We start from the raw sequence: 144,179 nt of genomic DNA, 5'->3' as shown, positions 1-144,179 counted from the left end.
TGTCTGCTGGATCTGGCTCTGACAGGTTCAAGGCCTGTTGCAGGTGTCGGAGAGCGAAGTCTCACCAGTGTAACAGAGTCCACCCGGACTCCATGACCAGAGTTATTTTATGTGCAGGAGCATGTGCCAGGGACTTTAGGGACCCTGGCAAAACAGGCCCCCTCCCCAGTGGTAAAGAAATTCAGCTTAATTTGTTTCACTGGATCACTGTATTTTTTCCTATATATATATATATATATATATATATATATATTAATATTTAAGAGTTTTAAAAACATCTCTTAATGGTGAGTTGGCCAAATGTTCCTAATATTGATTTTTTTAGAAGATATTTTATTAAAACTTTAATTATTATTTTACCCCTAATTTTTCTGTTCTGCAATGCACAACCTCTGCTTTGTATCAAACTGGCCAATTGTATATCATTTTAGCTCACAAAAGTATATTATTTCATATTTTTATAGCCAGTTTATTTAGTATTCCATGATGCAATCCATTTACTACAGACTTTGCATGAAACATGTACAGGAATTTGTCATGTTTGTTCTCTGTGAGGTAGAAAGAGAAAACAAATAAAGGAGATTATAGTTCTGACAACTCTCTGATCACAAATAGTAAACAACGAGATTCACAACATATTTACATTTACTTTCACATTCCTCTGTTTCTATTGTCAGAAAACAACGAGGATTGAATTCAGTCATGACTCATACGTCTGATGTTGAGTAACAATCCAGCTGCAGCACTGCAGATAGAATAATTATGTTATGGCCATGACAACATCACACAAACAGAAAAATACAGGCTTAACGTTTTCAAATATGTTGTCCCACCACAGGGATACGTTGGCCTTGGCAGTGCAGCTCTAAGTGTGTTTTGGTCTGGACTCAGTCTTTTTTACGTTTCGACAGGTCTGAGTCTCCAGATTCCATCTGTGCAACACATTTTAGGATCCATATATCAACTGCAACAGATGTTGACACAAGGGGGGGGTCCAGATTTGTGGCTAAGACTCCAAAATGTTTTTAACTCAAAAGTTACGACCACAGGCCCGATATTCCCCTTTATTTATGCCAAAACATTTCTAATGTGTTAATGCCTCTGCCACTTTGATTCAGTGTCTCTCGTAGTCATTCTGAATCTTTGGTTGTAAAATTTAAAGAGTTACCTTTCAGAGGGGGACCAGGGTTATGGCTGCAATCAAACTTGATGAGGAACAGTTACTTTTATATTTGCAATCCATTATTCTGGGGATTGTACACAAAAATGAGGGTGTCCGGTGTCAGATGCCAGGTTAGTGACAGCTGTGCTGTGTGATAAGTTATATTTGCCATTTAAAAACAACAAGTGGTGGCAGTAAAAAAACATCTGTTGTGCATGGAAATGAGCTGTAAATGGTTTTCTTTTGTACGTCGTGATGGAGGCTTGACCGAGACAGAGGACGACCAGAAGAGAGATCCAGGGAAATTTAAATGTAGCAAGGTCTTATTTCCGCAAAGTAGGAAATATTGGAAGCAGGAGTATTTCAAGAGACTTTGGAGGTCCTCTGCAAAAGGGACCTGAGGGGCCCCACATCAAACCAAACCAACCGCCAGGTACAGAAAACAGTACATGTAAAGTCTGGATCCTCTCAAAACCGAAGAACAGTGGCGTCGCTCAGTGCTTTCTTCCATTCATACATATACACATACATTTTTCTCCAACCAAAGTAACTTCAATAGAGCACAGCATAATGCAGCTTCATGTAGCAAGAGCTGTACCATTCTCAAGACTGTACAGTTCTATCTGCAACAGATGCTAAAAGGCTTCACTTGAAGGCTTTTACTAAACAGCAAACGTTCAAGCCCATTCACAAAGTCCAAATCATCGTATTAAGGATTCTACGACTGAGTTCATCTTCATTTCTGCCTTCTGAAGCGGAATATGAGTTGTAAACATCTGCGGGCTGTTTATTAGTAGAGGCAAGTAAACATGAAGACTGTCCAGACTGCATTCAAAATCACAGGAGTAGGGCCAAAAGCATTTGCCTGCTGCTCCGCTTTTTGCTTAAAGTTCTGATTATCTCACATAGTTCTCTTACATTTTCTGCCTACCAGACTTAAAATTAGCGCATTTGCTATCTACAGATAAACAACAGTTCAATACCTGAAGCTAAAAGGTATCTTATCAATACGCTATTTGAACCTGGGAACGCGTTTCCAAAAAAACAACAACAAAGCAATAAACAAAAAGATGTACATTACCTCCCCTCTGTCATCGATGGCTCGTTGTTGCTTTTGCCACCTTTCTATTGCAATTTGCCTGGTCGGCTCGCCTGGGGGAAAATGAAGGGGAGAGACGTGAGAGGCATTGACTTTGATTTACTCTTGTTACTCACGTCTCTGAATAACAGAGGTTATCACAATAAGGCAGCAATTACACTCTGTCTCAACAGGTAACTAAATCTTTTGTGTGGCAGACACGATGCTGGACGAACCTCCCAGAGTGGACAGGTTTCAGTTGTACCCGGTTTATAATGTCCATCTTTGATCTTATTTGCTGGTTTCGGATTAAAAATGAACTATTAATGATAATAATATTACTACTGAATAAATAGTTGTGACAGACAGCAAAAATTTTGTTTGCTGTAATAGTTTTCATATCTCTAACAAGTTTCTACCCATCATTTTTCTCATTGACTGAATTTAGAGATGGACGACACATCTCGACTTTCTTCTACTATCCAGAAATGAAGCGACCATATTCCAGATATAAACGCTGCCATCTAGTCCCGAAAATTCTGTGCAGTGCAATCTATTGTCTAATTTCAGATGTAGCAGCTACATGGTTTTCTGTAAAGATCCACTAAAAATCCAAAAAATAGTATAGTTCATACTTTATGCTAGCAATCCCACGATGCGGCATCAAATTATGATAAGTGATGCTCTTTCAGTGATATCTCAAAATAATGATTAGTCAGTGACCAAAATGGGGATTTACTGCTCACTACCGAGAGAAGTGTCTAGTATACAGCGATAATCCAATGGGACTGGGGGATATGAAATCAGACTCAGGATACATAATCAGTTTCTCTGTACAAACTTTTACTGAGGAGATATTTGGGGATAATTTCAAGCAATCAATCCAGCAGCTAATAAGACATTTCACTAATACCTTGTGATGTTGACCTATAAGTGGTGCTAGAGAAGAGGTCAGCAGATCATCAATGTCACTATAGTATACATCCCATTGACATGTTTATAAAGGTGGACGTACAAGTAGCTTAAGTAGATGAAACCTGTCTTCTTTCGAATGGCCAGCAGGGGGGCGACACCACTGGTTGCAAATTCTGTCTTTATAGAATTCTTTAAAAAAATTATCCTATTTCTCACTTGCCCATCTTCATATGGTGTTGATCACATCAGTTGCCAGTTTCCAGTCTTCTTCTACACAGCATAAGGTTCATTTTATGAATCATACTGCCATTAGAGAATAAAGGGACAATGAAGTACAATAGGCATTAGGACATGGATAGGTTACTTCGGTCTCAAAGAACCAAGAAGGCGGCATGACGCCAAACTCGAGGCTTCGAAATGGCCGTTCACAAAGCAAGGTGTGAAGTCAAAGCGGGTTGCAACTTGATTCAACCGTTTCACAGTATTTCAAACAGGGCCAAAGTGGTGAATCCGATGACCGTCCATCATGCAGACCGGCTCCACCACATAGGATCTGCCATGGAGAAGTGTCAGCACGGAGAGAAATCCGATTTATTCTCAAGACAAGATAAGAATTGTAATACCATTTATTCTAGAGGATGAGTGGTGCTCACTGGCTGCCCGGGTGGTACCGCTCTTACTCTGTCTGAGAACAACAGCTCAGGCGGCACTCAGCATGAATCATGAATCACCAAATGTAAACACGGATCCTTGACATGAGGAACGAGAGCAGAATTTCCGGATTTCACCTTCGGAACCCAAAATCCCAACCGCTGAACAGCAGCTTCTGATGATTAATAAATGTCCTCAAACTCCCTGCTCTGCATTTAATAACCCATTGAGCGTTTATTATGTATGTAATGAATGTAAAACCCGGTGAGTGATTACAGACTCCACCGTATCACGGTTGAGAAAACAGGGCTCAGTACACTGATCATAGAACTGGGGCTTTACCCAAGGGTTTCGGTTGATACTGAACAAACAAATATTTTGGGGGACACAGCATAACAGCTAGATAATAATGCGAAAAGAAGGTCAAACTAATCCCCAAGCACAGTTGTTTATGTTGCCTCTGGTTTTCTTCCCTGGAAGAGCAACAACAGGAAAAGACAAAAGATCATGTCCATCATCGAGGTGCATCACGTCTTGAATATTACATTTCAAGACATGTTTCTTAACATCTCCCCTTCATTGTACAAAAGATCAGTTTGCACATAAACAGCCCTCAGGCCATCCCGCCCGCACAGTTCAGTGATAGAGACCCTCCATCCGCGGACATGGCACAGAGTGCATTAATCAGCTGTCAGCAGAGCATGACTAACGCTGTGAGTTTAGAATACTTAAGAGGAGAAAAAGGCTGAATTTTCCCAGCTCTCGCCAAATTTAATGTCTAATTGGATACGGGTGATCAGCTACGAAGAACAGAACGTTCACAGAGGATTCTTTAAATGAGATCTGCATAAAGATCAAAGCTCAAATCAGTGGGATAATTAACATATTGAGCTTGTATAAAGCTGCTCGGTGATGAAATAAAGTGAGAGCATTTTCAGCGTGGACTGTGACCAGACGGCTCTCAGGGGAAGATACATTTTGCAAATACAATTTCTGTTTATATGCATTGCTAAAAATGAAACTGCTGCGTCTGGTGATTGAACCTTTACAAAACTCAGTGGGACTCCACATCTAAACTTTTTATTATTAAATTTTGAATAAATGTTCAATTCATTCTCGATTTTCACAAAATTACATCAGAATCCTGTCAAAATAGCTTTTGCATGTTGTAAAGATGCTTATTGTCTAATTTTGTAAAACAACAATCTACAACCCAAAGTTATTAAATTTAATACAATGCAAGTTTTGTGTCACTCGACAACACATCAAACATTTTAATTTTTATTGCAACTTACATGTATTAGTTTTGTGCGACCCTTTGAAAGGGGCCCAGATCCACAGATTGGGAACCACTGATTTATAAGCAACCTCATGGAATTTGATCAAAACTAGATTCACTTCAATGAATAAAGTGAAAGCTTGATGTCTCTGCAGAAACAATCAGAACTCTCACAAGAAACCGTGGTCTCTTAACAGAGTATTTTAACATCACGGTGTTGGTGCTTTTACTTGAGTAAAGTACAGTAACACCATCACATGGAGCTAAGTGACTGATGACTGGTGCTGTGGCTCATCCCCACAGAAAGAGCATTATGAATGAGTATCTGAGAATATACGAGGGGTGCTGAATCCTGTGATCTGTGTGCACCTTCATGTTGATGGGCTGAAACTCTTCAGTCTTGTTAAAGGAGATTTATGCTGATGGATGATTCTGATGAGCCGCAAAGACCGAGGACCCCCTCATTAATACACGGAACGGCGGCTGAGCCGGTGATCGGCGAGCAGAACAAGTGAATGATCCTTCAAATGAGCGCTGCGCACAGGCGGGTCACAGGGACCAGTCAACACTACTGGCAGGAAGAGGGAGAAGAAGAACTACTGAGCTCGCTGCATGTTGGAGCAGGAGACACCGAATGGCTCATTACGATATGAAAGTGAGAGCAAATCAAAGAGTCTTCACACACTAGAAAATATAAGACATGTGCCCACACAGGTCACGTGACTTTTGTTCCTGGGACTTTTTGCTTCTGGCGTTAATGAGCCTGCCTGTCTCTTCCCCACATCTTTGGTCCTCTTCCTTTTTTTCCAGCCAAACAAAGACGGCTCTGATCATCGCGAAGTATTATCGAGAAGAGGCTGAGCATGAAAAATAAGAGGGGGGGGAGAAAAAGAAAAATCAATGGTTCCATTCTTGTGGAAGATAAAAGGCTTTTAGGCTTTAATTAACAACCTCTTGTAGCTTTATGAATTTGCTTACGACTCGATTCAGAGGTGAGGACTCTCTTCAACACACTTATAATAGCCTGGATCACTTCATCTCCTTTCACCACTTTAAAAGTGCCATGTTAATTTTGTCTGTTATGTATCAAAGACGAGCAATCTGTTTTGACACCAACTCACATTTCATGACAGACATAAACAAAACGAAAGTCCACAAGAATATATGTATTTGTTGTTCTTTTAAAATTTGATATAACGAAACATTAAACAAGCAAGAGAAAATCTGGATGCAAAAAAGTCAGGGATTATTCGTACATCCATTTTTTATCCTGTTCATCCTTTGAAGGTCTTCTCAGCTGACATTGTACGAGAGGCGGGGTCTCCAGCATATCACAGGACTGACAGAGACAAAACAAAATTGACCCTCTCCTCTAAAGAAAATGTAAAGTCTCCAATAAACCTATGATGCATCTTAAAGCCGGGATAACACAGAGAAAAGCCAATGCCACAGTGAAAACATGTAAACTCCAAAGAGGAGGGCCCTGGTTGCCATCGTGGCAGAATGGAGGTTCAGCATAGCAAGAAGCTTCCTGGGTAATCTGACGTCCTCGCACGCTGCAGTGACATGAGGCTTTGGTCAACTGGAGACTCTAAAATTGCCCGTAGGTGGAAATGCGGCAGTGAATTGTTGTTTCACACCATCTTATCGTCTTTTTTATGTCACCCCTTCGATACAGCTTGTTCAAGGTGCCCTGAATCAAACTGAGATCGGCTCCGGCCTCCAAGCGACCCTCAAAGAATAAACATTGTATGATAATGGGTGGATGGATGAATAAATTCCATTTAGCAGCTTCAGGGTTTTTGTATTTTTCTTGCTGGCTGACTGTCACATCACCTTCTGAGACACCTGAATAAAGCAGCGCTATATTGTTAAAGTTAGTCGCACCTGGGCTTCTCCTACTCCGACCATGAGTCAAATGTCTGATGTGGAAATCAAATTAAATATCAGGATCAAATATGACACCCATATTAGACCATTGATGTCTGTTTATTAGATGTGTCTCCTAAAATAAAGGTAATGGGTGTGAGCCGATATGTGGAGATGACACATCAGACTGACTCAGCCTAACTGCAACTGGCTGATAGTCCCATCCACGCGTACTTATGTGGATGTGAAACGTCATGTCTCTGAAATTGTGCAAAAACAATCTGTAAAGAAAGTAATATCTCAGAGAAACATGTTTACACACCAAAGGCACAAAATCTAACCCTGAGCCCCGCTGTGCTAATCATCAAATTAGTTTTATCTAAAATAAAAAAACATATATTTAGACTGTTTGTTTTTTTCATCTGAAGTAATTTCTTTTCTCTTCCTGTAAAACATAACCCTCATGAGTCATCTTGAACAACGGGGGTGTGTGCATACAGTTCTTCCATCAGACGTGGTTCGGGGGCGAAATATAAATTAGTTCTTGACCGTTGGCTCGTCGGCGGCTACAGCAGAGCAGGGTTAGGGTTGCAGAGGTGCATGTTCGGGTATGTCGGCAAAATCTTTGTGTTCTTTCCCAAAAGATATGGAGCCGAGGTCTAATTTAGTCATTCCTCTGTCATCCTCCTCCTCCTGATTTAACAATGCAGGTGAGGGAGGTGTGGGTGCAGGCCAGCAGTCCTCTTCAGCTCCAGCTGTAATTATACTCCACCCACATACTCTCCTTTCGTCTCACTCGAAAAAATACTGTTCGTCATATCAGTGGAGGTAAAGGCGCTCCAACAGTCATTTCACACCGACCTTAAATTGTTTGGGGATTGTTTTTGTTCAATTTAAATAACCGTGGAGGTGATTTCTCTTATTTTGCTTGATTAGACCTGTTCCACCTGTTAGTGACAAGGATTTATAATTCATATTGGTTCCTGAAATTGGATCACCACTTGTTATTCCTGCATTACCCTGCCAAACATCAACCTGAGCTGAAATATCAACTATTCAGAAAAAGTGAAACTTTCTGTCGGGGTTCAAAGTACCTCATATGTTTTATTCATCTTGTAACTTTATCATTGGACTGGTGTGTGTCCATAATGTTTGACCTCTACGACCACTAAGAAGTATTGATTTTATGAGCGGGTCCTTGGTTTGTTGTTTTCATGCACGGACATTAATATGAAAAAAACATGAAGAGACTCGCGCCTGTAGTTTAAATTAACCCACTGATCAGGGCGGTTGCAAGAGGGAAGGCAAAGCAGGCAATTACCCACGAGAAACCCTTATTACACTTACAGACGTATCGGCAAATATACAAATCAATGTACTGATCTGATACCGCCTCTTTAAAGTATGTTAGTTTCACCCTGAAAATCACTTCTTCTCCGCCTCACCATGACAGAAGCTATGCTGTACTGCCGGTGGCAAGTACCGTTCTTAGGAAGGCTAAGAGGAAATGATTCCCAGTAATGCGACATCAGCCAGAGCTCACACTGGAAAGTACCCCAGTAAAATGTCGAGGTGCACCATATGCAAGACTTCAGTTAAGAGCTATTTGAAGGAAGAATGTTGCCCCCAGATTTACTTGTTTGTGTTCTGGGTCCGTTCTGACTGTCAAACTAGATAATACGAGATTTTCAGTGGCATTCATTCGCTGAATACATTGATTATCCAAGGGTTTAAATTTTAGGCAGGCCACACAACAATGAGAGCAATCATGCCCTACATACATGGCTTGTAGCATACAGCTGTTACAATTCATAATGTGAATAGCTGTCGATCTTTTTGTAAATGCAATGTTATCATATCTGTACCCTGTATTGGCCGATATGCAAAGTTCAGGTATTGCTATTAGGAAAATGGAAAACTTTTATCGGAACATCTTTAATTATCTTAGTCCACGACAACTATAATATTATGATGCTACAATGCTACAAGAGACTGCATTGACAACATTATCTGAAACCACCCAACATGGCACCATGCAATTAGCTTTCTGATAAATAATTATAAATTGTTTAGGTGTGTTAGAGGACTAGGGTGTCTTAATGTGTGTATTATGTGCCTGAGACAGTGGTTGGGATTTGCTACTTTACTTTATGTAAAACGCACAGAATATACTTGGTTCGTAATTTTTACAATTTCAAATTTGTTTGAGGATTGTAATGGGTGGTTTCTCGTCATATTTTCACTGGTTAAGGGTTTTGGTTTGGTTCACTGTGCGCCCCCCCCCTCCCCAGATCCCTTTTAAAATTAAATGTTGACATTTACATGAATACAAACTTTCCGGACCTTTGAGATTTCTCTGAGCTTTGCATTATATATAAAAGATAGTATGAAAAATGCTTCGGAGATGTTGCTGTACAGGAACATTTCAGATTACACCCAGGGAGTAAATCATTGTGTGAATGAAATGATGTCCTGCTGCTGTGCTCTGTTTTAAATGTGTCACTGCAAGATCTTGAGCAACGATGTCCCCCCCTTTAAAAGATTTCTTCTGTCACACTTTGTTGGTGCTTTTGTCCCGGCTGGGAATTCACTACAGCTTTGTCCTCAGTGTGGTATCCTTTAATCTCACAACACTGCAATCACAGTTTTTCCTCTCTCATTCGTACTTTCTTTCTCTCCTGGAGGACGCGTTTCTGATTGCGGCGGCACTTGTTATTTCCTGAATGAGGCTCTGGTGCATACTACAGTCCTCTAATCTGTCCGGCAATCATAAAGTCTCTGGATGCTGTCACTGATTGCCCCGATAGTGACATCATTTCAGAAGACATGTGAAAAATGGAATTATTCACTCGTTGTCATTGTACGCCACTTAAAACCACTAGCGACTCACGTCCAACAACACCCCATGGATTTGGTAATAACCGTATACTTACAATAAACATAAATATAATTTGTTTTCACTGCTCTCCAGGGCAAGGCTTACATTTTCTGTTGCTCATGTTCACGTTTAAAAGCACAGGAAGTCAATCGTTATTTATATAAGTGATAATTGGGCGTTTTTTTCCTATTATTAACACTGAAATGCAGCTTTTGACACTAGACGTGGCTGTGGTGCAGAGGAAAATGCAATCAGGCGGAGGCTTCACGACTTTAAATAGCTCCAATTGCTAAATGACGCCTGTTGTACATTACGCACAGTTTTAGAATACTCTGAATACGTAACACTTTGGTGTATTATTGTACCTCTTCAGTGAAAAACAATACTTCATTATGCCAGTTGTATTGACTCTAATCACACAGAAATGTAAGGAAGTGCCATGATTTTCTCTCACTCTGCGGCTGACGAGGGTTACGAACATGAATGGAACATCTGCACTGAGTCAAACTGAAGGAGAATCACTACCTGTGTGCGATGTGAAGCAGCTGTTTTGTAATTAAATTCATATTAGCACATTGTCATTCCGGACCCATGCGTCAAATGGGGGTTACAGCATATCCCAGCATGCACTGGGCTGAGGGCCCAGAAACACCTCGGACAGGTTCCCGGTAAGTCACAGGACTAACAAATATAATCAAGTAAAATTACCGTTGCACGTATTAAGGGGTTTAAAACTTTAGGGGGGGACTGGGGTTCAAAGAAGCTGGATACATTTTATTTCCCATTTAAAGCCACCGTCAATTGCAATAATAAACTGCAAATTATTAATAGTAACACTGTTTATCCATTTTAATAAATTAATGCAAAATAAACAATTGTCTCCATTCAGCCTCCAGCCTTCTACACATTAGCAAGACACCTGAGCTGCAATAGATTCCAAACTACAACACTAATCCCTCTACGTCTCTTTGTGGTCACTTTGCAAAACTTTGTGGTCATTTTACATTCCCTTGTGTTCACGTCGGGTCTTTTTGTGGTCGTTCTGTGTCTCTTTAGTGTCTTTTTCAATCATTTGATAGTCATTTTATATCTTTTTAATGGTTGTGTGTCTGAGTTCCCTACAGACATTCTAAGAGCCACTTTGGACCATACACTGTATATAAAGATAGATAATGCCTCCTCTTCCTCCCACTATCAAGAAATATAGGCAAAATATCCTGGATATAGACGCCGCCATCTTACGCCCAAGACATTATTTGGAGCCAGAGTCTGCACAGTAGATGTTACATGTGATGGAAACCATTTGTGACTCAGTATCACTTAAACATACCTCAGTGTGATAAGAACTATACCTATAATGACAGAAACTATCATCAAAATTGAATTATGTTTGGTAAGTGTCCTGTGAACATGCAGGAGGTAGAGTTTATGACCTATACTGCAGCAAGCCACCAGGGGGTGATTGAGACATTTCGGCTTCACTTTTAGGTAGCTGTATTGGCGGCCATCTTGATGTAGACTATGCGTCAAAAAGATGTTCTGATTCTAACAAACCAAACATGACCTTCATAGTCTGTGAGGAGGGACAGCGCCACCACTGGTTATGCTTTGTATTATTTCCTTTAGGTACTTTCGTTGGGAAGTATTGAAATCGGATGTGAAAAAAAAATTCAGGATACAGGATTATTTTATATTCAATTTCTGCAAAAATATCCTTTTCACCTAAATCCTACACACTGAAATCACATTTTGCACATTTCAATGGTTGGACTAAAGAAGGTGCTCCGTCACAACAGCAGGAACTTGTTTTTGAAGGTTGAAGTGTGGAGAAAAAAAACTAGATAATTTGGACCTGAACCTTGTCTGCATTCTGCTCAACAACAACGCCCTTGCTGAATAGATAATGAGATGCATCAGACCAGGGGAAGGTGTGTTAGTATGCATTGGGACTGAAATTAAGCTTTGTTCTTCGCTTTGCATCCTTGGCATGCGGGGAAATCGGAATTCTACGGAAATAGCTCCTTGTAGGTGGCTGTTAAGAAATCATTCGCTTTTAGTAAAATAACGGGCGTGAAAAGAAATCCCAGTGTTTTGTTCGTGTTGTGCAGTGAAGAAAATTAGCTAAGGGTTCGTGTCCAACAGGATTACTATTTGGTGAATGTGTGAAATCAAAGAAGGAAAAGTGAATTCCTCACAAGAATGTCCAACATTTGTTGTGGAGTCTCACGGTGAGAATTGTTGTTTTTCCTGTTTTGGTGTGACGCTGGATGTTTTTCCGTCTCTGCGTGTGTTCCCTCTGCGTGCTCTGAGGTCCTCCCACAGTCCAAAGACATGCGGGTCAGGTGAGAGAACTCTAAATTGCCTGTAGGTGTGAACGCGAGTGTGAAATGTGCATGTCTGCCTGTATGTATTAGCCCTGCCATAAACAGGCAACCTCTCCTGCAGCGTACCCCACCCCTCACCCTGCAGTACATGCTGCGATCGGCTTCAGCCTCCCCTCCCTGACCCTGAGCAGCATGGGGGTGTACAAATGGACAGATGGTGCGAGACATCTAAAATATTTGGACACTCTGTGACGAAGAACTCATACATAGAAAATATAATTTTAAACCAATTTCTTCTATCATAATTGAGGTTCCATAAAATAACGTTTTCCAAGGTTGACTTAGAGTACTACTTCTATTTAAAAAAAAAAAAACAGAAACACAGGTGCTGCTAGGACAGAATGAGTCCAGTAACATGGCTCAAATAGTTTAGTGAATAAACATTAAAAAATATGTGCTCTAAATATGTCAGAAAACCATTCAAATTACTCACTATCCACTCTTTTGTAAGAGAAGGACCTCAGAGTTCCTAAGTCCTTCATGCATAAGCCCATTATTTTGAGGGTGCATTATAGAGACAGTAAAATTCATTTATAGATGGTGCACAATGTGCATACACTTTGCATGTTGTATAAACATGTGACATGTTGAAAAGTGTGAGGCGTTAAACAGTAATACACCATTTGTAAGCACATCTGGCTTCTAAAGGGAAAGGGAGATCAGCTAAAATCTTTGTGAACCATGCACCCGGCGCTGCAGCCTAGTTTTCTGCCAAAGGACGGAAGGTGGACTTGGACCATGGACTGTATATATAGACATGGACACGCCCTAAATGCTCTTTAGACCATGTGTCAGAGGAGTTGTTGTTTTCTTTTGTTTTTTTGCCCCAAAAAACATAGACAGGAAAGTACAGTTTGGGTAAATAAACCATGAGCACAGGGTAAACCTTGGTGGGAGTTCTTGCAGAGTTCCTTAAAGTAGTATATAATACTTTGGTTTCCTCCTACAGTCTAAAGACGTGACTGTTATTGTCACACCCCGCCTCGGGTGAAGGTAATGTAACCTTAAAAAGACTGGACTTTCAAACCCAAAGATGGCAAGGCACACAGTTGCAAATTGGTTTATAACAACATTTATTCTCCCAAAGTGTCAAAATAAGTGCACAACATACATAGGAGGCCAAAACCCAAACATCTCAGTAGATATTCCGTGGAGAGCTGAGCACCCTGCACAACACCGACAACCTCCTCCGGCAACAGCATGCAGCAGACTGTCAGAAGGACAGCAGCTCACCCCTTATATACCCCATGGCCCCTCCCACTAGACAGGCCCAATCAACAGGGGGATTATAATACTGAGCATTTTGCCAACCAACCATGAATACACTCATCAAAAAATACAGCATGCATGTTAATGTTACTTTCATTTAGCAGATTAGTGATTTTCACTGGTACATTTAAAATTGTCACTCATTAATGTCCAATGTCAATGTCCAGTGTCCCCCTTTGACACAAGGGAAAATGGTTTGGCCCAAACATGGCCAATCAGTCCAATCAGTTGCAGCAGGTATTTCCTGACACCATATTTAAAGCCCTCAGCCCCACCCTGACTCTTTTAGTCTGCAGTACAGAGCCGTGGTGAGCGGGTAAGATTGTTTGTGAGTGTTTGAACAAAGAGAATGTATGCTTGAGGGCCTTGCCGCTCACACCATCCATCAATGCGCGCCGCCGACAGGCAGCCAAACAGGGACAGTGGTCTAAACTGTCACATCACCTCCCTCCTCTCCAGGAACTGCAAGTTCAGGCAGGCGGGACAGGTAATCGGCAAGCAAGTTCGTTTTTCCAGCTCTGTGAGTAATATTGAAGCAATATGGCTGTAATGCCAAGTACCATCTGGTGACACGGGAGTTCTTATCCCTCATGGAGTTGATCCAGCTCAATGCCCGGTGGTCCGTTTCCAAATCAAAGGTCCTTCCAAGAAGATAATACCGAAGGCTGTCCAATGCCCACTTGATTGCAAGACATTCCTTTTCAATGGCAGAGTACCTAGTTTCTCTGGGATGCAGTTTACGGCTCAAATAGAGAATAGGGCATTCCTCACCCTCCTTTCCTTGTGCTAGGACGGCTCCAAGGCCCACACCAGAAGCATCGACTTGAACAAGGAATCTTTGGTTAAAGTCAGGACTTTGCAAGACCGGGGAAGAGCACATGATGGCTTTGACATTGGAGAAGGCAGTTTCACATCTTTCTGACCATTTCACTGGATTAGGGGCTGCTTTGGTAGTCAGATCTATAAGAGGAGCCGTGATGGTAGCGAAATGTGGCACAAATCTCCTGTACCACCCAGAAAGCCCCAAGAATGACCGGACTTGCTTCTTTGTCCGTGGTCTAGGACTGTCTCGGATTGCCTTCACCTTGTCCACCTGAGGACGTATTTGGCCATTGCCGAGATGGTAGCCCAGATAGCAAACCTCCGTTTTGGCCCACTCACATTTCTGGGTGTTAAGTGTGAGGCCAGCGGAATGGATCCGGAACAGGATCTGATGCAGGTGAATAAGATGGTCTTCCCAGGAAGTACTAAAGACCACCACGTCATCAAGATACGCCGCAGAAAACTGGGCACATCCCTGCAGAACTCGATCCATAAGCCGCTGAAAAGTGGCAGGGGCTCCATGGAGTCCGAACGGCATGACTGTGTAATGATAGAGACCCTCTGGGCCACGGAAGGCAGTGTACTCCTTCTCCAAAGGCACTTGCCAATATCCTTTACACAGGTCAAGGGTGGTAATGAACACAGCTTTGCCAAGTTTCTCAAGGAGTTCATCAATTCGTGGCATAGGATAAGCATCGAATTTAGAAACCGCATTCACTTTTCGTAGGTCATTACAGAGTCGTATAGTGTTGTCTTTCTTTGGAACAAGAACAATGGGATTACACCACTCACTGTCTGAGGGTTCGATCACTCCTAGATCCAGCATGGTTTGTATCTCATTGTTGAGGGGTTCCGTCATTCGCTCAGGCACCCTGTATGGGCGTTGACGGATAGGGGTAGGGTTCTTTAACCGAATGACATGCTCGATTAATGGAGTTTTCCCGGGCTTTCCACTGAAAAGGTCTGGGAACTCCTCACACACCTGCAAGAGTTCAAGGGCTGGTTGTGCAGGCAAGTGACTCACGTCAGGTTGCTGTGATGTAGTAAGCATGGCTAGATCTGTATCCTCTTCGGCATCCTCCATTCCCACTTCCCGTGCCAGCATCCCCTTTTCCACAAGTTCTGGACTGTCCTGGACGTCAGTTCCTTCCACAGATCCTTTCCTCTCCTTCCATTCCTTTAGAAGGTTGATGTGGTATACCTGGGATGCCTTTCCTTTGTCCGGATGAGAGATCTCATAAGTGACAGGTCCAACTTGTCTGGCAACGGAGTAAGGACCTTGCCATTGGGCTAGCAACTTATGGCTGGAGGTTGGAAGCAAGAGGATGACCTTTTGACCTGGCCGTAGCACCCTGTGTCGTGCTTTTTGGTCATACCAGGTCTTCTGCTTCAGCTGGGCCTTTCCAAGATTCAGTTTCGCCTCAGCTCGGTATTGTTCTAGTCTGTCTCGCATCTGCAGCACATAAGAAAGCACACCCTGTGGCGCGGGTGGTTTGGACTCCCAGGATTTCTTCAAGAGATCCAAAGGACCTTGAATAGGGAACCCATACATTAGTTCGAAGGGCGAAAATCCGGTAGAGGCTTGAGGTACCTCTCGATAAGCAAAGAGCACAAAGGGAAGCCATTTATCCCAGTCTCGACCGGTGTCGCCTACGAATTTGCGTAGCATGGACTTCAGTGTTTGGTTAAATCTTTCCACCAAACCATCAGTTTGTGGATGATAGGGGGTTGTGCGAATGCCAGTAATGCCAAGTTGTTTGTGAAGCTGCTTCATAAGCTTGGAAGTGAAGTTTGTGCCTTGGTCCGTAATTATCTCATCTGGAATTCCAACTCGTGAGAAGAACTGGACAAGTGAACTAATGATTTTAGGTGTCTTGATACTCCTCAGTGGGAAGGCCTCTGGAAACCTGGTTGCGTAGTCACAGAGGACAAGGATATATTCATGGCCTGCACTGCTCTTTTCCAGTGGTCCGACGATATCCATTGCAATCCTCCGGAAAGGAACATCAATGAGAGGAAGAGGTAGTAGTGGAGCTCTCTCAGGTCGTCTCGGAGAAGTCTTCTGGCACTGTGGACAAGTTTGACAGTACTCAATGACATCTTTGACCATTAAAGGCCAAAAGAAGCGAGCTTTGACTCGAGCCAGAGTCTTTTCTTGCCCAAGATGACCAGCCCAGGGTATGGAATGAGCCAGATGGAGTACAAGAGGCCGAATACAAGTTGGAACAACCAAGCGATTCTCTGGCTGACCTGCTGTATACAGGACTCCATCCTCCAGGAGGTACTTCTCACTCTGGTCTGGCTGCAAGGTGATGTTAGCATCTTTCATCTTCGCCAGTAGGGGTACCAGTGAGGCATCGGCTCTTTGTAGCTCTCTGATGTCTTCAGGTACCTGCCACTCTTCATCAGGTTTCAAGTTAGATAGATTGCCTAACAGTGGAGTACCTTGGATCTTCTCCAGGCGGCGCTGGCGTTTGCTTTTCCGGGGTCCCTTTTGTCCAGCCTGGCATAAAGAAGGGTCCAAGTCAGGAAGAGGCTCCAGCCCTGTCTTGGCTGTCTGGGAACGGGTAAGTACTGGATAAGCCTCTTGAATGGCTGGGGTTGAATTGGACTTCACCCGCTTCTGGAGTGCCTGATGCACAAGGTCAGGGAGAATGGGTAAGTCCCTGCCCAAAATCATGTCATGGGGCATGTTTTCAAGAACCCCCACACGAAGCAAGAAAGCCTGGTCTTCAATGACGACAGTCACATCAGTCACTGGATATCTTCTTTGATCACCATGGACACACTGTATGGCAGTGGCATGCCGATAGTCAAGATTGCCAAGCAAGACAAAGGAATGGTTAAGCAGTGTCATAGAGCTACCTGTGTCAAGTAGTGCTTGCACTTGACGACCGTTAACACGAGCTGGGATCATAATAGGCTCAGTGTCAGGTTCAAGCTCAGGTTCAGGATCTGGTGCTAGGAACGGTGCCACAACTGAAGCTGGGAGAGATGGATGTGGCACATAACAGAAGCTGGACAGTTTGGGCCCTTTCAGAGGACAGACTGAGGCCCAATGCCCTGGCTGTTGACAGTGGTAGCAGATGAGGTCCTTCACTGGACCCGGTCTCCAGAATCCTTTCTTCTCCCCAAAGGTGCCTGGAACACTCACGGGACCAATGGCTCTGTGCTCACCTCCTTTGTGAGACACGTCAGCTGCCCCTTGGGCTGCTACTCGGGTATTCTGTTGCCTTGGCATTCTGAGACCTTTGCGAGCATTCAAGTACTGGCCTGCAAGCTTAGCCGCAGTAAGTCCATCTTCTGGCTCATGTTCCTTGACCCAGGTCTTCATTTCGTCGGGAAGCATGCGAAGCATTTGCTCAAGAATGAGAAGCTCGGCGATGTCCTCTTTGGACCGCTGCTCTGGCTTGATCCATCTTCTGTAAAGTCCTTTGAGTCTGCTATAAGTCTCCTTGGGAGATTCACCAGGAGGTATGTAGGTCGACCGGAACTGAAGTCTGTATGTCTCAGGAGAGATGTCGAATTTTGCAAGGAGTGCTTCTTTAAGGCTAGCGTAGACGTTGGAGTCGTCTTCCTCCATCGCGGAGTAGGCATCCAGGGCTCTACCCGTCAAGAGGGGAATGAGCCGACAAGCCCATTCAGACGGAGGCCAGCCCCAGGTGCGAGCGATCCGCTCAAAGCGCACAAGAAAGTTCTCAATGTCCTCTCCCTCTTGGAAAGGAAGCATCTTTGGACCTGGACGCAGCGGTGTGTTGGAAGAATCTCTGGACGGAGACGGAGGGGGATTTGGTGTTGAAGCTTGAGATCTGGGAGTGGCTGTGTGTGTGTGTGTCTGTGTGTCTGTAGGCATCTGCACACGAAGACTACCATCAGAAGGTAGGTTAAGAGGAGGGTAAGCATTTTGGCTAACAGGTGAGGCGGTTATGTTGGGCACTGTAATGGCAGTTTTTAACTGCTGAATTTCACGGACCAATACACCCTCCCTACGTTGCTGGCCAATCAAAAAGTCTTTGAACATGTCAACCAGTGTAGGTTCACCTGGCATTGTTGTAGGCCTCGGTGGCTCAGCAGACCACCTAGCCTTACTAGACCCCTCTTTGTCCCGCTTAGGCCTAGCCCCCAAGTTCTCATATCCTTGAACATCTTCATCAGACTCCTCGGTGTTCCATCCAACTCCTTCACGATCCTCAGCCATGGCCGCCGCCCCTTCCAGCTCCATAGCCATGGCCCTCGGTTTGGCCACCTCTTCAGCCTCCTCTGTAGTTGCTAGCACTGACACTTGGGATCGTAACCCACTTCTCGCTCTGCCTCTGCCAGGCTTGTTAAAACCTCTGCGGCCTGCCATCCCACCACTGCCACCAATGGTCACACCCCGCCTCGGGTGAAGGTAATGTAACCTTAAAAAGACTGGACTTTCAAACCCAAAGATGGCAAGGCACACAGTTGCAAATTGGTTTATAACAACATTTATTCTCCCAAAGTGTCAAAATAAGTGCACAACATACATAGGAGGCCAAAACCCAAACATCTCAGTAGATATTCCGTGGAGAGCTGAGCACCCTGCACAACACCGACAACCTCCTCCGGCAACAGCATGCAGCAGACTGTCAGAAGGACAGCAGCTCACCCCTTATATACCCCATGGCCCCTCCCACTAGACAGGCCCAATCAACAGGGGGATTATAATACTGAGCATTTTGCCAACCAACCATGAATACACTCATCAAAAAATACAGCATGCATGTTAATGTTACTTTCATTTAGCAGATTAGTGATTTTCACTGGTACATTTAAAATTGTCACTCATTAATGTCCAATGTCAATGTCCAGTGTCCCCCTTTGACACAAGGGAAAATGGTTTGGCCCAAACATGGCCAATCAGTCCAATCAGTTGCAGCAGGTATTTCCTGACACCATATTTAAAGCCCTCAGCCCCACCCTGACTCTTTTAGTCTGCAGTACAGAGCCGTGGTGAGCGGGTAAGATTGTTTGTGAGTGTTTGAACAAAGAGAATGTATGCTTGAGGGCCTTGCCGCTCACACCATCCATCAATGCGCGCCGCCGACAGGCAGCCAAACAGGGACAGTGGTCTAAACTGTCACAGTTATGGATTAATTAGCGACAATAAATTTAAACAAGAGCCAGACTGGTTGCTTGTCTCTGTATGCCGGCTCTGTGAGAGACTGTCCAGCGACCTGTCCTGGTTTCGTGCCGCGCCTCTCGTATTGGATTGACTCCATGTTGTTGTGTCATTGCTTCACTGCTTTTTGTCATTAGAGAGTTCTCGAAACGGCCCAGCGGGAAAAGCATAGTCGTAAATAATCCAATTAATGAGGCCTAAATTCCATTTAGCCGATTTGGTTTCTTTAACACCGTGCACGCTGTCCCACTGTCACAGGCTATGTGTAATAAAATATAATAGATAATGTAAAGTTGGCTTCTTCGTGGGAAGTTAATTTAGATTTTCTTTCAGGGGGAGGGACTGTAATGAATCATTGTCATTTTCAGTCTTCACTTACAGGTCGTCACTAAAAATGAAATAAAAGAGCCATAAATGTATGTTTCCAGGGACATCTGTGCAGTTTTGAGTGACAGTGATTAACAGTCCTGCAACAAAAGTGAGTAAACTGTGTTTTAAAGATCCTCAATCTGTGCAAACATAAAAATTGCCAGACGTTTGAAAGTGTCGGAACAATAGAGTTGGATCAATTCCCCGTTACTGTTCATTATCGCTGACACTTTTCCGGGACAAATGAGACAGAACGCCTTTTAATATTTTGAGTCCTGATCTGATCTTGTCCATAGGCGAGCAGAGCCGGGCTGCGAGAAAAGTATAACACCTCGAGTTAACGACAACCACCGCTCCTTTCGGCAGTTATGTCACGTAAATGAGAACGTAAGAATAACAATCCAAACAGTTCAATGTCATGTGTGCCAGAACGGCGCTGGATATCATTTAGACGATTAGATCCACCTGTTCTCCAGCATCCCCTGTGTCCCCCAAACCCATCGACTCTGTGATCAGAGGCCCAACGCAAATCACTCTCTAACCGAGCGGCAGACGGGTTTGACAAAAGTGTGTCTTTTCCCTTCAAGTAGTCGAGGTTATGCAGCGAATGTTAGTGCAGTCTGACTGGTTGATCCCCTCTTCATTTTCCTTCCTGTTTTTCAGGCCAGACTAGATTGTGGAAAGGTTTGCTGAGTGGCCCAGGTATCAAGATGTAGTGGGATACAGGTTATTCACTCAGAGTGTGGCTGGTGTTACGTAGGGAGAAAAGTCAGAGGAGAGACGAGAAATTCATTCTGTTCATCTTGGAAAAAAAATTGAAAACAAAAAATATTAAAAAAATACGAGAAATTGAATTGAGTTTTGATTTTCCAATTTTCTTTGAACTACACAAACTATTTAAAAAAGTCACCTTGTACTTTTAAATGGGAAACAGATAAGAAAATGTATTTTCTAATTGTTTATGCTGTGTGTGTGTATGAACATATATTTGTATACATGCATCTGTATGTTATTTGTTTGTGCATTATTTTTAACCTGTCAGAGATTGCACATGAAAACTATCCAGCAACTAAATCTAAACCGGGCACATTTACAAATTGGACTTAAGTCATCACTTTAATTAATGTGCATTGACCCTTTTCAGTAAATAAACACAAACCTGAATTCCATGTTAACCTTTGACTCCTTCACTGCAGCGGCACTCAAGACAGATCGCCGGTCTCACATTTATACATTTTTCAATGCCCTGCTTTGACTAGAGGCACTTTCTCTCATATTTTCCTGTGGCTAATCTGTCTTGTTCAATCCAGCCGTTTCTTATTGCACTGGGCGAAGTGTAAAACATTCAGCAGGGCCGTACAATTAATCGAAGTAGGCTATTATCGAAATTGCAATATGGCCAAGTGCAATATGCGATTCGCAGAAGCTGCAGGGTTGTTGTATTTTGATAAAGGTATAAAGTGTCACAACATACTATTATAAATGAAGCACTGCGCTCCCACAGAGATACTCTCGCATACAAATCCTATAGGCAGACGCAGGGGAACATGTTTGCTTGGTACAGAGACATAAATCACATTATCTATTTTTTCTGAGAAAACGAAACGCATATGTTACCACTCAGAGTAAAATTGTGACTCTTATCGCAATGGTAATGACAAACTATTGCTGTTCATCCTAAAACCATTTACAAATACTGAACCAACTACCGAATGCGCAAAAACAGTATATTCAACACATGGCTAAGATTTTCTCCCATTAGTTTTATCCTATATTCATGTACTGCAACAGTCTGCTTGTGTCTGATATTCCGCAGGTTTATTTACCTCCAGCAGCTCACAGGGTCCCACTGTTTTCATATATTCGCTAAAATCCCAAATCCCTTCAGTAGAAGGGAAATTATGGAAAAAGTGATAAAAGTCCCCATTAAAAGGATCATTAGCTGAGAAGCATAACTCTAAGGAAGTGTAAACCTGCTGTGTGTTTGTTGCAGTAAGGTAAGTAAGTCCTGATTTGAATATAAATTGATTCTTCTGAAATATTTTGAAGGTAATATTCACCGATATGGTTCAGATAAACTTGCCCTCACTGTTTAGATTTTTTTCACCCGTCATAAAACTGATTAGCTGATTAAAAAAGCAAATGAAGAGCAGTGGATAAATTGACAGGAGGCATTAGACTCAAAGCCACTCAGTTTCACCCTGAGCGTATCTGCTAAAAGATGAAATATGATGAAAGACACTTGTTCTGCTGCTTGTATTATTCAAAATAAACACATGTGATACTCAATGAGGATGTTTTTAATGTCTGCGCTTAAGTCTATGAATGTTTTAAATTTGACCTCCATAAAAAAAATATTCATTGTGTGTATAGTTAGAGCAAGGACTTCAAGTCATACATAAATGGGTTTCTCCAGGAGTTGTAATTGGACTTTTATTTTTCCCCTCTCATCCAGGACATGAGCAGTTCCAGGCATGTAAATTCCAAACTTTGAGAGCAGTCGTGTTCAACATGCAGATCGTTCACGGATGGAGAGAAAAAGAATCTCAAAAGGTGAAACAATAACTCATGATATTCTTTCCAACCCTTTGACAGGAATCTATACCTGCTACCTGTGCAACGTGGACAAGGGGACGGAAACACTCGTCACACGTTGCCAGTCTGGGACAGATCTAACAAAGACAAATGCCTCAGATTCACATCTGTGAGCACGAAGATGGATTAGAAGCTTCAGCTCTGACTTACAGGCCAAATTCCCCCCACGTGTTCAACATACCTCCAAACACATCACATTTACATTTACACTTTTAACCCCAACTGGTTATGGCAATTACTGGGAGTAATTAGAATGGGGAATAATGTTGTCACGATGACAGCTTTGACTCTAACATCCAATAACATAAAAATACATTAAACAAAGTTCACAGATCAAACGCTGTGGTGCATTTAAACGAGATCAGCCACCGAGCGCTTCACGACTTCAATGACAACAACTGATGAGAAAAGGACGGACAATATAAACCTGTGTGCATTGTACCCGCTCAAGCAAAGCTAACTGATTTATTTCATTAAAATACCATTTCATAATGATGCCATATCGATGGCATTTATTTAACATGTTTACAAAAGATTGATTAATCTAAATGAGCTGTACATTGCTTATTTTACGATCCATATAAGCTACTTATCATACAGCAGCCTATGGGGAATCATTTCTGATCAATAGATGCTTTGGATTGTATCGACATTTACGGAGGCATCTCGTTAAATGGGGTTTTCTGGCCAATGATCAGCTCCAAAACTTTATCATCTAGAGATAAACAAAAAGACTGTTGGTGGACTGAGGTTCAACATGCATTGGCCCTGTGATGCTCCTGCAATGTTTCCAGTGGTCACATGCCTTTTCTTCTTTTGCAGGTGAAACGCAGCAATACAAATCCTATTCTTCTGAAGCAGCAGCAATAATAAGCATCGTTCAAACAGAGAACCAACTTCTGACAAAATCTAAATTTTCGAAATGTTTCAAATGCACCATGTGGGACGATACGATTTCTGTTTACAAAATGAATTAAATATATTGTAAGAAAATGTAATATTGTAATAACTTGTTATTGTTGGGATCCTTTTCTGTGTCATTAGATATATTTACAAGTTATAGAGCTTAAATGATAAATAGTTGAATTAGTAAATCCATAGTTGAAAAAATACTACACAATATTTTGATGATCAATCTAATGATTTTGGAAGTTATTCCAGGACATAATCTCTTAAACCATCTAATAAAAACGTGGATATTTGCTTTTAGTCTTCATTTTATATCACTGTGGGACAGATGTCAGATATATTTGTTAAACTCTCTGTATGTTCTGATGATTTTCATTATTTAAAATTGAATTAAACAATTATTTGCAGATTATTAAATTGTCAAAATAAAATGTATCCAGTTATCAGAGCTGAGGATTTATCACCATATTCAACTATTTGTCAGCTCACACATTTTGTGCACAGTTAACTTTATTTCGTTTACTCTGTTTGAAACAGGAGTATCAGCCTCTAAGTTGTCAGGAGCCAAGTCGATTGGTAACCAGACGACACGACTCGCTCTGATGAATTTTTAACCATATTTGAAGGTGGGGGTGAAGGTGCTAATTTCAAGCCCTGGTGGGCAGCAGTAAACACAGTTTGAAAACGAGCACAGAAACCAGGGGAATCATCGTCTCATGGTCACTGGCAGCGGCTGACAGAGTCTGCAAAGTAAAGAGGAATGCTGGGCTGCAAACTCTCCCAATATCTCCCCAGTTTGATAACATCTCCTTTAACAGAGCTGTTGGCCAAAGCATTTCTGGACTTTACTGCAAAATAATCAATTTTGTAGATTTGATCTGGATGTAATAATAACACAGTGCACATAACAAAAAAAGAAAACAAGAAACAAATTAGAGATCTTCATTTTGATTCAAGCCACTTCAGTTTTACTTATATAGTTTCAAATCATAAAGGAAGTTGACTCAGATAACATTTCGTGGAGAGCAGCACCCTACTCTTAATACACTCTTGATACACATCGACAGTTCCAACCATGACAAAGCACGTTGTGACACCGGCAAGACAAACGTGATGTTAAGAGGCAGAAACCTCAAAAGGAACCAGGCACAAAGAGAGGAAAAGAGAAGACAGGTAAGAAAAAAGGAGAGGGACACAGGTTCATGTACATTGAAGTTAAGTTTACAGTTATTGTGATCATTAAGATATTGGATGATAAAAAGTGCCTAAGATAAAAGAACAACGCAAACTGCATTTCACAGTGAAGTGAAGGTACATTACTTATCAAGCACATTCATTTGGCAATAAAGTTAACAGCTTCTGCATAGAAATGCATTGAATCAGCATAATGATGACTAAAAAAACAATAGCATATTATAAAAAAAAGAACTATCTTTGCAGAGCTTCAATATCATTATATTATATAATCAATATTTACCGGCTTCAATCTAAAATACTGAATATGAATGTTTCTGTTAGTCATTAAAATTATATGATATGTTGGAGTTTATTATTCAATATTTAAAGGTTGAGCAGCAGAGATTTCTTATAAAGGGCTTAGTGAGCAAAGTTTATGTGAGTTCCACTGAATAGAAAAGTCTCGTTATTGCAAATAAGTGTAATTAAGCGAAAATGCATTAGTTCATTTGGCTCTGATCTACATGGGGGTTTATATCCAGCGTGAAATCACACAGCACGTTTCCTGGACGGTCATAGCACTAATGACTTTATAATGCAAGTCCATTAATAAGAGAAAAACAATGTTTCTTCACAACAGTGTGTCCACCCAACACTCAACTTAAATTGTGTTTCGTGAGTGATTAAACCAGGACTGACAGTAAATCTTAAGATGTGTGTTGGGCTTCCTTTATAGATTTTACGTCTCGGACAAATCCTTGTTAACAAACAGAGCAAAATATAAAAAATGTTAAAGCAGAGGAATTGTATATTTTCCTCTCAACGTGACATCCACAACAGACAGTTTTTAGAGATTCAAAGTTGTTATCGGTCTGAGTTGAAGCTGAGGACAGCTCTCTTTTTTTTTTTTTTTTAGAAACAGCCTTTCATTCGTTCCTCACTTTTTCTTTGTGGTCACTTGCCACACCTCCCCTGTGCTCTTGTTCCGCAATCTAACACCCACTGCAATAAAACGCATGGATATTGAATCGTTGGAAATACAGGAGCAGTGTTAGGTGGGCTGCGAACAGGACTTGCTTTGAGACGGATACCCGAGCAGATCTGCAATAAGGACCAACAGTGTTTGCTCTTCTCTCCACACAACAGACTGCTTAATCGTGTGCGGCAAAAATTACGACCTTGTCTCACTGAATTAGTTTTAACCTTTCTGTTGTGAAGTCTTAGCAGCTTGACTTCAAGGAATAAGAACTGACTGGGGAGAGAAAAATTACAGGGTTGTCTGATTCTTATATTTGAGCCGATGACCTCGGGTCAACACTTTCCAGAGCCTAGACCCAAAGTATACAAGCACCACAGGCTCACGACTGAGCAGTATTCACTGAGAGAATCATACATCTCCTTTTATGATGAAAGCTACGTATTATTAGAATTGATACAGGGAAAGAGCTTGTCCTCAAAAGACATGGCTTCTTGTTTAAATATTCAAACACACAAAGGTTTTTCCTGGCAAGGGACCCAGTGTTTGTGTGTTTGGATGTCCTCTCCGGAAATACTACAGTATTGGTCATATTGTTGAGACAACTGGGAGGAAGGCAAAACATGACAGTGATTCACTGACACTACCAACTGTTAGAGAGAAGGTCGGGTTGGAAATACGTGATTTAGAAGCTGGAGAAACATCCCTCTTTGTCTCCGACAGACGACCATTTCTGGCTTTTCACAAGGAAATAAAAACATGGAACAATGGCTTTTGTTTCCTGAAAAACATATTTTTTGAAGTAGCCTTCCATCCCGATTCTCTAAACTTGAGTTATTAGAAAAGGTTTTGGTGTACGGTTTTAGTATCCCACCACAGCTGCACAAGCTCTTGTTAATTTCAGATTCAGGTCAATAAGTTAATAAAAGAAAGTGTAGACACTGATAAGCTAAATCATTATAGACCAATATATAAATTGTTCTTTCTTGCTGAAGTGTTGGAGGAGCTGCCCTATACAAAGTGCATATTGTTTCTGAATGATCACTTTGAAAACTCACCACAGCATCAAAAATGCACTTTAAAGAGCTATTAATAACATTTAAGTTTATATGATGATGAATTTACTGTTTCTGATTTATTAGACTTCACTCATGCCTGTAACACATTTGATCACTCCATATTAGCCCTGAATAACAAATGTGGACACGGACAGGGACTGATTTTCATTGGTTCAATCCTAATCTGAATAACAAAAAAAAAACAATCTGCCAATAAGTGTTATTTATTACCTGTGGAGTACCCCAGGTTTTCATTCTTGGCCCATTATTGATCCCAGTACATGCTGCTTGTGCAAAATTGAAACCATCCAAACTCTTGGCATCGAGTTTATTATGGGGAATATCTTCGCAAGAGAATCTGAGATGTTTAATATATTGCTGCCTTGCAGTGTTGAATTTCCACGCAAATATGTCTAAAGCCTGTATCACTTTGATGCCTTTAAACTCATCATCAACAAATGCATGCATTAAGTGCTGCTTCTCAGGGTCCAGGGTGTGTTTAGGTTGGGTCAGAGTGGCTAAAGAGGCCATACCATCAGAAGGATGTGGACATTTCTTTGACACAAATTTGCCGGTTCATCGCTAGCAGCAATCTGATGGTGTATAGGTCAGGGCAGTAAATCTGTACTCTTCATTTTGCTCCATGTTGAGCGTAGGCCAGTAAAGCTTTGTGGTAACCACCGTCCACAGAGAGAGAGAGAGAGCCAGGGCACAGTGCAATGTTGTTTTAGGCTCATCATGTCCTTGTTGTGTGAGGTGAAACTCGATTGATGAAGACCATTCGTCATGCTCGCCAAGGGCTTGTAAAACACTGAGTTCACTGCGCACTATTAAAAATCTGTTTGAACAGCTTTCGATGCATCAGCTGTGGCCAGTGCCTCACATCGGGCAACACAGTGCACTTGGAACACAAATGGATTTCTCCTTTCCCAAGATGGAGCCAACTCCACAGTGTAAACCTGACGTAACACTAGCGTCAGTCCAAGGGCATGACTTTGGGTTGAACACTGGGGGGTGGATTGAGGTCGAATGGCATTGTCAGTAGTCAAATGCTCTGGATAATTCTTAAATTACAATTTCTTACCAGTGAATAATTGCTTATAAACTAAAGAAATAAACATTTCCTGTGTCATAGTTGCCAGATAATACCAATTAGTTAGTAGCAAAAGCAGTAAATTACAATTGAGGTGAAAAAAGTTCTTTTTTCGCACTGAATGTTCAATTTAATGAAGAAAATCTACCACTTTATCATGTTTTGTAACAGTCAACATTTCCATGATTTCCGAGTGTTTGGGGGTGGGGGTTCAACCCCTCCATCCCCTTTTTGCCCTAGCTATAGACTGATCTAGGGCCTGTCACTTTGCTCATATCCACAGCTCTCTCCTCAAGACCCTGAGGAGAAAAACACTTGAACTCTTACCTGATTCCTGCAGGAAGAAATAAATATCTCCGTCATGATTATTCCCTCAAATATTTAATTGAACAGAGCTCTGTCACAACCTATTTTTCTTTTATTCTTCGAATTTTGAGCTCTGTTTATAAGGTTTTGAGTTTGGCCGTCCAACCGAAAAACTGTTGGACTAAGCTACAGAAGGCCAATGTAAAAGGTTAATTTGATTTTTTGACATCTTTCATCAAAGTCATCAGAACTTTATATGTCTGGTTTTGCCCCTTAGACATGCATTTCTGTGCAAACTTGTAAGAACACAAAATAAAATCCGGCATTTTGAATTGTTCTTACTAGAGTCCTTATTGTTTTAAATGTTGTGAAAATAGTTTTCTAATCACACTATAAAGTTTTTTCATTTCCAAACTTTAAATAAATAAGAATGTACAGGAAGCTACAGACTAGAGAAAGGTAGAAATTGATATCCTCATGCCGCCATATAAAAGAGAAACGCTCACCTCTTCTTCTGCGTCTGCTGTCAAAGTTTTCTTGAGCAAACTATTGGCATCACTAACTGCTCCAGTGGAGCTGCTAATTGGTCTAAAGTAGACACAAGCAAACAATGGTTCTCTGAGGCAGCTCCCAGATGTGGCTGTTTGTTGCAAATCCGAAGCTCGAAGCTGCTCAAAGAAAGGACACACTGGCTTCCTCTTTAAACACCAAACTCAGCTCAAGCTGAAATTGAAATACGACTAAAAAAAATGGACTGACACACATGCTCACACTTGCATGAGGGATTGTACAGCAAGATCCTCCTCTGCATTTGATGCATTTTGTTTAGACCCGTTTCACAAGTGCTATAACATCCAATATCTCCATTTTTTATTACGGTAATGAGGATATGTATTTAAATAAAATATTTGACAAATATGTTGATACTGAGAGTATTTGTTGCACTTGTTATTTTCCGGATACTCTCAACTTTTCGTGACAACATTTGATATGTTTGCATATGTTTTGGCACTCACAGCACAGGGTTAGGTTTAGGGAAAGATTGTGATTCAATGCAAGAAAAGTCCATAGTAACTTCGGAAATAACTTTATATATATTTAGCCAAAACCACAGTTGTTCCCTAACCTTACACAAAATATATGTTGTTGCCAAACCAGCATCATTTTCACGTACACAAAATCCTCCTCATCCACCTCCTTGCATCTTGTTAATAACTATTTCATCCATTCAAAAATAAACATCTCCTGAGTGAAATCCAGCTAGCGATTATTTTCCTACAAAACATTTGCTGTCAGAATTTAGTTGTTTATAAATGTCATGTCTGATGAACAGCACTGCCCTAGACTGAGCAGATCAAGCACAGACAGCAGCTCTGTGGCTTAACCTTCATCCTCCCACTGATTTAAAATATGTATGAAATAGATCAGATGATGCTTCGGGCTGATGCGTGATCAGATGTCTGACTGTCAAATCAATATACACGACACCTGAGATGATGTACAGCCGGGCATGTTGGTAACTACTCTCTTTTAGAAAGCTGTTCCGAAGAGTGAACAATTAAATATTCATTCTATATAATGAATAAATGAGAAGAAAATCAAAATAAAAAATGTTAAAAGACTTGTTCTACCCAAAATCTGAAAAAAACAAAAACTTCTCTCCTCCCCCAAACGCCCACTAATAATTTCTACACAGTCCCTAACAAATGAGCAAATTTAGTCAGATTTGGTTTTGTCTTTCAATAAATCCAACGTGTTTTCATGTTTCACATATCACGCTGTGCCTTTTAAAGATCCCACGCAGTGGGTTTTGGACAGATAGTGTAGATCTTTATCTCTGGTTTGATGTGTTCCTACATGAAACATGGTCTCTGGTGAGAGCTTTATCTTCAAAGACACTCAAGTGGAATATTAATAGAACATCAGATGTAGGAGGGACGAAGTAACACTTGGATATACTCCATCATTCTTATATGAAAACAATGATTTTCCAAACAGATACCATAAAGCTCCTAAAAAAAAAGGATGTTGCTGTTGCAGATGTTTTGTCACAACGTTTTTACTGCTTGAATGTCTTATCAGGATTAAAAAAATGTTTAGATATAAAAAGCCACATATATTTTTTTCGGCTTGGGATATATTCTTGGCATATCCTGACAGACAGCAGAACAACACACCCAGGGACAGAGAGAAACACCGCAGGAAAGACATTCTTCATTTCCTGGGACCTTTGAGGCATCCGAGTTACACAGGAGTCATTTCAAATGTGCCAATACGATTATGTTTACTATCTGAACAGTCACATTGCATTTAAGTGCAATGTCTCTCAGGAAATTACCACTCCAGGTTGTTTCAACATCACACTGCTGGCCCACTTTTTTTGTGCATTGACCTTTCCAGCCCTTATGAAAACCATTTATATTATACAGTATTCCCTCAAGCACGGTAGCATTAATTCATGCTGAAACTCTATTTTAAGCTCGGGATTTGAACCCGCTTACACTCATTGCAACCCTTCTCACCTCTGCTGGCTTTCTCTCTCAACAACAGCGCAGCCGAATGACTTAAGCCCAAAGCCCATTTAGTTTATCAGGCTTCCCGCTGCAGCCGGCTGGGCCCAGGCGGCCGTCGCAGCGGCTTTTTCCTGCAACACCTGCGCTCTCTCCAGATTGGATCGTGTCACGCCGACGAAATGCCAGGTGTCAGAGTTCATAAAATGCATTGGTTCCTGCGTAGTCAATATCATGGTTCTCATAAGCCCCTGTGCACTTTGGGTTTCTTCTCATTACTTGAACATCAAACCGTAAAGACCGGCAAGGCTGGCTTCATTACAACCCTCAAGAAGATTAATGGCTCCAGCCAGGATGGTGCACCTTACATCCATGAGGAAACTAAGCAAAAGGTGCATAAAAAAAACACAAAACTAAGAGAAAACTCTCAATACACCTTCATCGAACAGATAACGTCATCAAGAGATTGTGTGCAAAGTCATTTCTATCTGTAGTGTTGATTAACATGAGACAAAACATTTCCAATTAGTGTTTGAAATTAGAGGTGAGAGCATCTTCACTGCAAAAAGAAAAGGTTAGAAAAACAAAGAATTTCAGGGAATTTACAAAATAAGTGTTGTCCTTATTATGTGTGTCTGTACACAGATCAACAGGCAGCTAACAGGCTTCAAGAGTAAGTCAGGGACTGGAGTAAAGTTCTTTTCTGTTGTCATCATTCTCATGAAGAGATTTCTGTAAAACTTTAATCATACAGAAGAAAATAACGATTAGAAAATGTTATTTCAACTAACATAATATAGACCCAAACACAAAAGTATGTTAATAATTATAGCTACAACTCACGAAATCTACATTCAAGGTCTATGTTAATTGGTGTACATCATTTGTTAAGAATGTACATAAAGTTCACCAGTTTATACAAAATATACTGATATACTCTATATATACAGTATATATAGCTATCAAAATGACTATCAAATGAAAAGGTGGTGTGTATTTTTAAAGTCAGATGTAGCAATGTGTTACTTTGTCATATTTACTTCTTTTGTAAATAGAAATATATGAAAGATGTCAAAGTTAAATCCAAATGTTAAAAGTTTAATCTAAATGCTAAATCTAAAAGTTAAAAGTTCAATCTTAAGTGTTGTATCACAATTTAAAGGTTACATCTAAATGTTCATATTTAATGTTTAACATTTCACATAGCCATTTAATATTTAGATTTAACCTTTAGATTTAGATGCAATATATACATTTTGATTTTGATTTAACATTTAGATTTAAATTGTATATTTTGATTTGACACTGACACCATCAGCACATGACACTTGTGTGTTGCTTAATTCTAAATGTACTTACAAGACACACACAAACGATGGAAAGGAGCTGGAGCTCCACAATGACCACATGTACCTTTTTAACCCTCGAACTTCCTGTTTGTCATCTTTCAACTATGACCTGGCTGTGTCACGTGACTAAAATAACCAATGACAAGAAAACAGTGGGTAAAACTAACATTGCATTACTCACAAACAACCACACGGGGCAAAATATGGAAACTAGATTTGATGACTCAATCTCCTACGTTTTGAAGAGGATTTCCTACAGTTGTGCCAAATAGTTATCTTTCATCTGATCATTCATCTTGCATAATTGTAAAAACCTAATATTTTGAATCCAGTGGATTTAAGCAGTATATTAATTTTGTTCCTCACAATTACAAATGGAAATGGACTGTGTAACTGTTTTCTTGTTGTTGACCATTTAAAGGACAAGAGAGCCCTTTCTATCACTCGATCATTTACACTGCCACAGGCAATGGGTTTAGTTTCCACTGCCCCCGTCACATTTCCCATGATGAGAGATGAGTCCTCTTCATATAGTTTTTTTTTATTACCAGGACTGAATGTAGCTGTATTAGCTGCAAATTACTGTTGTCTCATTATAATGATGAATGCTTTTCTTCTTACCTAAGCAGGAAGCCTGCTGTGCATTTACATTTGTATGACTGTAGATTAATGTACATTGTCCCTTTTTCAAATAAAGAATAATTAAATAGGTGGTTTCGCAATTTTACAAACGAAACCCAATAAAGCCACTAAATATTGTTTTTTCACTTTATATAATAATCACATGAAATCGCGAGCAATTTCCACTTTTGACATCACACTTCACAAGTGAAAAAGACAGAAAGTGCCTTGCTGCACATGGCTGTCATGTAATCTTATCACAGTATAGTGTATTCAGGTCCGAAACACATCAAGGAGCTGACCGTGTATTTCAAATGGCGGTGCAGTCAGACCAGCGTGTCGGCAGTGTAACTGTGATTAAGCATCAGGTTGTAATAGCCGTGCTGCACAAATGTGTATCTCAGATTGCTATAAAGAACGTGATGATAAGACGCCGGGAGCTAATCATTTTTTCTTCAGCATTATGCTGAGCTGCATTATCAGCTGACAAGCACAGAATGAAGGTGCTGCTCTAAATATCATCCGTCCTCATTTACATCCACAAGTGCCTGTCCGTCAAGAGCTATGTCAGCTGCTTTCTGCAGCTTTGTTAAACACGCCGAGTGGCTCATTTATATTGTCACATTCAACCACGCTCAGCTGGATACTTCCAAAGTGAGGGCACTCTGCTTTTTTTTTTCAAAAACACTGTAGGCTAGTAGTTCTATTAGTGACACTGTCAGCGGCCATATTTCAGCATCCGCATGTGTTCCCACTCCTCTGCCGCCCATAACAAACACCATAAAGTGTCAATTGAATTATGAGCCATGGTTTCTGCCTACTCATTTTGATAATAGATTTGGAGATAAATCATGCAGCTCTGTTTGGTGAGTAATGCTGTGCTGACAGAATAACAGGGGACAAAGCCCCCGTAGACCATAACCTTTACATCATGTAAAGCACTAACAAGATGCTGCAGGATGCTTCTCGCAGCAACATTTCACACAGGAGACCCTGGATTGAATTTTTCCACCGCTTCCAAATCCATGGGCGTTAACTAGAGAGGAGGCAGAGAGAGAGAGAGCAGTGGCGGCGGCCAGCTAAGTACTACAAAACATAAATACAAAGCAGGATGGGAGCTCTGCTGCACCTGGTAAATGGAGCCTGTTTAAAGTGCTCAAAGTCCACAACTCTGCAGTGACAGTTTTGCATTGTTCCTTCTCCCCAATTAATAACTTTGCTGAGAAAGTTTTGCGGGCAGCACGCATTGATTCCGTGTTATTAAAACTCCCAGTGCTCCCCACTTAGTCTCTCAGGCCTCGCCTGCCGACTGCTAAACAGGAACACCCCCACCACCATCCCCTCCTCCCACTGTCTGCTCTGCTAATTTGGCGTGTTTGCTATCGATATTGATTGGCTCTTGATATTCCCTTCAGCTGGGCTGTCTGCGCAGCTCTTCACTGTAAGTCATTGCTCACCCACATGTCAATTACTATGGAAAAGGGAGAGCACCACTCTATCTTAATGAAAGCAGATGGGCTGCGGAGTTACACACTTCGCCTCTGCAGCAGATATAAAAAAAAAAGGGACTCTGGTGTTGGGGAAGTGATAAAGTAGTGTGTTGTGCAAACTGTACATAACTGCCGCCAGAGATAATCTGAAACTGTGATGTATAGTGCGATCTCACAGCCGCCTGAGAGTGTGCTCATCTGACTTAAAGTGAAAACACTAAGGCTGAAGCTGACTTACAGATGAAAAGTGAAGCATTTAAAGAGAATAACTGAATCATTATATTTGGGGATTCGTATTATTTCCGACACATACTCTTCTTCTCCTCCCAGTCAAAGGAGTATTTCAGGAATATCTTCTGTGTTCTTGATATGTGTGTCTTATAGGGAGAGAGAAAGAAAGTGGGAAAGAAAGGAGCATCCCTTAAAAAAATAGATGTGTCTCCTCTTGATTTTGAAAGGCTCAGAGGAATATTTAACTCATGTTTGATTTTCATATGGAGATTATATGATTACATAATAATAATAATGACATAATTCAAGTCCCCCTCATTGGGCTGCAACTAACAATTTCTGTCATCATCTTCATTATCTGCATGGTCCAAAAATACAAATAATAATTTTTACGTTTCAGCCCCTTGTTTAATTTAACAATAGAATTCTCACTGCACTGATCGCTGTAATGTTCAACGAAAAAACTCTAAATACCCTCTTACCGTCAAGCAGAAACCAGAATATCAGAGTTGCGGTCTCCCACTCTTCCCTCACTCAACTTTCCGTATTCTTGACATACACAGGATGATAAATAAAGACTTTCTCCAACCTGCACGCTTTACATCTCCTTAAAACTGAAATCCACCAGTGCCCAACCATCAATTTCTGTTGGAAATGGTCAGAAAAGCTGACTGATAAGATGTGGCGGTGCCTCAGCTTTGCTTCCTCTCTCACAGGTGTGTGTGTGTGTGTGAGCCATGTAACCACAAGAAGCCAGAAGCAGTGGCCAGGATGGCCAGCTTGAGGCCAAATTCAAATTTTGGTGCAACAGCCACTGAGATGAATGAAAATACAGTCGACAGCTCTGGGCGTGTGACATTACTCTACATCTGCTACAGTAGAAGCTAAAGAAGAAGCTAAAGAGTAGAAGATGTTACAATTCAGTGTAAATAGCATCGTTGTGACTTATCACTGTATCTGACTACATTTCAATTATCTGTCATACATCAGCATTTTATAGATGCTCGGCTCGGGGAATTAAACGCGGCTCTATTAGACATCAGGACCTAGAAGCATGTGCAATCAGGATTCCTGTAAGCAGTTATTAGTACAATTTAGTCTGATGAGCTATTAACACATGTCAATGGAGATGATTGCTGAGATGCACATTTCCTCGCCACCTGCTGCACTTGATTGTCATCGACAGAAAGGCAGGAAAGACCACCGCGAACTTCCAGTGGAAATCCTAATTTGAAAACTTTTCAAACAGGTACAGTATGTGAGACAACTCCATAAGCCACAGACAATCTTTGATTACTCGAATCACAAGTTCTGTGTTTCCTCCAGAGCAGGAACAAAGTTTTTCAAATTGGTTGTGGATGTTTTTCTTCCGAGGCGGAATTAAATGAGCCCATTTTTCTGCACACCCTATCTGAGCGGAGTGATGGGCAGGCATGCATGAGCAAAGCTGAGGAAACGGGAGGTGCTGCATTCAAAGCAAGTGAATGATAGCTGATGTGGGGAGACGTGAGTTATATGTTCAGGTTCAAATTAAAACCCAGCGCCCCCCTAATATCGAAGTGGATCATGAACAGGAAGACAATTTGGAAGACAGGAGCTGCGGGCCCTGGGGTCACTACAGGCACAGTCCAAGATATATATATATATATATATATATATATATATATATATATATATATATATATATTTACAAAAAAGAAAGCAGTAAATTATACCTTGAAAGCCCCCTTGTCTTCTGTGATGTACAGGAGGAGTGGACATCAGAGTGATGCTGAGGATTCAGAGGGGAGCGGGGTGGTGATAGAAATGGGTGTGAGAGCTCTCCATTCTCAGCCATTATAGATAAAGGCACTTTTACCAACCTCCCATCACTAATATGTATAGCCCTGCCTCTTCTCGAATCCACTACATCACACTCATAGCCTCCATTAAGAAAGCCCTTTTGGGCTTTTATGGCTTTTATGCAATAGTTACCGTCACATTTGTGCTGTCTGAAAAACCTCTCAACGAAACATTGAACACGTGAAACAAAAAAACAAGGAAGAGTCCCTGAGCCTTTCCCTGGTTAGGATGAGAAGTAAGAAATGAGCCTCTGCAAACTTCATGTCCATCACTATTAAAGGTGTGGGAAAAAATAATGAGAATAAGAATAATATGAATAATAAGAATAATATAAGCTTAACTTGTACAGCACAAACACAAGTTAAACACAAAAGGATAAATCAACAATCAAACTGAATAAACATTGAATGAAATAAATGTATATTAAGTCAGGGATTATAGATTTATGTAAAACAAGTAAAGAGTTGGGGGGGGGGGGGGGCTGTGCTGCAATTGTAAGATAGCCTTTAGTCCCCAATTGGGCTCTGACAACAAACACAAGATACATTTCTCTAATTTACTAATATGCTGTACAAGGAAGAGAAAACTATTTGTATCACATGGAGTTTATGGATTTTAATGATGCAGAAATACAAATGTAAATTGAAATGATAAGATGACCATTGTACTTACACTCATCCGATGGACACAAACACAAAGCAAAGTTCACTGCGTCAACTTAAGAGGTGATTAGTGGTTGATGTTGTGTTTCTGTCAAGGAGCCAAAAAACTGTTCCAACAGGTTTAAATTGAGCTATGGAAAGATTGAACAGACTAGTCGACGTGAATTAAAGCCACCACTCCTGGTTCAGAGCATGTGCTGCCTCTGTCACCTCGCCACTTGAACACGTTCTCCTATGAAGATACTCAGAAATCTGTACACACATATCAACTTCGACACAGCAACACAACCAAAGCTTCACGCTCGACACAATCTGCATTATTTTGTTAGACGTCGGCATGTTAAGGAACAGGTTGCAAGCAGCCGCGGGGGGGGTGAAGGCGATGGTGATGGCGGTGGACTTGTCTGAGAAGCCGACTGCTGGGCAATCGATCTGGCACAACACATCAGCCCAGCTCCGTTTACAGGACCAATCACAACCCCCACTGATTGAAGTGTGGATAATTGAGCTGTCACCAGGGTTTTCATGTTTCTCCTCCAGCTTGTTCCACACTTTAGGAATGGTATTGTATTTTACTTTAACACCATTTACAACAAAGGACATCCTGATGTATATTTATGTCAATATTCTGCCAGACTGCTGTCAGGGAGACAGAGAGAAGTGAACTCCAGCACCGGGCTTGATAGACCACTGGCTTGTCCGGGCTAATTAACCTCAGGGGCCAGGCCTCCTGCTACCCTGCAGGGTCAGCCAGTGTGGCAGCTGCTTCCTTCCTGACACTACACAGTCACACACTCTTCTCTGGCTCCGTCTCACCATCCCGGTTTTCTCACTAGTAAAGCAGGGAAACTTGAAGTTGTAAAATAGCTGTGTTAAAGCGTTTACTAACCTTAAAATAATTGTTTAACTTATTGGTGAATATTATACAATTACTGGAAGATTGAAACCACCCTCTAGTATGTACAGTAAATACAGTATATATCTACCAGCCACTTACCTTTGATTCGAATTAAGATTGGCAACAGGGTGATCAACTATCCTGATCCATTTAACCCTTCGACTCATCTCATTGTATCCCATTTGTTGATCATTAAAAGAAAAAACATACTAATGGAAATTGACGTCCATGCGCTGGATAGTAGTTGCCAGGCAATCAGGTCAAATTACAATTTGTTTTTGCGTTTGAAGTGCTTATTGGGAAACCTTGTTAGCTACACTACAATACAGTCAGGCTAGATTTCTCTGGGAGCTGTGCCCTATTTCACCGTACGCCTCCGTAGACCGAGTAGACAGCAAAGGATGAACCATAATGAGGTGGTCTGATCTACGGAGGATTTCATATTTGTGTCACAAGTTTATCCCGCCCCTGCCGCTGCACTTCCTTCATGTTAGACACTCACATCGCTAGCTTGATGGCTTCATCAGCAGCATGAATGAATCCTGGGACAGGTTGGCATTTGTGGGCCGTGTCTGAAGGAGCCCTATAAAATGGGACAGCCCCATTTGCACTGCTGGGACGCAGTGGTCTTCAAACGCAATCACAAAAGGATGCGACCCCTGAACTGGGACACAGCTCCTGTTTCCAGCCTTTCTGCAAAACTAAGCTCATTGGCTGCTTGCTTATTATGCTTATTCAAACATTCAGCAAGAGAGCGAATAAGCATACATTCTTTAAAATACTGAATAATTCCTTTAGGAGCTAATATGGATTATACAGTTTTCATCAGACATGTATCATGCTATATGGCTTGGGTTCTCTTACTTGTTAAAACTATGTGCTTTTCTTCCTTTAGCATCGCCTGCTGTTTTACCACAGGGTTGTTTTATAGCCATTGATCACCTTTTCCTCGGTTGTAGGATTTTGATTGGTTCTGCTGATGTTGTGCTTTATGTGCAGATCCAGTCATCTATAAAACCTGCTTCTGTTCTCTGCTTCCTTGTCCTCTCAGGGCAGCCGTTCATGTCAAGTCCACTCATTTTACTACATTCTTAGTGGTATTTGCTACGTGCACTCTGAACTCGTTTTGTCACACGTAAACTTCTGCACAAACAGCCTGGTTCTTTTTGCCTCATCTTACCTAACCAAACCGTTAGCCTTGATGTATTTCTTTTTACTTATTTTCTACCCAGTGTGTTTTTTTCAGTCAGTTAAATTAAGTGTTTTTTATTTGAGGCCAACCTGCTTCGTGTCGCTCCTTCAAAATAATTTGTGGGTTAAACAAAAGTCTTTGTACTGGTACAAAAAAAAACAAATACAAATGCAGGGGATCTCGCTAAAGCTGGGTTATGTAAATACCATGATTATTATGTAAATGTGTGGACTTGCTAAGATGATGCTTCAAAAGCTTCAAAACAAAATGCAACAAAGAGACCACAACAAAGGACACAGGAAATCAGAATGGGTTTCTTATTAATTCATTGTGCTAGTGACAACTAGGCCAGATGGCAGTTTACAAGTGTCTGGGGCCATCCTCCCCAGCTAGACTTACATGAGTCCTGCCATAATGATGATGAAGATGAGTTTTCCTCTGTGGTCTGAGCAGTGGCACTTTGCGGAGCGCATTAGTGCACGAGAACCTCCTGTGGTTTCTCTCCGCCTGTGAATGGTCGAGCAGCAGGTTAACGCTGCCCACATGGAAAAATATTAATAATTAAAAAGGCTCAGCGTCTCTCTCTGTGCATTGTTCCTCTCATGATGGCCGTAAACGAGATCATTATCCTTTTCATCATCGACTCGGCAAGATTATCATCTGCTGCCCGCTATTGCAGTGGCCATCACATAAAAGCTTGCTTTCCAGCAAACCGCTCCATTGCTCTCAGGCAATGGCAGCTTCATCATAGGACTCAGCCGTTCACTGAGATAGCAGGTGATAATGCTTCCGCACAGTAGGCCACATTTTTGGAAACGCTGCTTTGTCTCTTGCTCCACTGTGTAGCAGGGGTCCTGGCTTCTTAAAGCCTGTCCTCAATATCAATGTCATCGCTTTCATTTACATACACTGAATAATTCATAGATGCATGGAGTAAGTTAGAGAGAAAAATGATTTCCTCAATATGACTGCTGGCTGTGTTTTTCAATGTTTTTCTTCAAAGATCATTTGGACAGACAGGTCTAGACAGCTCAAGTGTTACTGAGAACAGTTCTGTTGCCAGGTCCAGTATTTCAGAACTGATCCCGATCATGACCTCTGGGCTTTATGGGGGGATAAAACAAAAAGAACATTTTTCCAAGGATTGATGACATAAATCTTTTGTAGCTTTACGCAATGATCCACCTGGCGCTCGCCAGCGACAGGAGTATCAAATGAAGTGATACCAAGCACCAGTGAAATTGAGACCAGGTCAAACAATAGGAGTCAGGTGGTAAAGATTCAGTTCAGCTGCAGGGATGAGGGGGCCTCAGAGGGTCAGTGAGTCGGAACAGAAGTTGCAGAAAGAAAGTTAGACAGTAAAACACAAGGAAACTCCGGGTGAGAGAGGACACAACAGCTTTTTAATTATGTGGATCTTATTCAACAAGCAGACTTGTGTATAATAGCATAATTGTGGTGTTTGGATGGTGAGCAGGTTAAAGGTCAAAAACAAGGGAGAAAGATGAGAGGATGTAGGTCAGGGTACTGTCGACCTACACTGTATTATACAGAGAGGTGTTTCTGTTATATAACCTACGCTCCTTAAAATAAATAAGTTGCAAAAATAATAGAAACACCTGTTCGCACAATGGAAAATGATCCCACAACGCCACAAACTGCAGCCGTTAAATTGATCATATAGACAAATCAACCTGTTTTATTAAATTATTTAGATAAAAACTTATAATAACTGTCATGATTCAGTTCAGGGCAGTTTTATATTTGTGTCAGACGGAATTCATCATCACTTTATTAATCAGTACACATCGAGTAATTTCAGAAATTATATAAACACTGGCCAGTTGGAAAATACATTCTACTGCAGGTTATTGACGAGTTGCACAAAAAGCTCTCTCTATTTCTGATGCTGAACAGCAAAACAATCTGCACACTGGAAAGAATGAATGTCCTCAAATGTCTGAGGCCGTGCTGGGAACGATGGCTCAGCCTAGTTCAAACCTAATGTCCTTAAAAAAAAGGCCATTAAAAAAACATGTGGCGCATCTGCTATTATAGAGATGGATGCTGGTGACGGTGCTGCTTTTGTTTTGTGCTTTCAGAGACACTGTGAAAAAAGGGGCAACATGAGGACATGATCTTCTAGATCAGGAAATCATATGTCGTGTTGTCGTTAAGCTGTGTTGTAAGTCTCGGGCGGAAGCTGAGAGGGTTCTCCAGGAAGAATGATATGTCTGCACATTCACGCCAGATGCCCCTGAAGGAGGGAGGCCAACCCCTTACATGTAGATGCTTGGCAAATACGCGTGATTCATGAAGCATGTGACGCTGTTTACAACGGGGCCCTTTACTCTTCATGCGGCCCTTTAATTTGAATGCCTGACCTCCCATCGCTACCAGAGATATGGACACGGAGAATGGTGGTGCTTGGAGGGAAGGAACGGATGAGAATGAATTTGACATTTGTTTCGGGTGTTGTCCCATTTTAGCATGGATCAGTGTCCACCAGACATCAATTTCACATGAGCTGGATCCCAAAGCAAAGCACAGCCGGAGGCGCTATGGCTGTCTGGTGCTCAAATCTTTTGGAATAAGGCCTGTGGACATCAAAGTCCAAAACACGTACTCACAACATATGCTCGGCAGCTTACGCCCCTCTCAAGTTAATACAGGCTCTGCTGCTTCAACAGGTTTATGGTCACACAACATGTAGGCTAAAATCGAGTGTGGAGTTCATTTAGGAGCCAAGACACATCTGAGCCCTGACTCCTATTTCTTCACATGTAATTTAAAGTTGAACAGATCGCCTCCAGACAATTATTTGAATAAATCAAAGTCTAACATCTTTTTATATATTTATAAGCGTTTAATAACACTATTCCTCTTGTTGACATTGCTTTTATTGGTTGCGTGTATCCTTACTAAAGAACGTCTGGAAAATCACATTAAAACAGAAGAAACAAGTGTGCTTTGCAATTTGGAGTTGCTCCCTGGTTGCACATTACTAGAGGAGAGACTTGGAGTTACAGCTCATAGATGTTTACTGCAATGGGCACAACAGGAGAGGCTCCGTGTAGTGGAAAGAGATAACACCGAGATGTGTTTGATAGTTTGCTGGAGATCTACAAATTAAAGGGAGTGAATGGCCCTCAAGTGAAATAACAAGTCTGATGTGGGCTGGACAAATACGCACTAGTCTGTGGAACAAAGTTACAGAGAGGCCAGGGCGGATAAACAGGGAACCAGCAGAGAGGTACATTCAGCTCCGTTACTGCACCACATTAAGCTCCCTGTGTGCTCTTGTAGCATTTATTTTTTATTCTTTCTTTCTTCTTAAAAGAAAATTATCCAACACTATTCAAACCTAGTGAATTCCCCAATTTTATACAAGGTAACCGTCAGTTTTCATATTTTTCGCCCTTTTAATTCCATCATATCTGCCTTTCAAGTTACTTCCCATTTCTCTGCTTTAACTTCCGGGGCAAACGACGTGGCAAATGAAAAACACACAGCTAGCCAGTTAGCCAGTTGGCTGTAGTTTACCTCCCCTGTTTGTCCTGGTCACTCGTAAAGGATCACGGTTAATCATTGCTGTTTGCTGTGTAATGTGAATACAACTTGAATACATTACCTCATCCATTAATATAATTTGCACAAGAGTCACGTTGGGTAGATTTTCATCGGCAGTGGAGGTACAGACAATAAACTCCCATGATCCCACGCTGCTTCACCACATCATCAAACTGGGTTATTGTTTTGATTGAGAGACCTCTAGGGGGTGAAGTGACATATTGGACCTGTAGATTCATTTTAGTAAGTTAGCTAGAAAATACTTTATGATAAACAGTATCATACATAATCTAACAGGGTTTGAATGATGAATTAATGGGAAACAATTCATCATTTTAAACATGGGTAGTGGATAATGTGACAGCACATCTGAACTCAAGTTTGAACAAATTCTGTGTAATTTGCTAGAACTACTTCTACTTCACGCATTAAAAAAAAAAAAAATCCCCAGATAGTCGACGAGTGATCCAGAGTGCTTGTTACACGCCGGCTCACTTAAGAAATGGAGGTGACATAATACCAGCTGATTTTGGTTATAACACGTTGTCTATCCTTTTATAAAACTCAGTTTCAGAATTAAATCACAACACAGGTATTGAACTGAGAGAAAAATGGGCCAATGGATGCTATTTCAAATCAGAGAAACGAATTTAACAAAAAGTGGATTCCCAACAAGAACTGCCAAACTACCTAATAGCAAACCAGAACAAAAATACATCCTCACTCTTCCAGACAACAGGTTCAACTTACAAACGAAAATAACACCCTGCTTCTATAGCCTTAACATACAATTCTGGGTATCAGTAATCAGTATGAAAAGAACCCTAGTCCGGCCCAACTCTAGGGCAACAGAAACAAGTGCCTCTTGAAACAACAGCAGGAGTGGTACAAATACAGAGCTTAAGTGGCGAGCTGTTCACACACAAATGCAGCCGCCTTGACTGAGCTGCTGGACCGAATTCACTTCGCCATTCTTAAGTTCTTACTCATGATCAGAGGCTTGGGATTGATGCCACTCCAGTCCGGACCCTTGTCTCCACCACCAGCCAGGAAGGAGGTGGAGCCCCTGCCAGGATTCCAGCGGATACACAACACACACCGACATAGACAGGGGAAGATGTACAGTTGTTCCTCCATATGTTTTTGCTGCCTCTAAACTGCCTGTAACAAGAGAGTCGTCAAATTTTCTAGTGTTTCAAATGGCGGCAAGAATTACAATTTTTTTCAATTGGCATTGTTTTGTTAGTACTTTGCAAAGAAATACTTCCATACATGTATTGACAGGTGCTACATGCTTAGGTAAATCTGATTATTCCACGCTGGTATTGTCCTCCCCTTTTATTCATTAGCTTAGTTTATTGATTGGTTTATAGGGCAGCAATAGTTGAAGTAATGAGTGAACTTGAGAGTATCCTCTGATGCCACAACGCGAGCTACTTCGAGCTTCAGTCTAATGCACCCATTCAAACATTAAAAAGGCCATTACAGTTTGAATATGTTTTTTGAATAAAGCATAAAAGCCCTGCAGTGTTCATGGCTGGTGGTCTCTCGGTAGTCTGGGTTTAAATATGCAACTGAGGTGTGAAGATGAAAATTACCCACTGGAACCATTAAAAATACATTGCTCAAATTCCAGCTGCCATTTCTCAGAAAATGTCTAATTTCTTTCCGAACTGCAATCAAGTTTAAATGCTCAACGGTAGCCGAGTGTCTCTTCACAGAGAGCTTACTTTGCCCATAGGCAACCATTGTACGTAACGGCTAATGTTAATCTTGACATGCCAGAGAAGAACACCGCCGTGACTGAGCATTGCTATAACGCAACTGACGGTTTAAAATAAGTGTCACAATCAATGCAGTAGAACAGAATTTCATTGTTCCTGTTTCTTGTCAAAACCTGGTGCCTACATTATCCACAATGCATCTCAAGTGCCTGCAGTTAAGTCATGTGCTCAGGAGTGTTATGATGGCCCCCTTCATGTGGTCATGCACAAATGAGGAGCAGACTACGGCACTTGTGGAATCCTCCTTCTTTCTGACTCCACTCCCCCAGATTGTGTCAGATAACTCATGTCTGAGATGTTTATTGCAGCAGCAGAAGATAGAGTTTGGCTTCAAGGCTCCGACTTTATCGCCTCCCCAGATGTGATAACATAGATATAATGGGCAGTGGTGAACAAATGTCTTGAACCCCCTCGTCAGAGCCTGCAGGGGGATGTCGGGGTGCTGGAAAGTCGACAAGCAGCAACACTGACGCAGGGCAGCAGAGGCCGTGACAAGCAAAGGCAGAGATGGGGAAATCTGTGCAGCTTGAATACACAGACAAATTACGATGGTGTGTATGATAGAGAAATGTGGAGAGGGAGGAATGTCACATGATCAGATCAATGCAGGTCGAGTTGATCGCCCGAACTGACTTGCTCCAATTTTTTCCATTTCAGATTCTCCAGACCGAACGGACTGGACTTCATGCAGCTCGCTTTTGAGTCACAGCAACCAGAACAAGTTTGCACGGAAAAGAAGGGTCAGACACTCGATGACAAGGAACAAAGGGCCCCAAATAATATGATTTAGAATTCAACAAGAATTTTGTTTGATTTTACACACTGCTATTAAATGTACTTTTGGCGGTCTGCCTGAGAGGATGACATCAGCTCCAACATCAGCTTCAGCCAACTGATCAACTAATCACACTGGAGTTAATGAAGTTTGAGTCAGTGAGAAGTTTATACGACTCAAAACTGTAGATATAGAGAGTACTTCACCATTACAGGTGAAACATTTTAAACATCCACCCATCATTCAATTTGATTTTCAAGCATAAAAAAAACCTTGAATTTGTTGGTTCCAGCCCCGTAACTGTGAGGATCTGCTGATTTTCTTTTCTGCTTTAAACCACAACAAACTGAATCAATGCATTTCGGAAATGAGTGAAGAAACAAAAAAGAAATACATTTCAAGGCAACATATTTCACAAATTCAAATTTCACAAGTCTTTTATTGACAAAATCAGAAACAACAACATGTCATCTACATTTTAATCCAAAATTCAAGTAGTTTCAGCTCAGTTTAGCATTAAAACTGTGTTGTGGCCAGTCCTCATGGTAAAGCAGCTGGAGCACCCTCACTATTAACGCCAGCTCCTCAGTCAGGAGTGAGGGCAGGAGAAGACCTGCAGGTAGCAAAGGATGGAGAAGAAAGTAAAGAAAGCAAACCAAAGGGGACACATGGGGAGAACATGCAACAACCTAAATGTCCTTCGAACAAAGTTCTCCATTTAATTCACGTCTTTTAACCGAAACCGAAAGAGTCAATGTTAAGCAGTGTCATTTAAACTGCGACGTCCCTGTGTGCTGTTCCAAAATGAACGAACGGACCGATAAGTCCAGCAGAGTCGCACGCGAAACAACTCCCGCTAGTTTAAACGGTTCTGGCCTAATGAACAGCGACACAGAATAATCTCTGTCGCCAGGTTGCAGGTGCACACTCCAGGCTACTGTTAACTCAGTCAATCAGACAAACATTGATCAAAGTCACACAGACTCTGAGACGTGTGGCTCAGATCCCACAATGCACTGCTTCTCTCTGGATGCAGCGGGATATCTGTGGCAAGTTCTACCAAGTGAGAAAGTTGCCCGGAAATTAGCATTGATGTAAAAAAAAAAAAAAAAAAAAAAGCCCATTTAAATGCTGTAGGATGTGGCCAGTTTATTATGAGTTGCATTATACTGATAAATTCATCGAATGCAAATCTGCTTGGGTGCCGCAAATGACCACATTTGTTAAATCGCAGCAGTCACATTTCAAAATATCCTTCAGGGAAGTCATTAGCAGGGAGCTGAATAAGTTAAGTTGCCTTAACTGTTGCTATTTTAATTTTTAATTACCTTAATATCTCATTTGACTTGTCAGAGGCAATTTTACTCATTTACAATCATTATCCCACCAATTGGCTTCGTATACGTCTTTTTCAAGGAGTGGTTTCAGCCTCTTTGTCTCCATCTAAACTGTCAATGGGTAAGATAAACCATTGATTAAAAACATTTCTGCTCAACCTTTGAGAACAATTAAAGGGAATCATTAAGTTTAATGAAATACTGGAGTGGTGGTCCACTTTTTCAAAGGGTTTCCTCATTACAGTGGCCCCACAAGGTCAAATACAATAAATGTGATTCTGCTCCCTTCACTTATACGAGTTATATGCCTTTCTCAGATCCACAGGGAAGGTCCTGTCAGATTTATCCCTCTGACTCGCTGAAGGTACCCGATAAAGAGTCTGTACTTGTGGCAGCAGCACTGCTTTTATCAAAGTAAAACCTGGTCCAACCCTTCAAGGAATGACGCTGAATACTTTTTATTGATATCTCAAATTGCTATTGATAGCTCATCCATGCGATTCATGGCTAAAAAATGTTGCCGCATCAAACGAGATCCAGGACGATGCTTTGTTTTTAGTTGGCACTGATTCTCATTTGGCGCTTCCGGCCAAAGTAGTGCAATCTTTTCCCTATAGAGCTACTTCTCTTGAGCCTGCCAAGGTGCGGGCCTGAGAGGATATTGAGGGCTGTACACTCAAGGAAATTGAAGCAGCCGCAGCTCTGTAATGAGGAAGAACAAAATTCTGGACAGTATGATGTTGAAAAATGGGAGGGGAGTGGACTACAGGTCAGAAACTGAATTATGTTCCAACACGGGGGCTGCCCTCCCTGCTGGCAGGATTTTCACAGAAAGGATCGATGCCGTTTCCAAATCCTTTTCTTTACAAACAACCTTTTTTGTCCACCGGCCTGGTTAGATTTTGATTTGTGATAAATGTAATTGCACGGACGCTCCTTGACGGAGGTTGCCTGGTCCAAAGCCCAAGCACGCTAATTAGGAATGCAGGAATAATCCAATACCAATATTAGGTTGCCCTGAGCAGCAGCCCCGGATGAGCAGTTGTGAAGGTCATCCCCCTCAATCAGCTCGGCATGGTTATCATGTCAGAGCAGAAATCGTGTTTCAGAGTTAGAGAACATCTTAACCTGTGACTTTCAATTTGTTTAATTCAGACAGAATAAAGAGATCAGAAGGTAATTAGAAGAAAATAAATGAGGGGAAAAGGTATCCCGTGGGAAATAGGATTCTCTGAGCTCTGGAACTGCTGAGAAAAAAAGAGAGTAAAACATAAAGAATCTATTTGTAATTGATTTTGAGCAGCATGTGTTGAATATACATTAACCACTGCATTTTTTTTTTTACAATATCATCCATCCCTCTTTTCAATTGTTGTATATTCAGCTTGAACATGGTTATATAAAATGATGGCATGTTATTGTTGTAAATTCAGCTGACGGAGCTTTCTAACATGTGTATATACAATGCTGACATGCTTCCCCCTAAGTTTTGAGTTTGAGGTATTCGTCCCCCTCTTGGGAATGATCTTTGACCTATCGTACAGTATCTGGCCTGCTAAGGGAGGAGCAAAGATTTGGGGGTTGACTTCAAACTTGAAGTTACTAAAAACATGTCCAAATTTGGACATAGACCCTATGTGCTACGTCATTTTATCTATAGTTCTGTGGTAAACAACTCCTCTATAAAAGGGCTTGCCTGGCGGAGGGGAGCCAGATTTTCACTATCTGGCCTTTGTGATTTCTCCGGGCATACCATGGAGCCCGTCTGACCTGTGAAACTTCTGTGTAATAAATTCTGTTATGCTGCAAGTTCTGGGTCCGCGTCTCCTCTCTTCAAACACCAACTTCGACAAGACACTGCTGCTTCAAAGATACGACACAATTTATTTCTAATCCTCAACTTTGACAGTTTTCACCCACTTACATTTTGGTTTTCAGAATTGCCTCCATTAATATTTCCATGTCGGAAACTAATCTAAATCTGTCCAAAGTTCACTCACTGACATAAAGCTGCAGAAAACGTGGAAATTACATCTACTTTATCTGTTAAATAAACATTAACAAGAAATTCTTCTGAATTCACAAATATGAATTGTGAAAAATATGGACAACTTCTTGAGAGCAAAGACAAAGTTCTCAAGAACTTCTAAATTCACAAATGTGATATACTTTGAATCTATCCTCTTATTCATTGTGTCAGTTTTTGATATAATGGCATTTCAGTTTCTTTAAATTTGAACACAATGCAGAGTCGCAGAACCCAAAAAATGTCACCTCAGTTGACTATTTATGTTTTCAGGCTCAACCATCCCCGAACAAATGTGTCACTGCCGTGGGGAAGACAGAGAAGAGCACGAGCTGGGACCTGACGATGTCGACTGAGAAAAATGTGTCACTGTTATATTACCCTGGTTCAGTGCCAACCAGCGAACAGCAGAGCCTGAATACTGAAGCAGGTGTGCGAGCCCCTTTCTCGTCGCTGACTTGCAAAAAAACTACTTTAGTCAAATAAACATTCTTCAACTAAGCTGAAAAACAAACTCAATATGTTTAAATATACAAAGTTAGAAGTGTCAATAGCTAATTTTCTTTCCTCTGATGCCTGTATTGATGTCAATTTGAAATGGGACTCTCCAGCCAATGCCGACACTAACCTTAACCCTAACCCTGTATGCACAGTATTTATGATTTACCTGCCGTTCCTGTTCCTCAAAGCTTTCTACATGGATGAAATGACTCTGAGTTATTATTAATGTTCCCAGTCAGCTCTTTTGGCAATGATCAGTTTTCAAGCAAATCACACTCTCCAGACTATATAAGAAATACAATCTAAATCAAAAACAAGGAAACTATAGCAGTGTGTACATAACAGAAAAAACGTATTGTTTTCTATTTATATATGTGAATCAATGTATGATCACAGATTAAATTAGAATGGCCCTCACATAGAGAGCATAGTTTCATGGAAATCAATAAAGTAGTATATTTGTAGTCTTGCTCACGAACAAACAAACCAAACAAAAAAACATTGTTCGTTAATATCTTAATGAAATCCGACAGGAAGCTTCGGTCAAAGTAACCGATTGCGGTGTAAATAGATGATTATTGAATACACAGTATAAGTCTTTGCAGGAGCCTTTAGTGTCTAATTTCCATCCCTCTTGAAGCGAAGAAGGACGGCGCTAGAGTTAATGCTTCTCCCCTGCTGCGGCCTCACACTACCAGTGGTGAGAACGAAATGAGACAGAGTGAACAGCAGTGTGGCAGGCTTTAACTTTCATAATTATGTATAAATATTTGATGAGGATAATTGGAAAAGAAACTATGCTGCAGTAAAACAAACATAAAAAACATCCAGTTTCTTCTGAAAAGTGAAGCTGTTGGGGAAACTTTTTAACCGTGGCCTGAAATGCAACACGTCGGAATCTCACTCTGGATATATAAGCTGACAATAAGATTTTGAGCTTTTAGATTGTTTTTGATGAATAATCATGCAGGTGATCGTACAAACTACCAATTTAGGAACTAAATGTGAACACAACTTTACAATCTCATAAAAATTACTGACTCTAATTGGAGCCAGGAAACAAACAGCTGCTGGTTAAATCTTTGTAGAACCCTGTCTCCTTAATCTGTTGTTGTTAGGAAAGCATCTACTGCGAATTCAGGACAAACAACAGTTTTGTCTCTGGTACCATGGGATGTCAGAACTACAGAGAGATAACAAGTGAGCGTGTACGGGTTGTAGATCACTTAGTACACATGGCGTCCTAAGATGAATGAGTGTCTGAGGGCTCCTGAGTGACAGCATCCTGTTGGAATGATGAAGGAGCTCAGTCAGTGGTTAAGTGAACAACAATGTGTTGGATCCCTCTCTAACGGCCAATATTGTTGTGAAGGTTTGATGTAAGTTTAAGATCAACAGGTCTAAAAATGTTGGTATCCTGTATAAGTATTCAGCACAGTACAGTAAAAAGCTGTTGACTAAATGGTGTTTTATTCTGGGAATTTGTGTTGTTTGGTCATTAGTTAAATTTGACTTTAAATGTATCATTAGTCTTAATCTGTCATACAATATTGTTGCTAAATTGGAGGTGAATTGACTGGCAGCTTGCTCATACTAAATCAATCTGTTTATCCACTGTCTCCCTATGGGAGACAGCGTTGGTCTGGAGGTCATCCAACCCTGGCAAAAAAATGAAAGATTATTTCAAAGAACAAACACCTGCAAGATTTATATCTTTCCCATCAACCTCAAATCTACAACAAATAATATTACAAATAAACAATTTTGTGACCCCTTTAAATTCTATGTTTGTCTATATACAGGTGTCTGTAGCAACATGGCCAGAAATTTTAGAGGTTTGGTTGAAAATGAAGAAGAGGATTTTTTTATTTTTTTATTTAGGGCCCTCCAATTCCCTTTTCACTGGGGGCCTACAAAGTCCCTTGAAATGCTCCTGTACAGCGGTGAAGCTGGTAAAGTATTTCCTGGTAGAACCGCAAAAAACTCCCGCCTTTAGCCTCCGGTGCTTCATGCCATGAACAATGAAAGACTGAAAAAAACAGGAAACAATAAAAAAACTAAACTGACAGGTACATGAAACCAATTCTCCTGAGACGAGACAGCCACAAACAAAAGTTATGTGGAAATTTACTGAAATCTAGTGTTTTAACTTTTTCTTGCATCAAACAGTGGTCCCATAATAATGTTCCAATAGAAACAGAAGGAAGAAGCTGGTTTAATACACTTAAAAAAAGTAACTGCGGTACAAGCAATTATCCTTGCCAGTTTACTTATTGAGCTTTATTGTTCATCCACCTTTATCCTAATTACGCTCAGAATAATGGCTTGTGAGGAGCACGGCCTTATGGGAGCATGAAACAGAACATTGTCATCTGGAGCTTTCATAATGATCTACCGGGGCCTATAATTTATAACTGAGATTTGTATTGCTGTTCAAGGAGATAGAAGTACACGGCCGTTCATTAACAGCAGGCACCACTGGCAGCGATTTGCTTTTGCAATATTTCTCATTTACTCTGTGATAGTATAGTGAAAGTGAACGGGATACTGACTCCTTTTTTAAATAAGTTAAAAGGTGGAGCCTTTGAGGAGCATTGGTCCAGGAGAGTTCCCCAAAGAATATCAACAACACTGCAAACTACATAGTTTAGTTATATTCAGATATATTCAGACTATAATACGCTATAACTAATCATGCCAAACATGACTGATTGCATATCAGTCAGCCAATTCACTTTTGTAAGGACACGAGGGGGGAGCATTTCCTATTTTAGGTCCCAATCGATTTCACAGTTTCAGTCTGATTCATTCACAAAGCCTCCAATCTATTATTAATAACGTTCACTCAAGCTGAGGAACTGATTTCAGGTGTTTTTACTGTGAACTTAGCCTCTCAGGAAATACATATACAAGCTGCCTACCTTCTTGGTGAAGGGCGTTTGCAGCCTGTGAAGAAGGCACACACGTGTTTTTAATTTTTTTTTTTTTTTTTTTTAAAGAATTATCCTATAAAATGCTAGAATCAGATCAATCAGATAAAAATGAATCCAGTAAAACATTTATTGGTTTAAATAAAATAAAGTTGTATTTTGTTTTAAGATTTATTGTTGAAATTGATGGTGGCATAGGATTTTTTAAGATTTCTTTTATACAACAATTGTATGAGATTTTATCAAGAATATTCTCCTGCGTTATTACTGTCACCAAGGAGAATGTTATAATTACTGTTCGTCTGATTCTCAGCAGGATTACGTTAAAACCTACAACCTTCTACTACCATTTTTCTTGACACTTGGTGAAAGGGTGAGATGTGGGCCAAGGCAGAACCCATTAACGTTTGGAGAAGATTCGATAAACGGTGCAGATGCAGGAGTTTGTTTATGTCCTTTAACATTGCGATATGAGACGCTAGGAGTGTTAGTGGCCTATAGTTGTTATATTAGGTTGAATAAAATAACTTCACTATGAAATCCTCCAATTGAGCCACTTCTAAAACCAAACCTACACCCTTGTTACAATGGTTACAGGTGTCAGCCTCGAACATTTGAGTGAATCCCCACAATAATATAATTTGACCCGGAGATATGCAGAGCCCACAGGATCTAGCGTCACATCATTTGTCCTTCCCGTTTTACAGTGCCTTGCATAAGTATTCACCCCCTTTGGACTTTTCTACATTTTGTCATGGTATAACCACAGATTAAAATTTATTTCATCGTGAGTTTATGTAATGGACCAACACAAAATAGTGCATCATTTGGAAGTGGGGGGAAATATTACATGGATTTCACAATTATTTACAAATAAAAATCTGAAAAGTGTTGAGTGCATATGTATTCACCCCCTTTACTGTGAAACCCCTAACAAAGATCTGGTGCGACCAATTGCATTCACAAGTCACATTTGCAAGTCACATAATTAGTAAATAGGGTCCACCTGTCTGCAATTTAATCTCAGTATAAATACACCTGTTCTGTGACGGACTCAGAGTTTGTTGGAGATCATTACTGAACAAACAGCATCATGAAGACCAAGGAGCTCACCAAACAGGTCAGGGATAAAGTTGTGGAGAAATATGAAGCAGGGTTAGGTTATAAAAAAATATCCAGAGCTTTGAACATCTCTCTGAGCACCATAAAATCCATCATAAGAAAATGGAAAGAATATGGCACAACCGCAAACCTACCAAGAGGAGGCCGTCCACCCAAACTGAAGAGTCGGACAAGGAGAAAATTAATCAGAGAAGCAACCAGGAGGCCCATGGTTACTCTGGAGGAGTTGCAGAGATCCACAGCTGAGGTGGGAGAATCTGTCCACAGGACAACTATTAGTCGTCTACTCCACAAATCTGGCCTTTATGGAAGAGTGGCAAGAAGAAAGCCATTGTTGAAAGGGATCCATAAAAAATCCCGTTTGGAGTTTGCCAGAAGCCATGTGGGAGACACAGCAAACATGTGGAAGAAGGTGCTCTGGTCAGATGAGACCAAAATTGAACTATTTGGCCTCAATGCAAAACGCTATGTGTGGCGAAAACCCAACACTGCCCATCACCCTGAGCACACCATCCCAACAGTGAAACATGGTGGTGGTAGCATCATGCTGTGGGGATGCTTCTCTTCAGCAGGTACAGGGAAACTGGTCAGAATAGAGGGAAAGATGGATGGAGCCAAATACAGGGAAATCCTTGAAGAAAATCTGATGCAGTCTGCAAAAGACTTGAGACTGGGGCGGAGGTTCATCTTCCAGCAGGACAATGACCCTAAACATACAGCCAGAGCTACAAAGGAATGGTTTGGATTAAAGAATGTTAATGTCTTAAAATGGCCCAGTCAAAGCCCAGACCTCAATCCAATAGAGAATCTATGGCAAGACTTGAAGATTGCGGTTCACAGACAGTCTCCATCCAATCTGACTGAGCTTCATCTTTTTTGCCAAGAAGAATGGACAAACCTTTCCATCTCTAGATGTGCAAAGCTGGTAGAGACATACCCCAAAAGACTTGCAGCTGTAATTGCAGCGAAAGGGGGTTCTACCAAGTATTGACACAGGGGGGTGAATACTTATGCACCCAACAGATGTCAACTTTTTTGTTCTCATTATTGTTTGTGTCACAATAAAATTTATTTTGCACCTCCAAAGTACTATGCATGTTTTGTTGATCAAACGGGAAAAAGTTTATTTAAGTCTATTTGAATTCCAGTTAGTAACAGTACATAATGGGAAAAAGTCCAAGGGGGGTGAATACTTATGCAAGGCACTTTACATTTGATCGGGATCCGTATCAGCCGTGCTGTGCTGAAAGCTGACTGTCTTAATCTACCTTAATGAAAAAAATTATGAGAACTATTTCTTTATCACTGTGTCTGTCAAACCCATCTTTGTTGGTTATTTCAAACTCGCTGGTTGTGTAAATACAGTTTCATTTAGAAAAGTGATTTGCATGAATTTTCCCCTCTGCTTATTAAGTAACTTAACAGGATTTTAAGAGACACACCTGCAGCTGACACAGATGATGTGGCCTCTTTGAAGCTTGGTTAGTCGGCTCATCCTCCTTTAAAGACTCATATCAAAGTGCTAATTGGCAGATTTTACAGATGATAAATGTTGTTAATTGCCTTTTGACATTGTAAAACCCAGCATGTTTAACTATTCGTAACTGGAAAAAATATATAAAAGTGCAAGTCGCTTTGTTATTTTGTCTCTTTATGCTTCAAGCCGATCTTTGTGAAGTAGATTAGGTTGAAAGCTTTAACTAAAATAAAAATGTTTAAAGTATAATGGAGCCATCATGTTGGAACATCCATCACTGTCTGTATTTGGCTTTATAAATTAACAATCTGCTCTCTGACCTCTAAGTTATGTCTAAATTAATGACACTGCTGCTCTTTGTTCTGCTACATGGAGGAGTGACTGTTTGCTGCAATTGTGCCGCTGCACCCGTGAATAAGCGAATGACACTAAACATCGGGGAGCACTTCCGAAATGTAATCAATTTAGTTTACAAGCTACTTCTAATTTGCCTGCAGTTACAGGGCGTCCACATTAACACTCCCCACAAATGTATTTAATGCTGATTTAAAACTGTCCTGAGGTTTGAACAATTGGATCACATAGCTTTATTGTCTTTTAAAATGTTTTTACTGCTGTTCCCCATAAACGCGTCTCCTTTTGTAAGTTAACGCTTTGCACTTTCTGCCAATGCAGGAAAAACTTGATCGGAAAATATCTTCTCTGCAACTGCTTCACATTGTTATGACATGTATTCAGCTCATTCAAGATTTGTAAACTGACAGGGGTAAATTAAAACTATGAATGCAGCCAACGAAGGATGCAGCCCCTAAATTGAGACACAGCTTTATGCTCCATCAATTGTTTGAAAATAGCATTTTCTCTGTCCACAAGCCTTTTTGCTCTCCGTCTATACTAACACCACTTAAAACGCATATCACAGGATCATTCACGTACACAGGTATGGTTGTTGATTGCAGAAAGAGCGGGCTCTACAAACAAATTAAAGCTCATCTCCTGCCTCCTTGTCACCTGTAAGCAGCTGTAGTAATGTAAAATACAGAATTTAACTGCACAACAGCTGTTAGCATCGACAGCAATGTCAGAAACGTTTGTAATTGATTACCCATGTTGCCACATGCACTGGTAAACGGGGATAATGCCAGTTGTTATCTTCAGAGGGGCGTCATGTGATAGGAGTCTGATGGATCAGTGAAGGCTACGTCGTGACTGTAAAGACCTAATCAGAAAAATCTCCGTTGCTGCTCATATAAACTACAAGGCTGCCATGGAGTTTTCAAACTAAAACCGGGCCAGCAGCTTTTTTTTACTTATTCAAAAGATCAGGAAGAGAAATAGATGTAGCCATTTCACTTTCACTTAGATTTATTTAAGTAATCCTTTGATCCGATCATGGATTATAGCATACTTAATTTTGCTCAAACGTAGATTTGAACTTTCACACCTGTGATTCAGTTGCTGTCAGGGTTTTTCAAATGTCACTGTTAGAGATGAATCTTGATTTTTAAAACGGAACATTTAAGAGAGTTGGGGTTCAGGATTTTGCAATATATGATGATTCCAATGCTATTTAAGAGTAGCTCTGCCTTGATCAATGCTCTTCCCACGAGGGCTACAACTCAATGGTGAATACTTTGGGTCACAATTATACCTTCAGTTCAATTCTCAGGAGCCACACTGACTGAAAACAGCATGTAGGGCATTAGATGTGGAGCTGTCTGATAAGCACTTTGCAGAACTAATAAGAGTAGAACAGCTTTGTTCACAGTTATCTTGGGAGGGGCAACGTTCAGCTCTTATTTCGTCAGACCTATGATTGCAGGGATTAATTAACTCTGCAGTCCTGGCGTGTGTCTCAGAAGAGTGCTTCGATTTTAATGTGGGAATTCTTGTTGCAGATTTACTGTATCCTAATTGGTTTTGGCAAGATTATATATCAGAGATTTTTAACTGACATTAAGAAACACATTTTTGAGAGGCCAAAACCGCTGAAGCTGCACAATCTGCTGCAACACTGCACTGCACGGGTTATGAACCTGCCTCTCACTGTGTGCATTTAACTAATGCACAAGCATTAACTTCTCAGGACGTATATATATATATATATATATATTTGTAATATATCATTTTACAAGTATTTTCAAGCACTACGTCAAATGTTCAGCTTTGCTGGTGTGTGGACGGAGAGGGCAGACATCACTCTGGCCAGTTATACTTGGACAGACAGCATTTAACACTCGAGTGTTCCTTTTCAAGCCGCATGGGTCATTAGCCCATTACCCATAAGCCTACGCCAGCTGACACTGATGTTCACTTTGGGGATTCCATATACCATCGGCTAATTCTGAGCCTCAAGGAATGCATACTGCAGTAAATATATTGTGCCGCACCACCAGTGACTGCCCGGGGGAGATATGAGGGTGGTGGCCGTGGGACACCAGAATTAAATGAGGAGCCTCCTGTAGGCTTTTGGGTCCATGTCAGTGCAACTCTTAGCCTCCTCGGGCCTGTGACCTAGTTTTGCAGCACTTAAGACATCAGGTCCTGTGTACTATTTTTACCTGGTAGTGGAGCAGTTCAATTAACCAGAGTAACATTAGTGAAATGCAAGGCATGGCAAGAGATGTTCAAATTCAACTGTAGTGGCCCAAAATCCAGGGCTTGCAGAGAAGGGGCACAAAGTAGACACCGACTTTTAGCTGGGTAGAAGTTTTGAGACAGACTAATGAGAGAGACACATACATGTACTTGGCCGATATTAACTTTTCGCAGACACTAGGTCTATGTTAATGTTGGCTGATAAGGGTCAAGAAAGTACAAAACTATCAAATAAGCGAGAGATAATTCAGAGATACTGTCAATTGTATTAGGTTTGTCCACCAGAGTTTACTGTGTTTTTAGAATGTCAGAAAGAAATCCAAAGAATGATTCTTCACATTGTGAACTTTAAGGGTTTTCAAATCCTTTCGCATACTGTTATAAACCTCAATATTGTGTTTTTGTGTCCGACAAAATTAAATTGTGAATAAATTGTTAAAGCTGCTCTTCTCAACTCTGCCTGTAGGAATGTACACCAATGCAGCCTTTTACAATTTTATTCCTAAGTTTATTTCCAACCAATTTTGGTTTAAAGGACAATGTCACACCTTTTTTACCTTGTCCTCAAATCAACCTTTGAGAGAGTATTCACGCTTATGCTCTGTCCTAGCATGAAAAGGGTACAATTTCCAAACCAGCTAAGAGGAGGTCATGTAGTCTCACGTAACCACAGAAGTTCAGCTGCCCAGTGGAAGGACGTATCTGACAGTACATGTCTGGGCCTTGACCAGTGAGCAGACAGGACAGGAGTGGTCCTCCCTCGGGGCTGCCACTCTCTGCTGTCTGCTGAGAGGATGAGGCACCGCGGTGAAGCCCCTCTGCACAGGACCCCAGGGACTGTGAACGTTCTGTCACAGGCAGTGAGCACCCAGCTCAGGCTTAGTTTGCTCTGTCACATATATTCCAGCAGAGGCTGCAATGACTCAATGATTCAATTTTTGCTTTATACTATCAGATATTTCCCACCTACAATTTTTTCGAGGAAAGGAAATAAATCATTTGGACCACTTTGCCAAAGGGCTTCTTCCATGTTCACCAAATGAAATTGTCAATTTAAATGACTGAATGATTTTAGTTTTAGAAAAGTTTTGATACCGTTTTTCTTTTAAATTACGATACTTAGACTTCAGTATTGGCCAAAACCAAGTACCGATCTGATATCAGAACTTATGAGTGTTTTAACAGCCGTGTGCAACCAACCCTTTATAGTTGTGATGAATGATAGCATTATGGCCTATTGCTAGTGATGTAATGACAACACTTATGCCAACCTTGCACACGGCACACATCATCATTTTAGATGTGAGCCTTTCCAGAGTGAAATATCGCCGAATGTTTTTGCTAGCTCTGGCTAATGCTATACTACCAGATATCACCTCTTGGTCAATGCTCTACAAACTGAATGGAGCAATGCTTGTGAAATAGTTCAGGCGGCCAACTTGAGCTGCGCTGCTCCAATCGTGTGACATACGTCACTCTCCATCCTCTATCATAGGCTACACATCCACCCCATTTGGTCGCCTTTGTAAGCTACAAAGGTTTCCCATCACTCACTTTGCTTCTCTCCGCTATTATTGCTGCCAATCGCTTTAGCCCCTTACCACCCCAGCATCCACCTGTAGGCTCCAACGGAGGGTTATGGATGTTTGCTCATCACTCCCATTATATCTATGTAATCATATCTGGGGGAGTGATGTAGTTGGAGCCTAGACGGCAAACACTTATATGTTCTGCTGTTGCAATTAATGTTTGATATGTGCGTTTTGAAGCAGTGGGAGGGAGGATCCCTTCGGAAAGAAAATTGAAAAGACGTGTTATTGGATTGGTACTTAGATTCCTGTAGCTACTTGCTGATGCCCGACCTGGCATTTCTGCAGTATCTGAGGCATTTCCAATACTGGTATCAGTTTTGAAACATCAGAAACAACAAAGTTAAAGTTTTTGTTCAAATTTACACTTGACTATTATGTGTCAATAGGCTTCCTTAGAACTTCAAACGATAGTGTTGGCTAAAAGGTCAAATGGTGCTGAATCAAACCCCACAAAAGAGGATTCCCTCTGCACCTGTCACACCAGTGTGGGTTAGACTGTTAATGTACAATATTTCCCAAATGTCCACAACAACATACAGGCAAATGAGAAGAAGAGCATTCAATACTTGTCTTGCTTAATTAAATGTCTTTGAAGAATTTTAAAGACCTGCAGCTATCCCGTTATCTGGTCAAACCAATTTCCTCAGGTAGACCTCAAGCCATAGTCGATTTTATTAGAGAGCAAAGGAATGTAAATGAAAACCACAGCTGCTTTACAAGAATAGATCTGAAAATAAAGCTAGTCAGTCCCTTAATCCCCACCCTGTTTTCACCTAGGGCCCAATTAGAGGAGTTACAGTGACAAGTCAAGCATTACTGGCCTCCGCAAGCCAAAGAGATCTGGGCTCTTGTTTATCTCTTATTTCAATTGTAGAAACCACATTAGAATTCTCCTTCGGTGTCCTATTAATAAGTGCCAAAACAGCGTAAGCTGCATGGCCAATACATGTTCAATTAGGATTACCCAGAGACACAATTCACTGGCAGTGTGGAGTTCAAGTCTTCATGAAGCTTGTCAAACTGCACAAACTTCCATGCAGCTTTAAAGGGTTCGGTTTTTGCAATTAACTAAAGCGACAGCGAGGAGAACAATGCACCTACCCCCAGCCACCCCCACCCTAAAGCTTTTCCATTATTTTAACAAGCACAGCAACATATTGTATGTTAATAGATTTCCTCCCAGTCCTCCAGAGCTCACCCGGCCTGATGTCAGTCTTGTTGATTAACAGGAGCACAATTAGTATTTCAGGGCTATTTAACATTAGTATTCCTGATATGAAGCTTAGAGCACCTACGTGGTCTTCTTGGTGTCACCTGCATCCTTCACCCGTTTCGTCTCGAGGGAGTGTCTCAGCTTGACCCGTGATCAGCATCATACTTAAACCTTTTGTTGTGCCAATTTGAGACGCGATTAAATCTCAAAGCCGTTACCCTCTGCTAATGCTTCACAAATACCATTAAGCCATGCTGTAGTGTTTATCATGAATTTAAAAAAGGCTCCCGTAATTAATCTTGTGACCAAAATAGGCTTTTTCAAGGGGGCGATATTGCTGAGACACTTCAAGATCAACATATTCTGGCAAAATGTCCTGGGAAGATAAGTGGAAAAGACGTTTGGAGGGTCAAGCATATATTTATGTAACTGGATAATATAATCACAAAACGTGGCCAAGTGTCCATAGTCCATATTAATATCAGGTAAAAAAAACAAGAAAAAAAAACAAAAACTAATAGCACTAGTTAATTATGCATGTTGTGGGTGGGGGGTGAACAAGTACCACAAAACTCTTTTGGAGTTCCAGTGGCATTCAGTGTAGCTGATAAGTGACCCTTCTTCAGACGTAATAAAACAACATACAAAACGTAACATTCCTCCACACTGCTTGTGTGCTGCCATCTAAGTGTCCGGAAGCCCTGACATTCATATTCGACTTGAAACGAGGTCCTTAACATTGTGTTCTAAGCTAAAAAGTCCAGAAGAAGTGGCTAAGCTAGTGGACGTTAGCATTTGCGACAATCCCTAAATGCACCTCGCCGTGAAGATATCAGAGGACTTTTCGGCTTAAAACATAATGTAAATGACATCGTTTCAGGTCGAAATTTAATTTTGGGTCTTCTGGACTCTTGGAGGACACCACAGGAGCAGTATGGAGGCATTCAATGTTTTTTCTGTTGTTTTAATACGTCTGAAGAAGGAGTCACCATTGACTTCAATTGTATTTGGATTCTGCTCTAACAAAGTTTACCCCTGTACTCCAGAAGTGTTTTTTTAGACTAAAACACTTCACCGACCGCCTCCATCAGCTTAGTGGTGAGTCAAACTTTCTGTAACAGGGGCACATGGCTGAAATGGAGGCAGTAAACTCAGACACTATAGAACAGAAACTGACTCAGGCAGGGTCAATTTGTTTTTTACGTTAGCTACATACCAGTGTCACCATCACCACCAGCTACCATCAAGGTATGACAAGAAGCAGGAAAGAAGAACAAAGGGCAAGGTGCCTCATATAGCCTAGCTCTGATTGAGGGTTTGGCTGGAGGAGGAGTCAAGGCATTCCACACTCCTACTAGACACCCTGTTCGGACCACTCTGGGGAGACTTCCCCACGACAATAATACCAACCCAAAAAGTTAATAATGTCACCCTAAGCGTGATGGGATATTGCTGTGCCTGAAAGTCATGTGGTAATTCTTCACAAAAACAAATTCAAGATATCCTTAAATAGGATTGTGTATTTTTGATCAGATTTTTGTAACCCTTTATTCTCACGCACGATTCTGGCTTCCTAACTTTTCTCCCGTTAAACCAGCGCTGATATAAATTGTGAAGTTACTGCTCAAATGTGAGATTATTCAGATAAAGGCCCGTTGTAAATGCGACGGAGACATCAGCTGCTGGTAAAGTCGGTAAATCAGTGGATCCTGCTTCTGTCCCCACTCCTACACGGACATCCCACACAGTTATCAGGCTCTATGAATAATCTATTCACAGCTTTCCAACAGTGTGATAATATGTTGGAGCGACCTGACAGTTAATGGTACACTTGTGATTATTGTGACACTGAAAACTGCATATTATGAGAATACCATTTGGTCGTCTGGGTTTTTACTTTCCAGTCAAACTGTCTATGAAACACAGTTCCATATATTTGTTCAGAATTAAAGTATCTCTAATGTGAATGCAGACACCGGAAAAATTGTGTTTTGTCGTACATATACAGTATACTTATGTGCTATGGAAGTTTTCTGGAAGATGGTGAAAGGAGAACTCCAGCAGCAGCTGATGTTTTATGCAGAAAAGTTGAATGAAGACTTCATCATCAAGGAGACCAGAAGGTGGAACAATATACAAACACAGACAGAGTAACACCAGCAATTGTCACCCCCAAGTCTGAAAATGGTGCTTCTGTCTGGTACATCTGAGTTAGATATGAAAGTCTCTAAGCGTAGACACTACACTGTACTGTTGGTTGATCCTTTATCTATAACCTGACATTGGGTTTTGCTTGAAGACAGAGAAGGGAGTATGTGTGGTTTTAGACAGGCTCTATTCTCACAATGGTATTGTGCAGATGTAATGTGTGAGAATGGTAAAAAAATGTCTCAACATAATGAAGAATCATGATCATTTATTTAGAGTTGTGTTTTTTAGTGGTATGGCAAATATAAAAGTCCAAAATCAACTCTCTTTGGCTCCATTTTTGGTCTCTACCAAACCCTTAGGTAAATAGTATATGTATAAATAATAATGTCGCAGTAGCTACTAATTGCTACATTATGTTCACCAGCTAAATGCTAACTGTGTCATACTTCTAGCACCTGGACATTTTACTGGAAGCAGCTGCTATTTTTACTTCCAGCTTTTGTTTTTTCTTCCTGTTCTTCCCTTTTCTTCGGTTTCTCATCAGTTAATTAGTTCCCACTGTATATATATATATAAATATATAAATATATATATATAAATAGCCTTATTTCCCCCTCTCTTAGTCAGCAGAGCTCCTTATCCAGATTACTTGTCTTTGTTTGCCTTTCCTGTGTTCGTTCTATTTGCCGGCTTCCCATCGGACTCGTTTGCCTTTCTGGACTCATCCCTCCGGTTTTTGCTTTCCTCACCAGCACCGTAAGCCTTTTTGTTATTCTTCTGCTGTGAAAGAAATCACTGAACTGCTTGAGCTTTGTCTGCATTAGGCCCCCTTTCCCTGCGTCCCTGGCATCAGCTGCACCAGTAAATAATGAGCTGAAACACACTACATACAAAACTCCACAAAACCGAGGAGAGCCGCAGATGTGAATGATAACTCTCTGCAGATTCATCATTGTGAGTCAAAGCTCTGAAAAACCACTGTGTACTGCTTGTTCAGCAACAGACGGCCCACAGAAACAATTAGCTACTGGCTGGTGAACACAGCGGAACATTTAACAGAGACCAAAAGCTGAGCTGAAGAATCAATATTAGACTTCAGCTTGATGGCGGGTTTGATGATGTCTAAGGATGACGATGATTTGATTAACATGTTAATATCAGGGTTTTCCTAAGGAGCTCGTGAGCAACTACCTTGTGTCTCTAAAGCGGTTAAAGGGCGAAATGAAATTATTTAGCGAATATTGTGTTTGCCTTAATAAAGGGACACCAGGTGTAACTTACAATTAAATGAAAGACAAACAAAAATTGTATTTGATTTTTTTCAACCATCCATTATCTATACCACTAATCCTTTGGGAGCTGGAGCCAATCGCAGCCTATACTGGGCGAGAGGCGGGGTAAAGCCCAGACAGACTAAAGGAAATACAACAGTTTAAAAGATTTTCCTCCCCTTACATTTTGAAGTTTGTTAACAACTGTTAACTAGTGTTTTTTCTGTGCCCATAATATCAATTTTCTATTTTTCTTCAGCTAGAATTATTGTTCATTAAACCTGCTCTATGTTAGGCTAACATACACCCGAGAGAGACGGAGCACATTTTTGCGAAAGAACAAAAAGCTTTCCCCTTTCATGTCTAAGAATCTAACAAAACATCAAGAAGATTATGTAGATTTTATACATCTATTGCCTAAAAAAGCTTAAAACACGACCTGTAGCTTCTCCTCTTTCACTCAACAAATTGCAGTAGAAACAAACACAGAAATTTAAATGTTGTTTAAATCAAAAACACATTCACATATTGAATTTCTGAGCCAGTACCCGCAGTGTCAGCTAAATCAAATGTAACGTAAACTTAATTTGCAAAATAATGATTTTCTTCCACACCAAGTTAGAATGTTGCAATGGGAAAAAAAAGAGAGGTGTATATTCGGCTCAAGAGTGATTTCTCTCCGCAAGCAACTTTCTGGAGGACATCCTCACATCCCTGTATTAACGCCAATTCAATCAATACTTTCCATTTAGAAAATGAATAGTTTTAGGTAATTGAACCTCCAGGGCCCCCTCAGTATGACTCAATCATTTGCCTCAATGATTAAACAGCTCACTGATACCTGTTGCAATTCTGTGAACTGCTGCAATGAGCTGAAAAGCAGTGGACGGTACAAATGAAGCACAGCAATGAAAGAAAAAGCTTCACTGTCTGTTTCTCATTGTACTGCTGCTCACTATTGTCCGTCGATGTTCCACAAAGACTCTATTGCGAGAACAAAATCAGCTATTGTTTTGAAATTATGCATTTCTCAGACATCTGTTTCACTCTGCACAAACCCTTTCCAGTGGAGAGAGATACTGAGAGGATTTTTCTTTGACGCTAACGTTGTTCTTCCACAAACACTAGAAAGAGATTTACGCTGTCAGAGTTGGCTCCTCTTCGGATAAATCATGTCCGACAAGCTGACACGTTTAGTTCTGTTTCTGCATCATTTGAGGGCAATAGCATGAAGCTGTAGGGTGAGTAGCTACAGTAGCTGTAGTGGCAGTATAGACATTGATATGAAGATGATATGATATATCTCATTTACCAGGGGAATGAGGCACTACATCTCCTGTCAGTTTGCCATTTTCCTTCCTAAGAAAATACACACGTCACACTTTTTTTTTTTTTCCAATGCACCTGCAGCTCATGCCTTCCCTCGAATGCTCTCCGCCTTTCAGCCGCGCTGGGTGTCTAAATGCAGCAATTAGCCAAAGTCATTTACATTCCAGGGCTCTACATTAGGCAAGCCTTTTCTCATCTGATAGCTTTTGTGTTTCTGAATTGCATTTTAAGGTGTCATATAAATCAAGAAAGTGCGTTTAGGCACAATTGACTTTATTTCAAAGCCGCAATTAATGTTTTTGTCCTTGTCACTGTTAAAATCTAAATGGCGACCTGATTGATAGGTAATTTGGGCGAATACCTCGTGCAGCGTTAAAGCCCTGAGCAGACAACTCCATCCAGTCAGACCCTTTGCTGCAAGTCACCCACCTGCTCTCGTTCCCCACATCTTCCGTCCGTCTTCACCAATTTAATAAAAGGTAAAGAAAAGAAATGCCCCAAATAATAATAATACAAATCTTGAGGGAAAAAAGGTGCTGCAGGCCTGAGTCACTGCACAGAGAACTGTCTGATATCTCAGAGGGGGGAAAAGGATAAAAAACAACTCAGATGTGCTGCGGCGGAAGCAACCAGACGATTAGCTTTGATGTTGCAGATTTTCGGAAGTGCCACGCTCAATCTGAGTAGTTTTCAGCACGAATCCCATGAAGAATTACAGAACTATGACAGCCAACAGCCTCCTGAGTGGATCCTGACTCCAGTCAAGGATGTGGCGCTGTCTCAACTTTGCGGTTATACAAGAAGACAATGAAATTAAGGAGTTCCTCTGAAAACAAGCAAAAATGAAAATGAACTGCTAAATGTCCCACAGCAGGTGGTTCTCTTTTCATCCACCTCCTCCTGCGTTTGTCATCGATCCAGAGCGAACAATGCTGTTGTATTGTGATGACATTTTACTAAAAGGATTCCAGGAATGTAAAACCCCTTTACAGCCCCCTTTTTGCAAAAAAAATTGCAATACATCATTCCTAACACTCATACATTGTCAAATTCCCTCTGCTTCATTCACATTGAGTGTCTCTCCTGCAGTTTGAGGGATTTTATCATGCAGCGTGCAGCGTGCAGTGGATATGTTGTCGTCCTCTAAATAATAGCATGCTACACAAAAACACCACATCAAGGCAAAAATCTATAAAATTGTGCTACACCTGTGTCCTTGCTTGGCCGGCGGAAATCTGCGCTCACATTGAAAAACAGGAAACTTTTTATGTGTACCATCCTGACAATACTTTTTCATCTAAAGGGAAAAATGTGTTTCCCCAAGCATTGCCTTCAGGGGGGGGGTTGCCAGCCATTCGACAGGAGCCTCTTAACCACCCGCACCCCCCAAAAGTTTCACATTTTAAAATCGAAACATTAATTTAAATTTCTTTTTTTCACTCTTTCATTGTTTTGTTTTTTCCTTGCACCTCCCTACACACACACTGAGCAGAGTAGAGGAGAGAGGTTGTCAATTTGTCACGTAAAGTGCGATAAAGAGAAGTGGAACAAATCCCCCGTCGACCCCAAATGTCGGAAAGTTGGGCTTTGTTGAACCCACGCAATCTAGCGATGGCGGCGTCGATGCTAGCAGCCCTCCTGCTGCTGCAGCTGCACCCGATGACAAGCGGAGGAGGACACGCTTTGACCCATATTGGCTGTTGATCAAACGGATCCATCTTCATCTGAGCTGATGAACACAATTAAGTTAAAAGGAAAGAAAATCCAACAACTGACTTGTAGCAATTTGAAGAAAAAAACATGACCTGAAAGTACCCACAATAATTTAGTGAGGAAACCCTCAAAGAAATACCAACAATATATACTGTCATTTAATTTCATTGGGCACAGATTTATAACTTGCATATTTGCTCTGTCTGTCTGTTCGATATCATTACATTGTTTATCTTTAACTTTTAAGATAACAATCATTTTCATTAACATGATCTAATGAGCCCCCGTCAAACCCAATAGACAGAAAATGCTTTGAGACAACTATCTTTGCATCTGGCTAATTCAAAGGCCAGGTTTGGGGTCAGCTACTTATATTGTATATATATTTGCATACTTTCAAATGCAGCTTCTATTCCCTTCAAAATCAGCCTTAAGAACAAGCATCCATTATTTTTCGTCTCAAGAATTCGAGGAATTGAGATAAAATTACATTTCCAGCTAGATATTTTTAATGCCAATCAAGGTCATTACAAAATGAAGAAAAAAATTGATAACCTAGAAAGTGAAAAACTAATAGCTGCATCCATCCATCCATCATCTATAAATGCTTATTCTTTGAGGGTCCTCTGGTTTGAGGCAATCCCAGCTGGCATTATGCAAAACAGGCGGAGTACACCCTGGACAGGTCAAACTAATGCACAGATAATCATAATTCATAATGATATAATGATAGACCGGAATAAATAGTTTTTCTAAGATAAGAACATATTTGCTAGGATATGTAAGCTCTGATTACGTTTGACATACCAACAGGTCAAATATCATGTTTGCATGTTTATCTAATATTATACGTCGGCCTGCTGTCATTTCACAGATAGACAATAAGTTAAAGTACCATCCAGCAGTTGTATGCCTCCTCCAGCCGGTGTAGTTACAGGTGACATTATTTTCCAGATTCATATGAGGTCACTCTGACCTTTGAGCCCCAAAATCTTTGAGTCCAATTTTGAAGAACTTCCCTCACGTTTTTTCTGAGATGCTGTGTTCACAAGACAAAAAGCGTATTTTGTAAGGTCAAAGCGACCTTACACTTACAAGTTTTACAAAGATCTGCAGGTTGGTCTTGATTCGTTCAGGGACATAAACAAACAGAGCAACTCGGTTAGGTTCAGGATTCCTTCCATCATTATTAGTACAGCTGCTTGAGGGCATCGCATTTGAACATAAACAGAAGTCCTTTTGGGGCATTTGCTCAAAAAGCTGCTGTTGTGGATGCTCCTCTGAGGGCAGTATCCTCCAGTCACCTCAGCTCAGCGGCAGCTCAGCGCTTGGATAATGAGCGAGTTGGTTCACTTCCCTCCCAGATTTTATCCAGCTTATTTCAGGATTTTGCACTTTTATAAGTTTGAAGGTCCCCACTGTGGTGCTTTAATGAATACGGCAGAGGGAGGGGCTGTGTTCACCTGCAAATGTGTTATTAAATGTTTTTGCACCTCAAAAACGTGAAATGGTTGCTGGCTGACACGCCTGGGTAATACAACGGGGATTGTTTCACACCACAACAAGGGGGAATTACAGGGGCAGCGGCATCAACTAATAAAGTGAATGCTTATCTTGCGAAGACACGCGTCATTCGAATTAAGGCACAACTTAATATGGCTCGAATTTGAGGATAAAGCCGAGGAAACCACTGCAGGACACTGTTTTAGTGAGCTAATTAATTGGGTGGCAATTATAGAAACAAGTCTGTCCCCTGGTTTCTGCCGATGCACTGAATAATGTATATATATTGCTCTCGGATCCATTTGTGATTGTCTCCTCAGTCCAGAATTTTTTTTTAAATTGCAAAAGATGCTCACAGCCTGAAGGAAATGTCCCGAGATCACATAAAAAAAACATGTTTTGGTTTAATGCATTTTTTCTTCTCATATAGACAATATTTCTTTGAATTTGTCGGAGCATTTACATAATAGTTCTATGAAAAAACACAAGACAGATTATTCAAATACAGTTTCCAGCAGCAAGACTCGAAAAGAGAAAACCATTTAACTATGATGTGTCACGTAGATATGTTGTCGGTGGAACTGTTTTTCATTTGTTCCACATAATTTCAAAAAATATTGTAAAACAAATAAATAATGGACAACACTAATGATTGTCACTTCTGTGTTTATATCCAAATCAACATAACTTCTGAGGTTTTCCATGGGGTATTTAGGCTAGTAGTGTGATAGAGGGTTTTAGTTGTTTCACTCTCTCATGTGACACTTCCAAGCATCACATGGAACAGTTCAGTGACAGCAGCTTCAGACCAGAAGCGTCTGAAGGGTCCTGAAGGCTTAAAATTAGAAATCTAAATTAAAAGTTCTCCATCACTATGACTGATGTCCATTAGTAAGACTCCAGAGAGGTCATGTATGAGACTGGTGCAGATAAAAACAATCTGATTTTGACTTAATAGACAGATGTATATGAAAATGGACATACCTCCTTCATATTAGTGGATGGGAGACGAGCCAAACTAAAAAGTGAAAGTAGTTCTAATCACAAAGATATATGTTGAAGCATTCACTTTTCAGATACATTTTTATGTCATATTGTGTTAAACCCTTGTTGAGGGTTGTCGGTACGGAAACCATTCTGGCTAATTAAGCAAAATTCTGTTGAAAATGAAGTACCATAGACTTAATATGAAAATAGCCGCTCATGAAATGTGGAAGATACCCAGTGGATATTTATGGTTTATTTCATTTGCAGCTTAAATTTAGTCATTATTATCCATTTTAATGGGAATTTTTTCCAAATTAAGCTCAGCCCCGAAGATACAATTACTCTTTGTTTCGCCCATTTTTAGCTGCCTTCTCAAGTGAATCCTGAATTCAAACCATTTGTGATGTTTACTAGTTCCTTTATCTGAGAAGTAAAATAAATTTACAGTGGTGCTGTCCATTCCTCTAACTTGAGGACAACATATTGTCCGGATTACGGTTTCATTTTGTTTCTCTTTTGTTATTAGCCAGTAACTAAATGTTTCGCAATAGAGGCCAAGCATTTTGTGAACTTCTTGTTATTGCGAAAAATAAATCTCTAACACTATTGGATTTTCTGTGAAACATGAAAGTCACACTTTGCCAAAATCAAAGGAGCCGTGCCATTCCTGAAATTGCTAGTCTCCTCCAGTTGTTATCCTCCGAGATAATGTGGCCATTACTTTCACTGTTATGACTGCATGAGGCAGTTATTTAAATCTATCTCTGTAATGTGAGGATTAGAACATTCTCCACTCATAAACATCCGCAGAAATCATACAAGGAAAGAAGACAATTACTGTTATGTTAAATTAATGTAATGAGACTGTTCCCCTGGCAGAGGAGTGAGAGATTGCATTGAACAGGCTGCGAATCCACACAGACCCGCAGTGCATGTTGGGAAATTAAGGTATGCGCTGTGTCTTGTAACTTGTTGCTGCTCAGAACATTTGTGTGATTAAGTGCTGACTAAGCACTACTAATCAAGCTGAAACCGATGCAGTGTTTCATTTGACCCCAGGTTATGTATTTGATGCCCACACATGTGCAAGGACTAGATGGATGGATGCAGATTTGAAGCTCAACATTGAACATAGTGATTTCATTACAATTACAGTGTTTCATAGAGTTAGTTTGTAAAACGTTGAGGTGTAATCACTAATCTAGTCCCAGATCCTCTGTAAGACATTTGTTTTTCTGGTAAATACTTAATTCTGTCATGAACCAGACTTGTGGGACAAATAAGCAGAGGATCTAACAGGTTTTAAGAGCCAAATCTTCCCACAGTAAAAAAGCAGATTTAAAACCATGTTTCCTCATTCGGACAACTTTGTCTTGCTTATATTCTATTCCATAAAATCTAAATATTCATGGGGGATCGCACAAGAAGCTCTCAAAAGTAAAACTGGCATGCCTTTGTAAAGTTGGTATGGTGACCGGTAGCTGATTTACATATTTTATTGTCTCTTTTATCTCCATTTTTGGTCCAAGTCCTGAGGGAAAATCTGGTTCTTTGACTCCTAAATGTGTTTTACTGTTTGATGCAGGGCCTTTAGTATATAGTGAGTTTTTAGGGCGTTCCTTCGTTGCTGAAAAATATCTAAAGAATGAACCAAAACAGTCAAAATCAAACAATGAGTTAAAAGATGCTAAAATGCTTGGAACAGCTCAAGGGGACTTCCAAATCAGGCAATTAATATGTTTGAGTACACCAGTTCAAGAAACATTACTTATTTTATGTCATTGTCTCTGTCACTATGTGATCCATTGTTAAAGGTTCAGTGTGTAGAATTTAGTGACATCTAGTGGTGGCGTTTCATGTTGCAGATGAACACCCCTCACCTCACCCTCCCCTTCTAAACATGAGAGAGAACCTGTGGCAGCCTTCAGTTGTCATAAAAACTCAAAAGGTGTTAAGTTTGTCCAGTCTTGGCTACAGTAGAAAACATATTTGCTGCCATAGAGAGGACCCGCTCCAGATGTAAATTTAAAGTATTTAAAAGTATAGAGCTCATTCTAGAGTAAGCAAATTGTACTATTTAGATGAAACACACTACTGAAAACATCACTAGGGCTTTTGTTATTCAATATCTGTGAATAAACCTAAATCTCACAAACTGGACCTTTAATATGTTGTAAAAAAAAAAAGGGACTTTGAATTTAAATCAATATTATGAAATTATTCCGTAGGTTTAGGTCTAGCAGACTTGCAACAGTCTGCATTAAACTACAGGCAGTAGATACCACCTGCAGATGAAACCTAGCTGTAGACGTCATTTAACGCACAAAGCTCAACTCGCTGCCAAATGGAATATGGGACGGGTGCCTGACTGCTGACCTGAATTAGCTGTTTGACGACTGCGGCGCTGCCACAGGAAAAGGACAGTCTGTTCTTTGAAGAGCGAATGTCAGTCAACTAGTTTCACATTCACTTCAGGGGGAACATTGGTCAAAGGAGAGGCTTTAAAAGAGTGGAGCAGCAGAATGGATGGAGACGGTGCAGGAGGCTGAGACTGAGCAAGGGAGATTAAATATGACATGTTACACCTGCTGCAAGTAGAAACGCACTGATGTATGAAGTGTGTCCCTTTTAGGTTCCAGCGTTCAAATAAAACGTCTGTGTCACTTTATCGGTCAAAATCAATTCTGACATTTGAAAAGGGGGATAACTCACGTTGATCACTGCTAACATGATAACCCAAATCTGTAAATATATCAATATAAAAATTGCTGTGCTACTGTTATCCTATATATTTATCAAACCTAAAAAAAAATGTTTTGAATTACAATATAGTACAATTAAAGTATTAAAAACAGTCTTCGGCAAAATAATAACAGAAACCTTTGGAGTGTATTCTCCAGTCTCCTTGCAAGGTTTAGAAATGTAATTAAGGTGAAACACAAAACTGCTCAACCAGAGTAGATTTGTTTTCGTCTACCCCATTTTGAGACCTGCCTCCCGTTGATAGGTTGCTCATCCATCGGCGCCGTGATTGCACATCCACTGTGATGATGGAGACTAAGCCAATTTCAATTTTGTCATGGATAAAGCCACCTGATTTTCTGATGCCGAGTCTCTACAAAGCGTCTACCGGAGCATCCACATAAATCATCCCTGACAGGGTATTTAAAAACAAATGCACGTTTAAAAAAAAATCATAAATGCCAAATCACACGGTGCCTTGGCTGCGCACCGACCAGTGCACCAGCAGACCCACTCATTTGGCACAAGATCGTCGGTAATACCTTTTTCCTCCACTTCCATCCGTTTCCAGAATCACACTGATTAATAGTGACATTTAATTCCATCTTTTTCATCGCCTGCAGTTGGTGTGTGCAACAATGTAAATGTGTACACAACAAAAGGTAGAGCACAAAACAAGATGGACAGTAGAAGTGTGTGTGTGTGTGTGTGTGTGTGTGTGAGTGTAACCACCCAGGTGGGTCGTTGTATTCGCCGCGATAAGAAAGAACTTTCGGTGACGTGACTCGCATATTTGGATGAACACTCAGAATCCGGTTATCGCTGAGTGCCGCTGCACCACCGGCTCCGAGACTGATTTCCCTGTTTCATGATAACACAGACTTTGACCCGGGATAATCAAAGAATCCACTGCGCCATTTCTGACATGAAAACATGCAGGGCAATCCTACAGAGTGAAAAAAACATTTCTTGTGCTACTTTTTTTCAGTTCACTTTACTGTTTCCAATAGTAAACCAGCGATTCATACCTGTGCTCCCGCTCAGCCCGTGCGGCTGTTTTCTAGTTTATCCCCGCAGTCGGCCTGACTGTCATGTTGCAATGTGCTGCTAAGACAGCGAGGACACTCTATGGACAGTTTTCAGAAATAAAAACTTGTTATTTCAAGCCTGTCACCGAGGACAGGAAATATGAAATGATCCAGCTCAGTCTCCTCAGAAGTGACAGGATATTTGGTGCCAATGTGAAATGTAATGAGACATTTTCAACAAGTCGTCCAAATGTTTGTGCCAAATTCTCTGACACAAGCCAGAGCCGCATTTCCTGAATTAGAGCTCCTGCCGTGACAGGAGATGTGCCGCATCAATGTCAAAAATCAATGTCAAGTACAAACCTCCACCAAGGCTGGAGCATCCTTGAATAAAAAAAGACAAGTGGTCTGACATGATTTATTTATCAAAGGAAAAATAAAATAAGATTTGCCCCTTAATTCACCTATTTTCATGGGTTCTTTCCAGCCGAGGCAGTTTGGTGTCAAATCGACTCGTTTGTACATTATCCTGGAAACAAATAAACCAACTTTGAACTGCAACTTTAAACCAATCAAGTTTCATTGTAAAACGTGTTAAATCGTTTTTGCGTAATCCTGCCAACTAACAAACAAACCCTGAACAAAACCTCCTCAATCTGCACCTACACTCAAATGTTACGGATTCCTGTCAGACCCTGGGCCTCGTCCATCTACTAAGTTTGGTAGATATCAGCTTTGTAGTTTTTGTACAAACTAATAAAAAAACAAAAAAACAGACGCAGGTTAAAAAACATAATTTCTTGTTGTAGGTAATTATGGAACAGTCGTAAATAACCAGAACAACACTGAATATCAGTCTGAAGTGGGAAACGAGCAGTGGTCTTGTGTCCATGTTGAAGTCTATTGTCAACAGGGAGTTTTGTCACTTCAACATAAGTATTGTGTTTTGGATCCTTCTTCCGTTTACACTGACGCAGTCGTGCAGGTCTGCGGGATGTCGCTCAACAATGAAACGTGACGACAGAGCAGTTGCGTTTTCATTGCACAAATGGCGCCCGAGGTCATTTTTATATGGGAGGACCGACTCTGACATTTATGTGTCATGGTGGGAACTAAAGGTTCGGGGAGGTTAGTGAAAGGTCAGAAATCATGTTTGATATCAACACCAGGGAAACATAAAGTCGGTGCAATCTCACACTGACAGTTTATGTTGTGGTCTTTTCAAAAAGAAGGAAATCCCTGTACTGTCAGAAGCTTTGAGTTATTGCTTGATTTGTAGCAGGCAGTGCAACGGTGAGTCCTTGGGTCCTGACAACTGTCATAGAATCGCCTGTTGCCAAACACAGACGGCTCGACTTCAGCTCGACATGAAAGAACATGACTCAGGCTGCATTGACCAATCACATACATGCAAGTGTACATTTAATGTTTGATTACATTATATTGTGAACACGATTTCTCACATCAGATGAGACAGTTGCTGCCACGACAAGAGAGGCTCACTGGAATAAGTGTTCTCTTTGCTGCACAGAAATTCTTTAAAAAAATACTTCACCATCACAATAGCCATAAATTAGCTTTTTTCTTTGTTTTCTTAAACTCAACCTTAGACTTCAACTAATTTATTGTTAAACATTCAAACCTCTCACAGCTGGAGTGGCCTTTATTTAAAACACCGCACCGAAACGGCTTTTCAGATAAACAACGCAAAAGTGACCCGTCATTGTTTGTTACTGTGTTTGGTGAGCTGTGACTCATCCTGGCAACCTCCCTGCGAGGAGGCTCAGGTGTGCGTGCGGGCGGCTGGGTCTCGAACCACCGGTACGGAGCAGCCTACGTCATTGCCCGACATGCGCCTCCCTAACTAAAAATGTAACGGCACGTTGAGAAACTCTAATTGGGCCACTTGGTCTCGTCTGTGCGTCCCAGCGGCCGAGTAACCACACACTCTTCTCCAGCCCCGATCAGTTCAATGGCTCCTACTTTTCTGTGATGCAGTACGCTCGATAAAAGTTGTTAAAAGATCCAACACCGGCGTGATCCAAAGAAGAGTAAAGAAAAGAACAACCTGCCAGCATCATTTCTCCCTGACAAACTTATTTTCACTTTTTACCCAAAAAATAGTTTTGCTGCATTACCTTTTCTCCCTCATTTGTATGTTCTTGCTGCTGTTGGCTGTGTCTTGCTGAAGTAAATGTGAGGCAAATGTGGCATTATTGACCGAAAAGTCCAATTTCGACACACAGCGGAAGAGCAATTGTGTTATCACCATGACTGCAAGCTACATAAACTTTCATTCTCGAGTAGTAAAGCTTCAAATTAATCAGGCAAATCGTGCTGTTGTGTTTACTATCGGTGGCCCAGGCTGCAATGTTTCATCAGCACGCGGCAAGCCAATACTCGCGGCTTTCTGGGAAAGCACAGCCACTGTTTGGAAACAGTTTCTTCACATCCTGAATGAGGGATTGAACGGGGCTTTAGCAGACTTCTCAACAATGTAACATAAATTGAAGCTCTGGGTCCCCCGGAGGAGTCTGGCTTCCTCATTCCCGTCGCAATTGGTCACATCTGATGAAAATAAAAGAGTCGAAACCATTCCTTAAACAGACAGTCGGTTTGAAGGTGCTCAGCCCCTGTTGTCGAAAAGCACAGACCGGCAAATTGGGAAGAATTTAAAGGACTGATTCCTGTTTAATGCAGTGCATCGGTGGTTTCAATTCTTGATTATACAAAAATATTTCTTAATATAAGAGACATGTCAGGCACCAAAGATGCGTCGAGAATGCATTTGCGATCTGATCTCAATTGCATCCTGGGGCCATAATTGAAGGAGCGTTTACTCAGCCGACGTCCTGTGGCCGGCCACCGTGTCACGGGGAACTGAAAATACATTAACACCCCTGAGTGTTTCCCAGACCCATATTTATATGTGTCCACCTCTACATATTGATTTTACTTTGTTTTCAAATTAGTAAAATCATTGTCGAGCTGTGCGCAGTGCATTGATTCGCTTGAGTCTGGGTGGGGGGGTGAGATTTGATCACAAGTGGTCACCGGAGACGTATCGTAGACACTTTTCTAATTTCAGGTGTGGACTGAGGTATTCAGAGCTGTCCGCCTGTGATTAGGTTGTCCAGGATGCATGTTAATGTCAGGTGTGAACACGGCCGAAGATACACAACCACAGAAAGATGTAACGGCAACAAAGGCAGGTTTATTTGTATCGCACATTTCGACGAGAAAGCAATTCGAAGTGCTTCACATAAAGTACAAAGGGCATCTTGACAAATTGTAAAAGCAACATAAGACAATTTAAAAAGCATTAAAAAAGAAATTCAAAGAGACACAAAGAAGCCATTAATGAAAAGCATCAGTAAACCTGTCATTAAGTAGCCGCAGCATTATATTTTTGTCCAGCAGTAATAATGGTCTGATCTGAAATGGTTCAGTAACTAGGAGGCCTGTCAAAAGGTAAAATGTGTGCCTCTTGTTTATGGAACATCGATAATATGGACGATCTGTCTGCAACTTGCTCCTTTGATTAACTCACTTCATTCGGATCTACTCTCATGGGCTTGTTTCAGTCCCGACTTCAATCGATGGCCCCTTTGTTTGTTAAACAGTCACATGATACGCGGTTGTATTTTTAGCGCCGGCCACACAATCATTTATTGGATTGCCGGGCTGATTCCAGATTATGTGATAAAGTCTGATATAAAAAACACGCATGTTGAATTAGGATATGTTATCATGAGTATTATAATGTTTTTTTGCAGTTATATGTAACATTTTCAACATTACATAACCCACTGACTTAATTAGGTAATTCCTTTTGAACGCTGAGGTTTTTGTATTCCGCTCATCAGCTACATGTCAATGCAACAGAGACGACAGAAAGCAGAACAATTACGATGACAGGCTCTCTTCATTAAAAGGAAAATCCGCCCTCATTCAGAAATGAGACGTGTTATTCCCGTGACTTCCAGCCTGAGCTCCCTTCACAATGATCCGGTCCCTCTGTGTGAACGGGGAGCGCGTCTCTCTCATTTATCTGAAACAACAGTCACAAATCTCACATGGCCTGTTAAGCTTTTGCATTGAGAGCGATTGTCACTTACAGTGATAGATAGTGGCCGGCAAAGAGAAGCGGGAGAGGCTGGTGGGAACGGAGAAGTTCAGAAATCCTGGTTTTTACCCCTGACTCCCATTTAAAAATGACTAATAACTAATTAGCCCACATACGACATTAACGCCTGATTCACCAGCAGTGTCACTGTCTTTTCAACTGTCATGAAATGTATCAATGTTGTAGCCTCCAGCCGTGTCCCATCAACTCTGCTGGAATAAACTGGTAATAGATCTACTGAGCATTTATCCAGTCTGACAAACACAGGGCCTTTCTCAGCACAGGTCAAAAAGATGTCTATCCTTAGTCTTTTTCATGTTTTCACTTAACACCCTCAAATTTTTTGTTAAATTTTCAAATTTTTCATGCAGGTTGATAATGCCTTTACAGGTAAAAGGACAGGGGATTACCAAGTGCTTACCATTAATCTTGGTAGGTAAATAAATGTGTTTTTTTGTTATTCAAAAGCACAAATGGTAAATGGTCAGTATTTATACAGCACTTGTCTAATCCTGATGACCACTCAAAGTGCTTTAGAGTACAGTATTGGCCATTCACCCATTCACACAAACATTCCTAAAGTGCATCACACACACAGCTGTCTGGGGCAGTTTGGGGTTATGTATCTTGCCCAAGGACACTTTGGCAAGCAGAATCTAGGAAACTGCGATTAAGTAGTTTCTCCTGAGCCACAGCTGCCCATGCAATCCTCATGTTGATTCAAGAGGAAAGATCTGTTGTCATTTTGGGGGATATATACCTGTACAAAAGTTGCTTGAAATAATCCATTGAGTAAATGAGATTGTTAAAGTCAAGATTTTGACTTTTTGGTGGTGCTACACAAAAATTATTAAGATTCATCACATCCGCACCATGCATACATGCAACCTATTAAATTCCATACCATTGGGATACAGAGAGAACCGAAGCAGACAACCAACCAACTGACTGACGGACTTAAGTTCAAGTTCCACAGCTTAAGTATTCATATTCATTGTGTTATATGTGGCAGAGTAGCTGGACTGAGAAATAATAATTAATTATAAATATAATACATGTACTCTGATGCATAACGTACAATGACCGCAATGTCACAGCAGACCACTGGTATGAATAATAAATCAGACATCTTGTGATAAGCAGGATGTACACTCAGCCATAAGGGCGGACTGGGAGTTCAGTCCCTACGCCGCACCGCATAGAACAGTGAAATAAAAGAACAGGACATTTTATCGGCGTGGGAGTTTGTTTATCTTGTCTCGAGTCCAACTGGGATCATTCTCCCCAGGGAACTGAGATACTCGGATTGGCCGAGTCCAGCTCAACACTATCGTCAAAGTGGGCGACATACTTGTTAATAATTTGTTCCTCAAGAATTAGTTACATTATACAGATGAGGATCCTGGTGTGAAGTGGGTGCAATCCAACATGTCACTGACAATAAAACAGCAGCTCTAGTCTTCAGGCATCATCACTCATGTGCACAGGTGAAAGGAGCCGGGGGAAGCGACGCCGAGTTAATTAGTCCATAAATCTTGAAATTAACACTTCAGTACATTAGCTTTGTCACCATCAAAAATAAAACCTTGATTTAATTAGGTCCTGATATTCAATTGCACTGACATCAAACACCCTCATGCCTGGCTTATAGCAACCTGGCTAACGCCCGGAGCAGGGTAAAAGAGGAAACAACTCCAAAATAGCAGACAACATGTTTTCTCTTTGCAGGATTTTTTAATTCTTTTCCCTTTCACAAAACCAAGGGAGCAAAGCGAAAGATGTTCATTCACCTAACGGCAGGCTGAGAGAAATTAGCCAAACTAAATCAGAACAATAAACCGGGAAACAAAGAGCCGGCTCATCCTGCTGAGGTACGGGAGTCCTGCCACAAAGGAGACATTCGCAAAAGTGTGCCACAGCACCTGAAAAAGAAACGATAAGGAGAAGGCGGCAGCCCGAGACTATTTTCATAAAATAAATGGCTGTGTGGCAAAAGACGAAAGCCACCATATGGCGAGGCGGTGGGGACGGGCTGTGACTGTGCAGGAGGCCAGCGGCAGATATAGAGACTTAATGGGACTCAGGTGCTGCTGGTTGTCTCATCAGGCCGCCCCTCACCTCTCGCCGCCTCCTGACCAACAACCCGCCTCGGCCCCGCACGCCACACACATCCATCTTTTAGTGGACTTTTTTTTCCTTTTCTCGTTTCCACACCTTTCTCACTGATGGGTTTGAATATTGTGCATTTATATTATTTCATATCCGTGTTTCATCTGCAGCCTATTTTCCCTTTTCGTTTCGCAAGGCGCTGGCTATAGAAACCCATCTTTAATTCTGAGGAGACTCTTCATAAACATATTCTTATTCAGTTCACTTCAAAGCCTTTATACAGGTTCCTGTGGCAGTAAAGGAAAACAAGAAACATCCCAGAGCAACCGCCCGTACACATACAGAATGCTCGCTTCAATCCCATGTTGAGCATTTTTCCCTGGAGACAAACATTGGATTGATTTTAATTTCATGATGCTGCAGAGAGACAAACATAAAATAGTTAAAAATAACCTAAACGATGAGAAGGGTTGATTTTAATCAGTGCATGAGTGACATTTGTTGGCATTCTATGGCAGCACTTACACCGTGATGAGCCACACAATTGTGGAATCGAAAGATCCTTCAAGTTAACACAGCATCGCCGCAAATTATATGAATATTTCAAATCACAGCTTGAATCGACCAGCGCTCAAAACCGGTAACAAGTATAATTCAGTCCCCATGCATAACAATGAGGACATGTTTTTTCCTCTCCATTCATCAGCCTCCCGCTGCTCTTCTTCCACTCTGAGAGAATGTTAGATGCCTCGCCAAAAGTGTCCTCTTCCTCTCCTGCTGATAGAATGACAACTCCCCCAGTAGGTGAAGTTTTGCACCTTCCAGGAATAAGGCAAGTCAGCCGTAACTGGTGGAGCTCTGAGGGAGCCCGCAGACAGCTCAACCCTACCTGTCCCCCCCCCCCCCCCCCCCCGAATCGGCTGGAGAAAAACAAAACCCAACACAGCGCCTCTGGTCGAACAACCGGCTCTCTGTACAGCGCTGACATGAACCCGAGGGGCACCCACTGTAAAAGCATGTCAAGTCCTGCCTGCAGCAACATAGGAAAGATTAAAGAGGCTCCACGAACCCAAAGACTCTCTCGCTTCCTCTCTCGCTGTCTTAAGTAATCCTGGGGGGGCTCCAGTCATTACCTGACATGCTAAGTGGGGGAATTTTGATTCAAAGTCTCAGATTTGATGAACACACTTGATTTATATAATTACAGTCCAGCACGCTTCCCTAAGATGCTAGTGTCGGCAACTCGGGTGTGAGGTATGTGGAAAACTTTTTTTCTTTCAAAATTGAAATAAAACAATATCTTGCTATCAAATGTGTATTCGTAAGTGAAATTTGCAAAAGCTCACAAGAAGGGAGATGTCATACAATTAGCCTCTGCACCATCTGTCTCCTGCCCAGTCCTTATTCCCAGTTGCACCTCCTCATTTAACCATCCACCGGCAAGATCGGCCCCATGATTCCCACCAGAGAGCTCCCCACCTGTTAATTAAAGTTAATTAAACACAAACGAAATATCAAAGATCCAATTAAAACCTTTATATTTTTGCTCTTTGCAGAAAGTGCTCAAACTTCAAAATGAAGCTATGTTTTCCCTCCTTTGTTGACTTTAAACAGCCACGAAGCCTATTTGTTTCGGATGAGTCCAAATAATGCCCCACAACTATTAAACACAACACAACAACAGACATGTAAGATCAAGACCAAAGTGTTCCAGCACCGTCAAGTCATGTCAAGTTTATTTGTACAGCCTAGTATCACAACCCATTTCAGGATGGGCCGACAACATTAGATTCACGGTAGCCTCTGGGTTTCAAAACACTGGCCGTATAAAAACAAAGCCCTTATCCTAGAACTCTCCGGGGACCATTGTTGTGTGACACTTCTTCTCCATGTCTCCTTATCTCGCATCCTCCATCCTGCTATCCTCTATCAAAATAAAGTTGAAATAAAATTCAAAAAGTCACAACAACTGCTCCAGCTCTTTGCATTTGCTTAGTCATATAGTCGGTGTTTTACCAGTGAATTCCTGGTTTATATCTGTCAAACATCAACCATGAACATGTTCATATAAGTAAAGGATCCTCATTTCCAGTTGATATATTGTAAATTTGGCTTTAGATCAGTTTACACTGTTGGTCACCTCATTTACTCTATGTGCTATAGTTTGAAGAAGTGATGAAACAAGTTGAAATAAAATTACATAAAATTAGATTAGATGAAAAAAGGTGAAATGAAAAGAGATTAAACAAGATAAAAACAAAATGATGTGAGATTCAATTAAACGAAATAACAAATCTTGAAACAAGATGAGATGACACAAGAAGAGATGAAAGGAGATGAGATTAAATTATATGGTATGAAATTCTGCAATCAGCTATTTTATAAGAACAGGCTAGCTTTCTATAACTGCTGTGATATTTATAAATTGGTGGTTGTAGTTGTAATTGGTTAAACTGTACCAGGAACCCACACTGGTCAAACTGGTAGATGGGCGACTAAAGACAATATAACTCCAATCTAATATGTTGAGTCTTTTCTGAACTGCCTGACCCTCCGTCAGTGAGTGGTCACTCTTCGTAGTAGCTCCACCAATATTGCCTCGGAGCCAGTGTCCAATTTGTTCTGGGTTAATAATAACATGATTCAATTAAAATTAATATAGAAGCTCACATTACTGTAAAGTGGAAGCAGGCCAGTGTGATGTGCAGAACTGGACAGAGTCCTTGTCTGAAGATGAAATGGCTTTTTATATTGGAGTGGGCGACTAAAAAAGATGTTAATGAAACTGTAAACTGCATATTCGGGTTTAATCAGATTAGAAGGGAAGAATGTCTTCTCTGGACACAGTAAAAAGATTAAATGATTACTTTCTCATTGGCTGATTCATTGGGAACGATGAATCGCTGAACGATGCTTTGTACTCACGAGTGATCTTGTTTCTTTCAGAGCTTGTCACTTCCTGTTTTAACACGCAATCGCCCTCACCCTTTACTCCAGCTGAGGATGCTAATAAAGCCTTTTTGTTCATGAGCGGGTTACACTCGTGTTTTAAAGTTTTAAAGAGCTGCCACTTAAACATTAGCACTGTGTTTCATCAGCTCAGGCCTCCCTTAGTAAAGTACTGCATAGTGTCTGAGTGGAGGAGGAAAGCTGTGTGAGTAAGTGCATTCGGGTCCAGTGCAAAGAAGACAGTAGAAAGTGATGGTGTTGAGATAACACGGGACATCAAGAGGGCAGCACATCCATTTTCCTCTCCATGAGCCCAAACCATTTGTCCGCGCTTGGCAGAAGTGTTGGCTTTGCTGAAACGCTCGGAAAGTGTGAGAGTCAGATAAATGTCTCTCCCCTGGAGGAAATATACATTAGCATTAAGTAAGCTAACATGAAGTTATGAGCTCTCGATGGCAGCCTGCTCTCGTTGCAGTAAATGTCAGCAGATACGGGGGATGCAAAGCTCTTTGTTTGCTCTCCGTCACCGCTGCTTTGTTTTTCCCTTGTCTCTTTAACCCTCCACCCACAACCATCCCTCACCCTGTCTGCAATAATGTTCCTGACATTTTTCCGCGGGATTGCCGCGACCTCGGAAAAAGCAAAGATCAAGCGGCGATCGTTTGATTATCCGCTCACATGTGTCCTTCTGCTTGACATGGAGGCGGGGACAAAAGTAAATACCAGGACGTTTGTTTTAAATGTGTCACAGAGTGAGACGCACTGGCACGCTGTCATATCACGCTCCCATTTCAAACTTCTGCGCTTTCTGAATATCTCAGGTGTTTACGGGGAAATGTCCCCAGTGTCATTACGTCAAATGGGGCCTGCCCAAACATCGACATCATAAACTGAAACCGGTACAAATAAAAATGTAAAAAAAGTCGCGGCCGCCGTACAGTCGTGAGATTTCAGATTCATTTATCTGTGAAGACGATATGAAATTATCATCATAATAGCACTCATTACTCTGTGTCCGTGAATGGCTGCTTGGCTCAGTCTGCTAACATTCAGGAACAGGCCCGGGGAGTGATGAATGTTGTCAGACGAGATATTCATTTTGGCAACCTGGGTCAGCCAAGGGAATGAATGGCACGGTACTTAGAAACGATATTACCATTTCTTTAATTTCCTGTCAATTTGAGACCTCTACTGTGTTGATATCAAACGGACTGTTTGTTTCCATTGTGGAGACGAAAGCAACATTTTTAAAAGAGGAATCATTTGGTCTTTTCTCAAAATGTTCCACGTTCTGGGAGTTTTGTGGCATCTCCATTCGCTTGTTTGCATCTGAATAGGACGACTTTTTGGAAATCGCTTTGAGGTCCAACCTGCTTTTTCTTTTTCTTTTATAGAAACATGTGGGGGAATAAATCAATTCAGTTTTCAAACTATTCAGTTGCTTTTCTATGTTTATGTCACCTGCAGGACTTTGGCACGGAAGAAACATCAGGTCACGCAGGACGAGGCAGATGTGTTTGTTAAGAGTTAAGCACAAGTCAACACGTTTCATTTCAATGCGAAAACTATATGAAGACGAGATGAGGGCAGCAGCCGATTATACTCATCTTCATCCCATAATCTGATCACTCACTACATTTGACACATAATCTTAAAGAAAACAGAGAAGTGATTCGTTGATTCTTAAAGTAGAACACATACCTCAGCCATGGCCGAACAATCCTACACATGATTGTCTAGTTCTTATGGTAGAAATACATAAAAGAAAAAAAAAAGAAAGCAGTCCGATAGCCGACACCGCTTGTTTGTTAGAAAACATAGTTCTGAACAGTGGAAACCAAAGTAACTTATTACTTAATAGTCTTTATGTGATGACCAAAGTGAAACTCAACCTCTTGTTGCCCCCAGGTGGCTGGCTTCAATGTATTTCATAAACCCTCCATACTCCATGTCGGATTGGACATGGTCCAAACTAAAAAGCCAAACTAAGATGTTTTCTGTCATTTTTGGTAGCTCTTATCACACTGATCAAGTGTTCAGTTTCCCTAGTAAGTTTGGTTTTAATTACTGACTCACGATTAGTCAAGCGCATGTAATAGCAGGACCTCCTTATTGGGCTCCATCCCCCGAGCGCTACTTGGCAGACTCTGTCTCCAAATGTGCAAGATGGCAGCATCCATATCCGGGATATTTAAGCTTTATTCATGGTTAGTGGGAGAAAGTGGAGACACATTGTCCATCTCTATATAGAGTTTATTCTCTTTACCAAGTGTGGTCAAAAGAAGGAGAAAATCAAAAAAATCCTGGACTTGCCCCTTAATCCACACGCCTGCCAAATGGTCTCTTCTCAGGCTCAGACTCCATCCCTCTACAAAGTTTGGGGGAAATCTGTTTAGATATTTTTGCGTGATCCTGCTAACAAACAAACAAACACAGGTGAAAACAGAACCTTCTTGGCAGAAGTAACAAAAAAGCGGGGGGAAAAACTACAGCAAACCAGTTCAGTTTGTGTGAGGCACCAACCTGTTTTGAGAAGCAATTACAGGACTGACCGTCGTCTCAATTCAAAAATCTGTGTCTCCACAACTGTTTTTCTCCTTTAATTTACTAATATTTACATCTGAACCCGCAGCTGGCCAGGGAGGAACAAATTAACCTGTGGATGAATCATCATTCATCCCGAGCCCCAGAGCTCTGCTCCAATGGAATTAACATAAACCCCACAGTAATTTTGGAATAATTTAAATCTAAATAGCAAAGGGCTGAATAATAAACAAGTAATGAGAAGTAAAATTGGTCATCTGTTCACATCTTTCACTATCAGCTCCATCAACAGGCATGGCTGCGCCCATTCATTCCAAACAATCATCTTTAGAGGTCAGTCCCCCTTCTCTGCAGTTCATTTTCAGTTCACACTGAATGCTTCACTTCATACTGTATTACTCATCACTCCGGAGACTCAGAGGCCAAATAGCAGCCTTATTAATTTATTCATGTGAGCCATCTCTTCCTTGAGATGCAAATCCAGGCTTGATAGGGGCTCTTGTTGTCACTTCGCACAATGATCAGACTTCAGTCAAAAAATTAAATAACAATGCTAATGCGTCAGTAATTTGAAGGATTTTTTTTCATGATAAATGTAGATATCTTAATAGCAGCACTATATGTGGGTAGTGGAACTTACCACCTGGGACTAAAACATGCAGAGGTCCCTCAAGATGCTATAAATTTCAAGTGTGTGGTATTTTTCCACTGTAATGTTCACATTATTATGAATAATTATTACCCGCTATTATTCATTATGACTAAAGAATCTGCCCAACTGATTATTCTTTGTATTTAAACAAATTTTGGAGCAATCCTTCCAATAAGAGCTGCAGGTGGTTCAGTCCACAAGCAAGATGGTTAAAACTTGGTAACTGATGCTCTTATAAGGGGATTCAGAGCATTACAGTGGATCATGACTTTCAGAAAACTAGAGTCAGGCTAACAAAAGAGGAAAGTGAATAATGATTTGGGAAATTATGAAGCTTTTACAAGAGGAGCTGTACGAAGCAACTTTGTTTCCATCAAACATCATGTGAGTGAACATAGAAAGTTTCAATTTGCAATTTTACGTTCAATAAGGTTTTCCTACTTCTGGAAGAGAGCCTGGCCCTGGCACTCTGCGTAAGAAATAATGTTTGATGATGATCGCTCTCCATGCAAATGTCATTGTAAGAGTGCCACAGATTCATCTGAGTAACAATTGACTCAGAGGTTTATAGAAAGGTCATTGTTGAGTTGCTAACCTCATCAAGAATGCATGTGTTTATTCAGTTATTTGCACACGGGTGTCCTGCAAGCCCAGGGGTTGAGATGCCGAAGCATAGACTATAAAAAGATGGACGACATGCCGGCTCCTCAAGTGATGCCAAATGGTTTTCACTACCCCCTGCTGGCTGGCTGCAAAATTGGTCATAAACACAACCTCCTCCATGTTAGCAGATGGAAAACTTAAAAATCTAAATACACGTCAAGGGATTTTTTTCTCAAAGATTGTTTCAGACATTTTAGTTCTTTCTTATCACACTGTTGCATGTTAAAGTGCAAGTTTTACGAATGTGATTTTATTTTTAATTAGCAATTTGATTGACAGCTGAGACTGACTTGTGATTGGTCGAGTGCATGTAATGGCAGGACCTCCATATGCGGCTCCATCCCCTGAGCACTACATTAGGGGGGGTTGGGGGGGATGTTTGGCTTCATATCAATACAGTGGGAGGAAGTGAAGATGTGTTATCCATCTTTATAAATGGTCCTTGTGCTGACCAAGCTGGTCAAGCCAGGGTCCTTTTTTTTACAAGTCATTCCTTATCTCTATCCAGTGCTGGCTATAATAAAGTATGACATGCAATTAAGCTGATACAAAAATAGGGGAGGAGGGCCCAGTAAGACTACAAATGCATGTCATGTCAGACCCCTGATCACTGGGAGAAACAAAGGGGAACAATTATGTACATGAGACCATAAACAGTGTTATATCAGCAAGGTCTTTATTTTAAATCTCCATAAACTTTAATTTGACATCAAAAATAAGACTTTTAAAATGGGTTAGGGTTAATCATAATTTGTTATTTATCCCCAGTGGTTATGAACTCAGGAATAAATTAAATAAATAGTTTTATGGTCAGTGCAGTGATTTAAAGAAGAATCTTATAAGAGGATCTCTTGACTAGCCTTAACATGTTTTTGAGGAACTGGCCCCATCCTCTCTGTGGGGGCTCAACGACGCTTGCAGCGTGCCAAGCTGCGGCATCACCCCACTCCCCATTAATCACACTGTATGTGACTCTGATGCATTAAGTATTCCCTTCATAAACTCTCAATGAGAGAACGATTACATATTTCTACACGGCTGGCAGCACAGGCACTTCCTGCAAATGACTTTCTGGAACAGAGCAAACAGCAAAGCCAGTGTGCAGAGCGAACACTGTGGGGCAAACAATAAACTTCAGAGAAACTGCAGCATTGGGCTCTCGAGGATGATCAAACTGATGATTCTTGCATAGGTTCCCATATTACTGATTCACTGATGCTACTGTGTTAAGTTTGCTGTGGTAAAAATCAGCACCAGGAGCAAGTGAGGCAGCAGAGAGCCTCACTGATGCCTCAACAGTGCCACCTTTTGATCATAGCTATGAAGTGCTTCTCCTCGTTCAGAAAACACAGTGGGCACTTCGGTGAAACTCAACAGAACATATACATTGACCAGATGTTTGAGTTCAAAAGGAAAAAAAAGACAGATGTCCTCACTTCACTGGCTTTCTGTACATCCTAGCGAGGAAATATCTCTCAGCCGAGTCCTTTCTGCTGGCGTTTGGCTTTAAAGACCGAACGCTCCCAAACACACTCAGGAGCTTGTCTTGAAGTCTTTGAGCGAGGATCCCGTCCCAGTATTTACAAAGCAGAGAGCCCCCCGGCTGGAGGATCTTCTCAGCCAAGTCTGTCAGAGACAAACAAATCATGATGAGTCTCTCGTGGTCCATCTCTCGGAAACCACAGGCGTTTGGCGCCATGTCGCTCAGGATGACGTGGGCTCGGCCCCTGGGGAGCAGCTCCTGCAGCTTGTTGTGTGTGGAGGGCTCCGTGACATCGTGACTGGACAGGAAGTGTGCACCGTCCAGAGAAGGTATGTTGATCAGGTCAATACCGATAACGGTACCACAAGGTAACTCTGGATCTAGGATGAAATCAAATATTTATCAGATTTTTTTTGTTGAACGCGTTTGTGTTTTACTTCCACTGTGTTTTAGATACGACAGGCTGAGCCACCAGTGTGGTAACAGGTACTGGAACTAAACTAAAAGACACTGAAATCTACCAGTGAGACTCAATTCTTTCACTTCTTGCACCTCAATGTTCAAAGCTCGTCTGTTTAGATATGCTGCAGATTTAAATCATCCAAAAACATCCAATAGTAATCTAATTATAAAGAGATTTTACTGACACTACCTTAAGGAAACAAGATAACTGATAATTGAATATAAATGCTTATGCCATAATGAAAGAAAACTGAAACTAAATAAGACATGGAAACACAAATTCAAAAACTAAATCAGTCAGCTTTAAAAATATCCATTTAGAAGTTACATGATTTATGTCACCTAGGAAGAAAATGCAACACAGAGAGAAAACTTGTGGCATCATCTACACAACAATATAAAACTATTGCATTATGTCAGGAACTCAGGAGACTGCAACTCTAAATGAAATCTATGAAACAGGCTGCTGCTGGCATCATCAATAAGGCCTGGGACCCTTTAACCGAACTGCACTGAAGTCCCTGTGTATGACTGTGACACTTAGACACTCTACAAATAATAATAAATGTACATTTTGCAAAATCCCTCCCGCTTATAGCATATTATTTATTTGCCTATAGTACTTCCTTATTTTATATATTTTATATATTTATAATTGCACAAACACACCACGGTAAAATTCCATGTATGTGTAAACCTACTTAGCAATAAGCCAGATTTGTATCTACTATAACATTGATTTGTTTTAAATAATCCATACAAGGTCAGGAAATAATCACACTTGGTTAATTCAAGTCTTGTTCAGGGACTAATCCATCAGTTAACTGCAGAACAGTTTTTTAATTTCAAGATTAAGCTGACACACAACATCACTAATACAAATTGCTTGAACATTTTAAACTCTGGAAATATCACTGATCCCAAACTGTTAATAAAATATATGTTGCATACATATATTATAAAATATGATTATAGCAGGGTGAACAGATGGTGATGTAAACAAACAAAATTCATTCAAAATAAAGAAATGTAATTCACACTGAGGTGCTGAATCAAAAATATAGTAATTGTAGTCCATACGTTTTCGGGTCTTACAGTATCTCAGGCTTTTATCTTAGTCGATTAATAACTTCAGGACAAAGTAATTGTTTGATGTTTTTGTTATTCTGCCAAGTACTTCCTCCAGGATTGTGTATTTCCTCCTCGCGTGACTACAGCCAGTAAAATGTCTTGACTTTTCTAATTTTGAATTAGGAATAGGGTAGAATAGACCTAAACAAGGCCAGACCAATTAGATCCACATAGAATAAAACATCACCTGAACAAGCCCCCTGCATCACACTGACTCCTCCCCCCCCCCCCCCCCCGCACATAATTTATGATTTATATATTAATGGTACTATCACCAATCTCTGCACCTTTGCACCGCACGTTCCCATAACTCTCTTACTGTATATATTGTTGTTCAATATTGTTGTGTTATATTGTTGTTTTATGTGCAGTACACCAGCCACACCAAGGCAATTTCCTCTAAGGTGCAAATATACTTGGCAAATACAATAATTCTGATTCTGATGAATACATAAATAAACAACAGGTTTCCAGAGCTTAATCATGAAGCCATGTCTGGTGTTGAACCATGAACATTTCCCGGCTGCCCTCTCACCTGTCCCGTCTGAGTTGACCCTCTGGACGACCACCTGGCTCCAGGCTCCGGGCGCAGCCCCGCAGTCCACCACGGAGTCTCCGGGCTGCAGCAGCCGGAACTTGTCGTCCATCTCCAGCAGCTTGAAGGCGCTTCTGCAGCGGAAGTTCAGCTTGTGAGAGGCTTTGACATACGGGTCTTTGAGCTGCCGGGTCATCCAGCGCTGCTCGGCCGCGCTTCTACCTTTCTGCTGCTTCATGAGCCTCAGACTCGAGTGGAAACTTCTCCTCAGCAGACACACGCTCCACATTGTTGTGACTGGGAGAGGTCATGTGGACCACGGCGTCCCACTGCGCCTGCGTGCAACTACCACTCGCCCATTGGTCAAGAGGAGAGATGTGTGTGCTACCTATAAAGTCACCGTGCTACAATACGATGGAAACATCAGTTCCTACCTGTTTGCTTTACTATTGTCATAAAGTACCCTGCATGACTTTTTCTATTTGGATCAATCGTAACAAAATAAATAAAGGACCAAATTCTTCATGACGTTTATTTACTTTTCTGTAATACCCTGCATATAAGTTAGGGTATAAACGCCACTCTTATGCTATTGATTTCAATCTCAATAGGGGACATTCAAATTGTGTTATCTTTATAGAAAAGGCATTGTAACATGTACAATGTTGATGTGCCTCTTTGAACAGTACTGCTGAACAATGTCAATTCCTTCAATGGAAATTAGCAACATCCTATAAATTCCTATCCTATTTTGTTTTTTGTTAATAATTACCTGTTATTTTTATCCTTCCTGTGTGTTGCTGCTTTTATGACCATAAAATGTATTGTAAATATAATGATAAAGATTCCTTATAAAAATGAATATCATTTTTGTTGTTGTTTATTGTAATTAACGATTAGTATAGTTAAAAAAGAAGAAGGCAAAGAAGAAGAAGAATCACGTCTTGAATCATTTTCAATCAACAGATGTGTTAAGTGAGATTATGTGGGTGGTTTGAATGGAAATGCAGGTCGGTACATTACCCGCCGCAGTTTCTAGTCGAACATATCTCACGGTGACACACTTACCTGATCTCTAAAACATAGGATGCTCCTACCTCCTGCAGTCCGAAGTCTCGAAATAATATCGGCCTTTAGACCGATCAACGTGCTGACGTTGCAGTGCGTTATGTGAGGACGTCCGTGGGCACCAGGGGGCTGAACGCGGAAGTCGTGCAACGTGAACTGATGTTAGACAACTTCTACTCAAGTAGAAATATTTGTCCTGTGTTTGTTTTACGCGTCTCTTCCCTTGACACCACGCAGCCCGGTACGTTAAAGTCGTTCGGCCTGCAGCTAACGTTGCTTAAAGTTGTTTTCACGTTGTGTTTACGACACGCGGTGCGATACGCGGTGCGATGTTGAGCCCCAAGCTGCTGACCCTGGTGCTGGTGGTGCAGCCCGGCCGGGTGCTGCTGGGCATGAAGAAGAGGGGCTTCGGGGTCGGGAAGTGGAACGGCTTCGGGGGCAAAGTTCAGCCCGGAGAGGGCATCGAAGAGGCCGCGAGGAGGTACACGCCTCCCCTGAATGAATCTGCACGTGAAGTAATGTGAAGCTGTCACCTCGGAGGAAACTGCCCGAGCGGTGCGATGCTAAAATTCGCCACCAGGGGGATTGTCTGGGAAACACTGAGGGTTTTCAGTTTGATGAACAAGAACTGGGATGAAAATATGAAAATTCACCACCATGCAGATGGAGCGGGGGTAAGCAGCGTTACAGCCAAATCCCAATACAATTGAAGTAAACATTGACCACGTCTTCAAACGTTAACGAGCAATATGGAGATCTTGGAGATGAGAGCTGGAACCATCCGGCACTTTATCAATTTGATTGGTCACAAATGATTATAACAGCAGCTGACTTTATAATCAATTTAATATTTGAATCATTTTTCATGCACAATTAATGAAAAAAGTCAAGCTGTTATCTGATTCCAGCTTATTAAATGAGGATTTCATGCCTTATGTCATATCTAATTTTAAACTGAATACCAGGGAAGTTTGGGATTTCTCTCTAGACCTCATCTCCAGCTCATTGTATTGATGACATCTTTTTCGTTTATGGTTCATAGACCGAACTTTTGATATATTAATCAAACAGTAAACCAATTAGCAGATTAACCGACTGACAATAATCCTTCATCGGACAGTTTGGTGTAATGCAGGAAGAGACAGAGATCAACACCCACTAAATATTTATTATTTTTCTATTTCTACATCTTTCATATTCTCATGTTTATATCATGCCCATTTTATTTTTTCCTTTTGTTTGTATTTTTTATATTTGCTTGTGTTTGTATTGGTGCTGTAATGCACCAATGTCCTCATTGTGGGACAATAAAGAATTAAGAAAACAAGAAATAAAAGCAATAGATAATATCCTCCTAAAATTGAAAAACGGAAACTGAAAAAAACTAATAATATTTAAGTTTTCCTCTGGCCTGTAATATCTCTTGAAGGAAATATAATTAATTTCACAATCTGTTTTTATGGATTAGTATAAAACTATAAAATTATACAAGATAAAAAATCTGCCCGTTTGCCTTTCAAATCAAGAAGTGCATATTCTTTATGTTCCAGCAGAGGCGAGTATAGTAAGTGGAAAGTTGAAAAATGTTGATGCACTTTGTTTCAATGTGTTGTCAATCATCAGCAGGAAATTAGCTCCAAAGGCAAAGGAAGGAAGTGCTGAAGGCGAACAGACCCCTTTCCTGAGCTGTTCTCTCTCAGACGTGAAAAACAGACCTGGTTCGTGGCAATTTTATTAGAACGATAAATTAATCAGTTTCTCGAGATTGTATTTTTACACTTTGGAACAAAAGCACGAGTAAAATCTGGAAAATCTGCTCAATAAGCGTCTCATCCTGTCAATAAATATTCTTCATGTTGTGACTGCCGTGTTGACGGTTAGTTTGATATGATGATCAATTTTAAATCAAGGACAAACAGAAAACATTAGGACAGAATTGGTTTAACCAGAGTTTCTCAACTCAGCTGCACATAAATCAAAACAGGGCTCTGAGATATAAGAGTCAAATCTTGGGAGCTTTGTTCCACTCCAGTGTTTTATTACTTCAGCAATATAATGACAATGTACAAAAGAGCTTTTTGCAACAAGTTACATTTCTCTGTTATGAGAGTTTGAAAACAACATCTTGGGAATAATTGCAATTGTTGTTACCTCCTATTAGGTGTCAGCATTGGCCACAAGAAATCCATATCGGTTGAGCGGGAGAATACACCATCCCGGCAGATGTTTGATTATTGCGAAGTTTTATTTTGACTCCAATTTTTATAAGGGGGGGGATAAACAAAGTGGTAAAATTACCTCACAAAACTTAAAGATCCACTGCACTCGAGCTTTTGGAGCAGCAAACCACTTCTCCCTATCCCCATCTGGGGAAGAAGTTGAGCCAATAGAAAAACGATTTTCTGCCTGTGTTGGCCTTTCACTGGGAAGCACAGATCCAAACAATTGATCCTCTCTGCCTGCTTTAAGTGTGTGCTTTAAATGTGCTATGAGCTTCTTTTTTTAAAATGTGCACAATCAAAACAGTATTTGATGTTTTCATTGTCAGGGAACTGCAAGAAGAAAGTGGGCTCACAGTGGACGCTCTCCAGAAGGTCGGAAACATAAAGTATGAGACCGTCGGAGAAAAGCAGCTGCTGGACGTCCACGTTTTCAGGGCGGATGCTTTCAACGGAGACCCGACAGAGTCCGACGGTACGATTTCCACCGCAGCGTGCGGGCTGTGGGGGGGGGGGGAGATTGCTGCAGGAACACTGCATCGATCCTGTGTGTCAAATTCAATTGGGGCGTTGTTTGTAGATCAAACAGCAGAAATCAGCAGTGGACCAAAGAGTCTGCAGGGACAGGCAGTTCAAACAGCCGGCGGGGGGGAAGAGATAAGGAGGAAAAAAGCTTGTTAGGAGTTGAAGGAAGTTCAAGGTTTGAAGACTCTGGGCAAGAGAATAAGTTTGATAAGCCAGCCCACGTTTTCTATTAGTGCCCTGTACGTGATACCAAAAGTCCTTTTTTGTGACACAAATGAGTGTAGGAAAAAAAGAGGCTAATTTGAAGAAATAACTTTGTGGTGAAGACTAAAAGTAAATTGTCTATTAATTATGGGATCATATAAACTTGTTGAAATTCTCAGTGTAATAGGTTATAAAAAATCTTTATACCTTAATTAATATATGAATGACTATCAGCGTTAGTGATTTTTTTTTGTTCTAATGCAGGGGTGTCCAAGCGACGGCACACGGGCCATCTGCTGCCCGCCATCCATTTTAAATTGGCCCGCATCAATAAAAAAGTAGATTTAAAATTACATTTGTTTTTAAACTAACAATTTAGTAGCACTTAAATGGAACTTACTTATAGCACCTTGTAGTTTTGCTTTATTTTTGAAGAAATTGTACTTTCCTGATTATTGTTTTTCTGGGTTTGTACCCTCGGGTACCCTTGAATGCACTTATTGTAAGTCGCTTTGGATAAAAGCGAAAGCTAAATGAAATGTAACGTAATGGACTATGGCCCACTGTATTGCACTTCTCTGTTTAGACACTAGGTAGCGCCCAACTCACCCCTGACCTGCCACAGCTGTCCCTCAGAACGCTGCCACGCCCCCCTGCCCTGAGTGACGCTATTGAGGCGCACTGTCAACACTACGCTCAAGGGCAGGGGGGCAGGGGGGCAGGGGGGCAGGGGGGCATGGCGGCGTGAGTGGCCCAGACCTTCGTATTTTTTTCTGTATGTGGCCCTTGGAATAAAAAGTTTGGACACCCCTGTTCTAATGTAACATGCTTTCTGTTGTGCCCTGGACAGTATGTGAGGTGCGTCACAAGTGATGAACTCCAGATGATAAAGTGAGGTTGACTAATTGTTCCCTTTTTAGTTTTTTTCTCTTGTTTTTTGTTTTGTTTTTAGAGATGAGGCCTCAGTGGTTCGATTGTGATCAAATTCCCTTCAGTGAAATGTGGGCGGATGACATCATGTGGTACCCTCTGTTGCTGCAGAAGAAGAAGTTTGTCGGATACTTTAAGTTCCAGGGCCACGAGGTGATCCTCAGCCACACACTGGAAGAGGTGGACGAGGTCTGAGATGATAATGTGGCCGGTGGTGACACTGTTTATGAGTCGGACCAAAAATGATCAGCTGTAGATATCAAGCACTGAAGATATTCATCTGTAGAATGTTCTTGTTCACTTCGTTTGTGGGAGGAAACAAGTTCCTTACTACTTTCAAAAACTGTTTAAACTGAAGATTCCATGTTTACACATCTGTTATTATTCTATCATGTATTCATATCAAATAATTAAATAATAATAAATGCACATTTTACAAAATCCCTCCCGCTTATAGTATATTATTTATTTGCCTATAGTACTTCCTTATTTTATATATTTTCTATATTTATAATTGCACAAACACACCACGGTAAAATTCCATGTATGTGTAAACCTACTTAGCAATAAGCCAGATTTGTATCTACTATAACATTGATTTGTTTTAAATAATCCACACAAGGTCAGGAAATAATCACGCTTGGTTTATTCAACTGTCTTGTTCAGGGACTAATCCATCAGTTAACTGCAGAACAGTTTTTTAATTTCAAGATTAAGCTGACACACAACATCACTAATACAAACTGCTTGAACATTTTAAACTGTGGAAATATCACTGATCCCAAACTGTTAATAAAATATATGTTGCATACATATATTATAAAATATGATTATAGCAGGGTGAACAGATGGTGAAGTAAACAAACAAAATTCATACAAAATAAAGAAATGTAATTCACACTGAGGTGCTGAATCAAAAATATAGTAATTGTAGTCCATACATTTTCGGGTCTGACAGTATCTCAGGGTTTTATCTTAGTCAATTAATAAATTCAGGACAAAGTAATTGTTTGATGTTTTTGTTATTCTGCCAAGTACTTCCTCCAGGATTGTGTATTTCCTCCTCGCGTGACTACAGCCAGTAAAATGTCTTGACTTTTCTAATTTGGAATTAGGAATAGGGTAGAATAGACCTAAACAAGGCAAGACCAATTAGATCCACATAGAATAAAACATCACCTGAACAGTTTTTTCATCAGTTCCACGTGCCCATAACTCTTACTGTATATACAGTGCCTTGCATAAGTATTCACCCCCCTTGAACTTTTTCCCATTATGTACTGTTACTAACTGGAATTCAAATAGACTTAAATAAACTTTTTCCCGTTTGATCAACAAAACATGCATAGTACTTTGGAGGTGCAAAATAAATTTTATTGTGACACAAACAATAATGAGAACAAAAAAGTTGACATCTGTTGGGTGCATAAGTATTCACCCCCCTGTGTCAATACTTGGTAGAACCCCCTTTCGCTGCAATTACAGCTGCAAGTCTTTTGGGGAATGTCTCTACCAGCTTTGCACATCTAGAGATGGAAAGGTTTGTCCATTCTTCTTGGCAAAAAAGATGAAGCTCAGTCAGATTGGATGGAGACCGTCTGTGAACCGCAATCTTCAAGTCTTGCCATAGATTCTCTATTGGATTGAGGTCTGGGCTTTGACTGGGCCATTTTAAAACATTAACATTCTTTAATCCAAACCATTCCTTTGTAGCTCTGGCTGTATGTTTAGGGTCATTGTCCTGCTGGAAGATGAACCTCCGCCCCAGTCTCAAGTCTTTTGCAGACTGCATGAGATTTTCTTCAAGGATTTCCCTGTATTTGGCTCCATCCATCTTTCCCTCTATTCTGACCAGTTTCCCTGTACCTGCTGAAGAGAAGCATCCCCACAGCATGATGCTACCACCACCATGTTTCACTGTTGGGATGGTGTGCTCAGGGTGATGGGCAGTGTTGGGTTTTCGCCACACATAGCGTTTTGCATTGAGGCCAAAAAGTTCAATTTTGGTCTCATCTGACCAGAGCACCTTCTTCCACATGTTTGCTGTGTCTCCCACATGGCTTCTGGCAAACTCCAAACGGGATTTTTTATGGATCCCTTTCAACAATGGCTTTCTTCTTGCCACTCTTCCATAAAGGCCAGATTTGTGGAGTAGACGACTAATAGTTGTCCTGTGGACAGATTCTCCCACCTCAGCTGTGGATCTCTGCAACTCCTCCAGAGTAACCATGGGCCTCCTGGTTGCTTCTCTGATTAATTTTCTCCTTGTCCGACTCTTCAGTTTGGGTGGACGGCCTCCTCTTGGTAGGTTTGCGGTTGTGCCATATTCTTTCCATTTTCTTATGATGGATTTTATGGTGCTCAGAGAGATGTTCAAAGCTCTGGATATTTTGTTATAACCTAACCCTGCTTCATATTTCTCCACAACTTTATCCCTGACCTGTTTGGTGAGCTCCTTGGTCTTCATGATGCTGTTTGTTCAGTAATGATCTCCAACAAACTCTGAGTCCGTCACAGAACAGGTGTATTTATACTGAGATTAAATTGCAGACAGGTGGACCCTATTTACTAATTATGTGACTTGCAAATGTGACTTGTGAATGCAATTGGTTGCACCAGATCTTTGTTAGGGGTTTCACAGTAAAGGGGGTGAATACATATGCACTCAACACTTTTCAGATTTTTATTTGTAAATAATTGTGAAATCCATGTAATATTTCCCCCCACTTCCAAATGATGCACTATTTTGTGTTGGTCCATTACATAAACTCATGATGAAATAAATTTTAATCTGTGGTTATACCATGACAAAATGTAGAAAAGTCCAAAGGGGGTGAATACTTATGCAAGGCACTGTATTGTTGTTCAATATTGTTGTTCAATATTGTTGTTTTATGTAAAGCCGTGGCCAAAAGTTTTGAGAATGACAAGTATTGGTTTTCAGAAAGCGTGTTGCTTCAGTGTTTTTAGATCTTTTTGTCAGATGTTACTATGGTATACTGAAGTATAATTACAGGCATTTCATAAGTGTCAAAATATTGTATTGACAATTACATTGAGTTCATGCAAAGAGTCAATATTTGCAGTGTTGACCCTTCTTTTTCAAGACCTCTGCAATTCACCCTTGCATGCTGTCAATTAACTTCTGGGCCACATCCTGACTGATGGCAGCTCATTCTTGCATTATCAATGCTTGGAGTTTGTCAGAATTTGTGGGTTTTTGTTTGTCCACCCGCCTCTTGAGGATTGACCACACATTCTCAATGGGATTAAGGTCTGGGGCGTTTCCTGGCCATGGACCCAAAATGTTGATGTTTTGTTCCCCGAGACACTTAGTTATCACTTTTACCTTATGGCAAGGTGCTCCATCATGCTGGAAAAGGCATTGCTTGTCACCAAACTGTTCTTGGATGGTTGAGAGAAGTTGCTCTCAGAGGATGTTTTGGTACCATTCTTTATTCATGGCGGTGTTCTTAGGCAAAATTGTGAGTGAGCCCACTCCCTTGGCTGAGAAGCAACCCCACACATGATTGGTCTCAGGATGCTTTACTGTTGGCAAGACAGAGGACTGATGGTAACGCTCACCTTTTCTTCTCCGGACAAGCTTTCGTCAAGATACCCAAAACAATCTGAAAGGGGATTCATCAGAGAAAATGACTTTAACCCAGTCCTCAGCAGTCCAATCCCTGTACCTTTGGCAGAATATCAGTCTGTCCCTGATGTTTTTCCTGGAGAGAAGTGGCTTCCTTGCTGCCCTTCTTGACACCAGGCCATCCTCCAAAAGTCTTCGCCTCACTGGGCGTGCAGATGCACTCACACCTGCCTGCTGTCATTCCTGAGCAACCTCTGCACTAGTGGTGCCCTGATCCTGCAGCTAAATCAACTTAAGGAGACGGTCCTGGCACTTGCTGGACTCTCTTGGACGCCCTGAAGCCTTTTTCACAACAATTGAACCTCTATCCTTGAAGTTCTTGATGATCCAATAAATGGTAGATTTAGGTGCAATCTTACTAGCAGCAATATCCTTGCCTGTGAAGCCCTTTTTGTGCAAAAATAATGAAGACTGCACGTGTTTCCTTGCAGATAACCATGGTTAACAGAGGAAGAACAGTGATTCCAAGCACCACCCACAGTTTAAAGCTTCCAGTCTGCAATTCTGTCGTAATCAGCATGTCAGAGTGATCTCCAGACTTGTCCAGGTCAACTCTCTTCCCTGTGTTAACAAGAGAATCACTGACATGATGTCAGCTGGTCCTTTTGTGGCAGGGCTGAAATGCAGTGGAAATGTTTTTTTGGAAATAAAGTAAATTTTCATGGCAAAGAGGAACTTTGCAATTAATTGCAATTCATCTGATCACTCTTCATAACATTCTGGAGTATATGTAAATTGCCATCATAAAAACTGAGGCATCAGACTTATTTAGATTTGTGCCCTTCTCAAAACTTTTGGCTACGGCTGTACAGTGCACCAACCACACCAAGGCAATTTCCTGTATGTGCAAATATACTTGGCAAATAAAAGAATACTGATTCTGATTCTGATGAATACATAAATAAACAACAGGTTTCCAGAGCTTAATCATGAAACCATGTCTGGTGTTGATCCATGAACATCTCCCCGACTGCCCTCTCACCTGTCCCGGCTGAGCTGACCCTCTGGACGACCACCTGGCTCCAGGCTCCGGGCGCAGCCCCGCAGTCCACCACGGAGTCTCCGGGCTGCAGCAGCCGGAACTTGTCGTCTATCTCCAGCAGCTTGAAGGCGCTTCTGCAGCGGAAGTTCAGCTTGTGAGAGGCTTTGACATACGGGTCTTTGAGCTGCCGGGTCAACCAGCGCTGCTCGGCCGCGCTTCTACCTTTCTGCTGCTTCATGAGCCTCAGACTCGAGTGGAAACTTCTCCTCAGCAGACACACGCTCCACATTGTTGTGACTGGGAGAGGTCATGTGGACCACGGGGTTCCAGTGCGCCTGCGTGCAACTACCACTCGCCCATTGGTCGAGAGGAAAGATATGTGTACTACCTATAAAGTCACCGGGCTACAACAGGACAACATCAGTTCCTACCTGTTTGCTTTACTATTGTCATAAAGTCCCCTGCATGACTTTTTCTATTTGGATCAATCGTAACAAAATAAATAAAGGATCAAATTCTTCATGACGTTTATTTACTTTTCTGTAATACCCTGCATATAAGTTAGGGTATAAACGCCACTCTTATGCTATTGATTTCAATCTCAATAGAGGACATTCAAATTGTGTTATCTTTATAGAAAAGGCATTGTAACATGTACAATGTTGATGTGTCTCTTTGAACTGTACTGCTGAACAATGTCAATTCCTTCAATGGAAATCAGCAACATCTTATAAATTCCTGTCCTATTTTCTTTTTTGTTAATAATTACCTGCTGTTTTTATCCTTCCTTTATGTTGCTACTTTTAAGGCCATAAATTGTATTGTCAATATAATGATAACGATTCTTTATAAAAATGAATATCATTGTTGTTGTTGTTGTTGTTTTTTATTGTAATTAACGATTATGATAGTTAAAGAAGAAGAAGAAGGCAAAGAAGAAGAAGAATCACGTCTTGAATCATTTTCAATCAACAGATGTGTAAAGTGAGATTATGTGGGTGGTTTGAATGGAAATGCAGGTCGGTACATTACCCGCCGCCGTTTCTAGTCGAACATATCTCACGGTGACACACTTACCTGATCTCTAAAACATAGGATGGTCCTACCATATGGGTCCTACCTCCTGCAGACCGATCCACGTGCTGACGTAGCAGTGCGTAATGTGAGGACTACCGTGGGGCGGTACCATAGGGCTGAACGCGGGAGTCGTGCAACGTGAACTGATGTTAGACAACTTCTACTCACATATAAATATTTATCCTGTGTTTGTTTCACGCGTCTCTTCCCTTGACACCACGCAGCCCGGTACGTTAAAGTCGTTCGGCCTGCAGCTAACGTTGCGTCAAGTTGTATTCATGTTGTGTTTACGTTTCCCCCTCAGACACGCGGTGCGATGTTGAGCCCCAAGCTGCTGACCCTGGTGCTGGTGGTGCAGCCCGGCCGGGTGCTGCTGGGCATGAAGAAGAGGGGCTTCGGGGTAGGGAAGTGGAACGGCTTCGGGGGCAAAGTTCAGCCCGGAGAGGGCATCGAAGAGGCCGCGAGGAGGTACACGCCTCCCCTGAATGAATCTGCACGTGAAGTAATGTGAAGCTGTCACCTCGGAGGAAACTGCCCGAGCGGTGCGATGCTTAAATTCGCCACCAGGGGGATTGTCTGGGAAATACTGAGGGTATTCAGTTTGATGAGCAAGAATTAGGATGAAGGGACAGTTCACCCAAATATGAAAACTCACTCATTATCTACTCACCTCCATGCAGATGAAACTCCTTTTTGGAGTTTCAGGGGTAAACAGCGTTACAGCCAAATCCCAATAGAATTGATGTCAATAGTAACCACATCTTCAATGTTAACAAGCAGTATGCCGGCAAGAATTGTTCACCAGTTACTTCAATCGTACTGGCTTTGGCTGTAGCACTGTTTACGAGTGAATTTAAATTTTTGGTTGAACTATCCCTTTAAGTAGAAGAGGTGTGAGGGGGAGAGCTGTAACAATCCGGCGCTTTATCAATTTGATTGGTCACAAATGATTATAACAGCAGCTGATTTTATTATTTATTAAATGATTGAATAATTTTCCAGGGACAATTAATTATAAAAGTCAAGCTGTGATCTGATTCCTGTTTATTTAATGAAAGTATTGCATGCCTTCTTATGTCATATCTAATTTTAAACTGAATATAAGGGGAGTTTGGGATTTTTGTCCAAACAAATCAAGACATCTCTCTAGACCTCATCTCCAGCTCATTGTATTGATGACATCTTTTTCATTTATGGTTCATAGACCAAACTTTTGATTTATTAATCAAACAGCAAACCAATTAGCAGATTAACCGACAATGACAATAATCTATCATCTGATCGATTGGTGTGATGCAGGAAGACACAGAGATCAACAGCCACTAAATACATATTCTTTTTATAATTCTACATCTTTCATATTCTCATGTATATATCATGCCCATTTTCGTTTTCCTTTTGTTTGTATTTTTCCTATTTTAATATTTTGTTTCTGTTTGTATTGCTGCTGTTACACAACACATGTCCCCATTGTGGGACTAATAAAGAATTAAGAAAACAAGGAACAAGAGCAATAGAAAACATCCTCCTAAAATGGAAAAAACAGAAACTGAAAAAAGCCTAATAATGTTTAAGTTTTCCTCTGGCCTGCAAAATCTCTTGAAGAAAATATCATTTATTTCACAATCTGTTTTTATGCATTAGTATAAAATTATACAAGATAAAAAAAAGATCTTACTGTTTGCCTTTCAAGCAGTGCTTATCTTTTATGTTCCAGCAGAGTTGTGTATAGTAAGTGGAAACTTGAAAAATGTTGATGCACTTTGTTTCAATGTGTTGTCAATCATCAGCAGGAAATTAGCTCCAAAGGCAAAGGAAGGAAGTGCTGAAGGCGAACAGACCCGTTCCTGAGCTGTTCTCTCTCAGACGTGAAAAACAGACCTGGTTCGTGGCAATTTTATTAGAACGATAAATTAATCAGCATCTCGAGATATCTGGAAAATCTGCTCAATAAACGTCTCATCCTGTCAATAAATATTCTTCATGTTGTGACTGCCGTGTTGACGGTTAGTTTGATATGATGATCAATTTTAAATCAAGGACAAACAGAAAACATTAGGACAGAATTGGTTTAACCAGAGTTTCTCAACTCAGCTGCACATAAATCAAAACAGGGCTCTGAAATATAAGAGTCAAATCTTGGGAGCTTTGTTCCACTCCAGTGTTTTATAACTTAAGCAAGAGAATGACAATGTACAAAAGAGATTTTTGCAACAAGTTACGAACGAGTTTGAAAACAACATCTTGGGAATAATTGCAATTTTTGTTACCTCCTATTAGGTGTCAGCATTGGCCACAAGAAATCCATATCGGATGAGCAGGAGAATACACCATCCAGACAGATGTTTGATTATTGCGAATTTTTATTTTGACTCCAATTTTTATGGGGGGGGGGGGAATAAACAAAGTGGTAAAATTACCTCACAAAACTTAAAGATCCACTGCACTCGAGCTTCTGGAGCAGCAAACCACTTCTCCCTATCCTCATCTGGGGAAGAAGTGGAGTCAATAGAAAAACGATTTTCTGCCTGTGTTGGCCTTTCACTGGGAAGCACAGATCCAAACAATGTATCCTCTCTGCCTGCTTTGAGTGTGTTTTGAAATGTGCTATGAGCTCCTTTCTTTTTTAAATGCACACAATCCAAACAGTATTTGATGTTTTCATTGTCAGGGAACTGCAAGAAGAAAGTGGGCTCACAGTGGACGCTCTCCAGAAGGTCGGAAACATAAAGTTTGAGTTCGTCGGAGAACCGCAGCTGCTGGACGTCCACGTTTTCAGGGCGGATGCTTTCAACGGAGACCCGACAGAGTCCGACGGTACGATTTCCACCGCAGCGTGCGGGCTGTGGGGGGGGAGATAGCTGCAGGAACACTGCATCGATCCTGTGTGTCAAATTCAATTGGGGCGTTGTTTGTAGATCAAACAGCAGAAATCAGCAGTGGACCAAAGAGTCTGCAGGGACAGGCAGTTCAAACAGCCGGCGGGGGGAAGAGATAAGGAGGAAAAAAGCTTGTTAGGAGTTGAAGGAAGTTCAAGGTTTGAAGACTCTGGGCGAGAGAATAAGTTTGATAAGCCAGCCCACGTTTTCTATTAGTGCCCTGGACGTGATACCAAAAGTCCTTTTTTGTGACACAAATGAGTGTAGGAAAAAAGAGGCTTATTTGGAAAATACGTTTTTAGTAAAGAAATCTATGGCAACGATAAAAAACCAAATTGTCTATTAATTATGGGATCATATAAACTATTTGTCATTCTCACTGTAATAGTTGGTTATAACGTTTTTTGTATACCTTAATTAATAGTGAATGTCTATCAGCTATATATTGAGATATTTTCAGTTCTAATATAACATGTGATGCTTTCTGATGAGCCTTGGGCAGCATGCGAGATTCGTCACAAGTGATGAACTCCAGATGATAAAGTGAGGTTGACTAATTGTTCCCTTTTTTCTCGTGTTTTTTTTAGAGATGAGGCCTCAGTGGTTCGACTGTGATCAAATTCCCTTCAGTGAAATGTGGGCTGATGACATCATGTGGTTCCCTCTGTTGCTGCAGAAGAAGAAGTTTGTCGGATACTTTAAGTTCCAGGGCCACGACGTGATCCTCAGCCACACGCTGGAAGAGGTGGACGAGGTCTGAGATGATAATATGGCCGGTGATGAAACTGTATATGAGACGGACCAAAACATAATTAGCTGTAGATATCAAACACTGAAGATATCTAACTGTTGAATGTTCTTGTTCACTCCGTTTGTCGGAAGAACACGTTCCTGACTACTTTCAAAAACGGTTTAAGCTGAAGATGTAGTGTTTACATATCTGTTCATTATTCTATCATGTATTCATATCTGTGTATACCTCCACCAAGGCCACAGTCCTCTAAGGAAGCCCCATTTAAATCCACTAGATCTGGATTTACATTTGGATTCTGCTGACAAACAAGCAAACCAACAGACAGGGCAGAAAACACACTTCCTTGGTGGAGGTGAAACAAAATCACAGCATCAGTGCAACGAGAGATTTTTTCAATTCTGTCATTTTATTTTTCAGGATATTCGGTTTAACATCATTCAGCAAGTTCTTTTTTTTTTCTTTGATAGAATATTTACAATATTTACAGTGATAATTTTATTGGGTTTCCTTTCTGTGCAAGATCATTTGATTCCCAATGCGATTTCTGTTTCCAAAAACCCAAACATTTCATTTTTTCTTTATAAAATACCTGTTGATAACTATGTGCACTTTTTCTGATTTGCATATCGGCACCTTTCATTTCCACACAGTCAGTTCAGGGCAAAGATAAAATCATCTGGTGTTAACGTCAAAAATGTCCCTTTGACTTTAGATTTCTTTTTTTATTTCTTTGTAAATATATAATGTTCCAATAAACAGTGCAGACACACTCAATATCCAGATTGTGCTTTTCCTCAATCGCATTAAAAAATGTATCTGCAACTGTGACCAACAGTCCTCGTTTATGGACCAAACATTTATTAACGATTCAGTGGTTAATTATGGAAGTTTTGAATTGGTCCTGTGTAAGAAATCAGCTTCATGATTTATTTCACAGATGCGTATTTTAAGTAAATTCATAACATTTATCTTTGTAGTAAATTTGTTTCTTTATAGTGTAATTACTCACATAACGCTGCCACTAGTGTCATAGTTTTGATCAATGAAACTTAAATCCCTGCCCTTTGTAATATCCTATAATTGAGTTCAGGCTTTAAAAAGAAAAAAATAGCTTATGAAATCAAAAGTGAGTTTTACAAACAGTTAAAGCAAAGAAAGTCAAGACCACATGTAAGTAAACATTAAGAAATGGCACACTTGTTCATAAAAATATAAAGTATGCCGGTAAACATCCCGATAAACTAAACAGTCTCGAAAACACATCGGTCCAAAGTTGTTAAGTAAGTAAAACCAGGAACTTCATGAAGAGAGATTGAAAATAATCCCATCATTTAATAAAGAACAACTTTCTGTCCCTAAATGTTTCTCAACCCTCTGAGTGTATAACATCTTTATAGGTGCTTTATCAGGAGTTTTATAATAACACATTGTTGGATTTAGTTGTAGAAGTCGATTTTGACATAGACAACGTATCCGCATCAGGCACAAAAGAAAAGTGAGTAGCACTGTCGAGTTAAAGGTGATATGTTTGAGATTTCCCCTCACTGAATGGAATGTATACTGTGTTATAGAGGATTTAGTGAGGAGGAAATACAGCTGTGCATGACTCGTGTTTGCTTTAGCTCACAGAGCGAGTTATTCTCCAGTTTCTCGTCCTCATCAGCAGCAGTGTTTGTCTTTCGCAGCTCGCTCAGGGCTCAGCTGGAGCTTTTCAATCCGTTATTAGCACCAAAGAGACATCCGAGCTTCGGCTGGAGTTCATTCCACACCTCTCCCATCTGGGAAAAAAAAGGGAAAACAAGAATCACCTCCCTACAGTTGAATGCCTCCGCAAACCAGTGGAGTTATTGTCTGCGTACATTTTGTTCCCAGAGTCACAGGGGGTCACTATGACCTTTGACCACTGAGCTGGTCAAATATGAAGAAATTCCCACAAGGCAGACTTGAGATATCATGTTCAAAGGCAAAACATGTTTTATAAAGCAACCACAACCTTGACCTTTGACCACCCAAATCCCAGCAGTTAAGAGTATGTGGAAATTTGAAAAGGATTTTCTCGAGACGTTCTTGAGATAATGCATTCACAAACTTTAAACTCTCCAAAAACTTGTTTTGTGAGGTCACAGTGACCTTGACCTTTGATCTGAACATTTGTACCAAATTTGAAGAAATCCCCTCAAGGTGTTCATGAGATATCGTGTTCACAAGAGTGGGACTGGCGGACGTACCAACCTACAAACAGACTCTAAATTTCTACAATTAAATATTATTTAGTGTTTGCAGGTTTACTAACTTGATAAGAAAAAAAGTGCAGAAAATATATCTTCAATGTTTGCCCTGTTGGAGTCTGAGTGAAAAAACTGCTGACATAAAGTCATTCCCTGTGAGACTTGTTTGATTTCATAACAGGTGAAAGTACAGGAGGAGGATTCACTGGATCCTGTGAAATGTGAACCAACTCAACTCCTATTAGTTCTTTTGTTGGACTTTAGAAGCCTGTCTCGTAACCGCTTCGACCCTCCTCTGGCGGCGCCGCGTCGATGCAGGCGAGGCTCTGAAGAAGAAGCGATTATTTCCAGACGTGCCCACTCACCTCTCTGTGTCCTTGGACCTGGGAGTTAACAAAAGCCCCGAGAATGTGGGACGTGATGGGAAGGTAGGTGAAGATAAGCTGCGTCTCTTGATGAAGGCAGAACAGAGAGAAGTAGTTGCGCAGCTCCATGGTCTGAATGGCGTTTTCTTGCTGTACGCAGAGTAAAACAAAATACATTATGAAATTGTAACCACTCAAATAATGATAAAAATCTGAAAACAAAAAAATATATAAACACATACTTTAAGAGTAATATGGGATAATGATTATTTTAGGATTATGCAGAAAAGCATGTTTATTACTATATTATTACTACAAGGTGTTTTATGACATGCTAGCTGCAGTGGCGTTCTGTCTGTGAAACCCCCCCAGGGTTGCTATGCTACACCACACATGGTATGACCTGACAGTGTTATTTAAGGTGAGTCAGCAACAGACCAATGCAGCACCTTATTTCTCGAAGCAAAGGAGTTGAAACAGAATACATGGAGTTCGGCAGCAGCCTGAGCGCCGAGACGTGTGAAACTGAAAGGGACTGATCACCTGAATGATCCGTGATTCCAGCTGCTCCACCGACGCCTGCTCCTTAGGCTGAACGGTGGCGCTCATCATCTGCCTCTTCATCATGCCGTACTTGTGCAGAGCCCTCTGGTGCTCGTGGAGCACACCTTTCTCATGGCGCTCACAGAGATCCTAGAGAAAAACACAGGGCACATAGACATTTCTTATCTGCCTCCAAGGGGCAAAATGTCACAACAGACAGTCATACCTAACAGGCGAGGAGATGAAAAAAACATGACAGACAAATGATTTTGTTGAGCTTCCCTTTACATCTGATCCATAAGTAAAACTACATTTCCAAGTGAGATTGACTTGATTTATGTCAACTTCACAGCTCCTTCTAATGCCTCTGACAGAAGATGGATTTTCAATTCTGCTTTCAGACATGCACTGAACTCGCAGATATTTTCCTGTCATTTTCCAGAAGGGCTGTATGTGAGAACGCAAATATCCTGGTCAGTTACTTTGGACAAGAACTTTTCCTGTCACATCCCTAGTACAATGTCCATAGTGGGTGCATTGATTTTCGAATTAACAATGGACACAGATATACAAATATCTCAGGATGAAAGAGAGGAGTCGTACACGTAGAAGATGCCGACGAAAAAGTCAACTTATAAAGATGAGCTCAGAGAGCTTTAGGTGATAAGGGCAGGTGCCTGCGTTGAGGAGCTGTAAACAAAAATATGTGATTTGTGCAGCCGAATGTGCAAACTCTACTGAGGCACCACCCCTCTCCTCAATGCTATGGACATGTTCCTGTTGTTATGAACTCTAGACTCGTACAAACTCCTGCCATGAAAGGCTAGGGAACCCTTGAGAGAAACTCAAAATGAGCACAGCAAAAGAAAACGAAATGGACTCACTCTGTATGACTGCAGCAAATCCAGGAAAAGATTCAGTTTTTCCACAACATCATCCTCTTCCCGGCTGCCCTGAGGACATGAGCAAAACAACATGTATTACCCGGTGCCATGTTTGGACACGCAGCAGCAGGGCAGGTGGTGAGGATGTAGATCCGAGGGTTTTACCTGCTGAGCAGCTTTGTCAGACAGAACAGCGAACTCCACGGAGAGACTCTTCAGTGCCTGACGCAGCGTCCCCCACGTGCTCTTTGAGGAGGCCAAGGAGGGAAGAGGCGAAGCGTCTGAGCCCAGTGTGCTGCAGGAAACAGCATTATTACAGGGACAGGATGAAATACTGTTGCGTCCAAGCTGCCAAGCGCAGGATTATTGAATATCAACATTTTGTTTTCTCAGTCCAACTACTCTGCATGCCAGAGAGCGACTTTAACTTCATACGGAGGATTAGGAAATACCTGAGTTCTCTGCCAAACATGAGTAGATCAGTGGCGTTCTCCTTTGAGCGCTCTGCCATTTTCTCAGCTCTGTCCCGCAGCTTGTGGAAGCTGTTGTGGATATTTCTAATCAGCTCCCTGCTTGTTGAGAACTGAGCCTGGATGTCAGCGGGAAGATATTCCTACAGGGCAAATAACAAAATGTTCTTTTGGGGGGGAAACTGTGCAAAACTATTTTCTTTTCAAAGTACAGGCGTGACAAACCTTTGCCAGGGTCGCAACTTTATTGGTCATGAACTCATCACCCGTTCTCTTGTAGGCATCGCGCAGCTTTGTCTGAACATCCTGGATGGGAAGAGCGGGGCAAGGGATGAAAAGACATTGAGCAGTAAGAACAGGAGGCATTTCAATTAGCTTATTGTGCAAAATAAGCAAACAAAAGAACCTACAGAGCCACTGAAGGTGAGGAAGGTCTTGACCCGCTCATCCTCTGAGAAGACAGGATGCCGAGCCACCAAGTTGATGAATCTGCCGAGAGCGCGTCTCCTCCCCTCGATGAACTCCCGCTCAGAGACGGAGGTCAGCACTGTGGGCCGACGACAAGAGAATACAAAAACATGAGGAAGAGAAGATGTGTAACACAACAACACTTGACGCTGAGATAAAATAATGGGTGTGTTCTGTTTGGTATTGCACTGCTGGTTTTTGCCGTGCTGTGATCTTATTGGCTTGTGGTTTCTTCCACTGTCATATATAACTTATCATCACATCCCAGTACATATTCTAATTGATATAGGTTGCTGCTTATTAAGATATACCATCTACCAGAGCATGATTGATTACCAGTTGAGCCAATTTGAGACGTTTACAGACATGTCGTTTCACTTTATTTTACAGAAATAAATTAGATTGCGACCATTAGAGGTAAGAGACAGTCCCTTTAAATTCAATCAAGCTGCAGTTCAGTTCCCTAAATATCCCTGATACATTTTCGACAACCTCCTTGAATCAAAATAGGACAACTTTTGAAAAATGCACGAAATGTTAAAGAAAGAGATCGGCACCAAAATGTAATGGATTATTTGCTGACCCATGAGGCATTCTTCTACCCAGTTCCGTGGAAACCAAGGGATTGTGGTGAAAACACAACCTCCTTTGCTGAGGTAACGGTGCAGGAAAGATGTGCATTTATGTTCATATCTTCATAGTTTACGATCAAGTGCTATATCTTTTCCTTTGTTTTCTTTTTATATTTAGTTACTTTTGATCAAGTTTATGGTTGAACTGTTTAATATCAAACCTCAATAACATATCTTTGTCATAAGGGTTAAATAACAAAACCTTAGGAATTCTCATTGTCAAAATGTAAACATATTGGCCAAAATAGCAGTATCGTAATTGGCCACATAATTCAGGCTCTAATAGCAATGTATTGTGAATGGCTTATCATTCTGATATCAACGACATTTACTGCTGCACACTGTCATACAGGTAAGGTGCCACTCGTGTTTCAGAGTTGCCGTGGTATGTCCCTGCTGTTCCACGAGCATGTACCACTCCACAGCAGTAAATATAAATGTTAAGTAAAGTTTTGACAAGGAAGCAACAAACATTTCAAAAATGTGTCTTCTTTTTCTTTAATGTTTCTTTTAATACTTATTAAAGCTGTTACATAAGTTTATTGCTAATTCATAGGGGACCTCTTTTTCAGGTACCAGAATCTTCCTGAGGACCGCAAATTAATCTGCACTTATCTCGGAAGAAAAATATGAAATCACAAACAGTACACAGAACCTGAAGTAGATCTACGGCTTCCCATATCACTCAGTGGGATGAAAGAGAAAGAGCTCAACTGGTGGGCTGGGATATTTTTAAATGTGTCAAGTGAAAATCGGCTCATTTTATGCATTACAGCTTTCCTTGTTTCTTTCAGGCAATGGCGTTGATGAAACAAGTAGAAATTGAATTCCTATCATCCACCAAAAAAGCTACCAAAATCCCCCCTGGATATTTACATGGTCTGAACTGACCTTTCAGTAAATGAAGCATAGAAATGATCCCATAGATGAAGTGAATGCAGGGCCAGAGAAATGCATCAGTGATTGTGCAGATGTCGGAGCTTCAGGCGGAGAAACGTACCTCCCTTTAACATCCTTTTAGGTGGCAGCGCTGGCACCACTCTGTACGGAAATCTCTGAATCAGAACCTCGTGGAAGACGTCAAAATCACTATAGCGTCGGTAAACGGATATTTTATAACGCTGAAAAACAAGAATCAGAGAAAGAAAGAAAGACAATTATCTCTGTGGCAGTTGTTGTTCCTACGATTCAATTTAATCCAAGCATAATCGAGAATCTCAATTTAAATGAGAAGAAAAGAGCTGGTGCAAAAAGTTTAAAAAAGCAATATCATAATCAGTGTCGTCAAAGGAAGGGCAAGTAGTTGTTATTGGATGCCTTGCCTTGCTGGTGACCTGGTACTCCACGTGTTTGAGGAACAGGCCCTTCTTCTCTGGTATGAGCTCCACCTGCACCGTGTCTCTGACCAGCAGCTTGTCCAGCGTGTGGGACATCATCAGCACGTCCTCCTGAGCTGGCTGCATCCTCAGGGCGCTCAGGTCCTTCGGCTCCCCGAGCTGAGGTTTTGGTAACTCTGTCCGGTGCACGACAGGGAGCAACTTCTAACATATGTTTTTCATGATGAAATCAACACATGTTGGATGAAAAAGCGAATTTCCCAATCGGGAGGAATGCTGCTGTTAAAACCACGTTTCTCTGTTCGACACAAAACGTGCCTGACTCTATTTGCCTCTGGCCGGCCCTGTGCGTGTGCTCTGTTGTTTATCCCTTCCTGTACATTCCAAGAGAGTCGTGAATTGAATGAAATGCACTGCGACAAATGCAGAAAACCTGTTAAGGAAGTGGCACGCAGCAAGCTGCTGTGGTCGCCACACCTGAAATAACAGAGTGGGCCTTAAATAATCACAGAAGGTTGGGAATGGATCTACGTCAAGCCCGCATAATGGCTACCTCTATGAAAACCATAACCCCCCCCCTATCATCTTCCCACTGTGGGCCTTGTGAAAGAATGCAACACTTAAACATAGCTAAGGCTTTGCTACCAAAACAAAAGATTGCTACCAAAACAAAAGATTGCTACCAAAACAAAAGAAAACAAATGAAGGTGAATTAAACCAAATTGCTGTTCTTTTGCTGTGAAAGACACTGAAGTCAGGGTTGGAAATTTAAACTAAAATGTATCTAAATTCGGTCAAAGGCCCCTGTGCTGCTTTATAGCTTTTGCCACATCATGCAATATATATATATAAACACAACAGGTGGTTATAGCCCTTTACGATGACTGTATAAGTAGAGGCCGACGAGCATTACCAAGCTACTCATTAAGCCAAACCTTAACTGCCCTGCTCTCACACTGTCTCTTACCTTGTATGCAGTTTTCCAAGAGTTTGGGGCTTGGCTGCTTCCCTTGCTGAGCGAGCGCAATCAACGCGAGCGCTTTATAGAGGGACAGCTTGCTCAGGGATCCGTCCGAGGAGTCCACATGCTCTGCAATCTGAGTAAGACAAAGACAGCGTGACCCAGAAGGTCGCCCCTACCGTTATTCAGTCCGAAAAACAGAATTTAACTGCGGGTTGCATTCCTCGAAGCAACAAAACTGCTTGCTAGACACAAAGGATGGGTGATACGCTGGAAGGTCAGGAAAAGGGAAATTCCAGTGAACCGCGAAGTGTATCTGAACTATACCACAGACACATGCCCTGACACATGATCTGACCAATTTCTGTCACATCTGTGTGTTGTGACATTAACTCGTGTTCAACAGTCTGGTACCAGCTTCCTTTATCTACCTTATCTACACTGAATTGCCTAATGGTAACTCAAAACCCTGCCTTATCAGAATCCAACAAATATTTGAGCAGGGATACCTTCATTAATGAATGTATACGAATCAACATAGATAAGCTCCCCTGGCTCGAAACAGGAATAACCTGCTATAGAGAGAAGAAGGTGGATGGGATGATTGGGATTCACCCCCATTATGGAAATTCAATGTCTGTATATGTTATACAAGTTATATCAGGCACATGTCAGCTAAAGGATAAGAAGTAGAAAGTGATTCTCTATCCAAACTACCGTTGCACTTATAATTCTAAACTTTTAAGCTTGTTATGAGACTGAACAACTCACTTGGCCTAAAACAGCCCTGGAGAGTTCGGTCCTCTGGAGCAGCCGCTGGAAAACTTCGACCTGAACCCTCTCGTCCGTCCTGCAGCGGATGGCCTCATACACCTCCCTGTAGTAGGCAGGAACAGAGCCTAGAAGAGGAGCAGCCCAATCATCCCCCCACCTTTTATACAGTAGATCTAATCGTTTTATATATATCACGTGACTTTTTATCATCCCAACTAGTGCTGAGCATTATGGCCAAACAGTTCGATGATAAAAAAAATTTACACGGCTCAATACTTTGGATTATCAAAATAAATGTCCAATTATTGTGTCTGTTGGGTCTAGGACTTCGTTTTGATCTGTAGGTGAAGGTTGTGCTTTTAAAATCGTCATTATTTGCATACATCTTAGGAACCATGGGTGTGTTACACTTCCTCACTATTGGACATATAAAAATGATATTGCATATTGATGAAAATGATATTGCAACAATTATTGAGTGTCCCAGTATTCTAGAGTTTTGCTCGAACATCAGTATTACAGGATTACAGGTTCAGAACATGACAACAGGGTTCCACACTAGTGTCTAAGATGAATATAATACATGTGTGTGCAGGCGTGGTGTTGTGCTGCCTCTGTGCCGAGGGAACCAGTTGACAGGTTTCACGTGGCAAGTAGAAAAAAAAACATGAAATCGCCCATAAACCTTTCAAACCTCTGTTATGACGTTTAACCGTATTATCCACGGCTGCCTCTGTAAGGAAAACATAACGAGGCCATTTAAGATTACTTCAACGAGTCGCGAACGCTTCAACGATGGACCCACTTAATTCCGATCTTCGTGTACCCAAAAGTTCCCGTTCGTCATGTCACGTCGAACACACGCGTCCACGTGATGAACGCGTCTAAATCCACATTTCTCGGTTTCCCGGCACTGTAACAACAACCCCACGAACCAAAACACGAGCGACGCGCAATACCCTGCGTTAGAAAGAGTGAGAGGACGCGTTTTACTCACTGTACCTTCATTGATCTCCCCTGCCATGGCTCCCCGTGTCATGTGAGCGCGAGAGCACCTCCATGTGATTTCCTGGAGCAAAGAAAAAACAAAAACGCAAGTAACTTATTTCTTAAAGTTGTAGTGAGCGCTGGTTGAAGTCCAAGTTTATATAAACTGACGCTCACATGCAGATCTCTTAAGCTTTGTGCTTTGTCTGGTGCGCAAGCCTAATAATAATTATAATAATACGGACAATAAGGATCATAATAATAATGATAAAGATTTTTTTTACAAAATAAAAGCCCATAATTAATCACTGAACTGAACCCACATCGTCTTATTATTCATAGTTTTGTTTTTTTTACACAGTAAAGACAATCAAAAAACCCAACAGCTTTATCACTCGAAAAACTAGCACTTAAATACTGGTACCAGAGAATATTTTGCAGTTTTTGCTTTTGAAGATGAACCAAACAATTATCAAACATGTTGATTTATTAAATACATTTATTTTATTAACTATCTATCTATCTATCTATCTATCTATCTATCTATCTATCTATCTATCTATCTATCTATCTCTTTATCATAACTTATCAACCAGCAGCCGAGTATTGGTGAGTTTATATATGTGCCCTGAGATAATAGAGGTCCATGTATAGCAAGGGGGTCATAAAATGGCCCCTCGGGTTAATCCAGTCTATGTTCACCACTTATTTCTCACAGTTGCAGTCGAAGAAGCAACAGCAACATTTTCATCTCTGGCTGGAGATCACTAGGGCACCTCTAGGTGGCGCTGCCGTGTCGTGTATGTGCCGGTGAGGTGGGCTGAGCGAGGCCGGGTAGAGCTCACTGTCTGCGGGCTTAACGTCGTGAGCAGTCGCCGCTTTGGCTCCACAGTCTCCCTGCGCTGCACTCGGATCTGGATGAAGGTTTAACTAGGAGCGGCGTCTTTGAGCTGCGGACGTGGACGGGGACTGCAGCACGCGAACTGAGAAATCACCGGCTAACAAACAAAGAAACTCAAAACAGGATGTAAACGTAAACAAACCTCAGAGAGAGCTGCAGAATGTCCAGAGGAACAAAAGAGACTTCTGCTTGTACGAGCCGCGGCGGACACAACTAACCAGCGGCTACACCGGCTAACGTTAGCGGAGTTAATGCTAACTACACCCCGGTACGTGTAACCGGCTTTAATGTCGGATTATTTATTTAACCACATCTCAAATGGAGCCCGGCAGTAAAGTGTTTCAAGGTTAATATTACAGCAACGTCCTTACTGGTGGCGACACATCTCTACATCAAGTTTACTGGTTAACAAGCTAACTAGCTTGGCTAAGCCTCGGGTCGCTGGGTTTAGAGCTAACTACTAGCTGGTGTCATGTTAGCAACCAGTTGTGCAGCTTTAACTATTTGTTGCAATTTAGTTGTATAATTTACTAATTGTCACTTCTTTAAGCAAACACCCCAGATTTGTATGTTGTTTGTTTTACCTCGAACTAGTTTATTGTGCTCTAATGTTTATGTTGTCCTGTTTTCATCCCGGATGCAGATAGACTGTATGAGGTGGACTCTCCTGCATCCTTTGCTTGTAACGTCTCGCTGACACTCCCTCCTCATGGCTGCAGTGGTCAGCTACTCTCCCCCATGGTGGGTGAAACTGCTCCACAGGCTTCCACATTTCAACCTCAGGTTCGAGCAAACCAGCGGCGACTTCCAACCAGAAGACTGGACATATCAACAGGTAAGCTGACCCCACCGGCCCATCCTAGATGCTGTGGTTCCCAGGCCGCCTGCAGACACACACACCCACCGTTATTGCTTTGAATTACTGTTTGTTTCATTATGTCAGTGTCGCCGTCCACCTCGAGGTGCAGGGTGTGATGGTGTTGGTGTGGGTGCCACGAACATTTTTCTCCGTGAGGCCATGACCTGGTCCCACCTCTTGTCCTCCTTCACCTCTTGATCCATGAGACCATCTGTGTGTGGCTGTTGTCTCCGTGTCCTGACCTCTGCCACAGGCCAGTCAGCTGCCATTGTGCAGCGTGAGCCAAGTGGTGACCTGCTATTTTCCTTAAGATGCATTCAGTCAATAAGCAGATTTTCTTATACCACATACTGAGCTTTTAGACTCCTAAGTGCCTTTCCATTAACTAAAAAAGATATACTGCCTTATGTTCTCAGATTAAAGTGGTTAAACTGGTGTTAAGGCGACTACACAGCCTGGAGAGCAGCTAAGGCTGGGGGGGAGGGGAGCTCAGGAAGCAGTTGCCCACATGGTTAATATTAACGAGAGTCTCTGAATTTAGGTCAAATGATTTTTGGTTTGCTTATTGCAGTGGGGTCGTTTCCGTGTCAGATCATCCTACTTCTGGGCTGCACCGTCACAGATGTTGATGACATTTGCCTTGTTGATTTGGTCATATGAGAAAACAAGGAACTGAAAAATGAATGTGTCTCTGATCCTAATTAAGGGACATTGGCTAAGGGAGTTTGAACCTTTTGGGGGGGGAGTGAATGTGACTGGCCATATCCTCCTTGAAGTCAATGGTTCTCATATTATTTTGAAGCTATTTTCCCATTCCATATTTATCTTAACAGCATGTTGTCGCCAATATGAAAGTAAACTCTGTTAGCCCATATCTATATCTGTATCTCGGTGTCATAGATAACTTAAATGACCAAATCAGCTTGCCAAATTCCATTCAGACCTGAAATGGTGCTGAAGTGTGATGATTGACACAGACTCGCCCAGTGATTGTTTTTTTTCCATGTGGGTAGCCCTCCCTCATCCTGATGCAGTTTGTTTCCGTGAAGCTGAGGTTGGTTTGCACTTTACGCCTCTCAGTGCAGAGATTGTGTATGCAAACGAAAATGCTAATTATTATCTGTGTCAGCATTAGGTTAAGATATCATTTCCATCTATTTGGTTTAATGCCCAAATAAATCATTAAACATCTGTTAAAGCCACGTCGTAAAGAAGTCGCGTAATACTACTTAAATTCTGTTGAAACAGCTGACTCAACTGTTCAGTTAAACTTAATCCCTTCTCTGGTAAGGTGGGGAGTTTTTTGTTTGTCATGCTCATACTGAAGAGCTTATGACGTACCAAGATTGTCCAATCCTAAATTAATAATTATCATAAGTTTATTTACTAATGAGCATTGTGTGTGCTGTTCTTTTTTTGAAACATGTCATTGCCAAATCCTCTCATGGTGTTGAGGTTTTTTTAAAGACTCTTGAGGAAGAGAGGTTAATGTGTTTGTTTTGGATAGACTGCTGAGGGCAGGGTGAATCAGGATAGATTGAGGGAGGCTTTTAACAGAAGTTGAAAAACTGCCAGAGAGTTTGTTTTTTTCACTTTGAGCAAGTTCCGACACTGTTCCCCTTTCGTGACTCAGAAAAACCAGAAGTGAAACCCGTCAGTTCATGAGAAATGCTGAGGAAGAAGAACATTCACGTTCTTAAGCTGTGGTCATGTATGGTGCTTATACAGTGCCTTGCATAAGTATTCACCCCCCTTGGACTTTTTCCCGTTTGATCAACAAAACATGCATAGTACTTTGGAGGTGCAAAATAAATTTTATTGTGACACAAACAATAATGAGAACAAAAAAGTTGACATCTGTTGGGTGCATAAGTATTCACCCCCCTGTGTCAATACTTGGTAGAACCCCCTTTCGCTGCAATTACAGCTGCAAGTCTTTTGGGGTATGTCTCTACCAGCTTTGCACATCTAGAGATGGAAAGGTTTGTCTATTCTTCTTGGCAAAAAAGATGAAGCTCAGTCAGATTGGATGGAGACCATCTGTGAACCGCAATCTTCAAGTCTTGCCATAGATTCTCTATTGGATTGAGGTCTGGGCTTTGACTGGGCCATTTTAAGACATTAACATTCTTTAATCCAAACCATTCCTTTGTAGCTCTGGCTGTATGTTTAGGGTCATTGTCCTGCTGGAAGATGAACCTCTGCCCCAGTCTCAAGTCTTTTGCAGACTGCATCAGATTTTCTTCAAGGATGGAGGATTTCCCTCCATCCATCTTTCCCTCTATTCTGACCAGTTTCCCTGTACCTGCTGAAGAGAAGCATCCCCACAGCATGATGCTACCACCACCATGTTTCACTGTTGGGATGGTGTGCTCAGGGTGATGGGCAGTGTTGGGTTTTCGCCACACATAGCGTTTTGCATTGAGGCCAAAAAGTTCAATTTTGGTCTCATCTGACCAGAGCACCTTCTTCCACATGTTTGCTGTGTCTCCCACATGGCTTCTGGCAAACTCCAAACGGGATTTTTTATGGATCCCTTTCAACAATGGCTTTCTTCTTGCCACTCTTCCATAAAGGCCAGATTTGTGGAGTCGACGACTAATAGTTGTCCTGTGGACAGATTCTCCCACCTCAGCTGTGGATCTCTGCAACTCCTCCAGAGTAACCATGGGCCTCCTGGTTGCCTCTCTGATTAATTTTCTCCTTGTCCGACTCTTCAGTTTGGGTGGACGGCCTCCTCTTGGTAGGTTTGCGGTTGTGCCATATTCTTTCCATTTTCTTATGATGGATTTTATGGTGCTCAGAGAGATGTTCAAAGCTCTGGATATTTTTTTATAACCTAACCCTGCTTCATATTTCTCCACAACTTTATCCCTGACCTGTTTGGTGAGCTCCTTGGTCTTCATGATGCTGTTTGTTCAGTAATGATCTCCAACAAACTCTGAGACCGTCACAGAACAGGTGTATTTATACTGAGATTAAATTGCAGACAGGTGGACCCTATTTACTAATTATGTGACTTGCAAATGTGACTTGTGAATGCAATTGGTCGCACCAGATCTTTGTTAGGGGTTTCACAGTAAAGGGGGTGAATACATATGCACTCAACCCTTTTCAGATTTTTATTTGTAAATAATTGTGAAATCCATGTAATATTTCCCCCCCACTTCCAAATGATGCACTATTTTGTGTTGGTCCATTACATAAACCCACGATGAAATAAATTTGAATATGTGGTTATACCATGACAAAATGTAGAAAAGTCCAAAGGGGGTGAATACTTATGCAAGGCACTGTATAGACAGTTGTGTGTGTATAAGCTTTTAAAACCTATATATACATTTCTGATTGCATCGATAAAAGTATAGAGTCCTTTATTTAATTGATTCACTATTTAGTTGATGCTTGCACAGATAGGTGCTGTTCAAAACAAAATGAGCATTTTAATGAACTCTATTCTTAACCTGATGTTTAAACTTGAGTCTATTTGCTGAAAAAACATCATTGTAGCTGCTTTCTGTTGCCTATGATTGGGAGCCTTTTCCTTTTAGAACACATGAAGGGTTCATTGAAGTGTGTGTCTGTGTGTGGTGTGTGTGTGTGTACAGGAGCTGAATACAAACAACACCACTGTTAAAATGTGGTTATTCACAGGAAACTGAATGCATTAGATTAAACCATATTGCACATTGTGTTATGACAAGCCACTAATCCAGGCAATAAAGGGCATCGTCTCACATCCTTGACACATTTATCGCAACAAGAGCAACGTAGAAAGAGGTCATCATTATGCTGCCTCAATAAACCATAATTATCAGCCAACTGCAATGACAAGCTGTTTATTATTGTCGAGGCAGTGCTCTCACTGAGGCTTCAGGGGAAATCTCGACATGTCCAGATGGCTGAACCGTGAGCGGTGCTCGCTACGGCGCTCTGTCATTATGATGCAGAGATGATGTGTGGAAGTGATGCACCAGAAGGAACACGGAATAGGAGTATAGGCTCTTCCTCCTGTGGTGCTGTTGCACTCAGTGAACCCTTTTCAGCTGACCCAAGCAGAACAACCTGTGTGGTCTGCATCTCTGTCAACGTTAAACAAGACTGGCACGCGGAAAATATTGCGTGACCCAGAGTTTAGGCTTTTCTTCATTTGTTCACCGACAATAACCAGGTTGTCAAACCACTGCCCCAGGTGCCTCCGCCACTTGACATAAAAATCGTACTAACCACTCAGATCACCCCAGTTCAAGCAGACAAATACAGTTACTTTATGCCAGCTTTGAAGCATGGACATTGTGTTATATAAACTTTGTTGAGACGAAATCAAACACAGAGAGAAACAATAGATTCTTCCCAAAACAAAAGTGTCAGGATTGGAAACTGCACCAACCCAGAATCCTCAGGAGTTTACAGTGAACACAGCCCTGTGTGTGACCTACATAAGAAGAGCTGCTGTTGGCTAAGAGGTGCAACTTTCCCTGTATATTTCTCTAGCGCTTGATTTGAAAATTATAACCAGTGTGTTGAGTGATGAAGAAAACGTTACGTGTACCAGTCTGGTTTTTCTGGGAGCACTCGTCTCTTTAATTTTTTGCACCCAGTGCTTTGTAATCCTGGTTCACTTAGAAGAAGCCTTTCATTGTGGTTATTTTCAGTTGTGTCTAGATCAAGGCCACAATTATCATTGTATTTATTTTGGCTTAAATGAACAGGCTCTTCTGTACCACTTTTGTACTCCATCAAAATCAAAAGCCGCCTTTAATTATCTTTTAATATCCCAGGGAATGATTAAATCTTATCCAATATAATTTTGTTCTTCCAATTATAGTGTGTGTTCTTGGGTACTTGCATACATAACATAACTTCAGTTTTATTTAGGATAATAGGTAAGACAACTGTAGTAAGCCTTAGTTGCACAGTATTTATTATTAAAGTTTGTGATGCTGTTATGGCCGTAACAGATGCACACACATTAACAAAGTCTTCCACAGCGAAGAAGACAAATGTTAAGCACGTGAGGCAACATGTTTCAGTTCTTGAAGCTAATTGTGTGATGATTCTCTGTGGGAAACTTGGGGAGACCATTAACCTCACCGTTATTGACGTGAAAGTAGCATTGGGAGTGAGTATTCCATTATGCTCTTCTTCTGTCCCATCAGTCCATCCTGTTATTGGGAGGTGTGGCGCTCGCCTGTCTGGCCCTGGACCTCCTGTTCCTGCTCTTCTACTCCATCTGGCTGTGCTGCCGGCGAAACAGAAATGTTGAGCAGCCCAAGGCTGACTGCTGCTGCACGGCCTGGTGTGTTATCATCGCAACACTTGTCTGCAGGTGAGTGGAACTGTGGGATGACACTGGGGAGGAGTGTGTTTTTGGTCCTCTAGAACTGTTATTTATGTTGTTAATTTAACACAGGGTCATAATTCTTTTAATCCTGAAATTGAAAAATATCTCAGATGGTCAATGGTCTGTATTTAAAATTTATCACACTCACTCTCCCATCCATTCAGGGCATATACAGTCTCTCTCGCACGGCGGCAATCTTGTACTCAGAATGGATTAGCCAGGGATTTAACCGACGACCTTGTGGTCAGTGGATGACCTGCCCTACCACCTGAGTCAAAGCCACCCCTAGCTACCATCTCTAAATATGGTGCCGTTTTCAGAGTCTTTATTTCCTGATGAGTGTTTGGGTTTAACGGCGGAGGGGCATGCGAGGAGAGCTAGACAGAAAGACAAGAAGAGAAGAAGGCAACCAGATCTCATATTGTCTGCATTTTCTGCGAGTGGCATTCACCAGTTTCTTTGTTTGTGACTGCTACTTTGTATGCACACACCCACAGACAAAGATACAGGAAGAGGCAGGGCATCCGCCGCCGACTGACATCTTTGCCAAGTGTTTGCATTTTGTGGTCAGCTGCAAAAAGCTACAGATTCAGAGACAACCAGCCCGACAACAGCCTGCCGCTCTGTATCCTCAAGACACAGAAAACCAACCAACGCTTGTGATTACGTTCAGTGTCTTCTGTGTTATTACATAAAAACACCACATGAGAAGTAGGAAAAAGACAAAGTTCCACCACAAAAGTAGATCTCAGGTCAAATGAAATCACATTTCAGTAAAACAGTAAATCAGAAATGCAGACGATGTAATGATGACCACATAAGACGGTATTGTGAGAACGGAACCATCTGGACATGCTTTCTCTCCTTGGACACTGCATTTGCTTCCTGTTTTCCTCTTCCTGTTGATGGGCCACCGGAGAGCCATCACGGGTGATTCAGGGAAGCACAAAGAGCTCAGGGACCTGATGAGTACAAGAGCTGCATCGCAATCTCTGTATCTCAGAGTGTGTGTGTGTGTGTGTGTGTGTGTGTGTACGCTCGTACCCACACACAAATGTTTCTTCGTAAAAGCAAGTAAAACAAAGTTTGATAGATCAGACAAGTCTGTTTTGCTTTTGTTCTGACAGTGTGAAAGCTCTGCACTTCTTTTAGAGATATTAGGATTATCTGTGTTTTTTCGTTTTTATTTGGTACCATATAGAATGAGCGGTGCAGTTTTCACTTCTCAGCAGGGAGCTTGGTTTTTATTTTTGTTGTGACCCTGCTCCTGTTCTTCGCACTGCAGAGTGTGAGAGAGGAAGAGATTAGCAGCCGTCCAGGAAGGGGAAACCCACTGATGGCTGGCTGAACGCTGTTGGAATGATTCACTTGATAGAATTCACTCTGGCCTCAGATGGACCATAGCAAAAGAGACCAACAGCTGCACAACAGGAAGGGAGATCGTCACTGAGCCTTCTATCTTCAAATTGTTTCCCAGAGCACAGAAAGGGAGTTTATTTTCACACACCAAGCATGATTACTGTGAATAGCGGCAAATAAACTGTCAGAATTGTTATAGTGTTGTGCAAAAATGTTTCATGTTGATATACCTATAGAAACTGTTTCCTGTGCATTCGCCAGAACTGTTTTCCTGCAACCTGAGGCCTGTCTGTGCAAATGGGAGCTGATCTCCTGCCTCAGTGCAGCCTTTGTCAGCCGTAGTGCGGGGTTTTGGGCATAGCTGGTCCATTCCTCTGTGTTTCCATGGTTCTGTATGGAGTCTTTCTGCTGCAGCTGAATGGAGCCTGTTGACTGGGGTCTGCGCCGACAGGGTTAATGTAGAGTTCACACGCTTCGCTGGCCGCCTCGCTGTCCCCCTCGCTCGCTCTCATCTCAGTCTCCGCTCTGTGTCCTTTTTAGCTAATCCCTCCTCCTCACCACCCTGTCTCCCCCTCCCTTCCTTTTGTCTCCCCCTCAGCGCTGGCATTGCTGTCGGTTTCTATGGGAACGGCGAGACTTGTGATGGAGTGAATCGGGTGACGTATTCCCTGCGCCACGCTAACCGCACAATCGTTGGAGTACAGAAGCTGGTAAGGCCCGATGGCACAAATTATACCAGCGTGTTTAATAATTCATCATCCCACTGCCATGAGCGGTCCTGGTTTCCTCTACCAAAGAAGCTCTGTAGTGAATCCCCTTTTCCTCTCTGCGCTCAATCGCAATGTTTCTTTGTGCGTGATGATTATAGGTACATGACAGTACATCCTCATTGAACCAAACCGTAGACGACAACCTGCAACAGCTTGAGGGCCAGTATGCGGGGCACGCGGACTACCTGTCCATCGTCCAAAAGCTGCAAGGCCAGCTGGACGAGCTGGTGAAACAGATGGTGGAGATTCCCTTCTGGGACAACACAAACATCTCCCTGGAGGAGCTGGCCGTCAACATTGAGCTGTATGATTGGTACAGGTAGGTCTGTCATAGTGAACAAAGAGGGTCCTGCAGATTAGTACAACAAAATTGTATCTAGCTCTTGCATTGGGAGTAGTAGCAACAGCAGCATTGATAATAATCATATGGGCGTTGAATACAGAGCATGCTGTATCTCTTCGTTAATTTTTCTATGGAGACACATGCTCCTTTAATAATTCACATCCCTGCAAAGACAGTGGCCGCCACTCATCTTGCATATGTTGTTATTAGTCAGTCTTTTCCCTGGTGAGACTGTGGCGTCCGACGCTGCTCTGTGGGATATGTATCTGCATTATGATGTCTGAGTGAATCCGATGTGGGGAGAAGAGACGAGCAAAGACTCTTAAGTCTGCATGAGGGGTCCCAGTTTGATAGAAAATGTTGAAGACGATGATGTGGCAGTCCCTCTGGGCTGTATCGAGTTTGTGGACATGTACACTTACAACTATAAATATGCAACTGGCTTAGGCAGATATGAATGCAATTGAGGCAACTCTCCAAATGAATCTCAGCATTTTCTCTTTGGGATCAATGATGTGTCATCTTAATGTAATGCATCAACACAGCAAGAAAACATTTTGTGGTTTCAAACGCTGACTCTGTTTTGAACGACATTAAACAAGATGATGCTCTGTTGAGAGATGTTTAGCTGTGCTGCTCTCAGCCATGCGTTGTTAATGACATTTGTCTTCACAGGTGGCTGGGCTACATAAGCCTGCTACTGTTCGACGTCCTCATCTGCCTCCTGGTGCTGTTTGGCCTCATTCGCAACTCCAAGGGAACGCTTATAGGGTGAGTCGAATCACGAGGTCACGGCCACAGGAGATATGAAGGGAAAAATGATCCTGCCCTGGGAAGTTATATTAGCTCTTGTCAATGAGTCAATGGCAATTGCTGTACACACCCCCCCCCCCCCCCCCCAACTCATCAAAGCCACCTTGTCATTACAGTTTAGTCAGTATGAATTCATGCCCTGTAAAATATCAGCCCAGACCACAATTCATTGCATCAGCTTCACATCCTGTTCATATCAGTAGTTTAATTTATTATAGGGACACTTTGTGCATAATTGCACAGGTTTTATTGGTAAATGCAACAGTTTAAAAAAAATGTTTTCAAGAAAGTCTTCCAAAATGATATTACTATTAATCCATCCTATAGTCACATGCATTTCCAATGAGTTTTCATGTCAAAAAAGCTTCCCTATGGAAATAAGTAAACACAGTTAAATTGCTACACATGCAGTAATAACATCTTTCATTTACTTTTTTATTTCAGCATTGGTTAATCTTGTTTTCAGCTGTGGTGGAATCAGTTGTTTTCTTGTATTCCCCAGTCCCATTGGTTTTCCAGCACATCAGTATTTAACTGCATTTAACTTAACACAATTAATGTAAGTCTCTTTATGAGACTACACAGCTTCTATCTATACCTCTCCCCCTGTTCTCCCTGTAGATTGACAATTATTTCTAAAATTGTTTAATCAGCATCATTATTTACCTCAATAAATGGATGAATTGATTGGTCCAAACCAATTTTGAAAATAGTGTAAACATCACAGTTTTTTTAAATCGTCTAGTCAATTAACAGAAAATGTATTAACTTATCGATAAATCAATGGATATTAATGGATGGATCTTAAGTCAGTGTTTTTACTTTCAATGAATCAGTGGTCTAATATAAAAGACTATACTGAAACCACCTTAATTAGCTTAACCGTATCTCCTTCGACAGCGTATTTGATTGCTGATGTACATATAACCGACAATGTTAAAGATGCTTACACTTCAAACCTCCTCTCGGTCTCCCCAGGGTGTGCTTGTTCGGCGTAGTGGCTCTGGTTATCAGCTGGGTCTCCTTGGGGATGGAATTAGCCGTCTCTGCGGTAAGTGTCCCCATCCAAGCGTAATGCGGTTTCCAAGGTGGAACTGCAAAGATCATTGCAGATGATTGGAGAACAAAGCCAATGATTACAAAATGTTGCCTTGGAGGGGAATTGTTTTCCACCTAATTAGTTGAGCAGTGTAGACACATCTAAAATATGCACTGATATACCCTCATGATGTAAGTCAGCGCCTGTTATTGTTAAAACCCCTTTTATTTGTAGTATTAACCCATTAGTGTTTACTTAACACATTGTTTTATGGTCAGGGGGGATCTTTTTTGTGACTCAAGTCTATTGATGGTGATGAAAACCTGTGATCACAACTAGTGGAATTAGTTCTGTAGCAATAACATTGCAGCCTTTGTTCTTGGACTACAGCAGCATAAATCCATGTGATTTGCATAATGTTTATTTATTGTTTATTCAAACAGCCATTTTTTCTTTATATTTCCCAGGAGGAAGAACATTTTGTTTGAATTTAGAATACATTTTCATGTGGAGAATTTTCCTCCTTTGAAAATGAATCACACCTCACATTCAGATGAGCTTAGTTTAGTTGGGACACAGTCGACCTGTCACACTGATAAAACAGTTATTGAAGCTATGAACGTTTCCTAACATTACATCAAAGATGGCAGTGAGTTTAATGTGTCTGTGATGCAGTTTCACTTTGTTGTTGTAAACGTGAAATAAGAACTGTCTTTGTTTTCCTAGACCTCGAGTGACTTCTGTGTTGCTCCTGACACGTATGTCACAAAAGTTGCCGACCAGTACGGAGTCGTCAATAAAGGTATGAATAACAAACATAAGTGGTGTTCATGGTTGTGCTGTAAAGAGATGGTTTTAAAATCGATTCAGTCAAACGATGAATATTTCTCCTCTCTAATTGTAGAGGTTGTTATTGTGCAGCAGTGAGACGACATCGTTGTAAAGAGTGGGGCTTGGTCTTGTCCGCAGCCCATAAAGAGCCAGTAGATTTACTGCAGCAGGGTTAAGAGAGCACTAGGCTGCCCCTTTAAACAGAATAAGAGCCTCTCTGTGGCATCTCATTTTCGTAATTTTCCAATCTGTCCCATGATGTTATGCACGTTAGAGGGAAAACATTGTGCCCCGGTCTTGTGTGTGTGTGAAACAGAGTGTATTAGGGAGATGACAGCGGCCGAGGGGAGGATCACAGACAGTAAATTTCCTGCATCCCTCATCAGTTAATGGAAAAATCGCACATCTTTGTCTGAATTTATCCTTTACTCCACTTCTGCTGAGATATGGTGAGTTCTGAGTGCACAATCCAACCTTGTGGGCAGAAGTCAGGACATCAGCTGTAAATCCTCTGATCCATGAGCACCAAGTCATTCCATGCAGTGTATTATTCAGCAGAAAGTACAACTTTTGCCCTGGGGCTGCTTCATGCAGCGGTGTTCTTGTTCCCCTCTGAAACACATGTTAACTAGTTAGCAATTCAAATAAATCGTTATTTAGTTCAATGTATGAATTAAAACTGCAATACAGATTCTACCAGTTCATTAAGATCCACTCATTTTACTTTTGCAGACAAAAAATAACCCTAATGTCTGCACATAAAAAGTCTGAAAAAGAACCAGACAAATCTGATGGCAACAAACAAAAACAGAGTGAGAATCAATCTTCTGTATTTCTCCCCTGGGGTTGTTTCTGAAAGTCTTAAGCTGCATATCTGAAACATGATGCAGCTATTTACCAAGACATGGAACCTAAATTAAAAAAATCATTACTTAAAGGGGACATATTATGAAAATTCCACTTTTGTAGTGCTTCTACACGTTAATTTGGGTATCTGGCATGTCTACCGTCCCCAAAACTCTGGAAAAAAACAACTCCTGCGATTTGTTGTGGTTCCTCTGTCAGAAACGATACGCTAGAGTGCGTCGAATGGGATTGCGACCGAAATAAATGTCATAGTCACACCATGCCCATGTAGGGAGTCTCGCTACATGGTCTTGGACGAGCAAGCTAACGCTAGCCGGGCTCCACCGGCCCGGTTAGCTCGCGAGCTAACGCTAGCCGGGGAGCCGGGCTCGCATAAACACAGAGTAAACACAGAGTAAAGACCGATGACGGCTGCGTGTATTATTCCTCCGTGAAACCAGGATATCGGTGCCCGGTTACTCAAACCCTTAATGATGGCAACCCTAACACTCTATGACCGACTGACCGGCGCGGAGAAATGCGGGTCCGGTCTGACCGGTCTGAACAGCCAGGCGGGAGCGGCTTGAGAATAGCGGTGCGCGGCGCGGCCGCTACATGGTGTTCTGCTGCCCTCCCTGCTTTTCCACTCGTGCTGTTTTTTTCACCGCCGATCACCACACACACAACTCGCCTCCTTCACTTTACTGCTGCTTGAGAGTGAGAGCCAGTCAGCTGAGCCGCTGAATGCTTCTCTTTCGAAAAAATGCCAAATAATCGTTTCAACTCGATTATAGTAGTTTGGAGATCGTTTTACCCCATAATCGTAATCACAATTAAATTTCGATTAATCAAGTAGCCCTAGCCCAAACACTTAACTTTCTGGGATAATGTGCGGCGAAATCTCTGTCCAATAAGCAAGACCATGGCCATGGCTGAATCAAACAATCTACAGTGAACAGAATGTTTACTGCAGATTGTTTGATTAACAATCCCTAGTCTTGTTTACTGCCTTGTAGCTGAAGTCTTGTGGTTTCATCCCCTAGTCATACGCAGATCACATTCTTAATTTTCTGCTTCAGGGAACAGTAGCAAAAATTTATAGAATTGACCCCAAGTGGCACAAAAACATACCCAAGCCCCATGACGAGGCATCAATTATTTCCATCCTTACCGGAAGTCAGACTCCAGGAAATCTGCTCTTCGTGACATTAACATGTGTGGGCGGACGTATAAGAGCTGGACCGACAGCAGCTGGCTTTATATGTACTTTCCTGCACCGGAAATTCTCCTCTCATGCTCAGCTGTGTGGGAAACAAGCTCCTGATAAAGAAGTTGTGTGTGTGTGTGAGGATACTGCTGTACAGCTTTTTAGTCACACATATAAATGATTGCTCATCAACTCCTACACACTGCTGTGTTTTAGGAGAAATACTTAAAGCGGACAGTATTAGCGTGTGAAAGTCCAGAAGCCTTGCTTTGGTTTCTAGTTCACTTTGAACAGCACACACGTTTGGTCTTGTTGTTATTTAACAATTCCTCCAGAGATGACGTAACCGCACCTTGTGGTGTTTCACAGGAGGCTTGGTGCAGTAAGTGAGGGTTCTGCCTGAGCCTCTCCATTGCTGCATGTTCTGCTGTCCCTGCGAACAACCCATTAATTAATTCACACTGTTACAGCACCTTTTGAACTTTATTTTCTTGGAACATTCCCCTCCGAGCTCAGGATTAGCTCAGCGGGTGCACAGCTACCGCAGCAGTCATGCTCTGACGCTGCAGCAGGCATCACGACAAGCAGTAGAAAATAAAATGGGAACACTTCTCTTGGCATCTTTCCTAGAACACAACATAAATAGCTGAAGCACAGTGCAGAATTAATTTACATAATTATTTTTTCTTATTATAGCAATAAACTGAAAATGATGACCCGAATCTGCAGCTCCCCCTCAGCTTTACAGAGCTTTCTACTTAGTTTCAGATCATAATTTAACTTACTGACTTACACTGCCGGCTCAGACAAAGGTAGCAACTAGCTGACTCTTAATTAATAATAATGTTGCTCAATAACTGCTGAATTTGGAAATAAGCAATCGACTCAGAGGTGATGAAATGTCTGGTCATGTTCTGTTCGTAAATGATATACCAGTGAGCAGGTATGACTCACTGTTTTAGAATTGATTATAGAACTATGAACGAACAGCGTTATATTGTTGCACCAAGTCCCATTGGTGCATTGCTCTGATTTCTGGCTGTAAACACTGTAAATTAAATCCTCCAGTTCCCCTAGCATATGAATTACAGGCAGCCCCAGCTCAGCTATAAACACAAGTTGGATGTGGATGAGACCACACAAACAAAACAAGGATAGCTTCTCCTGAGCTCGACTGTTGTTTGTCTGTTGTTTTCAATTCAAATGGAGCTGAAACGATTGGTCCATTAATCACTTAGACATTGTACAGAGAATGACTTGGAAAAGGTGTTGATGATAAGTAATTTTTTGAAGGAACATTTTCCAGATGTCCATTTGCTGCTTGTCTTTGTTATATATAATTTTAGGTGAGATATCTTAAAGGTTTGGGCCTTTGTTTAAATAAGTAATGATAGGAATTTGTGTCACTTTTTAATATTTTGTTCCAAACATTGAGCAGATCATTTGATTTAAAACAATTGTTAGTTGCAGCCTTACGTGTGTTTTTATGTGGCTTTGCTAATTCCTTCTGTTCTGTTCTTACTGTCCTTTCACTCCCAGAAATCCTGCAATTCTACCTTAGTTGCAATCTGGAGAAGAACAATCCATTCCAGCAGGTTCGTTTCATTACATATAGAATATAACATGTTAAACCAGTTTTCTCATTTTACAGTTATAAGATTACATCAGGCTAATAGCTTTAACATCAATATGATGCTTATAATACTCAAATCTAAGTAGACACAATATTACAAACATATTTACTGCATGGTGGATGACCTTCTAACTGATGAGAATCCAAGTGCGCACATTGAGTCACTTCCATTACCTCAAAGAAGGGACTTTTTTCCTTGTGTGACGTTACAATACTTCCCATTCTGCCATAAGGAAAAGTGGTTCAGAGCAGCTTTTCCTGTGAGTCTCTGCTGAAGCACTTGTCTGCTATGTCAATGATGTTTATATTAAAGTAGAGTTGCACTATATGTTACTTTAATGGAATACCTATATTTTATCTTTTAAGCTGCATGAATAAATCAAAACTTTTGAGTGCCGCTGAAGCCGAGGCATCTATTGTTAGTGCACAAAAAGAAGCTATATACAGTGCCTTGCATAAGTATTCACCCCCTTTGGACTTTTCTACATTTTGTCATGGTATAACCACAGATTAAAATTTATTTCATCGTGAGTTTATGTAATGGACCAACACAAAATAGTGCATCATTTGGAAGTGGGGGGAAATATTACATGGATTTCACAATTATTTACAAATAAAAATCTGAAAAGTGTTGAGTGCATATGTATTCACCCCCTTTACTGTGAAACCCCTAACAAAGATCTGGTGCGACCAATTGCATTCACAAGTCACATTTGCAAGTCACATAATTAGTAAATAGGGTCCACCTGTCTGCAATTTAATCTCAGTATAAATACACCTGTTCTGTGACGGACTCAGAGTTTGTTGGAGATCATTACTGAACAAACAGCATCATGAAGACCAAGGAGCTCACCAAACAGGTCAGGGATAAAGTTGTGGAGAAATATGAAGCAGGGTTAGGTTATAAAAAAATATCCAGAGCTTTGAACATCTCTCTGAGCACCATAAAATCCATCATAAGAAAATGGAAAGAATATGGCACAACCGCAAACCTACCAAGAGGAGGCCGTCCACCCAAACTGAAGAGTCGGACAAGGAGAAAATTAATCAGAGAAGCAACCAGGAGGCCCATGGTTACTCTGGAGGAGTTGCAGAGATCCACAGCTGAGGTGGGAGAATCTGTCCACAGGACAACTATTAGTCGTCTACTCCACAAATCTGGCCTTTATGGAAGAGTGGCAAGAAGAAAGCCATTGTTGAAAGGGATCCATAAAAAATCCCGTTTGGAGTTTGCCAGAAGCCATGTGGGAGACACAGCAAACATGTGGAAGAAGGTGCTCTGGTCAGATGAGACCAAAATTGAACTTTTTGGCCTCAATGCAAAACGCTATGTGTGGCGAAAACCCAACACTGCCCATCACCCTGAGCACACCATCCCAACAGTGAAACATGGTGGTGGTAGCATCATGCTGTGGGGGTGCTTCTCTTCAGCAGGTACAGGGAAACTGGTCAGAATAGAGGGAAAGATGGATGGAGCCAAATACAGGGAAATCCTTGAAGAAAATCTGATGCAGTCTGCAAAAGACTTGAGACTTGGGCGGAGGTTCATCTTCCAGCAGGACAATGACCCTAAACATACAGCCAGAGCTACAAAGGAATGGTTTGGATTAAAGAATGTTAATGTCTTAAAATGGCCCAGTCAAAGCCCAGACCTCAATCCAATAGAGAATCTATGGCAAGACTTGAAGATTGCGGTTCACAGACGGTCTCCATCCAATCTGACTGAGCTTCATCTTTTTTGCAAAGAAGAATGGACAAACCTTTCCATCTCTAGATGTGCAAAGCTGGTAGAGACATACCCAAAAAGACTTGCAGCTGTAATTGCAGCAAAAGGGGGTTCTACCAAGTATTGACACAGGGGGGTGAATACTTATGCACCCAACAGATGTCAACTTTTTTGTTCTCATTATTGTTTGTGTCACAATAAAATGTATTTTGCACCTCCAAAGTACTATGCATGTTTTGTTGATCAAACGGGAAAAAGTTTATTTAAGTCTATTTGAATTCCAGTTAGTAACAGTACATAATGGGAAAAAGTCCAAGGGGGGTGAATACTTATGCAAGGCACTGTATACGAAGTCTTTCAGCTCCGGTCTTTAATCTGTCGGCATGCCTCCCCGAGATCTCCACTTGACTACAAAGAAAGACGGCACCTGACGGGTCTTACTAGTGATAAAAAATTTAAAACAGTGTTGAGATGTGCTGCGCTGCTATATTATTATTTATTCTTCATTTCAGAAGCTTTCAGGGAGTCACAAAGCATTAGTGGAGATGCAGGACGATGTGTCCGAGTTGCTGCGCTCTGCCACCGGGGAATACAAACAAACTAAGGTATGTTTCCAGCCCCAGAATCAATACACTCTACTAGAGATGGCACATTACAGGGTTTCTGCAACCCCATCCCACCTCCACGCCACAAGCTGTCCCTTCACTATAGTACCATTGTAATGAATAACCCAGTGAATGAGCCCAAACCACTGACCTGCAGAGAAGTGAAACGCACCTGTCCACATACAGATCTGCTGACAGCCCACCTGGGACATACATTATGTCCATTTAGCAGCATTAGGCTTTCACTGGCCCCTTGTCAATGCAGCGCTGTGGTATTGTCCAGCGCTGGTCCTTGCACTGTGTTGACAGAGGCACAAATGAGAGCTGACATTGGGAATAGAGAGAGGCATATTTCACATACCCACACAGAGAAATGTGCTGATGCTGTGGAAACGCTTCTATCAGATAATCAGACATAATTTCTGCTGAAACAGATTAATATGTATCACACATGGAAATCTGTAGGTCTCCGCTAGAGCTGACTACAGTGTGCTGTTAATAATGAAAGACAAATCCCAGAGAAACACGTGTAGAATCAATAATATGTGAATAAGTCACTGTTCACCCGCCTCTGTTTTCCAGTTTTTCCCAATTGTCATCTCATTCTTGACTGTTTTAAACTTTTAATAAGCAGCAGTGGGAAACTGCCATTTAATCTGCTTTCAGACATGGATAATCCCCTGAAATTATCCAGAGGGACGGTTTGTGAGACTGTCTCTCCTGCCAGCCTAACGTCAGACGCAAAAATGAAAAAAAAACAAGAAGAATACAGATGAAAAAGAGATGCCATGCACGTAGAAGACACAGACAAAGATGTCACCTTAGAGAGACAATGAGATCTGAAAGCTTTTGGTGACTGTCCACGAAAACAGATTATCTCTGCAGTGGAATATGTACATTATGTCCTGCTTCGTGCACGTATAACCAAGACCCCACCCCTCAATTCTCCTGTCAGACCGGAGGCTATCCTGCTGCGTTCTTCATACGTGAAATGCAAACTCCGGACCCCATTCTGCGGACCTGTCATGTCTGCAAATGGCTTTACTGTAATACTGTCGTTCAAGTGATGGCTTTTCATTCTCCAAGTGTTGTCATTATGTTTTGTCTTCGCCTTCGAGTATCTGAAAGTGCATTTCAAGTTAGGTCTGTTTCAATAGAGCCTGTTTTTTCTCGTTCTCTTCCAGGAAAGTTTGGACGAGATTCAGGGGATACTGAACACCACGGAGATCAGCCTACATCAACTCACTGCACTGGTGGACTGTCGCAGCCTGCACATGGTGAGCAGGGAGGAGGAGACCGGCGGGTCACTCCGTGTTTGATTGGGGGGGGGGGCCTGGGGATTGATTTGCTGTGACACCTTTGTAGTCCAGGTTGGTTGTATGAGGCAGCCGCTCTATCATACTTGTGCAGTTGACTACACCTGTCACCATAGATAACATTTGCCTTCCTGTCTGCAAGTTTTTGTCCCAACTGATGCCGGCAGTGGATCATTTATGAAGCAAGCTGAATGATAAATACTTGGCCATGGCTGTGCTGTGGAGGATTGTGCCTCAGGGATTTCCAAATTCCAAGTGCACATGTGCAACTGAGGCTCTTTCATGTTGCCCCCTTTTCAACCCTTTCATCACGCCGGGGTTTGTTATTTCTTGAAAAATTTGGAGTATCTTCAGTAGAATACGAAATGTGTTTCTGCTGTGCAGCGCATGCAGAAAGGAGATACCTTGTCATGATAAGGTGGAGCGTAGTGCTTCTTTCCAAACCGGGGTGAAACTGCACTGTCTTCCAACTGTGAGCTCATTGGGTTTGACCTAGTTTAAATGAGAAATGACAGCAGATGCATTTTAAAGACCCTGAAATCCACATGCTGAGTTTTAAAAAACAGCAATTCTGTTTTTTTCTTTCTTAATGCATTTTAGTATTTGCTCTTTCCTGCTCAAATGACACTGATCTGTGTATGGATGCAATAACGAAATCTGTGCCTCTGCTTGTTTCAGGACTATGTCCAGGCCATGACAGGTCTGTGTTACGACGGACTGGAAGGCCTCATCTACCTCGTGCTCTTCTCCTTCGTCACTGCTCTCATGTTCAGCTCGATTGTTTGCAGTGTGCCTCACACCTGGCGCACCAAGAGGTAAGGCATCCACTGCCCTCATACGGTACACAATCCCCTTTAACCCACAACCGCAGAGGAGGCTGCATAAAAGCTTTTAAGCTGACTTTGTGTGGCGGACTGTGTATACAGTTAGAAATAATTCAACAGGACAAGCCCATCAATTAATTATGGTTTCACAGCATTCTTCTCAAACCCTTTTGTTTTCTACACGGTACGAGAATGAAGCTGACAGAGAAATACGCTCTCCACAGATAAGAAAACATGAATATTTTTGTGTTTGTTTGCTGTTCAAAGCCTGTATGTGTTTACCACTGCGACAAGTCCACAAGGCTCCAGCTGCTTCCTCAAATAGATGACTTCCTGTTATCCCCTCTAATTGTGCCGTGTTGGTCTAAATCTATCCTAACCACCGTCTGAGCTGGTGTCGCTCACAGCAGCAGCACAGGGGTAAAATCTGAATGGTTTCTTTGTGCGATCAGCGGCAGATAAGGGTTTCAGGATGGCTACGATGAGAGCACAGCTGTCGGCTCAGCAGCACCACATAATTAGCTGATCCCTCCTTACGATGGGGGGGGGGGGCTTGTTGATCGGTTTGATCTCAGCCGGAGCTTCCTGTTATAAAGCAAAGGCTTTCACGCTACCAGCCTGTTCTCCTCAGTGGTTCCTGCTCAGCTTGTTCTCTTGTACTGATACATTACAGCTAATTTATTTGACCCCATTTGGAATTACAGCTTCAAATTGAAGTTGATTTATGTTATATATTGAGCATTATCCATTATATATTATCTAGTTTAATTGGTATTATTAATTATTAATCAGTTCCATATTTCTCAGTTTTTTCCCCCTGATATGCAGATTTTATTGAAAATGTGCTGTAATCTGCACAAGATGTTATTCTATGATGTCATAGGTTTGGTATGCAGGAAATAGGCTGTGCATGACCTTGCCACTAGAGGGAGACAGGCTCCATGATGCCAGTGGCATTGTTTTGTACATTATTATGTGAAACACACTATTGAGCCTCATTGTGTGAGGAGAATCAGGTGGAATCACATGATTTCTGCAGAAGTAGGCCACTGCCTGACAGAAAGCAAATGTATTTAGTGTGCTGATACAAAGTTAGTGCTTTTGATTTTCCTGTAGAAACTGAACCAATTACATGAGTCTATTTTTACCGACTTTGTTCTGTCCCATTGGGGTCAGTGGCAAGTTGCCTCCTCTTTGCTTCAAACAGCAACAAATTCCTCCTGTTTTCTCTCCCTGTGGGTAAACTTAATCACAACGTGACGTTGAATAAACACTCAAACGTTTTTATACTCCCTTTGTCGTCCATCAGTAAGCACAGGGGTCCCCTCTGGTGGTGGTGCTATTAAAGTCTTTTTTTGTTTTGCAGCAGCGAGGACGACATTGAGGATGAGTCTCTGAGCCACGGAGGAAGGCAGAACCATGATAACCTGTACCGGGTCCACATGCCCAGCCTGTACAGCTGTGGCAGCAGCTATGGCAGTGAGACCTCCATCCCTGCGGCCGCCCACACCGTCAGCAACGCACCTGTTACAGAGTACATGTAAGTTACCACTCTGCACACGACTGTGAATTTGAACAGAGAGGATCACAAAGAGGAACGCAGAAGTGGTTCTGTTCTGCTTAAGGAGACAGATATGTTACTTTAGGCATTTTTGCACCTGAAAGTCTGAGCCAAGATAATGTCTTTGTAATAACTGCAAATTTCCCCATTGTGGGACTAACAAAGAACTTCTTATCTTCTTGTCTTATCTTACATTGTTAACATTTGATCTGGTTAGTTTTGGTTTCAAACTGCAATTTATCGAGCTCACTAAAGAATGTTGTATCAGTTCTTCGGGAAGTAGTTTAAACTAAATGTTTGAATAGAGAAAACCAATGTTTTCACACTGCAGATGAACCGAACCACCAGATTGATCCTGACTGAAATGTGATGTCATTGGTCTTGACCTTGGTCGGAGGCACATTTCACACCTGTTATTCAGGTTCAGACTAAATTCAGCTTATACATCCCGAGAGAGCGGTAGAGATAGAAAGACGCAGTTTTTCTATACAAAGTGATGCACTGGTCTTCAGATTCAGCTGTTGCTCACCAGTAGTGATGCCTGTGAAACCCAAAGCCCAGTGTTAGGGAGAGTGGTGTTGGGGGGGGAATTCCCCTCTTTCTTGGAATGCTGTAATCTGACGTGTAGAGTTTCATGTACAGTATATTGTTTCACATCTGTAGATCAACATGTCGGGATTTGACACTGTGCTTGTGTGCATGTTGTTGTTTGATCTCGCTGTGTATTTGATTCAACAGGGCTCAGAACGCCAGCTTCCAGAACTCTCGCTGTGAAAACACGCCTCTGATTAGACAAGAGTCTCCTCCCCCCACGGTAAGTGTTGTGTTCCCTATATAAACACGAGGGCTGTCGGAGCACCTCTGGGTCGTTTGGCAGCTTTTAGTCGGGGACTATCTGTCTGTCCTTATGGAGGGACAAAATATTATGGAACCAGAGGAACTAAACGGCGCGTATGCAGATTTTTGAGTTGGATTTAATGAACAAATCAAAGGAAGCTCTGTTAAACATGAAACCAAGATGAATTTCCCTTCATGGATCAGTAAAGTGACCATGATTTGGAAGTTGGAAAGAACATGAATCGTGCACATTGCTCTTCACATGTTCTCACTCAATTGATCACTCAAACCTTTATCAAGCAAAGTTTGACCAACCTCCTGTGATTGGTGGTTTTTCTCAGTCACAGTTTGTCGACATGAACTTTGTCTGATGAGAATCTGAAGACAGCAACGTCGTTGGCAAAGAAAGTTCAAGCGCTGAACCGTGTGTTATCTTTCCAAGTCCAGAGCGTTTGATCCTCTGCAGCTGTCGCTCTATGTTGTGCAAGAACTGTTTTTGACAGGTTGACACAGTTTCGCAGATGTTAGAATGATGTTGGAGAATTAAACAACGAGCCAAATTCAGTTTTTCCCTCCTGCCCACAACCTCTGGCCTGAACCTCTACCAGACATGCTGCTCTCCCTGGTGTCTGTGTGTCTGCTTGGTGTTACATCTCTATACTCTCTTCTTGTCGTGTTGTTGTTTTTTTTTCCTGCGAATCCATACAGTTGTATTTGACTGCCGCCGACAGTAACAGCGGTCACTGCTGGCAGTTAAAGCCTTCGGAGAGTTCAAGATCGTTTTGGTAACCTCGTCTGCTATGCTAACAGGTACAAAACATGCCCGTCCCCCTCCACCCGCTGACCTGCTCCTCCTCCCAAACCCCCCCCCCCCCCCCCAGCTCTACCTCACCCTCTGCTCAGGTCTCACCAGGCGCTGCTGAATCCCCCATGCCCCCACTCCCCCCCCCCCCCCCCCCCCCCCGTCTGTCCTGACTCCTGTCCCACCTGGTGTCTCACCTGATGTTTTGTTTATTGGCCCCGGGCTGCATGTTCCCCCACACCCCTTGCACCACAGATGTATTGGGAGGATCATGGGATGCTGTAATTCTGCCCAGTGGCTCACTGTGATCTATGAGTCAACGACGAGTCATCGTGAAGTTATGAAGCCGTATCTTTTTTAGGATTATGTGTAATGGGCAGGATTCCACTGGAAGTGACAGTTTTTTGTAAGAACTCCAAAGGTTTATTAGTCATCAGGTTGTGTCTCTTCTTGCTTATTTTCCTCAGTGTCTTTACTGGCACTGTCTTTGGTGAGATAACTATAAATACAGTTTTCTAACTAAGCTGTGCCTTCCCGTGGGGGGGGGGGGGGGGGGGATTTGAGGGAAAGATACTGCCACGGAAACAAAGGAACGGGGGGGGGGGGGTGCACCGCAGCACCGCATTACTAAAACAATGAGATTCAGTATTGTTTGTTTCTCTGATTTAATCCGTTTAACATCAAAGTCAGCAGCAGGGATTGTGATGCACATGAGGCAAATACAATGTTTTGGTGCTAGCACCAGATATCCACATTTTCATCGAAAATCAGTCTCTTAGTTCTGAACACTTTTTAATTCAGGGAGGAATTAATTTTCTATGAATTATAGTGTGATTTAAAATCCAATTTCAAAATCTGTCCAAAAGATGTAAATACTAATCACTACAAAGATGGACGACACATCTCCACTTCCTCCCACTGTGAAAAACCGAATCCAAAATATCCTGGATTAAAGTGCTGCCATTTTGGGCTTGTGACAAAATTTGGAGCCAGAGTCTCTGCGGCAGAGATCGTGCCAATACACACACTCAACCAATTGCAAGTCGGCCCCAGCTGTCAATCATGAGGATTCCCAACATTTTTGTTCTATCAAATAAATAATTAAAGCCAACAACTTGAACATACATCAGTTTGTTAAGAACAACCCAAAAAGACAGAAATCCTCTTTGTAAAAACTTCTACCTAGACTTTTTCTTTTTATCTTGGTCCATGTCCCATCCACTGACACGTAGGATTTATTTATGGCTCATACTGCAGACAAACACCAGGGGGCAGTCAAGATGTTTTGGAGGCTGTCATCTCTCCATCTTTAAAGTCTTTGTGACAATTTTAACTCCAGTTTCCGAGTAAATGTCGCTGTTATATTTATATGCACATCAGTGGGTACATTTTTTTTCTTCAGTGTATTTTTATCTCTCTAAATGGACAAATTAAACTCTCCTACATTCCCTGAAGCTTAATGCTGACGCATAGATGAAGCATTTAATTTAAAGTTGCAGTGGAGGGGGCCTGGTTGTCTGGAGTTCATCTGAGAGGAGTCGCAGTGTCCAACTTTGAAAACTCCCGTTTATACAAATGGAGACTGTTGAGAATTAGCATCAAGTCGTCGTTTACTTTGACGTCTGAGGTCAATCATGTTGTTAAATTCAGAGGAATATATTTAACATCCTAAGCATAAAGCAGTTCTGAAGGAGGATCTTAGCATGAGAGAATAAATTCCACATGAAAAAGTCCAACATGGTTTTTCCACACGAGTTTGAAATGCAGCCCTTTTGTGTTTGTGTCGCCTGTATTCCACAAATGCATGGGTGCATCCTAAATGTAAACGAATGAGCGCCCCTGCCGATGTGCACGAAGGTTGACGGAAACCACAAAGTGATATAGATGGAACCCGGGTTGGAGTTTTACATATTCAGCTCGACTCCTTGTTCTCTGCTTTCCTCGTCCTGTTTAGCTGTTGCTGTGATGTTCTCTCTCTGTATTTGATGGTTTTTGATCCCTGTAGATTCCAGTTCTCTGGACTCAGTGTGGACGCTCATCTGTGTAGGATTTTCTCTGATCTGTTAAATCGTGCTCCGTTATGCATTTGCCCAATCTGTGTGTTCATAAGTTCCTCCGCTGCAGCTGTGGGGGTTTGATTTACCTGACGGATTTTCTTCTTACTCTGCAAAGTTTAGATTCTGTTGGTTTTTTCCAACAGATACATAAAAAAAAAAATAGAGGCTTTAAAACCAGTGCCAGGTCAAATCCTACACAGAATGTGTTTTGTATGTTGTAGGGTTGACGTTTACCCTTTTGTGTTCCACTTGTTCTCCTCACATTTTGAGCCATAAAGAGGGAAATCTTGATTCTCATTTGCTCCCATGTGTCATTTTCTGTTTCTTCTCCACAGTACACCTCCAGCATGCGGGCGAAGTACCTGGCCAACAGCCGACCGGAGCCGGACAACCCTCCAGCGCAGTAGACCACACTGAACTCTCTGCAGTTTTTTGTTAGTTTTTTTTTAGTTTTTTTTTTTTGCTCAGCCGCTCCACCTCCTGTTTTTCCTCCACCGTTACTCAACTTGAAACTGAAAACCAAATGTGCTTTTGCTGATTGGTTGAAGTGAAAAGTGACGGACGTGACATCAAAGCTCATCTCTCCAGTTTCCACGATCCTTCTGGGATATCATCCTGATTTGACGGAGCCTGGACTGACGTTTACACTCCTTTTCCTTTACATTATGATATTGTACAGCGTCACAATCTAACAAGGCTTTGCTGTGTTGAGGACTCTGGAAGTGCTCCCTGACTAACATTGATTACTATTAGTTGTTTTTGTAAAGTACTGTATCCCCCTCCCTCCCTCCCTCGGTGGGAGAAGGAGGAAAATGCCTTACACTTAATTACGGGAGGAATCGTCTGATTTTCTTCCCACCTGAGGAGTAGATATCGTGTCTTGCATTATTACACATTCAACAAAATATCAAACTGGCGTAGTTAGATTAAATTCACAGCGCAACATCACGGTTGCTCAGGTTTCTATGATCTTAAAATGCAAATGTGATATTTGCGTTATTTTCCTGTTGATATCGTATGTGCACACAGGCTTGCTTTTGGCGTTCTGTCTTAACTCTTAACGTGGATCACGCAACAAGTCTTTTTTGTCTTCTCGGGACACTGTTATTTCCTGTGGCATTTATAAGCCACTTTTCCAAAGCAGTGACGACACTGTAACTCGTGAAGCTGTGAACTTTGACGCTCTCAGAGGATTTGATAAGTACAAAGATGAAATGAGTTTTTATACTACTGGAAGCAGATTTCTTTCTTTTCTCTTTTTACCGACGATGGTGACGCTCTGGAATACAGAGGTGTGTGATGTCTTTCTTCAATACTGCTCCCGACTTCTTAAGATCATTTTGCGGTGCCCTCTCTTCACCAGACTGCTTGTCATTCTCAAAAGTTGTAAAGCTTAATTTCCCTCGACATGGCTGGGAAGTACAATCACACATTCTGGAGTCCGTGGAGGAAGCCACTCACTGGTCGTCCCGCCATTTAGTCTTAATGCACATTTTGGGGGAAGTCTCAAGAAGAGGAACTCCTGTGCATTGTCAATCCAGTGTCTCACAAATGTGTTTTAGCATTTATACGAACAGTAGAGAAACGAAGTGGATGCTGTGAAGGAATTGCCACGACTCCGCTCTCTCATATAAACTGGAAGCTGTTCCTGTTGAAGCATGACGATCCTTTACACGTTGAACGAGATGTTTGTACCTCCGATGCTTCAACTCGCTTTTCTCTTCAATGTGCTTTTGTGACCAGTACAAGAGGTGATTTTGTATTTTTTTTAGATTGTGCCAACAAAGGAAGCACAACTCTGAATATCTTTATTTTTAAATGTCTTTTACTTTAGGCCTGTTTTTAACGATGACAGCTCCAACGAGGAAAACGAGCCCGTCTTTTTTTTTTCTCATTACATTTAAGACTTTTACTACACTGATGCAATCCCTGTGTTTTTCGGAGTGGTCATATTCTATTTGTTGTTTGTTAGGCAAAGCTGTTGTACAGGTCGTGGACATTTACAAAATGAAGAAAAACAAAAAAAGTACTGAAATGGACTTCTTTTTAATTTCTTAAAAAAGCTTATTTTACATTGTTTTTAATGTTTCTATTTGATTTGCTCGTAGATTTTTTTTACTTCATTTTAGAATCTGTAGCAAGCACAACGTGTTGCTTCATTAATGTGAATAAGGTAAATAGGTTTAAACAAAATTTATTGAGTTTTTATTTCTGTTCATCACTAGGAATGTAATCAGTTTAAATTTTTTATTTTGTACAGCTTTTTTGCTGCCTCTTTAATGTGTACATGTTAAACCTGTGGTGATTCTGAGCTTGAATGCTGTGTTTTAAAATTAAACAAACCTTAACTGTCGACATCCGGCTCTTTGGATTCCCTTGTGTTAACAGCAATACCACGAACAGACACTAGGGGACAGCAAAACGTCACTGTTGTCCTGTACTGGTTGTTTTTACTAACGTGACTTTTTACTGAATCTTACCAAAGCTCAGCTCTATGACTGAAGCAATAATATAAAGTCACAACAGCCATGCTATGTGTTATAGTACAATTATGCCTAGAAGGCTGTTAACCCATTTAAACAAAATGTATTTTTGTTCATGCAGGAGTTTGTGAAGTATAATTAAATTCTAAAGATGATTTCTTTTGTTGTATGTAAACATCATTTTAACTATAGTCTACATGTTATCTGAACATTTTAGTATTAAAAACATTACTTTCAGTTTGCTTAAAAAAACTTCAATAGATAATTCATATTTTCATTAACAAAGGTTTAAAATATAATCCGTCATGTAATGTTGGATCAGTAAGTTGTTCCTGAGTTTATTAGTTCTCATGTAGCCATCAACTATAGATATCACTTCTGTTGAGTATGAACTTGAAAGAAAATTAGATTTTATGTGGAATTTAAAATGTCTTGTACATATCTTGGCACGAACCCTGAGCACAGCTGCATTAAAAAAAAAGAAACTTTTCTCAGGAACGATTTTCTGACCGTCTGTTATGAAGGCAGCGTCTCCAGATGATGTTTATTTTGACAAACTTCATCGGGAGACACGATCGTTGGACAAGTCCAGGGTCCAGGACATACAAATGTTATTTTTACCAGATCAGACAGAAGATTATTCACATCTATAATCTCCATTCTATTATTACAATGTATGAAATGACTGCATGGAAACAATATAACAACATGATAGAGCTTGTTCATGATCAACCTAAATCTGCAGCTCCCCTCACCATTCCACAGCTTTATAACAAGCTGCATTCTTTACCTGTACGGCCCACAACTTTACTGTTTTTATTCATTGTCACATAAAAACACATCTTCACCAACCAGTCAGCACCAGACAGCCTCTAGCAGCTAACTGAGAAGCCAAGGGAGTTTTCCTCATTTTATAGAGGAGACCAAACACAGAGCTAAGAGAGAGTGAATATGTGACTTGTATGTGTCCAGTGTCTCAAAGCTTGACCTCAAATGGAGGATAGTGTGTGAAGCTGAGCAACAGTTTGCTAACAGAGTGAAGATCTATCAGTGTTGGGTTAACTACTCGTTTTCAGGTCTCAACACAAAATTCAGTTATTTCATTTTTTTGTTGTTGATAAAAACGCACATATTTTTTTGTGTGACCGTGATGACTTCCTCCTCCAGCGTCCGTGAGACTGAAGACATGATTTCTGAAGAAAGCTGTGTTTCTCTAATCGGTATTTAATGCTGACAGAGCGCAGGCCTGCAGGCAGATCCCTCTGAGCGGAGCAGAGAAGCAGTCTTGTGTTTCTGACCTCTCCGAGCCGACAGCAGACGAGAGGTCAGTGTCAGCACCGGGCCACCAGACTGGCTTTGTCAACTTCCTCCGTAGCGGCAGCTGCTGTCTCCACGAACACTGACTTCTCGTGAGGAAGCCTGGTGGCCGGGGTCAGATATGAATAGACTGTTTTTATCTCATCTGTCTTCACATATTTGGAGCAGGCTTTGTTAGACTCTCCTAATTTTGCTTTCAAATGCTTCACTGAACTTTTGCCATGTCATGAACATTTTCTTTTTCAGATCTTGGGGCAGTTTGTTCTCTGCTTTTAGTCTGTCTCTAAAGAGGAATATAGAGACTCCATCCCATCCTGGACCCCCTGCTGTTTACTGGGGAGGTTTCAAGGAGCCGAACTAAACAGAGCAGTAAACAAACAAAGCATGACGGAGGCTGAGTTTCTTCCTCTTTTTTTTTTTACAACCCGTCATACACGCAGACCCAGAGATGCAAATGAAATTTCACACGGCCCTCACTGTCGAGGAAATTGAATTACCCTGCTTGCTGCTGGACCAGAGGAATGCGTCTCTAATGCTTTGAGGTGAGGGGGCTGAATGGTGAGGGGGCAGAGGGGAGGAGGGGGGGGGGGGGGGGTGAGGCGCCTGCACCCTCTCACCCCCCTCCTCTCCCCCCCCAAGGACACTTCCTGAGTGTGGCCGGGCGCTCTGCCATGAGGTCTTTCTGGCTCCGTCCTCTCGGTGCCAGGCAGCTGCCAGGGGACGCACGAGAGGGTTCAGGCTGCACAAGTCAAGACCCCCATTTAGAAAATGCACCTGTACAACCTCCTCTGTGTGTTTGTGTGTGTGTGTGTGTGTGTGTGTGTGTGTGTGTGTGTGTGTGTGTGTGTGTGTGTGTGTGTGTGAGTCCGCTCTATAGTTCACATTGTGCTCAGTGCAACACCGGTGTCAAACACTCACAGAAAAATGACGGGGCAGAACATAAACTTGAGGTTTTGCATGTTTTCAGCAGGATTTCATTTCTACGCCACAGCACTGACGGCTTTTTTCCAAAACATGCCATTCTAAGATTGTTTCCCGGCCTCACTGGCTGCATGAGAGTTTCCATTTGCTCAAGTGCATGATGCAAATAACACGATAACAGAGACTCACAATAGTTGTTACACAGCAAGAACTGTTTTGAATAATTACCATAATAATAATCATTATAGTGATGATCAGATCTGGTGGGAGATTAAGAACTTTACGTGGCTGTTGTTAAACCAATGATATAAAAAGATCTTGCATTTTATAAAAAGTTGCAGTCGAGCAGTTTGGTTGTTTAGTCCTGTGGTTACCAACATGGGGGTCGATGCCCTTCAAGGGTCACCAGGGAGATTATAAGAAGAAATAAGACAAAACCAAGTTCTGAGACATAACAAACATATATTTCATATTTTTTGACCTTTTTAGTGAAATATTACACATTTCTCATCAAACGATTTTACAGCAGGTAATCTCTGGGGAAAAGGCTGACCATTCTCGGAGCCCTTCTCAGACAACAACTCCAAAAAATGGGGTTTGGATATTCTCCAGACTCACATATGAAGAAAGCAGCAGGAGATTTTACGTGTTAAAGTTCACAATGATGTTAAAATGTCGGCATCTGGACAGAGCATGACATCAATCATTGATTTTTGTTTACATCACATGGACACTGGCGTCGGGCCTTATCAACCAAAGCTCTTGAATCTCATTGTCACTACAAGTTGACATCTTTGTCTCCTACGAGTATGTCAC

At 41.4% G+C, this 144,179-nt stretch overlaps 6 protein-coding genes and 1 long non-coding RNA gene across 11 annotated transcripts; 3 read left to right on the top strand and 4 right to left on the bottom strand.

The window, feature by feature from the left end:
• Positions 1 to 86,071: 86,071 nt before the first annotated feature.
• mrm2 (mitochondrial rRNA methyltransferase 2) lies at positions 86,072 to 90,133 on the bottom strand. The gene is made up of 3 exons (XM_053444298.1): positions 90,099 to 90,133; positions 89,031 to 89,878; positions 86,072 to 87,282 (listed from the first exon to the last, which is right to left on the bottom strand). The coding sequence occupies exons 2-3, from the start codon at positions 89,317 to 89,319 to the stop codon at positions 86,852 to 86,854; spliced, it is 720 nt and encodes a 239-aa protein (XP_053300273.1). The 5' UTR covers positions 89,320 to 89,878; positions 90,099 to 90,133; the 3' UTR covers positions 86,072 to 86,851.
• nudt1 (nudix (nucleoside diphosphate linked moiety X)-type motif 1) lies at positions 90,098 to 104,089 on the top strand. Of its 3 annotated transcripts, none has more exons than XM_053444300.1 (4): positions 90,098 to 90,259; positions 99,992 to 100,155; positions 102,359 to 102,504; positions 103,154 to 104,089. In XM_053444300.1, exons 2-4 carry the CDS (start codon positions 100,004 to 100,006, stop codon positions 103,324 to 103,326), a joined length of 471 nt encoding a protein of 156 aa, XP_053300275.1. In that variant the 5' UTR covers positions 90,098 to 90,259; positions 99,992 to 100,003; the 3' UTR covers positions 103,327 to 104,089. The 3 variants fall into 3 exon arrangements, with proteins under 3 accessions (XP_053300275.1, XP_053300274.1, XP_053300276.1); XM_053444299.1 differs by lacking the exon at positions 90,098 to 90,259 and adding an exon at positions 99,723 to 99,915; XM_053444301.1 differs by lacking the exon at positions 90,098 to 90,259 and adding an exon at positions 99,729 to 99,835.
• LOC128459197 (oxidized purine nucleoside triphosphate hydrolase) lies at positions 90,254 to 94,407 on the top strand. Its single transcript, XM_053444302.1, has 3 exons — positions 90,254 to 90,579; positions 92,647 to 92,792; positions 93,999 to 94,407. The coding sequence occupies exons 1-3, from the start codon at positions 90,428 to 90,430 to the stop codon at positions 94,169 to 94,171; spliced, it is 471 nt and encodes a 156-aa protein (XP_053300277.1). The 5' UTR covers positions 90,254 to 90,427; the 3' UTR covers positions 94,172 to 94,407.
• On the bottom strand, positions 96,842 to 98,940 carry LOC128459198 (rRNA methyltransferase 2, mitochondrial-like). The gene has a single exon (XM_053444303.1). The coding sequence runs from the start codon at positions 98,897 to 98,899 to the stop codon at positions 98,552 to 98,554; it is 348 nt and encodes a 115-aa protein (XP_053300278.1). The 5' UTR covers positions 98,900 to 98,940; the 3' UTR covers positions 96,842 to 98,551.
• Positions 104,003 to 113,138, bottom strand: snx8a (sorting nexin 8a). Of its 3 annotated transcripts, none has more exons than XM_053444295.1 (13): positions 112,985 to 113,138; positions 111,980 to 112,107; positions 111,215 to 111,344; positions 110,233 to 110,423; positions 109,911 to 110,031; positions 108,221 to 108,357; positions 108,036 to 108,116; positions 107,793 to 107,953; positions 107,506 to 107,635; positions 107,341 to 107,409; positions 106,457 to 106,606; positions 105,914 to 106,063; positions 104,003 to 105,098 (listed from the first exon to the last, which is right to left on the bottom strand). In XM_053444295.1, the coding sequence occupies exons 1-13, from the start codon at positions 113,019 to 113,021 to the stop codon at positions 105,018 to 105,020; spliced, it is 1,566 nt and encodes a 521-aa protein (XP_053300270.1). In that variant the 5' UTR covers positions 113,022 to 113,138; the 3' UTR covers positions 104,003 to 105,017. The 3 variants fall into 3 exon arrangements, with proteins under 3 accessions (XP_053300270.1, XP_053300271.1, XP_053300272.1); XM_053444296.1 differs by having other exon boundaries at positions 111,980 to 112,085; positions 112,985 to 113,026; XM_053444297.1 differs by lacking the exon at positions 112,985 to 113,138 and adding an exon at positions 112,677 to 112,684.
• Positions 113,139 to 113,800: 662 nt separating this feature from the next.
• ttyh3a (tweety family member 3a) lies at positions 113,801 to 140,995 on the top strand. The gene is made up of 15 exons (XM_053444294.1): positions 113,801 to 114,138; positions 114,514 to 114,705; positions 119,889 to 120,058; positions 122,031 to 122,142; positions 122,301 to 122,521; positions 123,221 to 123,316; positions 124,337 to 124,409; positions 125,124 to 125,199; positions 128,821 to 128,876; positions 131,153 to 131,245; positions 132,430 to 132,522; positions 133,240 to 133,376; positions 134,752 to 134,925; positions 135,685 to 135,760; positions 138,978 to 140,995. The coding sequence occupies exons 2-15, from the start codon at positions 114,580 to 114,582 to the stop codon at positions 139,047 to 139,049; spliced, it is 1,575 nt and encodes a 524-aa protein (XP_053300269.1). The 5' UTR covers positions 113,801 to 114,138; positions 114,514 to 114,579; the 3' UTR covers positions 139,050 to 140,995.
• LOC128459199 (uncharacterized) lies at positions 123,188 to 125,829 on the bottom strand. The gene is made up of 3 exons (XR_008342110.1): positions 125,703 to 125,829; positions 124,309 to 124,452; positions 123,188 to 123,374 (listed from the first exon to the last, which is right to left on the bottom strand). It is a non-coding gene; the product is annotated as an uncharacterized LOC128459199 (long non-coding RNA).
• Positions 140,996 to 144,179: the final 3,184 nt, after the last annotated feature.

Source organism: Pleuronectes platessa, chromosome 16 (genome assembly GCF_947347685.1).
Source record: "Pleuronectes platessa chromosome 16, fPlePla1.1, whole genome shotgun sequence".
In the NCBI taxonomy this organism is placed as follows: Eukaryota; Metazoa; Chordata; class Actinopteri; order Pleuronectiformes; family Pleuronectidae; genus Pleuronectes; species Pleuronectes platessa.
This window is presented reverse-complemented; position numbering and strand designations above follow the sequence as displayed.

Excerpts from the sequence above, each read along its gene's own strand:
- ttyh3a (XM_053444294.1), top strand. The coding sequence starts at position 114,580 with ATGGCTGCAGTGGTCAGCTACTCTCCCCCATGGTGGGTGAAACTGCTC. Across the intron at positions 114,706-119,888 it reads AAGACTGGACATATCAACAG|TCCATCCTGTTATTGGGAGG; the intron begins GTAAGCTGACCC and ends CTGTCCCATCAG. Across the intron at positions 133,377-134,751 it reads CACACCTGGCGCACCAAGAG|CAGCGAGGACGACATTGAGG; the intron begins GTAAGGCATCCA and ends TTTGTTTTGCAG.
- LOC128459197 (XM_053444302.1), top strand. The coding sequence starts at position 90,428 with ATGTTGAGCCCCAAGCTGCTGACCCTGGTGCTGGTGGTGCAGCCCGGC. Across the intron at positions 90,580-92,646 it reads ATCGAAGAGGCCGCGAGGAG|GGAACTGCAAGAAGAAAGTG; the intron begins GTACACGCCTCC and ends TTTCATTGTCAG. Across the intron at positions 92,793-93,998 it reads AGACCCGACAGAGTCCGACG|AGATGAGGCCTCAGTGGTTC; the intron begins GTACGATTTCCA and ends TTTTGTTTTTAG.
- nudt1 (XM_053444300.1), top strand. The coding sequence starts at position 100,004 with ATGTTGAGCCCCAAGCTGCTGACCCTGGTGCTGGTGGTGCAGCCCGGC. Across the intron at positions 100,156-102,358 it reads ATCGAAGAGGCCGCGAGGAG|GGAACTGCAAGAAGAAAGTG; the intron begins GTACACGCCTCC and ends TTTCATTGTCAG. Across the intron at positions 102,505-103,153 it reads AGACCCGACAGAGTCCGACG|AGATGAGGCCTCAGTGGTTC; the intron begins GTACGATTTCCA and ends TGTTTTTTTTAG.
- snx8a (XM_053444295.1), bottom strand. The coding sequence starts at position 113,021 with ATGACACGGGGAGCCATGGCAGGGGAGATCAATGAAG. Across the intron at positions 106,064-106,456 it reads TGGAATCACGGATCATTCAG|CAAGAAAACGCCATTCAGAC; the intron begins GTGATCAGTCCC and ends CTCTGCGTACAG. Across the intron at positions 105,099-105,913 it reads AGGTCCAAGGACACAGAGAG|ATGGGAGAGGTGTGGAATGA; the intron begins GTGAGTGGGCAC and ends TTTTTTTCCCAG.
- mrm2 (XM_053444298.1), bottom strand. The coding sequence starts at position 89,319 with ATGTGGAGCGTGTGTCTGCTGAGGAGAAGTTTCCACTCGAGTCTGAGG. Across the intron at positions 87,283-89,030 it reads GGTCAACTCAGACGGGACAG|ATCCAGAGTTACCTTGTGGT; the intron begins GTGAGAGGGCAG and ends ATTTCATCCTAG.
- LOC128459198 (XM_053444303.1), bottom strand. The coding sequence starts at position 98,899 with ATGTGGAGCGTGTGTCTGCTGAGGAGAAGTTTCCACTCGAGTCTGAGG.